Raw genomic sequence first — 144179 nt, forward strand, 5'->3', positions numbered from 1 at the left:
GCGGTTTTATGAGAAAAGAAATGAAGGAAGTATAATATTATTAAATAAAATGCACTCAGGGTTGCATATATATAAATAAATTAATCTAAGTATTTCCATTAATTGATTCGGCAGTCACTTTGTGGTAAAATCTATATATGTTAAAATTTAATTCAATTCAATTTAGTAAATACCACGATTTAAAAAAAAAATAACTATTTGTGCTAATTTTAAAATTTAGAATTAGTTTCACATACGGCGTTTTTAAAATGATGCGGAATGCATCGAAACATGCCGCTCACTCCTTTCAACAACGTCATATGTCAAATAACTTGATTTTTCAGGAGATCGTTTTTAATGTTTAAAAATAAAATAAAATGTATTAAAAATAAATATCAAGCCACTTATTGAACTTTTAACCATGCAACAGATCTTTTTAGGTAAAAAATGTTTTTTCTCCAGTTGAAAAATATTTAGTATATTTAAGAAAATGGTTAAACAATACATTTTCTTCAAAATGATAAAACAACACTTTCTCCCCTGTAGCGGATAAATATTAAGTTAAAAATATGTCGCTTTTGCTGTGATATAGTACATTTTCTGGGCATTCCGAAAACATGCACAATAAAAATTGACGATTTTTGATTTATGACGTTGTTGAAAGGAGTGAGCGATGTGACAGTAGATTGTAAGGAATAGTGATATTAACTAAGTAAAAATTTAATTATTTTATGTATTTTTAAATAATTTTTCAATGTTGTCCTAAATGATGTCAATTTAAAATTAGCTTAGCAATGAAATCAATAAAATATAAACTAAATGTTTGATAACATGAACAAATTCAGCCCCCAATTTTGAATATTCTGATCTGCTTTATAAACAAACCTCAACCCCGATATTTCGTGGGAAGAATAAACACGACCAGAGAACTATTTGCTTATCCCTTCTTTGTTAAATTATTATTATCCTGGGTTGTGTGGTGTATGACTTGTCCTTTTTTGACGATTACAATATGCTGAAATTTGTATGCAGAATCATGTTCCGTTTCTGCTGGGAATTGGTCTGAAAGCCCTTCAATGATCGGATGTTTTATATGATATCTGTCATTTAAAAAATGACTGTTTTGTTGATGCCGAGATACTGGCCGACAAAGCTGTTCTTGCTGTATGAAAATGTGTTAAGGCTCAACAATCAATATTGCTCAATTCTTTTTCTAATTGTGCATAGGGCACTGAATTGTATTGACGCAGTTTTATCTTGATTATTAATGACATGAAGGCAAAGTGATCAGTCCTGCGCTTCAGAGACCTGTCCAGGGTAATTTTAAATAAATATTAGAGAGTAAAGTCACCAATATTTATTTTCACCCCTTCCCCTGGAAATTGAACCCGGGACTTCTAGTACGGTATCATAACACTCTAACCATTACACCACCGAGTCCAATAATAATCAATAGACCGCGACTAAATTAAAATTTAAGCCAGATAACATTTTAATGTTTGAATTCAGACGATCAACGAATTCGTCAGTAAAATGTACCAACACTTAAAGTGCGCCAAAAGCCATAATTTATGTAAACAAAAATTTATTTTAAAAAGTTCAGCAGGTTATTTTTGATTTTATAATTTCATAAAAAATTTTTGACTGTTTTGTTTGTTTAAAAAAAATATGTTGGAAAAATGAATATAAGGTACATAATATGTTACATTTAGAGGTAGTTATTTTAAGTGGTTTTTATTTTTTAGTCGTTTAGATCTAGAGAAGAATATTTCATTGATTCATTCAAAAACGTCACAAAATAATAAATTAATGTATGTGAAGAAATTTAAATACAAAATATTATTTGGTGATTTGTGAAATCCGTTAACAAGGGGAGTATTCGTTCGAAACTTAGGGCTCTTTCTCATTATGTAAATTAATACGTAAAAACTGCACGTTCCATCCCCTTCACTCTGTTGTTTTTTAAACCCAGTGAACTTTTTTTATGCGATGAAACCCAAAATTAAATTATATCGAATGAATGGAATAACCAACAAAAGCTTTAAAAATTGATTTTAGTTAGCTGAGCCGTTAATTGAAAAACTGGTATTTGAAAAATTCATACACACACCTAACCATATATGTTTTTCGACGAAAACAAAAAATTATGAATCATAAAAAAAAATATTTTACTATCACACTGAATTTAAGTTACAGTTTTTACTCTCAGATAAAAACCACCCATCTCTGACATTTACACGTCATTACAAAAAATTGATCGTTATAACTTTCGACCACTGAAGTAATTAATAATATTAAATATTTTATGTATGATTAAATGTTTTTTAAAATAAGTAAAAAAGTTTACATAATTTTTAACCTTAATTTAATGAGTAGAATATAAATCCTTTTTTATGATATAAATCTTTTTTTATAAAAATTATGAATTTGAAATTTTAAAATAGTAATAAGGTAGCGTAATCAATAGCAAGCTGCACAGAGAGCAGTAAAACCCTTAAACGCTTACATTCTGGGTACATTTCTGTTACACCATATGACGTTTGGGGTACAGTAATATTATTCAAGTAATTGAAATAAAATATTTTTTTAATAATTAGTATTGAGGCGTAATACATTTTTGTAATAAACGTAGTAACATTATTCATTCATTACAACTTGAATATTAGGTATGTAATCTACGGTATGGTTATAAATATTTTGTGAAAGTATCTGTGCGTTGTGTGTTGAGATGTGTGGTACAAACCAAAACAATTTTTTTAAAGACTAAAAAAAATATGTTGAGATTCAGAAGTCCACTGAGCTTAATAAAATGCACACTAGTACATTAGGGAAAAGCTCTAGTTAGTAAAAACAAGTTAAGTTCGCCTTGTCTCAGCAGATGGCGCTAGTGGGGACTCTCATCTCTTACCTTTAATCCGATACACCCCTAAATCACTTTATGTAAAATAGTAAAAACTTTTTTATTACAATAAGATAGTGTAAGTTACATATATCCATCGTTCCTAACCTCAATAAGTTATCATGTTTTTTTGTGTCCAAATAAATTTATGCCGATTGCGCAAAAATTGATTTACGCGTAAATATGTAGTAGTTCCAACGTAAAGCATTTAACCTCTTGGGAACCGCTTATTTTTTGAAAAAAATATTGATACATTTGTTCTTATTCCGTAGTTTATATTTTTTCTTTCGTTTTAATGTTCCCTTTAAAATTATATTCTAACACTATAATACTGAGAATTTTAATATTGATTAAGGGCCAGTATTCGATAAATTGCAACATAATTTTCTTTAAAATCTTTAAAGTATTGAAAAAAAATAAGTTTTTCTCCCAAACTCTTTAAACAGAATAATAGAGTAAATGAATTAAATAAAAATTTAAAAAATCTGCAACATTTTGAGCGTGTCCAAATGTGTGTGTAAAGTGATCACTTAAACCAGCCTATGACGGTCGTCAGCCTAATAATTAAAAAGTCAAGTCAGGTAATATTTAAAAAAAATCATCTGCGTTGAGATTTCAATAAATGATTTGATTTTAATCGGTTAGAAAATGTTATATACATCTATCCGGTTTCGTTTATTGGTTTCCAATTTAAGACCACCCCTTTATCTGGTAGGTAGATATACGTATCTACATACATAGGTCCACTAAATGCAACGACTTCTTTTCTATCGCCGATATAAAATACGCGAAATCGAAACCATTTCGGGTTTGCGAAAGATTTCCCGCGGAGTGTTTTCTTGTTTGTATTATTATTGGCCGATCGCTCGTTTAGATTTTCAACTCAAATAAACTTGGAGTTTTTCTCCTATCCGGGATGCCGTAAACAAGATGGAAATGGCCGCCGATAAACCGAATTTATGATAAAAATGAGATAAGTTATTAGAATTGAAAAGTGTATTTATTACGATACGATTGCTATTCAGTTATATTTCTATATAAGGCGATTATAAGTTTGCTTGAAAAAAATATTGTTACGTAGAGAATATCCAAAAGGATGTAAAAAACAGGCTTGGTACGAGAATGTTGAATATTTTCATGAACCAAAAGAAGACTTGAAAAACATTTTAAAAATTATTTTTTACTGATATTAATTTTAAAAAAAATCGTCGATTAATATGCTAACGTGCATTTATTTTTACTTTTGTAACATAATTTAAGATTTGCTAGCATATTATTTTCACACGACACAGCAGAGGAAGACCGGGAAAAACTTGACATATTCAAACATTTCAAATACTTGATAGTGGTGAGGTCAGGAATCAAAATAATACGGGGAATAATAGTCGACTTGTAAGCGATCTCTCAAACGAATGTGCGGAACAACGGTGAACCTATGATATATGATCGAATGGTGAAACAAGAAAAGAATGCAAGGTTGAGATAATAATGTATGATCGATAAAATTAAGATGGTTTGGGTATGTGGAACGAATGAGTGAAGAAAGAACGGTAAAGCAAATTTATGAGGCGAATCTAGTTGGAAATAGGAGCAGAGGAAGACAGGAAAACTTTTCACGATCAAGTATTTCAAATACTTGAAAGTGGTCAGGTTAGGAGTCGGAATAATCGGCGTGTATGTATGAGGAGTTGCATAAATGTGGATGATATTGTTTGCAAAGACAGCCTACCTCTGCCGGGAAGCGGTGTGATGACTAGTTGTTTTTTTTTTTAAATTTCAAATAATTTGGACCAAATTCCAATTTTTGATCCGTCTGAATAATGGACAATGTAGTAAAAAAGGTGTAAATGTGTTGAATAGTGCACAAAAGTAACGCGACTTTGATTAATAGATCCTTAAATCTACATCTTGGTTGGATTTTATTCACATTCATATTGCTCAAAGTCCACTTTTCGCGAAATATTTTCACAAATAATATAGGTTGTTATTTTTGTTGTTCAGCCGTAAATATATATGGATTTTGCTTTTTATATATTTTTTTACTAAATAAATAGGTACTTAAAAAATGTGTATATAATATGAAATTTTGTTCAACCTCCCAGATTATGAAGTGATTATAGTTAAAATCGTTCAACTTAAATATATTTTTTCATTAATTGATTCGGCAGTCACTTTGTGGTAAAATCTGTCCACTTTTTATTTAAGTTTTACTAGGTAAATACTACTACGACTAATTCTTAAAACATATTGTGACAAGTATTTCGATGCATTCCGCATTAATTTAAAACATCGCGTGTGTTTAAAAATTATGCGATATCCATTGAAATCAGTGTTACAAAAGATTTATAGATCCAGTGGTATTCACCGAGAAAACTTACAAATAATGTCAGAAACATTATTTGATCATAGTATGATGATATGCCTAAATGTATGAAAAATGAAAAGAGTCAAAAGAATTTTAAAATATTTTGCCAACTGTAAGGAAATTTATATATATATATATATATATATATATATATATATATATATATATATATATATATATATATATATATATATATATATATATATATATATATATATATAGATGATGTAAATTAAGTGTAAATAATAGTTTATATTAGTTGTAATATAAGCGAACAACCACTGCCTTGTCGTGTATATAATATTATATTAAGCATATTAGAATTTTATCTAGCCTCCTACTGCCAGTCGTGTGTTTTATCATATAAAATGCAGTTTTGCCGAGAAATATCAATATAAAACTTATATGACCACGAAATGTTTTAAAGAGAAAGGCCACAAAAATGTTTTATTAATTTCTGCATTAAAAAATACAATGTAGGTAGATTACTACAGTCCTGATGCGTATCGCCTATCGTATCAGAATTGTGTAACTTGTGAAATGGTCCTGTTACGTGGTTCGAACCCCAATCCCTCGACAATCAGAGCCATTCAGCGGGCCACAATGGCCCATTGTGCGGATAAGCAATGGTTGCCGTGTCAGGGGCGCAAAAACAGCCGATTAGTCTTGCCGACAAGCATCGGTTGCCGGGCCCGCTTGCCCAGCCCTGATACACTTCTGATGGCTTCTTTGTACCGACACAATGGACACATTAATTGAATCAAATCCGATTGCAACGTTTAATATTTAATTCATGACTGGTGAGTTATGTCGCGAGGCATAATAACCCAGATTAGATATTGAGAAAGGATTGAACTTGATTGCGGACTTATTATTTAATCGAAATGTATTGTTGATAATGCTACTTGCCTCGTTCTTAGTATTGCTTACCTAATGCATACAACACCAAAATATCGGGGCACAATAAAATAAATGTTAAAGAATAACAATACTATCAATACTCGGTCGAGTATTCATAATAGAGACATGGAAAATAATGATAATAGAAAGCACAAATTTCTAATTTGTTTAATTTCACAATGCTTGTGAATCTTTCAAAATGTTTAAAAAACAACAACAATCCAATAAAAGTGACAGTAGCTGTCAAGTAACATGCTGTTGCCATGAATAATATTTAGTAAGTATTGCGTGCTGCTTCAATAGATGAATAGATGGGATTCAATAGATAGTTCATTAGATGGGGCTGCTATTGTCGTTAAAAAATGTTGAAAAAACATAATTTCATACGTCCCTGATAAAACACCACTTTCAAAAAGGTTTTCATAAGACGTAAATTTTTAGCAACATAAATACCTAAAACGTGTTTTTTGCACAATTTTTTTTTTAGAAATACTAAATAAGAGGCAGAAATTAAATTTCCATTGAACACCCTTAAAAATACAACAAGAAAAATTGGTATCATACTTTTATATATTAAATGTATAAGAAGAACCCAGTAACTTAGAAATGAGAATTACGATTCTACCAATGAACTTACTATGATCCGAATTCGATACAATTAAATGATTAATAATCTGGATTTTAAAATTCTGGGGATGGGGGAAAAATATAATTTTTTTATAGTAAAACAAGTACTGATTTATTTACCGACTTTGTTTCGGCGATGTAAATATAATTTTATATTTTATTAAGATGTATTCTAAAATGAATGGAATGATTAAAAGAAATGATTTATTTGCCGACTTTATTTAAGCGATATAAAAATAATTTTATACTGTCTTGAGATGTATTCTAAAATGAATGGAATGATTAAAAGTAATGATTTATTTACCGACTTTATTTCGGCGATGTAAATATAATTTTATATTTTAGTAAGATGTATTCTAAAATGAATGGAATGATTAAAAGTAATGATTTATTTACCGACTTTATTTCGGCGATGTAAATATAATTTTATATTTTATTAAGATGTATTCTAAAATGAATGGAATGATTAAAAGTAATGATTTATTTACCGACTTTATTTAAGCGATATAAAAATAATTTTATATTGTCATGAGATGTATTCTAAAATGAATGGAATGATTAAAAGTAATGATTTATTTACCGACTTTATTTCGGCGATGTAAATATAATTTTATATTTTATTAAGATGTATTCTAAAATGAATGGAATGATTAAAAGTAATGATTTATTTACCGACTTTATTTAAGCGATATAAAAATAATTTTATATTGTCATGAGATGTATTCTAAAATGAATGGAATGATTAAAAGTAATGATTTATTTACCGACTTTATTTCGGCGATGTAAATATAATTTTATATTTTAGTGAGATGTATTCTAAAATGAATGGAATGATTAAAAGTAATGATTTATTTACCGACTTTATTTAAGCGATATAAAAATAATTTTATATTGTCATAAGATGTATTCTAAAATGAATGGAATGATTAAAAGTAATGATTTATTTACCGACTTTATTTCGGCGATGTAAATATAATTTTATATTTTAGTGAGATGTATTCTAAAATGAATGGAATGATTAAAAGTAATGATTTATTTACCAACTTCATTTAAACGATAAAAAAATAATTTTATATTGTCATGATATGTATTCTAAAATGAATGGAATGATTAAAAGTAATCATTTATTTACCGACTTTATTTAAGCGATATAAAAATAATTTTATATTGTCATGAGATGTATTCTAAAATGAATGGAATGATTAAAAGTAATGATTTATTTACCAACTTCATTTAAACGATAAAAAAATAATTTTATATTGTCATGATATGTATTCTAAAATGAATGGAATGATTAAAAGTAATCATTTATTTACCGACTTTATTTAAGCGATATAAAAATAATTTTATATTGTCATGAGATGTATTCTAAAATGAACGGAATGATTAAAAGTAATGATTTATTTACCGACTTTATTTCGGCGATTTAAATATAATTTTATATTTTATTAAGATGTATTCTAAAATGAATGGAATGATTAAAAGTAATGATTTATTACCAACTTCATTTGTGCAATATAAAAATAATTTTATGTTGTCATGAGATGTATTCTAAAATGAATGGAATGATTAAAAGTAATGATATATTTACCTCGGCGATGCAAATATGATTTAATTGAAATGAGGTGTATTTTAAAATGAATGAAATGATTTAGTTCTTTTTGTAAAGCAGGTACAATAATCTGTAAATCATAAAAATTAAATGTTTCTTTGTGTTTATTGAACCGGTTACCTGAATTTGAAAACACTTTCTGGTTTTATGAATACAACACTCCCCCCGTAAAAAAAAATATAATTCTGCAGTGAATCAGTGGCGCGATGAAATGTGATTCGAATGGAGTATCGCCACCCCTAAATAAGGGTTTATATAAAATTATTTCTTGAAACCGACTTAAAGGATTAAGAACTGATGAAACTACCCCAAATATTTTAATGTTCACATCATTGTGGTACAATTTACGATAAATCCCAATTGAATTTTCTTTAAACCCAGGTAACACTTGACGTAATCAATTGAATTTTTGCTTGAAACATCGTTTTTATATTGAAAAATAAAATGTTCTTCGAAATCGATTTATCGTTTTGAAAAGAAAAGTGTAATTGAAAGGAAAGGATTTTAAAAATCATAAAAAAATATTGTTTGAATATATATTCTACAAAAAGAAATAATCATTATATGCTCTGATTTAAAAAAATAAAAATAAACACGTCTGCCACCTAGCGTCCGCAGTATTTAATGCAATATAAACGAATAAATAATTTGGTGAAAACATGAAAGGCAAAGCAAGAAGTAGCAGGTAAGGAGTTGAGGGAGACAAGTAGAGGAAATCAACGAAGAATGATATGATGGACAGTTAGGGTTCCTAGTAAGGATAGTTAGTTGTGTTTCAGGCATTTCTTGAAAGTTATCAAAAACGGATGAAGAAGAGATAATGCATTCCATAGTCTGGCCGTTTGTCAGTGCGGGAATTACTGAAGAACGATGTGTTATGGCTAGGAATGAAATATATTTACACCCGTCCAAATACAAACTTGTGCAACTGGTCAAAATTTTAATTCAGCATTTAGAAATCTGTGGAAAGATATTATTTTTACATAAGTGTAAACTAAAAACACGAATGAGTGAGGAAAGAACGGAAAAACAAATTTATGAGACGAATGTAATTGGAAAAATGAGCAGAGTAAGACCGAGAAAAACTTGGCACGATCAGGTGTGCCAAATACTTGAAAGTGGTCAGGTTAGGAGTCGTAATAATCGTCGGGAATGTATGAGGAAATGCATGAACGTGGAAGAGGCGAAGAATGTTTGCATAGACAGAGTGGTGTGGCGTTCTGTTCTCTCTGCATACCCCTGCGGGGAAGCGGCGTGATGGTTAGTTAGTTAGTTAGTTAGTCAGTAAATTACAATTGATCACAGTATAAATGAACAAATAATTATCACATTATATATTAATGAAACTGTAAATTGATGTAAACAAGGAAAGTATTAGAAATTGGATCAGGTAAGGAGATGAGTGGAAAAGGTGGAGGAAACCATGGAAGAATTATATGATGAAAAATAGGGTTTTAAGGATCGATAGTAATTTCAGGCGTTTCTTGAAATTCATTGTATATTGTCCTAAAATTCAACAATAAATGAAAAAGCTCTTGAAAAATCAAAGGAAATTAAAAATGAATATAATTTTTATGTAGTAATGATTTTCCTGGAAGGTCGGTTCTCCAAAAATAGAGCGTATAATGTGTTTTTTCTTAAAAAATATAAAGAAAAAAAAAACAAAATACGTATGTTGAAAAAAAAGTAAATATACTACGACACTTGTGTGATGTAACATTTTCATTTTTCTCTTTACAATTCCAAAATGTCAATATTCGTACCGTTAATTAAATTTTATCCGAAAATATCGTAATTCGCAGAATTTATTTTAAAATGACAAAAATAAATTGTTCAAGCCTTGATACACGAGTATTTGACATCCACACATGCCCACATAAAATTAAAATCAAGCCCACACCATTAAAAGTAAAAATACTGTTGCGTAACTTTATTATTTGTCAGAAAATAAATTAATTTATATTGCATTCTTAACAGGTTTTCGTTCATTACATGTACCTGTTTATAAAATAAAATGGGGGAGTGTATTCAATCCAATTTGGGCAGGCAAAATTAATAAAAATCACGATTAAATCTCTTTTCATTTTCAGTGTTATGAAAAATAGAATCACGTTTACAAGTATATCATAAAAATATTATTAATCACAAGTAATTTCATACATCCAAGTAACTTTGTTGTTTAATCACAAGTAATTTCATACATCCAAGTAACTTTGTTGTTTAATCACAAGTAATTTCATACATCCAAGTAACTTTGTTGTTTAATCACAAGTAATTTCATACATCCAAGTAACTTTGTTGTTTAATCACAAGTAATTTCATACATCCAAGAATCATAAAATTGTATGAACTCATGCCATAAACAAGATATTTATGTAGATAGAATTTTTCACTCAACAATTACGTGAAATTGTAGGTACTTTAATCGTAAAGAGAAAATCCACTCACAATTTGGAATAGGATATAAAATACATAAATATGAAGCCAAAGTAAAGCCACGATAAGTGCTGTTACATAAGCCGAAGTAGCTAGATTTCAGTCACATGGGCGTTAGGGATTTCAAATGAAAAAAAAAACTTAATTTAATTTATATGCTTTTTTTATAGCATTTTGAGTGTGTCCAAATACTTGATCAAAAAATCTGGATTATTTCCAATTACGGGAGTTATTTTTATATTATTTTTTGGCATATCATCAAAGATGAAGAAGAATATGGAAGTCTGGGCATTTACGGGGCTGATGACCGTCATAGGCTGGTTTCAGTGCTGGTTTGGCACTTAAAAAAGCCTATGACGGTCGTCAGCCCCGTAAATGCCCAGACTATTCCATATTCTTCTTCATCTTTGATAGGATGTCAAAAAATAATATAATTTATGTGCATTGAAATATAGCTATTTTTCTTTTGTAATTATGAGAGGGGTCATTGCTAATCTAAATCTACATTTTTGGGACTTTGTCCGCTATTTTATATCATATTTTTTACAACTTAAACATTATCACTGCGTTCCAACTCAGTTGTGATTAACCTTTTCATGGCCGCAAATAAATTACGCCGCAGTGCTCAACAGGCCAAGTATTTTTTTGAAAAAAAAAAGTTGTCTAAAGATATTTTTTGTTGTTGTTTTTATTGAATTATAATTTACTTACCAAATATTATATCCCGCATCGATTGTTAGAGTTTTATTCTTGAAGTTAAACCAGTTTCAAATTTTCAGGGTTGTCGCACTAAGTCGCACACGCAAGTTTTTATTAAATTTAATATTAACACACAACTATTATTTATCAATGGAATATTTTAAAATAATAAGAAAAACACAAAAAAATTGAGCAAAATAAAAACCCCTGGCGTTCAAAACAATCGATTAAAATAATCAATATTTCAAGTGGTTTGAGTGGTAATAATGACATCTGTCAACTGTCAGCTGAAAGTGATACCGATAAATCACTTAAAAGTATTTAAAAACTTTATAAAATATTTTGTGACAACTTCAACTGATGGCAATGTATGTTCCGTTTTTGACAGATTGTCAATATGAGTTAAAACTGCGGAGTAATACGTCATCAAAAGTACTGACGAGATATCTCGTCTCTGGCCATACGGGCACTCCGCCATTTGCCGAGATATCTCGTCTCTGGCAACCATCGGGTTAACATAATCACGCCGCTCAACTAAGTCATCATATTACATTGATAATTTTAATCATTTGAGAACTTTTTATTGTTATTACAATAACAGATATGTAAGTAAGTCACAAACTGTTTAGACAGTAAATTATCCGTCCAAGCTTTGAAGAAGACATGTTTAATATATGTAATTATTCTCACACTCTCGAACACAAGCGCTCATATTATTAAGAGGAGGGTAAATGTTCCGTTACTGGTCTGGTGACAGTTACTTGCATGCTCAAAGTAACTGGCCTGGTGACAGTTACTAGCTTGGTGAAAGATACCGGCCCGGTGACAGCTATTGGCCTACTGAAAGTTATTGGCCTGCTGAAAGTTACTAGCCTACCGATTTACCAATATTATGTAAGAATTTTGAAGACTTTTTTTTAAAAAGATAATGTGTTGTAACGTTATCATTTAAGGCAGGGGTTCCCAACCTTTTTGTACTCTAGAGCACATTCTAAAATGTCGGTGGGGTGGCGGGCACCACTTATTTTTAATCGACTAATTTTTAAGTATTGTCAGAAAAGGATCCACTCATACATACAATATCGTAAACATACGAACGTATTTAATAAATCTAGGCACTCAAAAAATTTAAACTAACAAATAATAATATCATTTTAAATTAATGTTTTTGAAAAAATTCTGTTTGTCGAATAGTGGCGGGCACATACGAATCGTTCCGCGGGCGCGCGGGCGCCATAGTGACCGCGGGCACGGGGTTGGGAACCTTTGATTTAAGGTAATGTTATAGCATACGAGTATAGCGACTAACCATATTTTTTGTCTACCGATTTTAAGATGTACCCGTCTCTTCGTCAGGACAATCACTACAAAGCATGCAATCATTACATAACAGTCAGCATGCAATAGTAAGAAGAGGAACAAGAAAGGCAATTGAGATGCTTAGGCACATAGGACGTAGAGAACCTGAACATGTTGTAAACCAGGCTATTGCCATGGATCTTCCTCGAATGCCATCTAGAGGAAGATCAAAAAATTCATAGATGTTGCAGAACGGTAAAATGATTCGAAGGCATGGCCTATGTGAAGCTGACCCCAACAGTCTACAAAGATGATAAGTTTGGATGGAGCCAGGAAGAAGAAGAAGAAAGTAGGTACTTACCGTTGCACAGTGGGGTATATTGGCGATCTGGGCGGCCAATATTATTTTTCGTTCTAAATCGATTCCAAATATGCCTTTTGACTAATTCATTGTATTATATGGAGATATTTTTTACTTATCAGTAAAAAAAAAAATTTTTTTTTTTTTTTAATAAATGCAAATCGTAGTTAATAATTTAAAAAATATTAGTCCGAGAAAGATGGCCATGGTTCCTCGTCCGGACACAGTTCTTCTTCCCCTTTTAATATAAGCGATTTCTTCATTTGTTATTTTTTTTTGTTTCCTTTATAAATCGTATTCTTATTGGACGACAATAACGTGGTGAAGAAGGAATTGGGTTTTGCCAAATAACCTTATTATTCAAGGAACAAATAAGTTGTAGGGGCACAAACGAACTCTGAAATATGTTTGCATCGGAGTCTGCATCATTTAAAAACGTTTGTTTATATTGAGCTTGTTGTGCTCCATCACAACCCCACTTGCACATTTAAACTAATGTTTCTCTTTCTTTTTTATTTAAATTTTGTAAACATTCTTCTAAATGTGTCAATAGTCGCGTGGTAGTGTGATCCATTAAACTCTGTAGGTTTACTTCGGCACAAGTTTCAGTTACTCTGTAAGCTTTCTTAGCAGGGTAACACTCGAGTTTTGCTTTTTGTAAGATACTGTAACACGGGTATAGTTTTTTATGAGAACTCCTTACTATTTCATATTGCCTTCTCGAAAGATCGGCTTCAACAAAAATAGATAAAGCCTGTGATGGAGTCAATTGCGTTATCCGGGTATTTTTTTGCTGGCAACGAGAATACGCTTTCTTATATTTGGTAGCACGCTTAAGTGTACAGATAATTTCTTTCAACACCAAAGAAGCATCTCTCATCCCGCTTTCTCCTAACTTTGACCGAGTAGCATGGGTGAGCACATCTAATTCAATATGTTTGCGCAAATCTTCAGTTTTCCTTCTTTTGCTTCTCTGACTTGATTCACCAAACGACTTTGATGGTCGTCCTGATCGATTCATTACCCAAGGAATTGTAAAAGTTCCGTCAAGCCAATTTTCATTTTTTATCAAGAAAGTTTCCTCCTTTCTGAGTGCATTAGTCTATCTTCGTTTCATTTTAGACTTGAAATGCGAAAAATCGTTTTTAATTTTCATTGCACACTCGTCAGAAAAATTATCTAATTGTAAAAGGTACTTTTGCAAGCATTCTAATTTTTCATTAATTTTATTAGCATTTTGTTGCTGCATGATAATAAATAACTGTTTTCTAGTCATTATTCTAACATCTACTGGTCCTAAAATAAAAATGTAACAATTTAAAGATAAAAAAACTGTACGTAGTTCAGTTTTCATTATTGTGCTGACTCATCTTAAAAGAGCAATTTCTTGCAAAAGAGCAAAATTCTGCAAAAAAATTTTCAATTTATATAAAGAAAGAGGGCTAAGCTATTTGATACAATCAAAATTATAGCCGGATAACACTCGGAAGCACAACTAAATATCCTTTATTTAAAAAAAAATGAAGGAAAAATCCATTTAAAGGCACTTATTTAAATTAGTTTTTTTTAGTAAATATGTTAGCTATTGCAACTTAAATCTATGTACAATACACTATCTTACCTGCTTGATCACAATCCATTATTAAATTGTATACGTGTAATACAAAAAAATAATAATAATCACTGAAATGTTTGCGTACTAAACGAACAGCGAAAGAGAAACAAGTGCACTCACAATAACAACAACTTTGCGACTGACCATTAGACACGTGAGATGTGCGTGGGGGGGATACAATTATTGCATGTCATCAACAAAATACTCTATTTCATGTTGATATATTTTTCATACACCTGCGACAATGTTTTTAAAAGTGACTTTTGGCCGCCCAGATCGCTAATATACCCCACTGTGCGTTGGTAGATAAAAATTCTCGTAGGCATAAATATTCTTATTGGCGCTCGTAGTGGAGCGTTCCCTTCTCTCTCTTTCTTTCTTTCAAAAACGATAAGTTAAGATGGAGCCAAGAATAAGTTGACTTGGTCAATATCCAAGGTACCTACCTAGAGTACTGATTGTACAATATCCTAGGTACCTAGGGTACTAATCATACAACACCCTAGGTACCTACCTAGAGTACTGACCATACAATATCCTGGGTATCTACCTACCCGCCCAATTCAAATTGTTTATTCGAAATGTTAAAAAGTCCGCGTGTGCGCCTGCGCGGTTGCAGCGGCCGCCGCGGCGGGCCTCCTCGCCAGCGCTGCCCCATTCGTCGCGCGTCAGTCGGCCCGACGAGACCTGTGCGCGGTGCGTGTGTCCGACCTCCGGCGAACTTTCCCGACCGGCGTCCCGCGAAATACGACCGTAGACCCATTCAACTTTCAGCGGTCGCGCTGAAAGGTCGCTGCAGGCTAGCCGCCGGTTTTCCCAGAATTTTCACCTGAAATTACGATAATTTTGTGGATATTGTTAAAATAACTAAACTTTTTTGAAAGTTTGATACAGGACTGTGGAACTATAATAAGTGCGCTTCAATTATGACGATATCGAAATAGTTAAATTCTAATTGCTGAGTTAAATTGGACGCGATAAATATAAACATGTTTTGATGAGAAAAATTAACAGTTAGACTCATTGCGTTTTCGATTGATCACTCAATTATTTGATAAGACTGCACGATAAGTCTTATTTCGCCTGTTGGAAGGAAGTTTTGATCGCCTACAAGAGACTCTCAGCTTCATCATTTGGCAGTCCAGCGAACTGGGAGGATTCAGGAGCAGGAACACCCTCAAGGATCGCCGGTTTCCCAATTATTACATGAAGGTACACCTTACAAATTATTAATATTAATAAAACTTCGTAAATAATAAAATAAAAGAAAAATACATGTTTTTATAAGCATTTTTTTATAAAAACAGATCATATACACCTAAGAAAATATGACAGAAAAAGTAAAAAGGTGATAAAAGAACGTTTGGAACGTAAATAAAGCTACCGGCATATTTTGACGTTTCTCTTTACGCTGAAGCCACGTGGATATTGCATTGCGCGCATGGCTCTACAAAATTTTACGTGTTTACTAACATTTGATTTGAATTTATTTAAAACTTATATTGATTTAAATAATTCTAACATCAGTATTTTAAGATTAAAAAAATTTGTTTTATTGTACTTCATTTGTGAAAAAAGTCGTGTAAAACATCTGCGTAACCGGATGGCAAGTATGACTAGATGTGCGGATGTAAAATAAGCTAGGAGTGTATGTCAGGACAGACGAGTATGGCATTCCATCCTCTCTGCCTACCCCTGCAGATAACGGCGTGATGGTAGTGGTAATAATTCATAAAAAAACAGGCAAAAATTAGACAAAATATGTATGTTTTTTAAAAAAAAATTAAAATACGTGTGTATTATGAAATAATATAAAAGGGATAGAGTAAAAAAATGTGGATATTAAAATGCGTTTTTTATGTGTATAAATATACCTACATATAAATAAAAAGTAGTGTTCTTTTATTTTTTACTTTATATTAAAATTTTACATTAGCTTATTAAATATCCACCCTTTAATAAATACTGTACTATTTATCATAAAACTAATTACAATTTTAATATAACATAATAATTCTAGAATTTATTGTTATTTGTCACAATCACAATATGTTCCAATTATATTTTTTTATACTATAACAATTCACTAAAACCATAAAGCAACCATAAAAATAATTCATATTTAAAGTTTAATTTATTTTTTGGTTATAAAAATTCATATTCATAACAAAAAAAATAGTCACACTCATATTTAATGTGAAAGAAAATGAATTAAATAATTTATTTTAAGGATAACAGTATAGGTGTATGTATATACGGGATGAAAACATAGGAACAAAGTATTTATATATCATTGTTTGCCGTATACTAAGTTCATGTTTAGATTATCAACCCATTGAATAAAATTAAAAAATGTTATAAATTGAATTATTCCTTATACATCAATATATATTAATTGCAAATAAAGATTTTTTAAATATCGTTTCAACGTATAAATGAGGTCGTTTTGAATATATGGATATATGATATTATTCTTAAGGATAAAACAAACTGTAAAAAAAATAAATGAGGCGAATAAAGTTGGAAAAAGAAACACAGAAAGACCGAGGAAAACATGGCGTGATCAAGAAATTTGAATACTTGAAAGTGGTCGGATCAAGAGTCGGAATAATCGGCGGGTATGTATGAGGAGATGCATGAATGTGGAAGATGCGAAGATTGTTTGCAAAGACAGATTGGTATGGCGTTCTATTCTCTCTGTCTACCCCTACGGAGAAGCGGCGTGATGGTCAGTTAGTTGAATAACTAAAATAAAAATAAATGTTTTAACGGTTTTTTCTATCTTATAAAAGTGAATCAAAATGTTAAATAAAAATGATACTGCATTTTTCATATGATTTTTTGACATCTCAACATAGATGAAGAAGAATATGGAAGTCTGGGCATTTACGGGGCTTACGACCAATAGATGTCTCTAGTAAAATTCTAGTGATTTAAGTAAGCACTACATTTTGAAATTGAACCATTATATATATAGAAGTTCCAATAATTTGAGTAGTATGGTTGTCAATCATAGGCAGAATTGGTGAATGTAACACGTGCGTAAAGTGATCACTTAAACGAGCATATGACGGTCGTAACCATCGTAAATGCCCAGATTTCCATATTCTTCTTTCTATGTTGAGGCATAAAAAAAATAATATGAAAAATACTGCTATAATTGGAGATAATCCATTTATAGCAGTCCATCAGATTTGTGAAAACGTATTTGGACACACTCAAAATATTATACTGCATTTTAGTTATAGTATATCAATATTTTAAGAGTTAGGATTGAATAATAAACCCCGTCGTATCATCAATGTTCTTAGAACCATTATCGTAGTCTGTTGTGATCTCTAATATAATGGCCAATTACTCGACTATGCACATCTACTCACTTGAAGCCTCATTATAATGATTATTTGGAAAACATCTTACATTATAAGTGTATATCTCACTTGTTTGCGTTCGCTAATTGCTGTTGTACGCAAGCATACTTCCCGCGTGAGCTCTGTACTATCCATCGATGATTTTAATTACCAGCATAAACTAGCTAATTACATTTTTTTTTAAATTTATGTTCTTGTATCTGTGTATCTTTAATTGGCGTGTTTCTGTGTAAATAAACTGCCCAAATTGCAATAATTAATTTTTTAATGCTCCGCCATATACTACGTACCTATATATTACTATTTAACTTAGTAATTAGGTACATACGAGTATTTGTATAGCGTTATGTAAAATAAGAGAAAATGATAGGTTTTACTTGTCCAAAAAATAAATAATCACGTATAAATTCGTAATAATTACCTATAATTTCTTAAATGAGGAAACACGTCTTCAAATTAATGGTTTTCTTCTACTTTAAATTAAAACTTACAATTATTTTTGCAATCAATTAAGATAACCATAGAAAATTGTAATTTATTCGTTAATTAAATCTGCATTTAGGCATAAAATTAGTTTAGGTATTTTAATTTTGCAAAATAATATGAATCATTTGAAAAATATGTGATATATTTTAATAATATTTGGTTACAAATTTATTTTTTAACAAACCATTTAAACATCACGCCTATTCACTGCAGTAGAAGGCAGAAAATAAAATGCTTTACAACTCTGTCTTTGTACACATTTTCGCCTCTTCCACATTTATGCATCCCCTCATCCATACCTGTCGATGACTCCCGATCTGATAACTTTCTAGTACAGTGAAACCTCTCATAACGAGCATAATTCGTTTCAGAATCTTTTTACGAAACACTCGTAGAGCGAAACATTTTTTTCTTTTGACTAGCGTGAAAGTCCCGGCTCACAAGAGAATGTCGTGAAAAGGGGTCTCGCACTTTCTCTGTAACTCGTTATGCGAAATCTCGCTCGTTAAGGGAGCAACTTTATGACATATTTTTTTTGTTATGCAAATTACTCCTTATGAGAGGTGCTCGTTATAAGAGGTTCCAAGGTATTTGAAATATTCGATCATGATCAAGTACTTGACATGCCAAGTTTTTCGCGATCTTTCTCTGCTTCTTCTATTTGATTCATTTTGTCATATCTGAAATCACACTGAAATCGTATTTTTAATATTTTCGTACTCGTCTATTTCGATCATTTAAATAATGACTATGAAATGCTTTAATTGATTTTGTTTATTTGCTTTTTAATTAAACAAATAATCGGTTATAATGACACCAGAGAATTCCTAGAAATAATTCAAGTTACAAGGATAACGAGAGCAATAAAGGATATGCATATATGGGAGGATAATTGTTGATAAAAATAATTGCCGCTCTGATAGTGCAGGGAATGTGATAATTGATAATCCTACACTCTGCTGCTCTTTATAAATAACGGCATACAGTGATATTGAAGCGCATCACATCAAAAAATGCCTATCCGCCTAATTAAAACAAAGTTGTTCAAAATACTATTTAGCAAAGTTTTTAAAATGAGTCAATAAGTTCGGATAATACATTTTTTTAAATTGCTGATGATACAAAAGAAATTTAATTTATTGATAAAAATAATACATATATTTGTGAAATAAAACATAGATGTTTTATTTCACAAATATATTATTACTATAATAATTAAAGAAAACACTTTGTTTTTTACCACTTGAGTTTTATTATAGACTACATGTTTCAGAAGTTAAACTTCCATCATTCAGGTCTGTATAATAACTAAAATATAAAATATAAAATTTTTCTATAAATAAGGAGAGGGGAAAGTAAGGGGAAGGGGTTAGTACTTACTTACTTACTTACTTTACTTACTTACTTTCCCCTCTCCTTATTTATAGAAAAATTTTATATTTTATATTTTAGTTATTATACAGACCTGAATGATGGAAGTTTAACTTCTGAAACATGTAGTCCATAATAAAACTCAAGTGGTAAAAAACAAAGTGTTTTCTTTAATTATTGTAACATGTCTTACCACAAAGTTAATGCCGAAACAATAAATAAAATATATTATTACTATTGAAATCTAGCAATAAATTGTAAAAATACTAAAAGTAAAAAACTAAATAAATAATGCTAGTTCTTACGTTATTTGGTTGCTGGTGACACATAAAAGAAGTTAAATTTATTAATAAAGATAATACAATTACAAATGTATAATTACTATAAAAATCTATCAAGAAATTGCGAAAAAAAAACTGTAAAAAATTAATAAATTATAAAAAGTTTTTATGTAATTCGGTTGCTAATGACCCGTAAAAGAAGTTATAAAGCTAATTTACTAGTGAAGATAATATTATAACATTTACTTATGTGTGCTATTTTATAAATAAATAATTACTATGGAAACCCATCCAGAGATTCAGAAAATAAAAACAGTACAAAAGTGAATAGATAATCCAATTCTTCACGTTATTCGACTGAAAGACGCGCCTAGATGTATGATAGATGTTGGAATAGTGAAATAAGGAAGGAATGCAAAGCTGAGAAGCTAAGGAAGGAATGCAAAAAGAGAAAGCATTATCGATAAAATTAAAAAAGGTGTGTTGAGATGGTTTGGACATGTGGAACGAATGTGTGAGGTAAGAACGGTAAAACAAATTTATAACGCGAATGTAATTGAAAAAAGGAGCACAGGAAGACCAAGGGCACGATCAGGTTTGCCAAATACTTGAAAGCGGTTTTTTTTCCTCTTTTATTTTTTTGCACCCTGCTTATAAATGCTACGGGTAAGGGATTCTTGCACTTTTACTAAAGTGCTTTTAAGCGGTCAGGTTAAGAGTCGAAATAATCGGCAGCTATGTATGAGGAAGATGAACGTGGAATATGGTAAGAATGTTTGCAAAGACAGAGTGGTATGGCGTTCTATTCTCTCTGCCTACCCCTGCGGGGAAGCGTTGTGATGGTTGGTTAGTAAGTAAAGACAAGCCTAATTTTCACTCATGAATTACATGAAATTATAGAAACTTTAAACATAAAGAGTAAATCCACTCACGAGTAGGCATAGGCTATGAAACATAAAAAGTTGAAGCCTGAGTAGGGTCATGATAAGCGGTGTTGCATAAGCCGTAGCTAGATTTTACAGTCACTTGGACGTTAGGTAATTCAAGCGCCTAGCGCCAAGGGGTACGTGAATACGCGAGCTACTCATCAGCATCAGTGACGCACCCCGACTAATTATCACTTCATTTAATTAATGAAACTATATCTCCAGTGAGCTTTGAACTGTCGACCCAACTGTCTGTAGAACTATACAAATACATATTCACTCCACAACAAAATTAATTACATGCTTAATTAGCTCGATAAGATTGAGCGATTGCATTAATAATCACCGACGTCGCATTTTCGAAATACAGTTTTGTTTATTAAATTATTTTAATATATATTATCATCATAATTACTCATTCATACATTTAATGTACCGAGTCCAATTATATCGATTTCGACATTGTATTTTTAATTATGGGCGAATAAAAATATATATGTATTTATTATATTTATTTATTTGGTGTTCAATTGTAAAACTCCATGTGTCGGGTTGTGGTCCCGTGGTTGGTGTCGCGGAGTCTTAAGTCAGAGTTTCTAGGTTCGAACCCACTCTACCACAATTTGATATCTATTTCTAATAATGAGCCGCTTAGGCTCACAGAATTAGTATGAAATTGAAATATTTGTATAAATAATAAAAACACAAATATTACTCTTATTAATAAAAATATATGTGAATATATAATTTCAATATTCAAATCAAACAATGATTTTAGGGTGTACTATGTTGTATATACATATATTTTTTAATAACATAAAATTATTCAACTAAAAATCTAAGTCTAAATCAAGTTTGATTTTTTTTTAACTTCATTTTGAATAAAAAATTACGAAGAACAGAAAAAAATACTTAAATTTTTTTTTTAATAATAGTTGTGGCATATTTTATTTAAATATAAATTAAATTAAACGTTAACATTGTTTTCGAATACATTTATTTTTGGTACTATTATTCCGACCGGTTTCGACAAGCACCTTGTCTTCTTCGGGGATGGATACGTACTTATGGTAGATACGTAGGTATCCATCTCTGAAGAAGACAAGGTGCTTTTCGAAAACCGTTGAAATAATAGTACTAAAAAAATGGTTAAAACAATGTTGGTATTTTGTTTGTTTTATAATGTTTATGAAAAAAATATGTGATAAAAACGCATACGTATTAAATAATCAAATAAAGGTACTCATTTTTATAAGTGACATGAATGTATATAACCATAATATGAAAATGTGTAGAAAGCAGTTATGTAATTCTTAAAACATAAAAAAATATATACATTATAAGACAAATGTATCTAAAACCCACATTGAAGTTTTTTTACAACTGTTAAATAAAAAAGGTTTTTAACAAAGAAAAGAATAAGGATCAAATTATTTTATTTATTTAATGTCTTTCTTTTAATAGTATGTACGTAAATATAACACGAAAAACATATTTATTTTTGTTGTTGTATTTTACTTAGAAATAAAATAATTAAATAATTAAAAATAGGGCAGGAAACTATTGTTACAATACATAGTTATTAAAACTGCCAGTTATTGTGTAACTTCTGAAAAAATATTTTGTGCTATTTCGTATTTTTTTACAGAATCTACTACGATTGTATGTAAGTTCAATTAGTGAATCATTTCTTATTTTTTTATAAAAAATATATGTGTATGTTATTTTTTCAATATTTTTATTATACCACATATTATATCTTTTCATCTGGGAACTAAGCAATAGTTAAAAATGCTTAACATTTTACGTATAATGTTTCAATAGAGAATTTTTTGTAAAAATATGAATCTATTATAAATATGTCAGAAAAATACTGCCCACTTCGGGATTTGAACCCGGGATCCTCGGTTGGCGCGCCCGCTGTTCTACCGATTGAACCAATGAATCTGTTGACCCGATCGAGAAATCAATCATATCCTATCGATGTTATAACTTTGCGTACTCTATAAATAAGCATTGGAATCTCGAGTAGCCGGCTTCTTTTTTTAGAAATAATCAAATATCTTGTGTTTTTGCAATCATTTTCTATATTAAATTGGCTGATTGGATGAAAATATTTATAAAGATTTTAATTGGTGTAAATTTATTTGACTTTAAAGTAAAATAATACGTTTTGACATCAAAACATACGGAAGTATGGGTATTTATAGGACTTATGACCAGTAATATAGGCTGGTTAGGCTTTCACTTTATACACGCGTAACATTCACCATTCTATCCATGATTGGCAACCACACAACTCAAATTTTTGAAAGTAATACGTATAACGTAAATCTCTTTTTTGAGTTCGCAGTAGCATCTATGTCTGATTTGAGAAAGCTTTTATTTAGGAGAGACCCATTTATTTAGATGCATGCAAGATTTAACTTGTTTCTTTAACATATTATGCATTGGGAGACGCCTGAAAACATAATTAAAAATTTTTCTTCCGAATATTATTTTTTGAAATTTCTCTTGATTCGCAAACAAGGATTTGGATACAACCAAAGCGTTGTGAACAAAATAATACGTTTGATTATTTGTACCAGCCATTTAAGAATAAATTGATTGAACAGTAGAGTATATTGCCTTAACTAATATAATGCTTTTTGCCTATCTACATAAGTGGACGATGAATTGTTTAAACTTTATAACTTGCGTCACACCAATCATGAATTGTGGTATGACTGCATTTGATGTACGCAAATGTCAATAAATAATATATGCATACATTTTACGTACCGATAGGTTATCAAACGTTGGTGACAAAAGTGTATAATGTGTGCAAAGAAAGTGATTAATTGATAAATGTTAGCAAATCCAAGATTATAGTTTTTGAAAGAGATGAATGTAGATCTGAATGTGAAATATTAGTAAATGGGGAGATTTTGGAACAGGTAGATGATTTCGTATATTTGGGTAGTATGTTTTCTAGGAATGAAAACATTGATGAAGACATGGAAAGGAGAGTGAATGCTGGGAACAGAATGAATGGTGCACTAAAATCAGTTTTAGCAAATAAAAATCTATCAGCGAAAGTTTAAGTGGGAGTACACAACGAAGTCCTGGTTCAAACCCTTATGTATGGAAGCGAAGCATTGAGTTGGCAAAAGAAGGATGAAAGCAGACTGAATGCCATCCCTCAGACGAATGAGTGGCAAAACGATGTTTGATAGATGTTCGAATGATGAAATAAGGAAGGAATGGAAGACTGAGATAAGCATTCTCGATAAAATTAAGAAAGATGTGTTGAGATGGTTTGGACATGTGGAACGTATGAGTGAGTAAAGAACGGTTAAACAAATTTATGAAAAGAAGTAGAGGAAGACCGAGGAAAACTTGGCACAATCAAGTGTGTCAAATACTTGAAAGCGGACGGGTCAGGAGTCGTGATAATCGTCGGGTATGTATGAGGAGATGCATAAATGTGGAAGAGGCGAAGAATGTTTGCAAAGACAGAGTGGTGTGGCGTTCGATTCTCTCTGCCTATCCCTGCGAGTAAGCGGCGTGATGGTTAGTTAGTGATTTGGTTAGGTTATCAAAACTACTTAGAATATATACAATAAAATAAGCAGGGTTATTATTTCAGTCTTTGTTTACTTATTAACATCTTTACACTGTTTATGTGTCAATAATGATTACAAAATATTTAACGAGATCATTAAAATATAAATCTAGTTAAAGATAACCAAAGGTTACTGGTTAATTACTGTTTATCTTCATTATGTCCTAAAGTTAACCAATACTGATGGACCAAGGGAATATAAATACATTACCATACAAACGAATTGCCCTGATTTCGGAATGAAAACATCATTAATACTACTACTACTACTACTACTACTACTACTACTACTACTACTACTACCATCACGCTGTTTCCCCGCATGGAACGCCACACCCTTTTGTCCTGACATACACTCCTCGCGTCCTTCACATCCATACATGTAGTCATAGATGCCCTCCGATTGCGCAGACTTTTGACACCGCCAGATTTTAGGTTCTGATTGATCTGATCGTGCCAAGTCTTTTTCGGTCGTCCTCGTTCTGTTTTCCCTCTCACATTCGCCACATATATTATCTTGGTCATTCTCTCGTTATCCATTCGCTCCACATGTCCATACCACCGTAAAGAGCTCTTCCTAATCTTTTCAATTATTCGTCGTTCAGCCTTACACTCCTTTCTTATATCTTCGTTTTTAATACAATGATTCGTCATACAATGATTTAATACTACACATTCGTTACTATGTGGATAACTTATTTATTTATTTAACTTAAAAAAAACTAACCTTTAGGCAGAGAGAATAGAACGCCACACCACTCTGTCCTTGCAAACATTCTTAGCCTCTTCCACGTTCATGCATTTCCTCATACATACCCGACGATTATTTCGACCCCTAACCTGACCAATATCAAGTATTTGGCATACCAGATCGTACCAAGTTTTTCTCGGTCTTCCTCTGCTCCTTTTTCCAATTAAATTTGCTTCATAAATTTGTTTTACCGTTAAAGTCAGGAAAGTCTCACTCATTCGTTCTACATGTCCAAACCATCTCAACACACCTTTCTTAATTTAACTTCTCTTACAGAATTAATGTTTATTGGCGGGCTTGTTGCTAAGAAGCAATACCTTCCAACCAAAAACACACTCGTGATACTGGTTAAAATTTGAAAACAGCCGTTCGAAATCAGAGGTCAGATAGTTGCTGTTAAATTTGTTTTTTTTTAAGAATATCAAAAAAAAGTATGAAATTTGTGATGGCTCATAGAAAAAACCCTAAGTGGAGAAACCCAGATTTGTGAACACGGATTTGGACACAATCAAAATGTTCAAATTTTAAATTTAATAAAAATGTAAAATCATGTTTTCAGGCGTGTCCTAGTATGTAAAAGAATTCGTGAAGAATCTGACAAACATTTTTCATAATGGTCATAATGGTGCTAAATAAAAAGCTTACTCAAGTCAATCATTGATGCTGCCAATAACTCACATATGAAAGAATGTGTCAATTATAGGATTATATATACAAGTCTCAATTTTTTTAGTTGTGTGTTTGTGAATCATAGGTAGATCATGCAGGTGAATCATGCAGATGTATAAAATGATCATTTAAACCAGCCTATAAAAGGTCGCAAGACCTGTAAATACCTAGACTTCTATATTCTTCTTCATCTTTAATGAGTTGTCAACGAAAAAATATGTTTCATTTTTTCCGTTTTTGTTTATCGTGGTGTTGATTAAAACTATAAAGTTTGAATAGAAAGGACATGATTTAAAAAAAAATATTAAAAAAACTATATTCATACACATACTGGTACGTGTAGGTACCTATATGTTCAAACCTTCTTGTAGTTTAAAACTTTTCATTGAATCACATCAAATTGCCATGAAATATATTAAGTAAAAGTTGTCGAAAATAACTGGGAAAGTTTATAATAACCAATAATGCTTTGATCTTGGCAAAAAATACTCGGTGTCACATGCTGTTGGTACATGAAAAATGAATTCTGGATATTAAGAACTTTTTCTCGTGTACGTTCACTCTATTTTTTCGAGAATGTTTTTTTATTTTAATTGGAAAATAATTATACTACAAATTGAACCAGTAATAAATTAAATGAATAATATGTTATTTTATTAAACGTTTTATTATTAATAAATTATGTTACATAAAAAAAACTAATAAACATCACCCTGCTTCTCCGAGGGGGTAGGCAGAGAGAATAGAACGCCACACCAATCTGTATATGCAAACAATCTAACCTTCTTCCACGTTCATACATCTCCTCATACATACCTACTGATTACATATATCAACATGATTCATATATAGAAATGATTACGCCATAGGTACCATTGTGATATCTTTAAACAATTGTTTTTTCAACCCTTATCTGCATCCAATAGTGCAAGGGACATATTTCTTTACCTAAATTTATTTCAAAATTTAAAAAGCTTTTTGTTTTTTTTTGTGTAAAAGCGTGTTCATTAATATAATAATTTCTGATGATTTATGTAGCGCTATTTTTGTAAAATACTAACACTAGGGGAACTTCGTTGAGGTATTATATGATGAATTGTTTATTCTTGAACAAAACAATAATGAAGTCCGATATTCAATATCTCTTGGTTATAGCGTTAAATAGCCTAGACTATTTTTTCTCATAAAGTTCATGTCCGTTTTCGTTGCATAGGTATCGAATGCACTCTTAAAACGTTTAAAAAATATGGCAACGAAAAAAGTTAAAATGTTTATTTGAAAAAAAAAAAAACGATTTTCTCTACTTAAACTGAGGCTATATAGAAAAAGTCCGCCTCCATAGTGTAATGGTCAGCACTCTCGGCTACCGTTCTGGAGGTCCCGGGTTCGATTCCCAAGGGGGGTAAAAATAAATATAAGTGATTTTTTCACTGTAATATTTATTCAATATTACCATGGACTGGTACCTGAAGCGGAGGGCTGATCACCTTTCCTTCATGTGTAAAACGATCATGATAACACTGCGTTTATAAGACACAGTGCCCTATGCACCATTGGGGTGCGGATAAGGGTTTTATTATAATTATATAGAAAAATGGTTCGATTTAAAAAAAAATCATTTGTGTTTTTTTGTGCTTCGGATTGTCGAGAGGTTCAAATAATAATTAATTTTATATAATATTGTTACAAATTCAGAAAATACAACGCTACAAAACCGCCGTTGTTGCTTCTTACCTTGTGTTTTTTTTAATGCCTATTTACTGTACGTTTTATTGCTTAATATTTTACATTTTGACCTGTGTTTTCTTGTCCGTTTTTCTTACCTATTTTTCAGTCTTGTTAACCTTATGTCTCCAATGAGTAAAGGTAATTACTCACCGGGAATATTATTTATGTGACTCATGTATGTCATATGTTTAAATAAATAAATAAATCATTTATGAAAATCGGTTACGATCTTATGCAATTATCCATTAATACTCGTACAATTTAACCACTACTCTACTTACCTTGTCTCCAATCAATTTGATGAGTAGCGCACAAAGCGGTATTCCGTAAGGTCTCAGAGGAGAGTAATAACAGTTTTACAAACTTTTAAATTGCCCAAAGTCGATACATCCAAAATGAATATTGCTTTTTTACGAGCGATCCCGCGATGATCTTCTCTTAGCGACCTGATCATAGATTTCCCAGACGCGGGCGGAACGCGGGATAATGGATCAGGGGTGTAGCCTCTAAGGGATGAAATTTTGTTAATATTTTATTAATAACTTTTTTATTGATCTTTGCGCGGATGTATGATTCGAAAGTGCCGTTTAAAAAGGATATAAAAACAATACTATTTCAATAATTACATTATATGTTAAATCCATTTTTAATTAATGTTTACTTAGTAAATACCACTATTTCTTAAAATCTACTGTGACACGTGTTTCGATGCATTCCGCATCATTTTCAAACACCGTACTGTCACAGTAGATTTTAAGAAACAGTGGTATTTACTAAGTAAACATTAATTAAAAATGGATAGATTTTACCACAAAGTGACTGCCGAATCAATTAATGAAAATATGTTAAATCATCAATATTAAAGAAGTACTTATTAATAAATAAATAAAATGTAATTTCTTTGTAAAATTTCAATAATATGTACATATTTAAATATGAAAGCAGTCCAGTTGTAGGATTGAGGATTTCAGTTTCGAGTTTTGGGGTTTGATTTTCTATAATATTACATTTTTCAATAATGTAAATTAATTTTAATAATGTAATGTAAATTTAAATAACAAAACTAAACAATAAATCATAAGATGGCAAAACTTTTTCTCTCGTAAAAAAATGTCTTGGATGTTTAACGTTTTTTTTGTCTTAATCACTGCTGATAAGTTATAAATCATTTAGAACAAAAACCACCCTTTTGAATGAATGTAATGTAAATTTAAATAACAAAACTAAACAATAAATCATAAGATGGCAAAACTTTTTTTCTCGTAAAAAAATGTCTTGGATGTTTAACGTTTTTTTGTCTTAATCACTGCTGATGAGTTATAAATCATTTAGAACAAAAACCACCCTTTTCAGGAAATCAGTTTTTCAACTTCAAATATTTAAATTTCTTTGATGACTTCTTTTCTATCATTATTTCGTTTATTACGTCACTACTGAAGATTAAAAGCTTTAAAAAAACCCAAAGTAATGTTTTACTATTAAGATTTTGTTCACTGATTCTACATTTAATAGTAAGTACGTTATGAGACACCAGTTCAAGTGTAGGAGTAACTGCGATATACGCATTGGTTCCACTTAGATATTGAAATTAAGTGAAAAACACTGTATTGAAGAAAAATCAAAGCAAATACTGCCGTAGGAAAAATGTTTGAAAACCCTTATTTTACTATTAACACTATAACTACTACTACTACTACTACCATCACGCCGTTTCCCCGCAGGGGTAGGCAGAGAGGATGGAACGCCACACTCTTCTGTCCTGACATACACTCCTCGCCTCCTTCACATCCATACATCTAGTCATACATGCCCTCCGATTACGCAGACTTTTGACACCGCCTGATTTTAGGTTCTGATTGATCTGATCGCGCCAAGTCTTTTTTGGTCGTCCACGTTCTGTTTTCCCTCTCATATATTTTCTTAGTCATTCTCTCGCTATCCATTCGCTCCACATGTCCATACCACCGCAAAGAACTCTTCCTAATCTTTTCAATTATTCCTCGTTCAGCCTTACATTCCTTTCACACTATAATATTATGGAATATGATTTAATAAGTACCAACATATGTTACCGACTATGGCAATAAATTTAAAAAAAATGTATCTCGAAAAATGATAATATCTACTCAAACCCACTTGTCGCTTTTAAAATGTTAATAGCCATTGCCCTCGATAGGATTAATTCGAGAGATACTCTTTTTTCGATTCCATGAATTCTGCTGCATATTTCACAAAGCTCCACTATTACTATTTCCAGCTATTGTTGACTGAATCCTTTTTCTGATTGGCTCTCGATATCCCTCCCGCACATAAAACAACCCCTCTCGACCGGAGGCCCTCGCGCACCTAACCTCTTCAACGCAGCGTAATTAGTCGAGGAATATAGCCGATATAATATCCAATCAATTATTTCGAAAATAATCCATTCAAGAGGCTGGATTCAATTAGTGGCTCGGTTACTGTCTGTTGTAAATCTGACGTATGAACCACCAATAATATTAAAATAGATTATTAATTTATTTTACTTAAGTAATTAGTGTTGAACCGATCCGTGGATGGATTATTATTATTTATAAATATATGTATAAATATATATATATATATATATATATATATATATATATATATATATATATATATATATATATATATATATATATATATATATATATATATATATATATATATATATATATATATATATATATATATATATATATATCGAGGAAGACCGAGAAAAACTTGGCACGATTAGGTATGCCAAATACTTGAAAGCGGTAGCGTAGCAGTCAAAACAATCGGCGGGTATGTATAAGGAGATGCATGAGCGTGGAAGAGGTGAAGAATGTTTGCAAAGACAGAGTGGTGTGGCGTTCTATTCTCTCTCTCTACCACTGCGAGGAAGCGGCGTGATGGTTAGTTAGTTAGTTATATGTTATAATGTAAATTTTAACGTCAAAATATTTTTAAAGTGTCAAAAATATTGTTAACAAATTCTCGATTCGATCCAATTATTTATATTGATTTTTTTCATATCGATATCTTATATACACGAATCTTACATACTTAATGAAGGTTTCTGCTAGTAAAAAATACTAACGAATTTCAACCACAGATGTCGCCGATGTAGTAACATACAGCAGATATTTGCCATTGAAGGATATACCATATACTACATCCGGCATTTAAGTGGTGTGTTTGTCAATCATGTGTAGAATGGTCAATATTAAACTGTGTATAAAATAATCACTTACAACAACCAATGACAGATCGAAAGCCCTGTAAATGTCAAGAGTTACACATTTTTCTCCATCTAAGAAATAAGAAAATAGCAGTGTCGCACATTACCAAGCCGTATAACGAAAAATCATTGCGCTGTGTTTATTTGTTAAATTATTTTTAAATGTAAAATAAAATTGGTTAGTGTTAGAAGAGTGATTGATTAGGTATACAGAATTTGACCACAGTCTTCAATGAATCGTGTAATTGTGTTTGCAATATTTCATTACAGCTGTTTTTATTATGTTTGTAAAATATCGTTTCATAAGAAATATTTGCAATTTATAATGACAATATTTTTATTCTGAATTATAACGCAATAATTATCGGATATTTTACTGGTGAATATTTTCGTCAAAAAATATTTCCTGCAAATTGCAGGCCAATTTACAGATGTGTAAATTACACCAAAAGTAATTGTTTGTAGTTGTCCACCTCCGTGGTTTCATAGTTAGCGTGTTTAGCCACCACGCTGAAGGTCCCGGGTTTGATTCCCAGAGGGGGGGGTGAAAAAAAAAAGTGATATTACAATGTGATATTAATAAATTATAAATTAAAAACTTCATTACATATTTTATCATAAAAATTAATTTAAGTAAAATTATTTATTACTGTAACTGTTTCAAAGTAACGATATATTTCTGTACAAATAAATAATAATTGTTTTTTTTTCCTTTTTTTTTTGATTGCAAAAAGTAAATAAATAAAATGACTTTCTAAAAAAAATGTAAAAAAAACTTCTTTTTATTATTTAAAATTAAATATTTGTATTAGATTACTCATTGAGTTTTAATTGACACGACTAGTTTCGACAACTACAGATTTTTTTCATCGACTTGTGATCACAAAAACGTGTTTGCGATCGACGAAAACAACTGTAGTTTTCGAAACTTATCGTGTGAAATAAAACACTATTAGTGGTCTAATATGTAGAAGTGTTTAATTTTAAATAATTAACATGTAATTTCGCCAAGTTAATACCAAATCAATAAATAATATTACTTTTTACATTTAGTATGGTAAAAAATATTTCATACAATAAATACATGGTGTGGTTGTATGGGGTTTCAATGTAATTAAAAAAGAATACAAAATTGTACTCTTGCAAAGTTGGTCATTCCAGACTGTCATTATTTTGTCTTGAAGGTGAATAATCTCTTAAATTCCCGAGAGATGTCGTAATGCTGTTGCGCAGTATGTTGTGACTTACCCCATTTTGTGTAATTCCTTTCGGCATACCTCTCTAGTCAGTGGCGTACGGAACCCTTTTTGTCACGTGATTTGTTTGCTGGTCATTAAAAGCTGCCACGGTAATTTGAGCGGTAAACAGACCATTAATTAAATGCAATATGCCTTGAAATTGGATATGGTACTTTAATATATTGTTCCCGTCCGTTGTTTGTTGTATGGTTGGATGGTATTTTATTTTTATAGTTCTGAATATCGATTGGCCTTTAAAACATATTATACATATGCACGTATTTTATCACACATTATCTGTAATTTTACTAGCACATACATACACAAAGATAGCAGGTTCAACTCTTTGTATATTTCTTGTTTTAATTTTCTATTACAATAATATTTGGATATAAAAATAAAACACAAGTTCAATACTACGTTTGAGTTTATAAATATAAACACACTAGTTTCAAGAACAATATATCTCATCGACACGTAAAAATACATCAATTTATATTTTTCTGTTAATGAGGACATCAGTAGTTCTCGAAGCTAGTCATTTTTACATTGATAAACTCAAAAAGCATATTATATAAGTGTTTATAACTTATTTTTTCTTCATTTTTATATTTGAATCATCTTTTATTCTACAAATTTAATACCAAATCAATAAATATTTTATTAAGTTTATAGATTTTTCAATGGAATTTTAGGCCTGTCTTTATTTCATATGATGCACGTAGTCTAAATATTTTGCATGTTGTAAATGTAATGACATCAAGACATTCGCATTTAAGGCTTCATAATATTATTATTACATAGACTCACGTTTTAATTCCCATAGCAGTGTTTTCTAAATTCAATGTGAAGATTGGGATTTTGTTTATATTGATGACATATCGATCACTCCTTTCAAGAACGTCATAAATCAAAAAAGTTGATTTTTCAGGAGTTTTTTAAGTTTAAAAAAATATTGCAATGTGTTAAAAAACAATATCAAGCCACTTATTGAACTTTTTACTGTACAACAGATCGTTTTAGGTAAAACCTGAAGGTTTTTTCTCCATTTGAAAAATATTTAGTGTACTTAAAAAAATAATTAAACAAGACCTTTTCTTCAAAATGCGAAAAAAAACACCTTCTGCCCTGTAGCGGGTAAATATTAAGTTAAAAATATGCCTCTTTTGCTGGGATATAGTACATTTTCTGGGCATTCCGAAAACATGCACGACTGAAAATTGACGATTTTTGATTTATGACGTTCTTGAAAGGAGTGAGCGATATGTATGTATGTTGGCATATCTTTTATCTGACTCATACTCGTACATCTCTCAATTATTTAAAAAATATATCCAATCATAACATCAATTGGTTTTTTATTGAAATTTGATAATGATAACACGGGATACTAAATAATATGGTAGGGGCAGGCAGAGAGAATAGAGCGCCACACCACTCTGTCTTTGCAAAAAATCTTCGCCTCTTCTACTTTCATGCATCTCCTCATACATACCCGCCTATTATTTCGATTCATAACCTGTATGTAAATTTTCTCATATGGTATAATTTTAAATAAATTTCTCAATGTACGTATGAGAGTATTTTTCAACATTTTGCAAAGAGTATGGATACGTTATTTTAAAACGACTACAGTAAATCGACTTTACAAGCGCTCGATCCTTAAATTTGATTAAAAATAAACATAATCAAAGTGAAAAAATATTTGGTGTGAGGTTCGGATAGCAACAGCGACCAGAGGGGACGGAAGCTACTAGAAGTTCAATACACTTACATAGAGTAGATATAACGAGGGTAAATTACACCCCTCAAATAAATACATAGATTCGATAGTGCCGAAATTTCGACACGTTTGCAAGTATATTATTTTTTTGATATCTCAATATAGATGAAGAAGAATATGAAAGTCAGGGCATTTACGGGGCTTATGACCGTCGTAGGGTGATTTAAGTGATCACTTTACACACGTGCAATATTCACCAATTCTACCCATGGGTAATTAACCCAATTCTAATCATGATTGACAATCACACTACTCAACTTCTTGGAACTTCTATATATTGTTCGAACTCGAAATAAAGTGCTTAAATTCACTAGAATTTGATTATACTTATACATCTATGGTGAAATGAAAGAAGGTTTTTGTACAACAGAAACTCTTTCATGTGTATGTGAGGTCCGAATCCTGGATTATAATCACATACACAAGAAATGCTAGACAAAACAAATTTAAAAAATCAGGGCTAAATGTTAAATATAAAACGATAAAACGTACAGTAAATAGGCATATAAAAAACACAAGGTATGAAGCATGTTTAAAAGAAACAAATGAGAAAATGTAACTAATCATTAAATCAAATACCTTTTACCATAAAATATTTTTTCAGTTCATTCATTTTGGACGCCTGACCATGTCTTTATATGCATTCGAATGGTGAATGTTGCACGTGTGTAAAGTGATCACTTAACCTGCCTATGATAGATCATAATCCCAGATTTCCAAATTATTCTTCATCTGCATTGAGATGTCAACAAAAATGTAAAAATAATTCCTATGTAGTGAAAACCCAGATTTGTGAACAAGTACTTATACACACTAAAAGAAATATAAATGTCACGACAACACTATACAAGCCACACCGCTACTATACATTGTCTTATGCACCACTGAGAATGTGTACGGGAAAAAAGAGGAACTTAAATATCGTAGTCATACAGGAGAAAGTGACCAAGTGCATTTTTTACAAAAACGTGATCATTGACTATTTAATATCTTACTAGCTTAATGTTGCCCTGAAAAAAGTCCCGAAAGATTTTAAACTTGGAAGTATAATATATTGACTTGTTAAAAATGACTAACTGCATTGATGTTTATTTTCTTGGCAATCAAAAGTGACTTAAATGGCCCTCCTGAACATTTTACGTTTTGTTAGTTGGTCACTTTCTCCTGTACGACTACGATATCCTTATTCCGTAAGCGTTTGGTGTTGCTAGAGCACGGATGGGTCGCCCGATGTACCGAAAATAAGTCGAGGGGTGTTCTGGAATTGATTTTTGTATTCGGAATGAAAGAATTGCAATTATTCGAAACGAATCGAAAGAAAACAAGCGGGAACTGTGTCAGAGATGAAAATTTTCACAAGGAATATTGAAAATCATCCAATTCATTTCGTTTCATTCAACACACCGCCGATTCTTACACATTTGTCATTCAAAAGTAATGAAATAAAAATACGAATTAATTTTATCTGCGATAAAAATGGATTCGCTGCGAAATGAAATTTCCAATTTAGAATTTAGCTATCTGATATTATAAACATTGAGTCAGAGACGGTAGCCGAAATCCAATAAGGGAGAAAAAATATTAAAAAAATCAATATTTTAACCGTAGATTTTGGATATATATTTTTACTTTATTTACTAGCTGTATCCGACCACGTGTTGCTGTAGATCAGTCTAGTCAAATGGAAAAGATAAAAAAAGAAAACACTAATTTCTAATATGTTCAACTTCATACGAAGTTATGAAAATGAAATGAAAAAACATAAAACAACGCAATCGAAAATATTGAATAAACTAAGTGACAGCAGTGTCAAGAAACATGTTCTCCGCCATGAACAAAGTTTTTTGTTCGATATATATGCTTTTACATTCAACTGATGGCGCTGCCATTGAGCTAAAAATGTTTAAAAATAAAACAAGATTGATTTTTTTTAGATGTTTTAGGTACATGGAGCAAATATATAAAGTGAATAATTAAAAAAATGGATTTGGCAGATTTTATTAGGAGAACAGAACGAGGACGTCCAAAAAAGACTTGATACCTAAAATCTGGTCGTGTCTAAAGTCTACGTAATCGGAGGGCATGTATGACTTGATGTATGGATGTGAAGAAAGCTAGGAGTGTATATCAGGATCGACGAGTATGGCGATCTATCCTCTCTGCCTTCACCTACAGAAAAACGGTGTGATTATAGTAAAAGTTAAAGTAACGTATAAACTAAAAAACGACGTCTGTAGGTACTCGTAATGAAAATCGTAAATACGATTTTGTTCTTGTTTTATTTTTTATGAAAATAGTTTTCACCACTTTGGTCCACTATTTCAAGAATAAATTTCAGTAAAAAAGGTAATATTCTTTTTTTCACTCCACGACTTTCATATCTCCTTTCAGGCCAGTAGCAGACGTCGCTACATATATTACTTTTCACTGAGAACTTGTATTGTGTATATATTGCCTACTAGCTTTGATCGGACCACTAAAATATTTTCAATACAAATATTTTATCAATATGAACCTCATTTTAATATTATACGTATAGTTATAACTTTTTTTGATAATTATATTAAATAGATTTATATTATCCACTGACACTTCGTGATGGAATTGCATTTTTAATATATTATTAGATTGAAACCAATATTTTTAGCTTTTACTATTATAACTTTACCTATTATAACTTTATATAAAATCGTGCTCTCAATTCAAAAAAACCTTTGTAAAAAATATTTTTAATATCATACAATACTTAAATTCACTCAAATTAAATTAATATCTCCATAAAATTATATCAAATCATGGTTATCAACTCCTGCCTTGTTTTATATATAACATAACAATTTTTATAGCCTCCCACCAGTCTGATGATGTCGGTAACGACGAAACCCGGTCGCTGGTCAAATAAAAATAAAGTGGAAAAGCTAAAAATATTGGTTTTAATCTAATAATATATTACATTAAATATTATTGATAAAAAGTGGTATAAAATAATAAATCAAATGTAGCATGCCCTCTTGTTTAATTTATACTATAGTTATATATATGAAGAGAGATAATAAAAAACTAACTTTTGTTTTGTAGAGACTATTTTATATATGTAGATGCATGTAAGATAGTAACAAGATATATTAGTAGCAAATTGAATACTAGGATACGCCTGAAACCACGATTTTTATTTTTCCCATTATTACATTTTTAAATTTTAAATTTTCTCCTCCATTTTCTTCTTTATCTTTATACTCGTAAAGATGTCAAAATGTAAAAATAAGTGGAGAAACCCAGATTTCTATACAAATAATTGGACATATTAAAATGTTGTGAAAAAAAATACTGGTCAAATTTTGTAATTTGCAGCTTGTGCTGCATAAACAATTGAAAATTCAGGCGTTTCCTAGTATGTAAAAGAATCCGGTAAGGATATTGAATACGCCCAAATAAAAAACGCCTCTGCTAAATAAAAGCTTTCCCAATTGAACCGTAGATGACTCAAGGAACTCACATGTACACTGTCATGAGATTAATGGTATATGTAGCAGTTCCAAATTTTTTAGTAGTATGGTTGTCAATGATAGGTAGAATGGTGAATGTTGCTTGTGTGTAATGTGATCATTTGACTAGCCTCTGACAGGTTATAAGACCCTGTAAATAAAAACCCATATTTCTAAATTCTTTTTCATCTATGTTGAAATGTCAAAAATGTATTTGAAATATTTTTAAAATTTTAAATTTTTCTCGAAAATAATAAAAAAAAAATTATAATAAATTGAAAATATGAAATTTAAATAATGTCGGTGTACAAAGTGTTAGATTGGTCCAAACACCGCGATATTGGAGTTATGTTGCGATTGTGAATGCGGGCCCCAACAGAATATGGTATACAGAACAATACATGGATAGTGGATAGTGCTACTGGATATATTGGATACTTCCCCTATTCTTTGTTTTTCAATGTTTTCTCGATACATTTCGTTATCAATCATATTGTGATACATGGTGCTCCAATAGTAATGACATGTTTCCAAAATATATTAAAAAAACTGAAAAATAAAAACAAAAAACTGAAAAAAATTATAATTAAATTTGGATCCATTTTGTCTTATTATTATTATTATGGCTTGTCAGGAGTGTGGTTAAATTCAAGTTTATTTTTAGGCGATCTGAAAAGGCAGTCGTGTAATTTATTCTTCTTCTTCTAACCTTCATCCGAACCTAATGGTGCATAGGGCACTGCATCGTATAGAAGCAGTATCATTTTGATCGTTAAATACACGAATAAAAGGTGACTAACCCTCCGCCTTAATGTTGTGTGATATATATGAAATAAATAAATTATAATACTTTAATAGTATGAAGTCTTTTTTATGGAAAGTATTTAATTTAATGAAGAATTTTTATCATATGTTGTTGTACTAATTATACACAACGTCATTTACACCCAGTGGTGCATAAGGCCAATGCGCTGGAATAAAAATAAATTTCCACAGGGTGTTCTATTCTTTATACCATTATGGTTTCATTTATGGTTTACAATGATTTCAAGTTTACAATGGTTTCATGGTCATTTACCAGCCATGCGTTTATACCCATGTGGGTATTTTTTGGAACAAGCGCCGATGAGTCTAGCAAATAGTCACATATACGCACACGCCGCGACGTGCTGACGTGCCGCCGTGCCGCCAGCCGACGTGCCGCCCACGTGCAAAGGGAGCTCATAACATATGCATCCCAGAATTGGATATATAATGTGCCCCAATGGCGCGTCCGCTCTGACCGTATAATGTAATAGGAACTGAACGTATTTGCCAAGGGCCGGACCGGTTACTAAGCAAAAAAAATATATAATGTTTTTGCAGAAACACGAAAAATTTATTACTTGATAAAATAAATGAAATAATTCAATATTTTTTTGTTGTTGTTTTGTTATTGTTTTTAATCACTTTTATTTTTGGTATATTTTTCCAACTGGTTTTGACAAGCACCTTGTCGTATCTAGTGTTGGGTTGTGGTCCCGTGGTTAGTGTCGCGGACTCTTAACTCAGAGTTTCTCAGTTCGAATCCACTCAACTACAATTTGATACCTATTTCTAATAAAAGTAAGAAATAGTTTGAAATTGAAATATTTGTGTAAATAATAAAAACAAAAATATTTATCTTTAATTAAAAAAAATATTAAGATTACAAGGAGCGTTTCAAAACCAGTTGAAAAATAATACCAAAAATAAAAGTGGTTAAGAAAAAGTTGTAGTTTTATTTAATATAGTTTATAAAATGTGCCACAAAGTTGCAGCAAAAGACATTAAAGAAATGAAATTAATATTTTTTTTGGCAAATCATGCTTCAGGCGTCTTAAAAAACTTTAATACTGTTTTTAACCACTTTTATTTTTAGTACCATTTTTTAACGGGTTTTGATAAGCAGATAGATATATACATATCCATCCCTGAAAATGACAAGGTGCTTGTCGAAACCGGTTGGAAAAAGTACCAAAAATTAAAAGAGGTTAAAAACACAGTCTGAGTATTATTTTATACAGTTTCAAATCCTTCAATCTATTTGTTCGGTAACTTCTTTGAGATATAAAAAAAAAACTTTTGAATTGCCATATATACATTTTTGAAATTATTATTGAATAACTTAGTTGTATTACCAATACCACCATAATTTATTCATTCGATTATGTCCAATTTTTTTAGTATTATGTTTTTAGGCATCATTGGCACTGTCTCTGTAATTGAACACCTATTATTCCCCAAAATAAAGGTTGCCTATTTTTTAAGCCAATTAATTCAATTCGATTGTTTTACTTTCAAACAATGACCAGGAGAAGAGAAGTAGAGGCGGGTGCACGAAACGCCGCCCGCGTCCGATCCGTCCCCCGCAGTAGGTAAGAGGATGGGTGTCCGCTAGTGAAATTGCTTTTCAATCCCTCGGACTTTGGACTTGTAAAGAAGTTATTACCTTTATATATACGTACGTGCCAGCCCCTACGTAATATTCCTTCCATCTCCGGGGCATATCTTCGCGTTTTATTAAAAACGCATCGTTTCCGCTTTGTCTAAGGGGTACGATATAAATGTACACATCCTTTTGTGTAATATGCGAAGAAATTCGATTTCCAGTGTCCACACAGATTTCCAGCTCGCGACGAGATGACCATAATAACCATCAGCTTCAAACAAAAATATCAAAATACTTTTTTTTATAAATAAATCAATTAATTGATATCTCCACGTAGATGAAGGTATGGAAGTCTGGGCATTTACAGGACTTGCGACCGCCATAGGCTGGTTTAAGTTATCACTTTACAAATATCCATATTCTTTTTCATCTATGTTGAGATGTCAAAAAATTAAATGAAAATAACTCCTACAATTGGAGATAATCCGATTTTGTGAACAATTATTTGGACACACTCAAAAATGTTGATAATCAAAAATCATTTAAAAAAACATATTAAATACAATTTTAAAGTCAAATTTATGTGCATCCATACCAACATTATTTTCAAAATAATACCTACATATAGCAGTTAGTGAAGGAAGATATTCGAGATATTCTACTCTCTGAATCGTTTCTCATTGCTTACAAAAACATATTTCTTACAATTTCCTGTCAATCCGATAATTATTACCAAAGAGAACATTGAGTAATATTTTTATTGTATATTTCACTACGCAAATGAAACAACGTCAAGTTTTATTTTATGTTACTTCTGATAATTATAAATTTCTCTCCCGATTTAATGCCTGATTGATTTCTGTTATTGTGTAGGCGTAATTTCTTACTTTTGCGGAGATTACGTCATAAATTATATTACTTTTATGTTTTTTTATTGGAAAAATGATATTATAAAAAATATATACATATATACACAGGTTTGTTACAGTGAAAAATATAATTTAAGTAATATCAACTGTAATATTACGGAGGTATTCCCAAGCACAGAATTTATTCCACCGGAGACTACCGGAGAAGTCACATGTCTGTTCACGCTCGATTTTTCAAGGAATACATATTGGAGATTTTTGTTCTTTTTAAAAAATATGGAAAAAATATTTTTGAAATTTTATTTTATCTCCTTTAGAGGCATTTCAATGACTCTTATATTTTCAAAACAATACAATTATTTCAAAGAAAAACTCGTTTTTTCAATGCGAAAACGGTGTTTTAAGTTTAAAAAAACAATCAATTAAATGTTGCCTAGATTAAGAAAAAAATTGCGACTTAACAAATACTATGCCTTGAGTTATTAAATTTTAAAAAAAGTATTCCAATACTTATCTGCATATAATAGTGGATTTTTATTATTATTTTTGGTCTATTTTTTTCAACCGGTTTCGACAAGCTCATTGTCATCATCAGTAATATCCATACAGGAATGTCATCTTCAGTACATATCCATTCCTGAAGATGATAAGGTGCTTGTCGAAACCGGTTGAAAAAAAACACAAAAAATAAAAATAAAATCACTATCATATGCAGACAAGTATTGAACTATTTTTTTTAAATAAATTAAAGTGGTTAAAAACAAAGTTTGATTTTTATTTTATAATTTTGTTTGTCTGGAAAATATAAGAAAAACATCATACAATAATATAACGCCCAGTGTACATATTGAGATCAACCCTTGCAAAGGTCGGTCAAGTAATATATTGTCGTCCAGTCTAGGCTTAGATGCTGGATGATATGGATTTGTTTATTGGATTGCTTGCCTTATTCGCATTGGATGGATTTCTCTGTATCTCATGTGAAAAAATTGCTACTGCGTACAATAAGATGAGAGAATTCTCTGATATATTACATACTTGCCGGATGGCGTAATTGAATTTTGGAAAACTTTCCCTTCCCATAAGTGTTTGAAGTCCTCTCAAACAATCGTTTGATTAAAATTTAGTTTTTTTCGTTGGGTACTCTTTATCCCGTGCCGTTTTTGAAGTTTTAAATGGATTTTATCTTTAAATAAACATAGCGGACTACGCAAAACATTTTCAAATTAATTAATTAATTAAAAAAAATTATATTCTCAATATTATTAATATTTAAAGCATTCACTTTTTGGTTAGAAATTTTTACTTATTTATTTTTTTACAAAAATGTTAATCAAATTATTATAAAACCACTCACCGAGATTTTTACGTCTATCGATTTCGAGACGTACCCGTCTCTTCGTCAGGACAATCACACAGCATGCAAACAATACTACCCTTCACCACCATAGCACCAAAATATTACACACTCAAAACTACACAAAATGTCTAACACATGCGATTTTTGGTCGACCCGAAGACCAACATGCACTATAGTTTTCAATACAGACATGCGTTACGAGCCGAGGTTAAACGTGCAATAAAATTAGACCTGTAATCGAATCAACTTATATACTCGTAGGATGAATATTTTTTGTCAATTTATCCTTTGTTTAAATGGGATTGGCACCTATTTTTTTTATTAGACATTCTTGTAATACAAATTTTGTAATAATTTAAGTATTTTTTAAAATCTTTATGATCCAATATTGGATTCAACCCTAAGCCTTATACATAATTAACGATCAGTATACTTTTGTGTCAATGAGATGTCTTGCTCTATGCACAACTGGATGCGGGTGAAAGTTAGAAGATGAACATTTTATAATGGATTTATTAACATTTTAAAGGTAACTGAACATAGGTGAAGGACTTTTAACAATATTCTTTATCTTTGTTGATATTTCTATAAAATGTATTTGTTCAATATTTACATATTTAGGAAAGGCTCCCGATAGCCATATTAACAACACATATTATTTTAAAATTATCTTATCCACAATTTGTAAAATAAAGTAAACTGTTATGTACGACCAAAAGAAATTAACAAAAAAAAATATATTTATAAAATTTTCAAAAAAATTAATTCATTTGAAATTTTTACGAAGCTGGAAGCCTTTTATTGAATTGTATTTAAAAAATGGGTCCGATCAGTTTTAGAAGAATTTCATAGCAAAAATAAAATAAAAATCATAGAAGAACAGCAATATGTGCTTAATATCCCGTCAAATAATTCGAACGATATTGATTTGAGTAGAACAACAATTTATGTGCCGCTTTATACTGTGAGGGATTACGATATAGCCTGGGATATTGAAAAGGAGAGGAAATGATTATAGAAATGATTAATGGCGTCGTGTTAAGTGCGAACGTGATGATGACTTAATAAAAGAGGATGTTGACACCAAAGAGATTAATGCCGCGATATTCAAATCACAAAATCAATTAAACCGGCGTGTGTACACTGATAGAAAATTCATAAATACCACTAACGCACTTCCTTACCGAGAATCACGTTACAGGCATACCTCACTTAGTCGCGCTTCAAAGGGTCCGGTTTCACTTTAGTACCCTGGTTGGCTTAGTAACAGATTGAATCGGCGTGAAAAAGTGCACTAATATAGGTAGATAATTAATTTTATTTTTTGATTCCGCAGTCACTGGTAATTTTTTGTTGTGGTTACTTATTTTGAACGTAAAAATCCTTAAAAATATTTCTTCTGCTGTTTCTGCTTGATGTAGGCCTTGTGGCCTGTTTTAAGAGGGATTAGCCTCCTGTGATGTCGATTCCCAGCCATCGACCGTTCTCTTTGGTGGTCTGCCCGGGAGTAGTCTATCTTGGGGTTGGCCGTACAGTGCAATGTGGGGGAGTCTAGATGGTTCCATTCTTCTCACATGCGCATACCATTGTCTTCTTCGTTGTCTTCTTCGTTGCCTTCCCCACCTAACGACATCTTCAATCTCGCATATTTCCCTTATCCTGTTGTTCCTTATTCTGTCTCGTAGACTCCTGCCAGATACGAGTATGTTTCTTAGAGTCTTCATGTCTTGCACCCTTGGCGTTTTTTTTGTGACTAAGTTGTCCGCTCTGCTTTCGATCCCATACGTCATGATGGGTTAAAACGTCCCATACGTCATGATGGGTCCCCACAAGTAAAAAATAACTGGAATCATAAACATTTTAAAACAAAAAAAAAATTAATAAAAAAATCTATGATAATGACAAAAACCTTCTCCATATTGTCTATATTTTTACTGATAAAAAAAAGAAACAGCTTCTACCCCTCTTTATCTTTCAACGTCCCAATGGAACAACTCTCAAATTTAAACTAAAAGTGGATGATTTTATAAAATCTCGGGGTTAATCGGGTACAGTTTATTTATTTATTTGTCGTTTAATGTGTAGAACTCCATTTTAATGTATGTATATATTAATTTTAAATCAAACACTGATTTTTTGTGTCTACTAAGTTGTATTTTATTAATAAATAATAAAACACAACTTATCTGTTTATTTAATTTCTTAAGCATGATAAATATCAATTAGTGGGCTGATTTATTGAACCAATACATTAAAATTGATTAATTTAAATACTATAAATTTGGATCAATGATTAAAGAAATCACTTCGTTATTTACCACTTGAGTTTTATTATAGACTACATGTTTCAGAAGTTAAACTTCCATCATTCAGGTCTGTATAATAATATATAATATATTAATATATAATATGTAATAATATATAATATGTTTTATAATATATTATTATGCAGACCTGAATGATGGAAGTTTAACTTCTGAAACATGTGGTCTATAATAAAACTCAAGTGGTAAAAAACGAAGTGCTTTCTTTAATCATTGTAACACGTCTTACCACAAAGTTAATGCCGAAACAATAAATAAAATATAAATTTGGATCATTGTGATTATAGAAATGAATCCATTATATATGAGAGATACTATAAAAGTTAAAATTGATAATTCTTGATTGAATATTTTTTACAGTATCGGACAGCCCGGTAGAACTAATTACCCGGATTAAGCGAGGCAAACCCAAATGTCAAAGTAAAGACTAGATATTTTGCAATATGGAACCATTCATATTGGGTTAGCGCGCTTTGCATCCCGTAAGGGTACACATTATAAGATCAAATAAAATATTCTATATTGAACATCGCATGATATAGGGTTACAGAGAAACGGTTGGTAAATAAATGAAGTGGGAGATTGAAATTTCATTCGATATGAAAGTTGAAAGAAATGTCCAGACGATAGAGGATCCGATTTCTGGAAATGCAGAATACGAATTCCAATAAATGTCCTCGATTCTGAAAAAAATATTCATGTAGTGAAAATGTTAAGCGGAAATATTATAACTAAATTTAAATGTTTTACTGTAATATTATTACTGGATTTAAGCCTCAATATTATTATTCAAATATAAAAATAAATATTTAAGTAAATACGACTAGTTTCGAGAACTATGGATATTTTTATAAACATCTAGCCAAGAAAATATAATAAATACAATATATTTCAAACTCAACACGTATATGGTTTATTTTTCAGTATTTGTCAATTTATTTTTAAATAAATAGCTAAACTTGATATAAAATAAATCAAATTGATAAAATTTAAAGCACCTTCGAAAAATGAAATATTCGAATAATCAATTAACACCGTTTTTCAGTGTGTGTGTGTATATATTTATATATATATATATATATATATATATATATATATATATATATATATATATATATATATATATATATATATTATATATAAATATATATATATATATATATATATATATATATATATACACACATATATATATATATATATATATATATATATATATATATATATATTATTTTTGAGAAATTGGAGAGGTTGGATATAAAATAACAATGGAATGGTTTATCCAGGTCCTATGATATTAAAATCGCGGTCGTAATCATGTTTGCCCATTACGTGGAGTTTGAGCTTATTTGATTTGTCGTGTTTTCAAATAAGTGATTAGCGTATATTACATAATACCTACACCGATCCCATTTCCATGTTCAACAAACAGAACCTTAGCAGGGTTGAGCAACCATCGGGGTCTGTTACAGTATTTATTTAATTATTACATCCGAAATAATCAAGTCGGGTTGTGGCAACGTGGTGGCATCGAAGACTTCTGTTCCTCAGGTCCTAGGCTCAATTTTCACTCAATCACACTCTGATTTCTATTTTCTTAAACAGTTGGCAAACTTCTTTTAAAAGGTATAAAAATGTATTTATTTTTATTTTTTATTAACCTCGTTTGTGAGTGATTTTGTATATGTTATTTAATCATAAAACAAAATAAAACCATAGTAGCTTCTGATGGCTATGCAGTTCGTAAAACAAATAAAATATTATCTACTTTGAAACCATTATTCAAATTCTATGCCCGAATAGGCGATCAAAAACTACTGATTACTTAAAAATTACGTAATAATAAGTTTTTTTAAAAGTTCAAATTAAAATAAATAAAAATTCAAATATGTACTTACTCATTTTTTTTCAATCTTAAATTCCCCAAAGTTATTCAGTGATAAATTTGAATTTTTGACATGATATTGCTTTTTAATAAGCGCAAAAATATATATTTTTCAGTTTGAATACTATTTTGTATATGTGTAATGTAAATTACAAAATTAAGTAATATATTAAAAATAAAATGAAATGACACAAGTTCTCTTTTTTTAATAGATGTATTTTTATAAATTTTTTTTCACCGAATTCTATAAAAATGATATTAATTTGTACTACTTTATAAACATTTATGTATATATTTTAAAAAATATCGGCCTTAAGACCAGCCATTGATGAAAAATGCTCTATCGTGAAATAGGTAAATATCTACCAAGTGCTCTACAATATTACTATTTATACAAGGTACCTACATACTAATATCGTTTTATTTTTAAATAAATATTTAAATCGATGGTTCGGTATATCTGCGGTCGAACAATGTCGGGAAACCATTGTAAACCAAAAAAATGTCCGTACACAATACAATCTTTGTGTGGAAAACAAATGTTTGCTTTTCATTCATTTCTTTTTTAATGAGTTCTCATCTAGGGTGGACTACAAGGGAGGGGAGGGGGTGTTTAAAAATTAATATATAGGGGAGGTTATTCTACTTATTAAACCCTTATCAACAAATTAATTTTACCGAAGAGACACAATGTTCACTGAACAATTTTATGTGTCCATTTACATAATATATGATTTATTTTAATAACTACATTGTAATCTGAAATATTAAAGGCCTTATTTTTTAAATATATTATAGGTGTCTCAATTTGAGATGAAGCATCTATCGTTTTGTACGAAAGAAGATGGATGTCTCAGTATTCTGTCTCACCTAACATTCTCACTCTATAGAAAGCTATAAACTTTACAAATTCTCAATGGAGAGCAGTATCGACAGCCTAATTCCGTTTCTTTCAAAATTACAAGTAACATACGAAAGAAATCCATCAACAGTCATATAAACATATTTCAAAAATTAAACATCCCATCGAATAACGAACAATCATATAAGCATAATTTATATTTGAAGCACTAACTTTGTGATTTTCCATTTTATAATTAAAATGTAACTTTGTTATCCCTTTTGACTGTGACTGCTAATCAACACAAAAAAATATCCACTTGAGATCTACTTAAGCTCCTTTACCTAACCGTCAACATATTTTGAATTTTGTTAAGTAGATAGTGTTTTAGTATTGATCAGTCTTGATAATGAAGCAGTTATCTTCGAAACCGGTAGACATTATAATAAGTTATAATAAAATATTTATAGTGATTTTAAAACAAAGTTACATTTTAATTTATTATGTGAGTGTTTGATAATGGGTATAAATTGATTATTTAATTCGGCCAAATGACAAGTCGTATGCCTTGAATGGTCAGATCTTCTTTCATATAAAAACAATAGATGCCTCATCTCAAGTTAAAACATCCATAATGTATTTTGATATATTATTTGTGATGTGAATAATCTAATGTCCGGTAGAGTAAATAATAAAAATATTCCCAATTTTTAAAAATTAAATACTAATTGATATTACAGGTCAACGAATACAAATCCATACCTACTGAAGTGATGTCTGTATTATGCCTACATCTATTTTCATCGTCTACACTTTTTATTAAAAAGTGTTTGAACGACAATAATATCATCAATACTTTGTCAGTTATTTTTTGACATCTCATCAAAGTTGAAGAAGAATATGGAAGTCTGGGCATGGGCTGGTTTAAGTGATTACTTTACATACGTGTAACATTCACCAATTCTACCCATTATTGACAAACACACTACTCAAATTCTTGGAAGTTCTATATAAATGAATTTTGTCAGTTAATGAAAATCGTTTGCATCGTGCCAAATTGTTTATCAATACCTGATCATTATCGATCTTAATAACCGAAATCTAATAACGCATCACAAATGCATAACATATCCCCGTACTGAATAAATTGACGTGTAATTGTGGGCACGTATGTACATAGCTATGCAATTAATTTATAAGCGACACGAATACTCAATCAATGCTGAAATTCCAATCATCTGATGAAATTGAGATGAAATCAAACACACGCATCATAAATTATTGAAATGTTCATTAGAAAATTAATGTTTATTTTTATGGCTACACACATATTTATTAACCTGTTTGTTTAGTTTATATTTAAATAATGGGAAGCGTTGCATTATTTACAAAAAATCGGCTCGTTTGGTCATTATATCAAGTACATACTTACATAGAAACTGATCGATCATATTTTCAAGAACATAGTATTTTTTACAAATGTACGTGTACTTTTTTTTACCATGAACTTATTTCTTACGAATCAATAATTTATTAAATTTAATTGGAAAAAACGAACGAAAAAATTATCATTGTGAATTAAATTTCATTAGGAATTCACATAAAATCCATAATTTTATATTATGAAATTTTCTTTCTGCAAATATCAATTACTTTAAAATAAAATGTTTTTAATAGTATGCGTCTATGAAATTTGTATTTACTGTAAACTTATATCATTATTTTTTTTGTCCTATGTTTTAAACACATAATTTCAGAAATAAACAGTTAATGGTAAAAAATATATGTCGGAAAATGCTTCTTAGATTTTTTTAGAATTTAAAGATCTTAAATTTTTTAAAAACTTAAAAAAAAGGATTAAACAAACTTTCTGAATTGATTGACATAGTTTAACAAACAAGACAGAAAACACATTATTTAAAAAGGGTACTAAATCAAAGGGTTATCATTTACTTATGAAACATTGAATGTTTTTTTACAAGGTTTTAGTTTATTTTTCCTCACTTTAGCAAAGAAAATCCTTGTGTATAATTTTATTTCGTTTTTGAATTTGTATCTCGAGTAAGCGGGGAAGAGTTTTACCTCGATCCGCTCCTGCCAAGGCTTAAGCAGTCCTTGAATTGAGTGATTTATATTCCACCCTTACAGAGTTGAAATCGAAAGGGCCTTTCCAATATATTTATTATTTCTATAACACCTTCTGTGACTTATTTAAAAAAGGACCTTTTATATACTTTCTAAAAATATCGTGAAATATATTTGTTTTGTTTTCGATCCTTGAGATCTTAAACAATATTCGAAAAAAAATCTAAAATCACTAATTTTATATACACACTTATATATGCTATATTTTTTTATATTTGTATTGTTTGATTCGATTGTCACTTTGTGATAGTATTTATTTATTTTAAACTCAATTTGAACTCGGTAAATAATTCTGACTATTAAGAAAACAAACACATATTAAGAAATAAGTGTGTTTAAAGGTACGTGTTTCGACGTACCCAACATTATTAGTAAAATCTGTATGTGAAATATGGCATAAGTTTGAGAGATGTACCTACCTTTAGGATGTTGAAAGATGAAGAAAAAAAGCTATTAAGATTGTAATTCAATGTAATTTGGAATTTTAGTATGTTTACTTGCTTAAATTTAAGAGTTTTAGATTAAATTATTTAGGGAAATCCATGTTTATAACTATTATAGTGTAATTTCAATCTATAATATGGTTCGGGAACTGTAACAATACAGTAAAGTGTCATTTAACAAGCTACATTAACCCGTAACCACGAGACTTGTTTTAATGTACTTTATTTCTGGAAAATCGTAAAATGTACGTCGATACGAAAAACTCAGTCAAATAAGTGAAACATGTTTTTTAGAGCTTTATAAACAAATCGAACATAAAATATCGGTAAAAACGAAGATACATGCTAGTTGTCACTTCATTTACTTTACATGTATTGTTCAGTGCCCCCCACAGATTGGATGTCCGTCGTAAATGTTACGAATGTCCCGTAATCTAGGGTTAAATACTGTCCAGTTTTATTTGATGTTAAAAAACTCGACAATAATGGTGGGACGAATGTTGAAGAAATAAGACATTTGTTTGTCAATTTTGATAATCGGCGTTACTTTTCAATCTGTATCTCCTTCAATCTTCGATCAACAGGAAATTCCCATTGTTTAAAATGTTATAGCTCATAAAACAATAGCTCGTAAAAATCAGAATTCGGTGATTCGGTATTTGGACAAAAAAAAGTATTTTAAATTAAAATAATTGATATCTCAACACGGATGAAGAAGAATATATGGAGGTACAGGCATTTTTAGAGTTTACGATCATTCAAAGGCTGGTTCAAGTGATTAAATTCCAATCATATTTACCATTCTACCCATGATTGACAACCACACAAGCCAGAAGCTATATTTATATTTCAATTGAACTGAAACCTCTATATATTCATCTTTATCTATGTAAAGACATCAATAAAGCTCAATTAAAGCATTAATGTAATTTCTGAAATTTATCTACTGTGGTTGCCAATCATGGATATAATGGTGAATGATCTACGTGTATAAAGAGATCAATTAAACCAGCTAATGACAGGTAGTAAACCCCGTAAATTCCCAGACTTCCATATATTCTTCTTCATATACATACATATTGAGATTTTAATAAAAATCAGAAGTTAAATTGCTCCTCACCGGAGACAAATTCCGAAATTGCGAACAATGATTTGGACACACTCAAAAATATTTAAATCCGTCTTATTAACAATATAATAAAAAATGCTTTATTTATTTTCAAAATATCAGTTTTTCGTAAATATCTATAATACAGGTTTTAAGGTGAATGATTTCTAACGTTTTTTTGTTGTTTATTTTTACAACACACATATTTGTTTGTATTCTCATACGATATTGCTGGGTTGTAATCGCTATTGAATTTCAAATTGAAATCGATTCGAATTCACCAAGCAGACTTTGTATTAACAAGTCTAACGAATGTATAATACTTATCAGTAACGGGAGTTAATATTTACGATATTTTTTATCTGGACAATAATTAACCTAATAGTTATTCAGGATGCAGTAAGTCAGTGCACTATCCCAGTGCAGCGGAGTTATCAGTTATGTTTCATGCATAGTTTGTCATTCTGTCTCTATGTACTATCAATACAGATTAAGGGCTTCCTGTGCATTATGTACCGTGAACTTATATTGAAAGGATGTAGGCCAATTCAGTTGTTATTAAAAAATTATGTAAATTGTTTTCTCAAGATTTTATTATATGACGGCGTAACAGTTAGAGACATTTGGAGACTGACCATGAATGAGACAAATCAATCATCACACAGATGTCGGGTTGTGGTCCCGTGGTTAGTGTCGCGGACTCTTAAGTCAGAGTTTCTCGGTTCAAACCCACACCACTACAATTTGATACCTATTTCTAATAATGAGCTGCTTAGACTTAGAGAAATAGTATAAAATTGAAATATTTGTGTGAGTAATAAAAACACAAATATTTCTCTTAAAAAAATTGTAGCCCACGTAGATGAAATCGTGCATTTGATGTTAACTGATATCCACAGTGAAAATAGTATAATAATTCTATCCGGAAATTATTCGTCTTTATCACTGTTTCGACGATTTTTAGTTTTTTTTTGTATAAATGTGTGGTATGATATTTATTTCTTAAACAGAAAATTAAATTATTACACAAAAGCATAGAAAAAGTATAAAAATGAGTGATTTCTAAATTTCTACTTAATTTTGTTGCAAATTTTATTAAACCTAACGAATCAGGTTTCGTTAAAGTCGGTTTTAATCATGTCAGTTAATTCTAGAAAAATTACGAATCTTTGATTTCGCTACAAGGTAATTTTTAAACAATTTTTTAACGGTATAACTATATATGCACGTACGTTTATGTAGAAAAAAATTAATATCACGAACAAAAATGTGTTCAAATATGTTTAATATATTAAATAATTTCACGAATAATTAAAATATTGTATTATATTTACTCAATCCGTTGGTGATTCATAAAACATGTGTATGAAATTTTAATTATCACAAATTCGTTTGAATACATATGCACATGTTTACAAAGGTGTGACACATTAAATAACATACGTTGCATAGTATCTGTTAATTATTTGTCATAGAAAAGCAAACAATATACCCACAAATAGGTCAACACTTATTATATTTTAAGTTAACAAAATTTATGCAATGCTAAAATCAAACAATTTGCTTATAAATAGGTCAACAGCTACTTAAAAATTAAATAATGCACTTTTCGAATTAATATTTTTAGTTATTTGATATTAACGAGGTGGAGTGTGAAAAATGCTTGCAAGCTGTTTGAAATTCTGAGAATTGGATACAGTATGATTATTATGGTATAATTCCAAGGTGTAGAAATACGATGCTATAACACTAAACCATACACTAAATATACAGCTAATTAGTGAGTTACTTGAAACCAATAACAACATTACATTGGGTGGTCTAATGTAATACACTCAGTGTAGAGTGACGATAAATATTTTAATACTAAAAATCATTGTGTGGGCTTTGTGATCCCTGTAAGCCAAAGAAAAAAGAGATAAATTCCTCACTCGCACATATATTGTAGATAGCATACTTGTACTTGTAGGGTTCAAGATTCGAATTGAAAAAGACTGAAAAATAGTCGAGACGTTCTTTTTTATTACAAATTTGTTTTTCGTTGTCATGATAGACTTTAGACTGGGAAAACTCGAGTGTCACATTGTATTACAAAAATGTGAGAGTAAGATTACATTTTATTGTAATACATATGAATTTATCAAGTAATGTGCTTTACCAAATGCTTTAAATTATACTGCGGTGTCATATTTCGAGGACAATCTTTATAACATTTCTCTAAAGAATTTATAAAATGGACGTTGTGTATGAAATTTTTTGTGGTAAGTATGCCATTGTAATATAATTATTTTTTTATGAAATACCAAAATTTGTATTATGTCAGCCAACGTGGATGGTATATTAATTTAATGTAAAAAAAGATGACTATATAAAAATAATCCACTTGTAAAAAATCGCTCTTTTAGCGAATTAATATAAACATGACTAGTTTCGAGAACAAAAGATGTTGGCTAAGACAGGTAAAAATGCATCAGTTCGTATTTTCATAAGTTGATGAGAACATCTGTAGTTCTCGAAACTAATCGTGCTTACATCAATACGCTAAAAAAGCGGTCTTATACATATACAAGTATTTCATTTTAATATTTAACCCTTCATGATTTTCCACAAAAAGTTAATGCCAAATCAATAAATATGAAAAACATCAGTGTTTATTTTTATTAATTAAAATTATAAAGTACATTTTATTGAATGTTTTTCGCGGGTACTTTGTGGCACATTTTATAAATTTTATGAAATAAAACAACTTTGTTTTCAAAAACTTTTTTATTGATACATTTTTTTTCCAATTTTCGACAATTAACGTCGAAATTATTGTCGAAACCGGTTGGAGAAAAAATGTACCAATAAAAAGTGGTTATAAAGAAAGAAAATTATACAAATATATAAAATAAAAACCTTACAAATGTTTATCACCATCCTTATTTAAATAACGTAAGATATTAAATAAAGTTATGTACGTATTGAAAACTTACCCTTAAAATTATTAAAAACTATTTTAATTAATAATTTAATAATATTATATCAGTCAACAAGCAATTACTGGAGCTGTAGCTGCCAAACTAATAATACTGGGAGAAATCTTAAGCATCTAAGGTATTCCGATAATTAATTTCAGCATCAAAATTAAAATTTCATATTGAAATAATTGAATTTCCAAATGAGACCGAGCTCCGGGGGCCGGTGAAGGTTAGAAAAAGACAACCGAATAATTTATTCTGCGGGGGAGGGAGACAAGCGATGTCACCCCGTTCCTTCTATGTACCAAAATTTTATTATTAAATTCATTTCTTTTTCATGGGGAGATTACAACCCGCATTAGATAGCGAATACATTTTGTTAATTAAATTTCTTGTGAAATATCTGTGTGGTAGCCAATGGAATATAATTAAGTAATTGAGAGTACTTACTTTTACAAAACCATCCCTGTGAAATGTTGTCCATGTTTTTAGTAAAAATACACAATCCACATTTTGATTGTGTCTAAATACTTGTTCACAAATCTGGCTTTCTCCACCTTAAAAATTATTTCACATTTTAGACATCTATACATAGATAAACTTACTAACACCGCTTCCCCGCAGAGGTAGGAAGAGAGAATATAATGCCAAAACACTATGTCATTGCAAACATTCTTTACCTCTTCCACATTCATGCACGTCCTCATACACACCAGCTGATAATTTCGACTCCTGACACGACCACATTATTCTTCATCTCGATATAGATGAAGAAGAAGATTGAAATCTCGGTATTTATAGGGCTCACGATCAGTCGTAAGCTGGTTAAGTGATCATAGATTATAGATGACTGTAGTGTACTCATGGCACGTCATGAGATTGATTATACAAGTATGTTGACTACCAAAATTTGAGTAGTGTGGTTGTCAATCATGGGTTGAATGGTGTATGTTATACGCGTGTAAAGTGATCACACTTAACCAGCCAATAACATGTTGTAAGCCCTGTAATACAGAATACAGATATCCAAATTTTTTCACCTATGTTGAGATGTTAAAAACACATAATGGTGCAAAGGATACTAAAAGTTCTAAATCTAAGAGATTGAGACTGGGTCAGAATTGTAAATATTCGGACAGCTTGCAATATAACAAACAGTCATTTTAGCACAGTAAAGTGTTGCCAGGTAGTCGGCCCTAGCGCCTAGCAGTTGGTGACCGAGATATCGGCAGTCGACGACTAGTTGACTTATAAGTCGGTTTAAAAGAAAATCCGACAAAAAACATATGTGATTAAAGACACTTGTATTTTGTTACATGAAGTATGAAAAAATTTACAATAAAATATTGACAGTCCGGCAATATTTATTTGTTTACGTTTGTTTTACTATTATTATTTTTTTAATATCGTTACATTTTTAATGCAAAATCTATACATTTATACTTAATACAATCTTATAATTTTCATTGTGCTGAGTCTCTCGAAAAAAGAGACTCAGCTCTTGTGCTTTGAGAGGTACTTTTATCTTCTTTTTTTGATACTGACATTTTATACATTAAAAAATGCTAGGGAACACCTATTTTTATATAAAATTAAACACTTGTATTAGACCACTAATTGACTTTTGTTTCACACGACAAGTTTCGAAAACTACGGATGTTTTCTTCGAGATACTTTCGTGATCACATTTCGGTGAAAACATCTGTAGTTTTCGAAAGTGTGGAATTAAACTCAATTAGTGGTCTGATACGATACGTCTGATATGTCATTCCACAAAGTTAATGCCAAATCAATAAATAATACAAACAGTCTTTCATTTACATTATAAAACTAACTAACTAACTAACCATCACGCCGCTTCCCCGCAGGGGTAGGCAGAGAGAATCGAACGCCACACCACTCTGTCCTTGCAAACATTCTTTGCCTCTTCTACATTCATGCATCTCCTCATACATACCCGACGATTATTACGACTCCTGACCCGGCCGCTTTCAAGTATTTGACATACCTGATTGTGCCAAGTTTTCCTCGGTCGTCCTCTGCTTCTTTTTTCAACTACATTCGCCTCATAAATTTGTTTAACCGTTCTTTCTTCACTCATACGCTCCACATGTCCAAACCATCTCAACACACCTTTCTTACATTATATCTTGGCATTTATACAGGGAAATATGGATAGTGATATAATATTGCTATGAAATACTACTCGCGTCTCCCAGTGGGCAGAGAGGGAAGTATTCATACATCTCCCACATTCATAGAGTGCGTTCTAATTTTTCTGCCTGTGACAGGCCACGTGCATGTAACATTGTGTTTTATGGAGCATAATACTTTAAATTACGCTGTGCAAACATACATATTTTATTTCAGGAGTGCTTTCATACCCAGATTCATAACTTACATACTCATGAAGTACATACATACTTATATATTTTATATTTTAAGCTACATTAAATAATGGAAATCATGTTTTCAGGCGGGTCTCAAGTATGTATGTCAATATCCAGGATTCAGACCTTATATACAAATATAAAGAGTCTTTGCTCAATTAAAGCTTCCCCTATTCTAACATAGATGGATGTTGTGAACTTACATGTACTGCCACAAGTTAAATAAATATTAATAGTTCCAAAAATTTGAGTAGTGTGGTTGTCATTCATGGGTACAATGGTGAATTGTGACTAAGTATTAATTTACATAAGAGTTATTTTTACATTGTTTATATCTTATCACAGATGATCTAATCTAAGTATTTACAGAGCCATTATAGCCAGGGTATTTTTTTGATGGATATCTAAGTATTTACAGGGCCTATGACCTGTCATAGGCTGGTTAAGTAATCACTGAACACACGATCAACATTCACTATTCTACCCATGATGGACAACCACACTACTCCAATTTTCCACTACACAAGGCCATAAGCCCTGTAAATACCCAGACTTCTATATTCTTCTTCATCTATGTTGATATGTCAAACATGTTACTTTAAATCGTTAATATTAACTTTCTGACAGAATATACGAATCAATTAATGAGTTCAACATGCCATAGTCGTTAATTTACCTACACTTGACTCCATAGATACATTTTAAGATTTTACCCCTTGATATAAGCTTACCGTTTAGATTTTAAAATAATATTTTTTGAAATGTTTCATGCAGTTTCATCATTGATTCCCTTTGGGTGCCTATTAAGAAAAAAAAACTAGTCCAAATAAGGCCGTAACACTTCATTAACTATGCATTCCTCTTTCTTACGTATAAGTCATATTATGATGTAGTTATACCGTTTTATTATTGCAAGTTACAATTACTATTGTTATGTCTCAGCTTAATTAGTTTCCTTTCAGCTATTATTGTTTCAATCTTCTTCACATAATCACTCTACTCATTATTTCTAATTAATTTATAAACATCTCTCATTACGCCTCCTAATTAATAATTATATACGCAATCTATTGTTTACATGTTATTTGCTAAGAAGGTGTGCTAAACAATTGGTGTATTAAACTATATAAAAATAATTCTTGTTTGAAATTTGATAAAGGTGTCAGCATCAATAAGTTTATATAGTATATTTATGTAGGTTGTAAGGTTAATAAAAATACTTTTATATGAATATGTTAACCTTTTATGCTACAGTTTACAAATTGTGATCGCGATAAAACGTCAACAATTCAATTTATGTATTTTTTTTGATTCGGTATTAACTTTGTTAACCGAATTCCATGGACAGCTAGACGCACCAATGAGTCCATTCGCCAGGAACTACGCTTGGATGGCTTGTCTCTGGCCAATATCTGTACCCGACGGATTCTCCAGTTCTTTGGACACGTTGCGCGTGGCAACGAGGATAGCCTGGAACGACTAGTTGTGATCGGTAGCCTGGAGGGAAAGAGAGGGAGAGGAAAATCCCCCACACGATGGACCGATCAAATTAAGGCAGCAGCAGGCACCTCAGTGGTTGGAGCGCTACGTGCAGCGCAGTCAAGGGATAACTGGAGAAGAGTCATTGCTCCTGCAAGGGTCACAACCCTCAGCAATGAGGATTAAGACGAAGAAGAAGAATTAACTTTGTGGAATGACATGTTGATTATTTTGAAATTTCATTACACCTATCGATCATAACTGTTAGTTTTCGAAACTAGTGTGTAACGTTATAAAACTCTATAAGTCTTATAATATAAGTGCTTCATTTTTATAATAATCAATGAATATAATTAATATAATAAAAATGATCATTTATCATAAAAAAACACCTGGAAATAAACTTTCTATAAACAACCACCTTTTTAAAGATCTTTCAGTGCCTCTCTTACTCTCCCAAGGTCTTTATCCAAATATTTCAGGGGTCATCTTATATGGTCTTGTCGTGCAATATGTCCTGCTTATTGCCACTTCACTCTTGCTACGCGATCCATGATATCCACTTTTCTGGTTCTGTTCTTAATTTCCTCATTTAAAATAATAAAATACTTAACAATTTTTAAGTTTTTTCCATATAAATTTCATTTGACCAGCGACCGGATATCGTTGTAACCGACATCATCAAACTGATGATGTCGGTTAAATTGATCAAATTGATGAGGAAGAAACTATTTATATTTTTTTCACATTATATAGATTTTTATCACACTACATTTTATTTTATAAATTGCAGTTCCACCAAGAAATGTCAGTACAGAGCTTTAATCCTAATTTTATAGTTACCATAATTTCATGTAATTGTTTTGATTTATAATTTATAATTGATTTATAATTTTTTTATGTTGTGAGTGGCTCTAATGCCGATCGTTGACGCCCGCCGCTCGAGTGCGATTGTCTGCTTGTGTCGGTGAAGGAATGTAGCTGCACGCGTAGCTGTGTGGATGTGTGGGTGTGCGCTAATAAGCTGATATGTGAGTGACATTCTCCGCTCTGCTTTCTGCCTGATTACCGTCCGTCACCCCCACTCGTCCCCACCCCGCGCCCTTAATTCACTTGACACGCTAGTGGGCTCTAATATGATATATTCATTTTAAAACGCGGTTAATTTACAGGGGGTCTCAGCGCACTACGCGACTCCGATCGTCAAAAGTTCGCTGCGAAACGTATTCGTTTTATTCGCCCTTTTTATACTTTTTTACACGATTTACATATAAAAGTAATACAAGCAACTCACAAAAAATAGTCAGCGATCGATAAGCGAATTTTTGTTTAAATGCAGTAAATCTGAAAATTTTGATAGAAATATTACACAGACACTGGAAGTCACAAGTGATTAAATTCAAATAAATTAATTCAATAATTAACATGTAAATATGTACATGATTCACTTACATTTAAGGCGTATTAAACACAAATTACAAACCAAGTAAAACCATTATTGTTAAAGTTATTGCAGATTCCCGCTTAGGAGTACCCGTCAGACACATGGAACAGATCAATATCCGTCGAAATATGAAAGCGATGTCCTTTTATTTGTATATGTTAAGGTTTAAAAAAAATGCAAAAAAACTCCTCAATGGAGGAAAACCACATTTGTGAAGAATTATTTGGATATACTCGAAATGCGTATATCCAAACACATGTGAACATTATTTTTATTTATATAGATTGTATACTTAATTGTGAGTTTTTCATACATTAAAAAAAATACTTCCTTTACCTACTTAGTCCATACAGGTGTTTATAATTTGCTCCCTGTACACGTTATGATATTGTCCCCCTACGACTGCAGAACACAGCACTTTGATAATGCGTTTGCATGCGCATGGCACTTGTTGGTAATTAAATCTCTCCAAATGTTGAGTGGGAGGGCCGCTACTTCTTGCGGGTCGCTAGCCGCCAGTCGCTCAATTATTATCAAAGTAAACACTCACTGCTCGCAGCTAGGAGCAAAAATGCCGGAATAATGCGAGAGCATTATGCCACTGAGCCCCGAGATATATCACAAACAAGACTGTTTTTTTTCTGCAATACGTTATATTCATTTCACTATCAAACTAGTTATGTAAAATCAAAATATAAAATTAATTAAGAACGAGGACGGCCGAAAAATATTTGGCACGACCAAATCAATCATAACCTATAATATTCTTCTAACCTTTGTCCGCACTCAATGGTGTATAGGGCACTGCATCGTATAGCAGCAGTGTTCTCTTCCAAATCTACCAAATCAATAATAACCTAAAATATCGACCAAATTACAAAGAGCACTAATAGATTCCTACAATCTGATTATAAACATTTATTTGGAAGGAAGTATGGTAAAGTATATAAATATATAAAGTAGTTGCCTAATTAATATAGCAGTGATTTCCAAGTTATGTTTTTTTTATGTTCCAGCACTATCTACCCTCTGTTTGAAAACAGCTATATGAGGTATCAAACGTTTTGACCAATATCACTAGTCCGTTTTTGGTTGTTTGTAAGATATAACTTTTTAGCAATAAGCTCGCCAATGTACATTGACTTTCTGTAGGTACTTGAAGTTTAAATAAATAAATAAATAATAAAAAATTGCAAGAATTGAATACGCGACGCTAGTTTCTAATCCATGTCACTGCTCGTCAACCTCTGTTATTCAATTTTGAATTAGTAAAATTAAAAGTGAGAAATTCTTGTTCTTAAACATTTTAAGACAACTTTGTAAATTCAAATAAACATATTATTTTTTGACATCTCATCAAAGATGAAGAAGAATATGGAAGTCTGGGCATTTACGGGGCTGACGACCGTCATAGGCTGGTTTAAGTGATCACTTTACACACGTGTAACATTCACCAATTCTACCCATTATTGACAACCACGCTACTCAAATTCTTGGAAGTTCTATATATTTGAACCAATTTAGAAACCTTGTTCTTGAATCACTAGAACTTCACTCGAGACATCTATTGGTGAGATGGAAAGAAGCTTTTTACTAAGCAGAAACTCTTATATTAGTATGTGAGGTCCGAATCCTGGATTTCAATCACACACATGAGAAACGCCAGAAAATACAATTTTCATTTTTATTACTTAAGCTTATAATTGTCTGGTCAAATAAATAATTTAAACCACAAAGTTAACAATGCTTTTCATTTACAAAATATTTTATTTCTTATTAAAATTTAAAACAATAATACACAATTTATCACATTCTTGTTCTTATACATTTAAAGACAAGTTTGTAAGTTCAAATAAACAAGTTCTTTATAATTAATATAGAAGTGGAAGTTTTAAACCGCGATTTCGGTAGAGCATTTTTCGTGCTGCGGTTAATTATATGGTAGTTTGAGGGAACACCGACGTATTGGACCAATTAATAATAGGAAACATAACTTAATTATGTAACCACCATTAAATTAATGAACTTAGTATTTCCGTTAAATTTTGGGGAATAACTAAATAAATCCTAATAATTTTTCCTTATATGATTCAACTTAAGTTTAGAGAATCTAATCTACTACTACTAACGAACCACCGTTTCTCTGCAGGTGTAGGCAGAGATAATCTTCTGTCATGACATACACTCCTTGCTTTGTTCAGATCCATACATCTCGTCATACATGCTTTCAGATTCGTTGGCTTTTGCACCACCAAATTTTAGGTCTGATTGATCTGGTTGTGCTAACTCTTTTTCGGCCATCCTCGTTCTGTTGTCCTATTTACATTTGCCAGTTATGATTTATTAGTCATTCTCTCGTTATCTATTAGTTCCATATGTTCATACCACTTCAAAGAAATCTTCTCAATCTTATTAATTAACCCTAGTTCATCCATACATTCCTTTCTAATATCGTCGTTTTTAATTCTGTCATACAATGATTTTCCACAGATTCGTTTGAGGGAACGCATTTCGACGTTGTTCAATTATAAACCATGGTTTGGCTTCCATGGACATATCTTTATTTGCAATCACTCTGTTCAAAGTTACCATTTGTGGAGGTCCACACCAAAACGTTACATTTCCATTATAAATGATTTTAAGTAATCAGGAATTCTAGTTTGTAAAATTGTTACGTTTTGGTGTGATTTAATGATTTTATATTGGTTTAACACAGGATTGGTAACGTTTTGTCGCAATTTTAATTAAGATTTCTATAAAATACAGTAAACAGAACAGATTTTCTTTGAAATGATTTTTTGTGTAATATCGGATATGTAATTTTTGGTGAGGATCTCCACATTTATTCGCTTAACGAGTAAGATTCTGGAACGAATTATGCTCGTTGTGAGAGGTTCTACTATACATTATAACATGTTAAGTGACAGTTTAATTTAGAAAAGTTGGAAAATTCTTGTATAATTCACACTACTGTAGTATAATTATATTGACTTAATTTAATTAACAAAATGATGTAATATTTATAAACGGACACGTTATGAAAATAACCGTTGTTAGAACTACGTTGTTGGAATTTTAATCAAAGGGATGGCTTATTACGCCTTATTTTGAAAGCTGTTTTTACAGCCGACATAAATTACGGGACAAATGTGTTTTTTTTGTAGCAATATAATTTATTTTCCTCCAGTAGCCGCGGAAGTGAGGCGTTGAATATGAAAATATCAGAATGCGTGTTTGGTCAGAACTCAGGTTACTAGAAGCTCGTCGTAATGAATCGCTTCGTGTTGCTATGTAAATGAAGAAAGGGATATACTATCCTTGATATTTATTAATTAATTAACTCTTCAAGTGGAGGGGGCGAATGCTTTTCATACTCCGACCATACATTGACTGCGAGTGTCAGCCACCGGTGGCCGACACGAGCTATTTCAATTATATGGATGATTATTAAATTATATAGAAGGCTGCCACTTTGTACCTTATATTGTTAATATAAGTCAATATCAGGTACAAAGTGTCTCCCACCGGTGGCCGATAAAAGGCATTTCAATCGCGTCTTCATTGTCTGTCATTGACAGTCAATGTGTTAAGCATACAAACTGATGGTGAATAACTCGCAATATTTTTAAACGAGCTTTATCCAGTTACGCGTTGCTGTGGCTCAGTCTGAATAAAGGAAAATAAAAGAAAATAGTAATTAAACATTTCAAGTATGTTTCATTTTACAATGCTTGTGCAGCATTGAAAATGTAAGTGACAGCAGCTGTTAAGAAGCACCCTACCCGCCAAGATCAATTTTTAGTTATGTTACTGTTACGTTCAACAGATGGCGCTGCCATGTTGATAAAATACTTTAATTCTCTAATATTTGTCTACCCCTGAGGTGATGTGGCGTGGTAGTTAGTTAGTTATTTTAGTTGGTTAGTTTTCGCTAAAGTCGTATTTGTTTTTTTTTTCTAATATCCTAAAATAATATTTGCTATAAGTATATTCATTATGTTTTTTCATTATTTATGATATTCTTGGTAAGCTTTCTGCTACAGAGTGGCGTGGAGTTCTTGCGCCTCTGCCTACTCGTGCGGGAAAGTGGTACGGTGGTTAGTTTAAAAATAATACCGATGTTTGTGATACCTGTCGAGTACGTTATCTAAAAATAAATTGATTGCGTAAAATTGTCTGCCAATAATGGAAATCGGTAATCTGTTTGATAAAATTGCCATAAAACGGTATAAATATACTTTTCTTCGGTTCACTCTTTCGGAAAATGAGAGCAGTAACGTAATAGAATCATAAAAACGGCCAACGGACTAACGCAATGCACGACCATTTTTCCCGATTTCACTTCAATTATTACACCCGTGTAATCTGCGCAGTACAAAGCAGGTGAAACAGCAGTTAAATACGTCATAGAAATCAGCGTTGTGACATTCACAATGGGACCCAATCACGCGGAATCAATTTCACGCCACTTTTCTGTCATTTTGTGAAAATTTACCATTTCGAAAGGTCACGACAAACGAGTCGGCTTAGAATCACAAGTAGTGCGGTGAAATTAGGTACCCCGTGTGAAACGTGCCTTAATTTGCTGATACACGTTGTCTTTAGCGAATGTTTGACAATAAAATAAACAATTTATTAAGTAATTATGGCTACTAACTAACCATCACGCCGCTTACGCAGGGGTAGGCAGAGAAAATAGAACGCCACACCAATCTGTCTTTGCTTACAATCATTTCCTCTTTCACATTCATACATCTCCTCATACACATACGACGATTATTTCGACTCCTCACCTGACTCCTGACCTGACCACTTTCAAGTATGTATTTGAAATTCTTGATTCTAATAACTTTTTATCGGTCTTCGTCTGCTCCTATATCTGAGTACATTCGCCTCATAAATCTCGTCAGTCGTACGTTATTCCCTTTTTTTTATTTTTGGTTTTGTATTCACGACTTAATCATTTTGTATTTTTTTTTTCAATCGCTCATTGAAGGGTTTATTTTTTTTATTTTTCTCAATGATGTGTTATTCAAATAGAGTTCGAATTCATGATTTATGAGTTTTAGATATGAAATTCAGTCATTTTTGAATCCCTGGAAATTGTTATAATAATTACGTGGCTAACCTAACCCTTTCCATGCGGTGAGTCGCCATTACGGCTATTGATATAATGGCACTACTATTACAGTGATCAATAATTTATGAAGTATCTCATTGTTGGAAATGATACCACTAACTGTTAACAATACCCATTTTAATGTAAAATAAATGTGAAACGAACTCCCTCTCTAAACACAAGTATCTACTTTATTAGAGAGGTAGAAACGTTATATATAAGATGTTCTGTATATTTACCTATTTTGTATTTCAAAAATGTATTTTTGTAAAAAAAAAAAAAAAAAAAGTGAACAGCTCAAATTATTATAAACGCCGTTTTGGTATTTCTATCAACCCGGGGTTCAAACTAACACGTTACTAGAATTTTCACTATTTTCAATTGTGCTAATTTTTTTTCACATTTTCGAGATCTTTGTTTGACTGAGGAAAGCTTTTATTAAGCAGAGACTCTTTTAATTGTATGTAAGGTTCGAATCCTGGATTATATTCACATACTGAGAACCGCCTGAAAACTTGATTGATTTTTTTTTATGTGGCTTATAATTTCACCAATTTATTTACAATATTTTCAGTGTGTCCAAATACTTGTTCACAAATCTAAATTTTCTCCATCTCATTCGTCTCATTTTTGACATCTTAACATAGATGAACAAAACATAAAAGTATGGGTATTTACAGGGCTTATGACCAGTCATAGGCTGGTTAAATGATCACTTACGCACGTGCAACATTCACCATTCTACCCATGATTGACAACTACACTACTCATTTTTTTTAATGTGCTGAATATATCATTAATCTCGTGACACAGTATGAGATAAATAATACATAAATCTTGGACATATGTACAGCATTGCATTCTTTCCTTATTTCACCATTCAAACAACTGTCATACATCGTTTTTTGGTATATTCATCTGAGAGATCGCATTTCGACTGCATTCTGTCTACTTTCATTCTTCTTTTGCCAACACCATGCTGTCCCAACGTTTCCCCTTATCTTCCATTCACTGCTTTTGTTGAAAACTGCATTGCATTATGAATTTTTAAACATTATGCTTTAAATGTAAAATATTAGAATTATAATATATATTTTTTGTTTCAGGTAGGCACCGAGATACAACAATAACATTACATTTAATCGCAAACTATTTGACCAGTAGACCATGACGGTAAGTTACTTAAAATTACGTTTATTTTTAAAGACAAATTGTTACCTTGTTGACGGATACCTACAAAGAATTTTATTTTAATAATAGATTTAAATGTGAAATGATCTTCTTATATAAACTTGAATTATTACACATGATTTAATATATTTAATAGTTTAAATGTATTTTTACACATTTTATAACGTAAGATATCGCTTCGATAATTAAGTAAATAATGATGTAGCAGAATCCTATCTCGATTTATCTCCAATATTAATATTTATATTTTTATACTTAAAAAATAGCTAAATATTTTATTATTTTACTTCATTTGGTGTTTTTTTCGCCTAATGTTTTTATTTTTTATCGTACCTGCTAATAATATAAAACTATTTTTAGTAAACACATATAAATATAGCTGACTAAGTGTAGCGCCCATCGCATAGTCAAGCCGGAATGAATAATTATTATTAAAATCTTTTTAAATAAAAAAAGACTGTGTTTGCTCAAAAGTGCTCGTTTGTTCAAAATCTTAAATCTTCTAAAGTTATTCACCAATTTTTACAACACGTTGCATTCGAATTCGCCTGGTATTATGCATTCACATGTGTTTAGCTATATTGTATAAAATATTTTTTTAAAACATTTTTTGGCGACGTCATCTGTTAAACGTAACAGCAACACACGCAAAACTAAACATTGCTCATGGCCAACAGCTTGCTTCTTGACAGCCGCTGTCACCTAGCATTTTTAATGTTTTCGCTTGTATTGTTTCATAAAATTTTCAACTTAATTTTTTAATTTCTATTTTCTTTCTTTTCCATTTAACCAGACTGAGCTAGTGATAAAGTATTTTTAAACCATAAAAACCTAAATTCTTACATATTAAATATTTTCAATTTGTCGATATTTTAATATATAATTTTTTTTAATTAATAAAATATGTCAAAAATAAAATAAAACTTACATTTGGGAGACATAATTTAAAAAATATGTTTAAGGCTTGTGACTGCCATATTAGAAATATTTTTAAAATTTTATTTTAGCTAGTTATTAAATAAATTGTTAATACATGTATCTAGATGGTACAGAATAGTTACGTGTTTCAGGTTAAAATCCATAAATCTTTCCATTATAACAATTTGCGTGACAAACCGCTGTATAAAAGCTTTTAAAATTAGGTGGTCTCATTAGGATTTAATTAAATTTAAGTACATTGTTTTAAAACGTGTGTCTGAGTACATAAATCAATTATTTGTCTCACGTTATTAATCAAGTCCTTCCTCGTGATTTATGTGTATTTATTTTTTCCTGTATTAAAAATATCATGATAATGTCAGTGTCTACCAAGCTCCCTTGCCTAACCGTCAAAATATTTTGAATTTTGTTAAGTAGATAGTGTTTTAGTATTAATCAGTCTTGATAAAGAAGCGGTCAGCTTCGAAACCGGTAGACATTATAATTAAGTTATAATAAAATAAAAATTGCAGATTTTTTAAAGAGTATTAGCTATCTCATTCGTTATCTTAATTTATTAAATAAGTACAGTATTACGAAAAAAAACTTCAATAAACAGTAACCCAAGAAAAGTACATAAAAAATATTGCTTTTTAGCATGATGCCCTCCAATGTACCAACTTATTTATTTTCTGTATACGAAGTTTAAATAAATAAATAAAATAAATATAGTAAATTAAAAACAAAGTTACATTTTAATTATAAAATGGAAAATCACAAAGTAAGTGTTTAAATATAAATTATATCTTTTTTAAATTTAAATTTCTCTACGTAAATACCACTATTTCTTAAAATCTATTATTACACGCGTTTCAATGCATTTGGCATCATTTTCAAACACCGTTTAACGCATTGATACTTGAATAGAATGATCACCTTGCCTTTATGAAATTAACGATTAAGATAATACTACCTCAGTACGATCCAGTACCCTGTGCGCCATGCAGTGCAGATATGGGTAAGAAAAATAATTATATAAATATTTAGCGTTTTCACTTTAACTTAATATATTAAGAAAATAAATCGTACAATATGTTTGTAAATTTAAAAAAAAGGCGTGTCATGCTTTCTAAGAATCATTAACAATGGCTTCTTGAGCATATTTTATGTTTTGTGTAAAAAAGTGGAACGTTCCAGCATATTTTGTGAAACGTAAATATAGGATGCTGTGTTTTCAACGTTTGAAGACTTTATGCAATTAGGCACATCGCACATCGCAGACGTTCCGTTTCGACGACAGTAAAAACATCGTCACTCGTTTGCCGCTTAAGAAAAACATAAACTAAACTTCACAAGTTCATGAAACCAGATTATAGTTCACATTTCTATATGCGTTTGATACCAAATTGTCACTCTTATTTATGGTACAGCGGGAAAATATTATTTTAATAATCAAAATCTCTGTTTGAAAACAAAAAAGGGTAATATTCTCAAGATTTTTAACATTTCAAGCATTTACTTTGTGGTTATTCAGTTTTACATTTTTTTTCAATAATGTAAGTAACTCACTGAGATGTTCGACAATGAGACAATCGACTAAAACGCATGTGATTAACATTTTGCGTACTTGTAAGTATGTGAATAATAGTACGGTAGTGACTTGTAGTACTGTTTGCTTGCTGGTGTAGGGATTGTCCTGACGAAGAAATGGGCACGTCTCGAAGAGATGGTTACGTCATAGACGAAAATCTCGGTTAGCTGTTATATACTAACATTACTAACATTTTTGTAAAAAAAGTAAAAAAGGAAAATTTTATATTTTGCTTAAATAACTAACCTTTAATTTAAACATGAAAAAGATACTGGTTAAATTTAAACATTATTTATCTCAATAAATATATCAAAATTATATTACTTTACAAATTAAATAAAATTGAAAAATTAACTTTTAAGTGGGTAAATTTATGTATTTATGTAGATAGTAAAGTTACATATTTTTTTAGCGTACTAGGTATCTCGTTCGTTATCTTAATTAATTAAATATTATTGAAAAAGTATTATGAAAAATATACTATTTCTTTAATAGAAATGAAATGTTTTTTTTTTGATATTTTAAAAATTTGAATTTTATTTATATTTTAAATTGAATAAAATTTGTTTATATTAATAAAAATTAAATTAATATTTTTTATTTAAAAAAAATAGTACCCAAGAAAAAAAAAATCGATTGTGTATTAATTCATAATAAAATAATACGAGTTAATACGATAATTTATAACCAAATATCTGAACCCAGCCAGGTGTTCTCTGGCTGGTTTTATATTATGGGAGATATTTCTAATATGTATAATTTCTCAACACTTGCGAAGAAATAAAAATATTTAAAATCTATAAAACAACAAAACATTGAAAATGCATAGTGGCAGCATGTATCAAGAAGCATGCTCTCTGCCATGAAAAATATTTAATATTTCGTGTGATGCTGTTATGTTCAACAGATGGTGCTGCCTATGCAGTAAAAAAACAATTTAAAAAAATACCTTTTTTAACATTTTCGTCTCTTACATTTTTATTTATATCAATGCAACGTTGTGCCAAATTTCATGTCAATCAAGATTCAACATTTCGATCAAAGGAACTTTATTTATTATATATAGATTCGTAAGTAACGAAGTTTTTGTCCGCCTCCGTAGTGTAATGGTCAGCACGCTCGGCTACCGTTCTGGAGGTCCTGGGTTCGATTCCCAGGGGGGGTAAAATAAATATAAGTGATTTTTTCACTGTAATATTTATTTAATATTACCCTGGACTGGTACCTGAAGCGGAGGGCTGAACACCTTTCCTTCATGTGTATACGATCAAGATAACACTGCGTTTATATGAAGCAGTGCCCTATGCACCATTTGGTGCGGATAAGGGTTTGTAAGTAACGAATTTGTAAATGGCCAAGAATCAGAGGATATTTTCTATTTTAGTTCAGTTACAAAATCTGTATATCATAGTTGACTCCTTACTTAGTTATTTCAATATTTAAATAAACAAAGCAAGCGTCCGTCAACCAATTAAATAAAATGTAAATATGGAATATATCTAGAAAAAACATCAATTATACACCTTTTTAAAGAAAACAATCACTTAAAACTAGAAACAAACATATCCCAGAATTATAAAAATAATTTTAAAATATCCAAATGTAACAAAAACAGTTGGTACTAACCAAATTACAAATACTTAGGAATAAAACATTTCATCTGTCTTAAGAAACAAAAAATATAAAAGACACAAACACTCTAAAAAATAAGCTTGACGAACACTACAAAGATATACAGACTATACAATAGAAAACTAAACAAGATAACTCCCTCGTAACGCATAAAAATATATGTTCCCTGGGGAACAGGTATTACTGGTAATATTAAAAAAATGTAATAACATGATACTATCAACAAAAACAAAAATAAGAAAAACGTCCCTCTCCAAGCACAAGAGCTCAGTCTCTTTTTGCGAGGCCCAGCGCAAATAAAATAATATAATTGTATCAAGTAGAAATGTATAGAAATTGTATAAAAATGTAACTTTATTAAATAAATAAATAAATAAAAATAAAAAAAATGTTGAAATTAAAATGTAACTTTGTTTTAAAATATATATTATTACAAAATAACTATAAATAACTAGTATTACTTTGTTTTAAAATCACTATAAATAAACACTTTAAAGTGATTTTAAAACAGACCAGTCTGATGATGTCGGTAACGACGAAACCCGGTCGCTGGTCAAATAAAAATAAAGTGGAAAAGCTAAAAATATTGGTTTTAATCTAATAATATATTAAAATGCAATTCCATCACGAAGTGTCAGTGGATAATATAAATCTATTACAAAGTTACATTTTAATTAAAAAATGGAAAACCACAAAGTTAGTGCTTCAAATATAAATTATAAATAAATGTTAGTTTTACTTGGGTGTTTTTTTCTTTGAACAAAGGAAACTCTTAGTACTCGTGGCTTTAGCTTTTTAAAATGTCTAACGAAACCATTTAAACTCCATATAATAATGTAACTCATTGCGAAACACGTGTTGAATGTTCCGCGTCTAGGAGGGAGCCAGTTGTACATCTTTTGATATTGTTTCTTCTGTTTATTAGTGCTGTGCGTTGTGCGATGTCCGGTTTTGTAAAGGAACCGGAATATTTACCCTATTGAAAATAGATCAAAGAAAGCAAGCTCAAAAGAAAAACAGCAAATGAAGTTGTTCCACGAGGATGTAGAAATATCATTAAATAGCGGATATACTATATAATTTAATAAATCGAAATTATTTTGACTTATTTCTGAATCTTTTTAAATAAAAAAATAATCCCTTACCGCACCTCAATGGTGCATAGGGCACTGTGTTATATAAATGCAGTGTTATGTTGATCGTTTACACATCACAAGGAATCACAAGGAAAGGTGATCAGCCTTCCGCTTCAGGTACCAGTCCATGGTAATATTGAATAAATATTACAGTGAAAATATCACTTATATTTATTTTCCCCCCTTGGAATCGAACCCGGGACCTCCAGAACGGTAGCCGAGCGTGCTGACCATTACACTACGGAGGCGGACGTATTGCAAAACATAATAAATTAATTCAATCTTAGAAAGGAGGCAAGGATGCCAATAAAGATGTAAAGAGTGTGGCGTTCTATTATCTGTGCCTAATCCTGAGAAAGCGGTGTGATAGTTAGTTAGTTAGTCATAGTTATAAATAAATAACAATAGAAAATCGTCTGATATGTTTTTTCCGTTTTAAATTGATTCTTAAAATTGAGGGGGGTTTTGTACAGTACATAAAAACATTATCAGTTTAAGTGATTCTAAATAATGAATATTTTACGTTAAAAGGATTCTCAAATAAGTCAGAATATAATTTTCTATTTCCACGTAATGTAATGAATAAGAGATCAGACATCAAAAAATAATTATGAATGATACCATTGACAGACATAACATCCGTTGTCCTGGGTAGACGTCGTTCCAGTATTTTTAATGAGTTGTTTTAGGTCTGGGATGTTCGTCAGCGCGCAGCTATCGGAATGTGTTTTTCAAATTTATGTTATCATATTCCCATGAGGAGATTATCTAAGTTGACGAACAAACCGCCATCTGGTGGCAAATGCTGTCACCAGCCATCGTTATTGCAATTAGCACTTTTTATCTCGTATTCTGTTCCTCAAGAACTCGGGTTCCAGCACTTCTTCAAGTATAAGATGACCCAAATTTTATGGCACTTAAGAAAAAGAAAAATGTTTTTATTAATTGATTGGGTAATAACTTTCTTCTCCCGTATCAGCATCAAATGGTACATAAGGCATTGAATCTCATTAATACAATGTTGAATTGATTGTAAATTACTTAAAGGCAAGATGATCTGTCCTGCGCTTCCTATACCAGTCCAGAGTAATATTATGTAAATATCATACTGAACTAATAATAATAAAAGTGATTTACAAAGAGTCATTTCTGTAAAATTCTATGTTAAGGGCACTTCACTGTGATAATGACTTATATAATATTTTGAACCCTCCCTAGGAATGGAACCTGGGACCATCAGTATAGTTAACAAACACGCTAACCATTACACTACAAAGGCGGCCAAATAATATCTTTGGGGTAGACTTTATATATTTTATTCAACATGACTTATATATTTTATAACAACTAAAGTAATACATTTTAATTTATTTCAATGATAACAATATTATGATTATGATTTTTATTAGAGAAAAAATTAAAAACGTATTTATCTTACACTATCACAGCAGTCGCTTTGTGGTAAAATCTTAAATGAAATATAGTGATTTTGCCTTCATTTTTTGAAAAAATCATGTCAGTTTTTCAACATATAATTTAAAATGTATTTAAACATATGATATCACCTAAAATTTAATAAATATATTAAATTTAAGAGTTTGTTCTCTATATACCTACAAGTTTGCCATTAAATGGTGAAGTTCTATGGATAGGATTGGTAAATTTATGAATATTTTAATTAAATCCATATGTTTTTTGGGTATCCGAATTTTGAGTCATCGTGTACATCTAAAATACTACCTAATGCCTGTGTTTATTTTACGAGACACTTCACAGTTAATTTGTGCACATTATGCTAATGTACAAACTCGACTCATTTCACACCTAACAAAAAATATGATAAAATGAAAAAGTATTTGAACCAAAAATAATTATATAATATTCATATTGGCATGAAATGTTTACTTTTCTGCATACAAATTGTAATATTGAATATCGTTTATCTAAAAATTAGATATTCGAGTATAGTCAAAATGTGTGAATATAGGAATATTCAGAAATAATTTTGATTGTAACTTTTTAAACTCATTGTCTTTCTTTGGCACCATGAACAAAAAGATTTTTATGTTAAATAATATATTTGTAACTAAATTATTATTATTAAAAAAGTGAATCAGACCGTTTTTCTTTGTATACGTGGAATAATAATCCACAGTAAGAAGGACAAGGTTATGAGCAAAAACGTAATATTTTTTAAGGAAAAAAATACCTTTATTCTAATCCTTGTGTTACCTACGTGTATTCTATTAATTTTTTTTGTTGTTGCATTTTTACTTGCTAGCTACATATATATTTTATTAAATAAATAATAAAACAAGTATAAATAAGATTAATAATGTAAAAATTAAAAATCATGTAAAAGTTTTATGAAACTCCATATAAAAATAAGATATTATTTGTAAATAAAATTATGTGAAGGCGACGTGATTATCGTACGCTCCACACTTTTAGGAACTAGGGGTGAGATATATTTATAGGGAAAAGTGACGTAAGTGAAGGAGCATAAAGTGAAGGTCTAAGCCGCAAGGATTTTCTTTCTCTTATTTCATAGACGTGTCACGTTTATTAGGCACATTTTGTTACATGAAAGAGAAGAAAGATATATCATGGAGAGAATGAGAAAGAGAGCTATATATCCCGACGCCACGGGAGTGGATAAAAAGAAAGAGTATATACAACGATACAAAGAGATAGATTAAGTTGTTGATGTGCACTTCGGATGCTATATATGAACAGCGAGGTACAAACGTTCTGTATGTAATATTTAACATTGTGTTTTGTGATTATTTGAGCTTTTTACATGTTATCTCTAATATATCGAATCACGGACAAATATTTTATAATTTATTTATAATCAGTATTACCAATTGAAGAACAAATCAATGACAGTGTAAATATTAAATAAACATAATTTTTTTGGCAAAATTTTTGTATTGTTGTATTTCGTTTGTCTCTCACACTAAATATGGTATCTATTTTTCTTAATTTTTTTAGGAAGTTTCACTTCTATCACGTGTACGGTATTGCACACTCGATTTATCGTTTTATTTGTGGTGGTAAAATAATATTTATTCACAAGGCAGGGCGCGTGTAAGATCTTCGCAAGTCGTTTAGACTAATTTTGTTGTTGTTACTGTCAAACTGATTCTTAATCATATTCCTGTTTCGGTCGCTCCCATTAGCGGGGCTGCGCTAGGGAGGGAGACGCAACGCAGTATCGGCGGCACTCTCCGTGTCGCACTAAACGAGTGTGGCGAGCAGCTCGCATAATGCTGAGTACACGACGCGCCAGTGACAGCGTGTTGACTTATTGTCGCAGTTATTTATGGCTCCGGGTACTTGGCAAATAGTCTTAATTCTTCTTCTTCCCTTCTGACAACACTAATAATATCGTTTACTAACCACAACACCTTCAATACAATGGTATACGGTCGAGTTTCTTTTTTTTTTTTTAATTTTTGATTATAAAGATCGCTTATCTTGCCTAATATGGCCTGTCTTTTCAATCTTCTAGAATAACTTTTTTTGAATTTCTTGAATTTCTTGACAACCGACTTCCTTCTACGGTAATAATATAATTTTCTACTCAAAACATTTTAAAATAATAGTATACGATCAAGTTCTATCTTTTTCGTTATAATTTTGTTCCAAATTTAATACGAAAAAGATAGAACTTGTACACAACGGTACACAACGGAGTCCTGGTTCCGACCCTGATGTATGGAAGTGAAACATGGAGTTGGCAAAAGAAGGATGAAATTAGACTGAATACAGTCGAAATGCGATCTCTCAGAAAAATGTTCGACAAAACGCTGTATGATAGATGTTCGAATAGTGAAATAAGGTAGGAATGCAAAGCTGAGACAAGCATTATCGATAAAATTAAGAAAGGTATATTGAGATGGTTTGGACATGTAGAACGAATGAGTGAGGAAAGAACTGTAAAACAAATTTATGATGCGAATGTGATTGGTAAAAGGAGCAGAGGAAGACCGAAAAAAACTTGGCACGATCAAGTATGCCAAATACTTGAAAGTGGTCAGGTTAGGAGTCGAAACAATCGGCGGGTATGTATGAGGAGATGCATGAACGTGGAAGTGGCGAAGAATGTTTGCAAGGACAGAGTGGTGTGGCGTTCTATTCTCTCTGCCTACCCCTGCGGGGAAGCAGCGTGATGGTTAGTTAGTTTTTAGTTAAATTTGGTTCCAAAGATCGATTAACTTTTCAATCTTCTGGAAGAATATTTTTTAGCATTCCTTGCCAACCAATGTCCTTCTTCAGTTAAAATATCATTTTCTACCCACAACACCTTCAATACAACAGTATACGATCGAGTTCCATTTCCATTCTTTTTAACCTTGGTTCTGAAGATCATTTATCCTTCCAAAACATACTCTAACTTTTCAATCTTTCAAAAGAACATACGTTATCATTCCTTGCCGACCTACTCCCTTATTTGGTTCTCCTAATATGTGAAATAATTCGAAAGAGTTATCACCTACGTTCAAGTGAAGAAATCTATTTACTTCACAATTTCGTAATAGATGGCGACACCATCTGCCAGTTTCAACCAATACGCGAATGAATTCCAACGCTCCGTACATACATATTAGAAAATTAATGTTCCTTTAAAGGCGTAATGGTGAACGTTGCACCAGTGTATAAAGTGATCACTTAAGCCAGATGGTGTAAGTGTGATCTTGGGATACAGACTTCCATTTTTCCTTCGTATAAAAAATAAATGGTTCTTCTCTCTTCTTAATATATTTTATGATTATTTTTGAAAAATGCTTCCTGATTTATTACTTTTAAGAAATGGCTGCATCGCCAATACTCTTTTATTATATACTGTATAAAACAATCCCTAAACTGACTGAATTGCTCGATAGAAATCCATTTATTTTCTAACCTATTTTACTATAACCTATTTCCATATATTTTTGTTATATTTTATTACTTTTATTTAAGTGTCATATTATGATTTCATCGCGTTTTATTAGCGGTCTCTCCACTTCACTGAATAGTTTTATGATTGAGTCCAATTCCAATCGTTTGAACTGTTCAAGGGGGAATATATTAGCTTAATATAAGAGCGCCAATCTTCTTAATCGATGGTACAAATTGTCTTTCATTGATGAGAGGTTTGCTGCATCCTGTACCATCATGTGTCGTTGATTTCTAGCTGTCCATCTCCTGGAAATTTTTTCAAAGAGTGGTGTTCAAAATTTTAATCAGTAGTTTTTCAATTGCCAAGAAAACCTAATTTTCTGCGATCTTAAAATAATAAAAGTCAAAACATTTATTTAATTTATGAAGCGCCTATTTTACAATATATTGTCTAAAGACGCTTTATTCTATCTTCCAAATTTGCTTTGCCAAAAAATCACATGTCGATGAAAACAACTGTAGTTTTGGAAAATAGTCCTTTATAATAAAATAAAACTCAATAAGTCGAATCAATTTTTTTTAAGCCTTTGATAAAATATTATATTGTCCGCCTCTGTAGCGTAATGGTCAGCACGCTCGGTTACCGTTCTGGAGGTCCCGGGTTCGATTCCCAGGGGGGTCAAATAAATATAAGTGATTTTTTCACTGTAATATTTATTTAATATTACCCTGGACTGGTACCTGAAGCGGAGGGCTGATCACCTTTCCTTCGTGTGTAAACGATCAAGATAACACTGTGTTCATATGAAGCAGTGCTCTATGCACCATTGGGGTGCGGATAAGGGTTTGATAAAATAATAAGTAGTCACGTTATCAAAATATAATAAGACTAATAATTCACAGTCAATTCTCAATTTGGTCACCTCCGTAGTGTAATAGTCGGCGCGCTCGGCTACCGTTCTGGAGGTCCCGGGTTCAATTCGCAGGGGGGGTCAAATAAATATAAGTGATTTTTTCACTGTAATATTTATTCAATATTACCCTGGACTGGTACCTGAAGCGGAGGGCTGATCACCTTTCCTTCATGTGTAAACGATCAAGATAACACTGCGTTTATATGAAGCAGTGCCCTATGCACCATTGGGGTGCGGATAATGGTTTTATTATTATTATTAATTTTCAGTATTATACACTAATATTATGTAGTGTTAATAACCAAGGATTTTACAAAAAATTACGAAACAAAAAATCTTATCAGCCTCCAACGATTAACACTAAACGCTTCAATAATTTTCTACGCATTTTTTTTAAATACCCACAATTTAAATTAATACTGACCTCCGAGACAAAACGTTTTTTTTCTGAACATTTTATAAAAAATATTCATGATTGTATTTTAAATCATACGTGGCTGGAAAATTTAGCGTGTCGAATGCAATGGACCATGATCAAGAGGATTACAACACGGTACCAGAATTTCTATACACGATTATTGTTTTAAATTTAAAATGACAAAAAGCATGATAAATTTTAAGAGAATATAAAAAATATTCAGCATTTCATGGTTAACACAATCTTACATTTTTCTATCATATGTTAAATCGTTCTTCGTAATTCAGATATGGAGGTATCCATAGTTTTGAAAAATGAAAAAATAAAACAAAAATAGAGCTATTATCAGCCTTCTTTTGAAATTGAAACCGGTTTTGTCACTCTTTCGAGGTAAATTAACCCACCTTTCTGCGAGTGTTTTTGCCTAGAATTTTCTCTCATGAATTACATGAAATTTTAGTAACTTTAAACATAAAGAGTAAATCCACTCACAAGTAGGCATAGGCTATGAAACTTATAAAGTTGAAGCCTGAGTAGGGACATGATAAACGGTGTTGCATAAGCCGTAGCTAGATTTCAGAGTCACTTGGACGGTAGGTAATTAAAAAAAAAATTACCTTTATAAGATAATATGTAGGATTTAACATCGACGTATTTTTACTCTGGATACATTTTATACTATGCACTTTTGTTAAATTTTCAAGGGGTTAGGAAGTAAATAGTACTCGTATATTAGTAGATTTTTAAAGAAACTATTACTACTACTACTACCATCACGCCGTTTCCCCGCAAGGGTAGGCAGAGAGGATGGAACGCCACACTCTTCTGTCCTGACATACACTCCTAGCCTCCTTCACATCCATACATCTAGTCATACATGCCCTCCGATTACGCAGACTTTTGACACCGCCAGATTTTAGGTTCTGATTAATCTGATCGTGCCAAGTCTTTTTCGGTCGTCCACGTTCTGTTTTCCCTCTCACATTCGCCACATATATTTTCTTAGTCATTCTCTCGCTATCCATTCGCTCCACATGTCCATACCACCGCAAAGAGCTCTTTCTAATCTTTTCAATTATTCCTCGTTCAGCCTTACATTCCTTTCTTATATCGTCGTTTTTAATTCTGTCATACAATGATTTTCCACACATTCGTCTGAGGGAGCGCATTTCAACAGCATTCACTCTGCTTTCATCCTTCCTTTGCCAGTTCCATGTTTCGCTTCCATACATTAGTGTCGGTACTAGCACGCCGTTGTGAACCGCTAGCTTGGCTTCCATGGACATATTCTTATTCCCAATCACTCTGTTAAAAGCACCATTTATTCTATTCCCTGCATTCACTCTTCTCTCAATATCCTTATCCACTTTTCCATCCCTTGTGAACATGCTTCCTAGATATAAAAATTCTTGCACCTGTTTTTTTTTAATTTATGGATTTTAAATATTACTAAATGTTTGAATATTATAAAACCATAATTTAAAATTTCATAATTTCACAAAACATCTTTACAAAGTTTGAAAAATAAATGATATATTTAAAGTTAGTGCGTTTTTTAAACAAACTAAATAAATAATGCTGCATATTAGGCAAAGGCAGGATTTGCGATAATCATGCGATTGATGAGTCCTTTTAATATGTAGATGAATATTCTCATAAATGCGAATAGATTATTCTGTCATAGTTTTCATGTTGAGATCATCAAAGAGAGTCATTAAGTCATTTAACGCCGAGACTACATTATATAATTTTAGCTCCAGTAGCAAGACACGCGGAAAAAATACTAAATGTACGAGATCATTAGCGTTTCATCGTCTCTGAAAAAAATATACATTTTTACTATTTGCTTATATTTTTGTTATATTTTTCACAAACATATTATGTAGTTTTCTAATGTACAATGATGATATTTTTTGCATATCTGAATATTTTCCACTGCCCGATGAAAAGTTTCCAAAAAAAAATACTGAATTTCATATATTTAAGGAATTTTCAATTTTTTTTATAAATTAGTGTATAAACTAAATTACGCAATATTTTGGCCTTCTATTTCTGTAATAAATATCTTATGTATTTTTGATAAAAAAAAAAATATATATATATATATATATATATATATATATATATATTTCGTAATTACATCAAAAGATAGCCATTATAACTTTAATAAATAAATTTTTTTTTACTAAGTTTGAGAGTCCTTTCTTGTCAGATTTTGATTCGAATAAAAATATTTTATCCAAGGGTCACCTTTTTTCCAATAAGTCCCAACAGATGTCACTCATAATTACGGTATTAACAATAAAATCTCGACTAAGCCCCCATTTGCAAGTGCTTTAGGCGTTCTAAGAGGATAATGTGATGAGTGACAGATCCTTTTATGGACTGAGTATTTTATGATGTAAAAAGGATCCTTTTCACATTTTGAACTAGTTATTATGCTAATTCTCTATCTAGTAAATAAAGAATATACCATTTGAACTTGTGAATGAAAAAAAAACAACAGTTTAAGGCTCATCTCAACCGATCAACTCAGAATGCGGCCACAATTAAGATTAAATTTTAATATCTAGAATGTATGTATATTGGATTCTTTGTTTGTTTTTTAGAATATACTCATATAAATGAAATAGTGAAATATTTTAACATTTTTTTAAGCTTCATTCTTTTCAATGACTCTTTTCTTTTTAAAACAATATATTTATTTCGAAGAAAAACTTTTTTTTATGCAAAAACGGTGTTTTGAGAAAAATATCATTTACGTCAAATGCTACCTGGGTTGAGAAAAAATAAAGATTTAACGAAAACTGTGCCTTAAGGGTGTTAAACTTTGAATATGTTAAGTATGCTCCTTGTATATATATCCCTTAAGGGTATGTTTGAATTGATATATTTTTATATATAATATAAGAGAAATCGCCAGTATATTCAAAGATAATTTGAGAAACCCTGCAGGATAGTTAAATTATTCAGTTATTTCAACTTTCTTATATTTTATAAGAAAAATCATTCACGTTACAATACTTTTTTCTTTATCGTATGTTTATGAATAACGGCCCTTGGGGTAGTATTTCACAAAAAAAAAAGAAGTTTCATTATGATTAAATACTAGTTGTACCAAGCCACGAGTTGCTGTGGTTCAATCTGGTTGAATGGAAAATAAATAAAATAGAAAGCACACACTTCTAATATCTTGAATTTCACAATGCTTGTAGGCAAACAATATTTTAGCAGCTCTCCGTCATACGCGACGTTTAGTATTGTGTGCGCTGCTATTACGTTCAACAGATGGCGCTGCCATTGACACAAAAAAGCCGTTTCAAATACATTTCTGTTTTTGACATAAAAACACGCGCGTATTTGAATGCAAAATCATACCAAATTTTTTAAAAAAATCGGTGAATTAATTTAATGAATTTAAGATTTTGAGCAAACAAAAATTAGGATTTTATTTATTTGATTGATAGTTGAAAACTTTTTTAAAATACACGAAATTAATAACCTTATTCTAAAATAATTACTTCAACTGTGCATGGTAAAAATACTATTGTTTTTGTAGGTACAATTCGTTTAAATATTCATCTTTAAATATGTATTAAATTTTTTATCCCTTATTTTATACGTCATCAATTCATTTTTAAATACACCCAATATGGACTTAATAACGCTTTAAATCCGAACCATACACTTTTGACAGCTTAATTCCAGTTAGACACGTTTGTGAGATTAATCTTTAAATGGAGCTTCAAAATAATCTCTTCATAATTTTTTTACTTTAAAAGCCAACCTGGATAGACCCCGATAATAATAGTTTTTTTGTCATCATTTGCCTGTTTTATATTGACGACTCGAATTCAATCTTTTGAAAAGTACTTGACTTTAATCATTTAAACCTTCTTAATTATTCAACACTTGTTCTCAATCGTTAAGAAAATAAGTAATTACAAACATACATATTAAGAACATACATATCAAGTAAAAACATACTTTTTGTGCATGCTACGAGCAAAAGTAAAGTTAGTTTAGTTTATAAATAATTACGGATAAAATTCAAAATCAATTACATGAAAACTAAGTCCAACTTTTATGTACCTGTATACCTATACATGTATGTAGGTACGTATATAGGTACATTATACACACACACACACATACACATAGACACACACAATGATCTCGTAGATTCAATATTTTTTCTATACAGATTGGTCAGGGGGTTCTTTTTTCTCTGCCTACCCCTGCGGAGAACCGGCATGATAGTGAATTAGTTAGTTATATTTACGTGTTAGATTAACGATAGTATAGCCGATAAATACAACTAGGTTTGGTGTTACGTTCCTATCAATATATTGCCTATACATTTAAAAAATACTTTATGGAAAGATATAATATTTGTGTAGGTGATTTTTTTTTCCTTTAAAAATGCTTCGTACCTTATTTTTTTAAATGCCTATTTATTGTATCTTTTATTACTTTATATTTTACATTTTGTCCTGTGTTTTCTTATTTGTTACTTTCTTCTCTATTTTTCAGTCTTGTTAACCTTAATCCCATGTCCCAAAATGAGTAATTAAAATTACCTCATCTAAATTTTATATACGTGACTTATATTTGTAATATGTTTAATAAATAAATTGTTAAAGAAGTTTCAATTTATTTATTTGTATATTTAGTTATAAATATGTAATTTGTTTATTCGATGGATTCTGTTAACAGGAGAGCAAAGCTTCGCTAGAAATTCGAAGGCATTAGTCAGTCTTTGTTGAGATGTCAAAAATAATGTAAAAAATAATTCAGATAATTCAGATTTATGAACATGTATTTGTGCACACTGAAAACGTTGCAATTGTAGGTATGTTATAAATATGTAATTAATTTAATTGATGTATTCTGGTAACAGGAGAGCAAAGCTTCGCTAGAGATTCGAAGGCAATAGGCAATAAGGTAATGGCTGGAGATAAATGTGCGCCGAGTCCCATTAACAAATGTTTCGACTTTGCCTACAGAAGCAGCTGTGTCTACGGGACTCTTACATAAAAGTTCCAATTTAACTAAAAGGGCCTGTTTAGTGTCTTGTGCAGTCGGGGTGGGTTATCAGGACGCTCCCGAAAGGATATTATGGCAAATCACTCAGACGCAGAAGAAACGCAGACTGCCAATTTGATTAACCGTAATTACAAGTTTCGCGGATGAGATAGTACCGTTGCCGAAGTAATTGAAAACGGAGTCAATTTAACTGAGAGGTAATTTGTTTGATTGGCTGCGAAGACATTTACATGTAATTTTAAATGACAATTTAATCATTTCAGCAATTGAATAATTTGTCTATGACAGAGAAATAATTTGCTGTCGTTGTATTAGAAAATCTAATTATAGCTTTATTTTTTATATTTATTTATTTTTGACTTATCAACATAGATGAAGAAGAATATGGAAGTTTAGGAATAGGGCTTAAAACCTGTCAAAAACCAGTTATGTAACATTCACCATTCTACCTATGATTGACAACAATACTACTGATATTTTTTAAATTACCTAACGTCCAAGTGACTCTGAAATCTAGGTATGGTTTATGAAACGACTCTTATCATGTTCCTAATTAGGCTTCATTTTTACAAGTTTTATAGGCTCTACCCACTTGTGAGTGGATTTACTCTTTATGTTTAAAGATACAATAATTTCATGTATGCAATTCATGAGTGAAAATTCTAGGCAAAAACAATCGCTTAACTCAAATTTTTAAGCCATAGATATATGATCCATCTCATGATGTTCCATAATTAAGTTCACAACATCCATCTATGATTGAATTTAGAAAGCTTTTATTTGACAAAGACCGTTTTATTTGTAATACGATCCAAACGGATTATTTCACATACTAAGAAACGCCTAAAAATCCGATTTTCAATTTATACAGCATTTCCTTTCCTACTGAACAGCTATATCCTTCATTTTGATCACCTCCGCTTACGTCATCTGCATCCTTACAAATATATTCAACTCTTAGATATAGGAATCTGGAGTACAGGATTAATCACTTTGGAGGAAAAAAGGTTTTTTTGTAAAAAAAATATGTACAAAATAATTATTGTGATATACTCGTATGTAAATCGCAAGTTGCTTTACCGTATTTTGAATTCTAGATTATAAGTTGTTTTTCTGTATTTTAAAATAAAAATCATTTCCTGTTGCCACATAGTATTTTAAATTGTAAATTTGCTCATTGTTCTGCTGTACTTTGAATTTCAAATTTTATATCGTCATCTCTCATTTTGAATTGTAAACTACATGTTGTTGTATAGTGTTTTGAATTGCAAACTTTATTATTTCAAAAGGGGTTGACGAACTTTGATGATTTCGTAAGATTTAGAAAGAATTTTCGACAAGCCCTGAGATGCTCAGACTTTCATACAACTAACTAACTAACTAACCATCACGCCGCTTCCCCGCAGGGGTAGGTAGAGAGAATAGAACGCCACACTACTCTTTCTTTGCAAACATTCGCCTTTTCCAAGTTCATGCATCTCCTCATACATATCCGCCGATTGTTACGACTCCTAACGTGACCGCTTTAAAGTATTTGGCAAACCTGATCGTGCCAAATTTTTCCCGGTCTCCTCTGCTCCTTTTTCCAATTACATTCGCCCCATAAATTTGTTTTACCGTTCTATCCTCACTCATTCGTTCTACATGTCCAAACCATCTCAACACACCTTTCTTACTTTTATCGATAATACCTATCTCAGCATCGCATTCCTTCCTTATTTCACTATTCGAACATCTATCATACATCGTTTTGTCGCACATTCTTCTGAGATATCGCGTTTTGTATACCTTTCATTCGCATTTTCATATTCACGCCGCTTCTCTGCAGGGGTAGGAAGAGGGAATAAAACGTCACACCAATCTGTCTTTGCAAACATTCTTCGCCTCTTCCAAGTTCATGCATCTCCTCATACATTCATACATACCAGTCGATAACTGATGTAACTGTCTCTATCTGACAGTTAGTATATAATAGTAATGTTAATTGTAGTGGTCACCAAAAGGTATGTAGGTACATGCTTTCACGATCGTTTATTACGTTTTATTTATCATTCCTGTCTATATTTTATTCACTCTAATATTTATTCAATATTACCCTGGACTGCTACCTGAAGCGGAGGGCTGATCACCTTTCCTTTGCACGTCAATGATCAAGATAACACTGCGTTAATTTAATGCAGTGCCCTATGCACCATTGGGGTGCGAATAAGGGTTTGAATGAATGTATATATTTTTAATCACGAAAGCGCACTGCGATCTGAATGCCATGGCTTTAAGAGGTCTGCAGAGTTCAGTTCGTGCGCGGTGGATAGACGGATAAAATAAGTGGTAATATAGAAAATTGGATGGTTTTATAAATTAAGAGTGGTTAAGTGATTGCCCGCGGCGGTGCCGGGCCTGGCGGAGGCGAGGGCGCGTGCGCAGACAGACACCCCGGTTCAATTACACAATTGATCTTCCCCTTTCTCGATATTTATTGTGCTTTTATTGCATCGGCTCACTGATAAAAAATTGTATCGGCGAACGCGGCCATCTGAATGATACCCATGCCAGACTAATCATAAGAAAAAAAAACAGAAAAATACCATTTTTTTTGGAAAAAAATTAAAGATATTTTTTGGCCTTCAATAATGGTTGAATCTGCATTATTTTTGGTAAGCTCATAAAAAATCTTATATGTACTGAACTCTATTTCTTTTATTTATACGGTAGTACGTTCCATGCTACTATATAAAAAAGGAGCATGATATTTTTATAAAAAAATAATTCTAAAATAATGAAATATCGTGGATATGGCTGGCATTTGGCTGGCTTAAGTATTTTTTAAATTAACTTGTTTAACGTTGACCATTAACCTTGTTTTCAACATCTATGTATATATATGTGTTTTTCAAAATTAAAAAAATATTATATTATACAAATTTTCAATTGAAATTGGGTGTTATTCGAAACAAATAAGACGCTAAATTGTACATATAAAAAAGTAGGGATCATCAAAAATATATTCATATTAGTATTACATATACCGTCATATTCAGTGTGTCATATTCAGTAATACAGGTATTCAGTGAGAATACCTGCCCACATTTTTATTCTTAAGTCTAACAAGTGCGTTAGTCGTCAAGATGGCAAGCCTGCACGGCGCACAATCATAGTATGTGCGTGAGATGTGTACTGAAGATTAAACTACAGGAAGTTTGTCAATACTATACAATGCAGTTTTTGTCGTTGTTGTCAAAATACGAATACTTTACCATTACAAAATGGTTGATAAAGATGAAGATATCTCCGGTTAGTTCTTTGATCAAATTGTTTTGGACAGACGAAATGGATGGAAGACATGAACCAAAGGATAACGCAAAGTTTATGGTTTTGTTTTCCCTTCGAATGGAATAACTGGCAGCTACAGTTTGGGGTAGAGCTCGCAAACTATGCTTCACTTTGTCAAACTTTACCTGCGTTACACACGTGGCTGCTTTAAAGCACTGCTATAACGTCATAAATTGTAGACGCTTTCATATACAGTATCTACTCAATGAATTAGGGCCACCCATTATTTTTTTGAATACTCTGAAATCTTTTGGATTATTATATTTATTTTACATAAATACTTTAAGTTTTCTATTGACATCTAATATCATGTATATTACCTTCAATAATATGTAAAATATACCTGGATTATTTAAGCCTTTACAAAATTTCAAACCCTTTTTCTGAGAAAGGTCCCAAATTAGCACAGGTAGACAGATAGTTGAAAGTTCAAAAAATAGTCCTATCTCATTTATTAGTGAAGTTTCTTGAGTTCTGGTTGTTGTTTTGTTCAGAGAGGTTATGTAGTTATCGTGTCTTGTGAAAAAAACTTAATTTTTAATTTTAGTTCATAAAGTATAATTTTATTTTGTAAACACAAGTGTTTTTTTTGAAAAGGACAAAATAGGAAAAAGTAAAGACATTTCTGAGGAAAAAAAGGCTAGTGTTATAGTGCTACTGAAATTAGGAATACTATCTAATAGAGAAATTTCAAAAAAAGAAAACGTTTCTCGTCAAACAGTGGACAGAATTTCAAAATCAATAAAAAATCAGTCACTCGCCACCAGCAATCGGCGAAAGAACTGTCGTAGGATTAGAAAAACAACACCGAGGACTGATCGAAAAATCGTTCAAAGTGCCTTAAAAAACCGTAGTGTATCAGCAAAAACATTAAAAATAAAATTGGAAGAAGAGGGTATAAATATATCGGTATCAACATTGAGGCGACGTCTTTACGAAGTAAATCTGAAATGCAGGCGCCCTGTAAAAGTACCAAAATTGACACCACGAATGAAAGCGGATCGATTAAAATGGGCCAAGCTTCATCGAAATTACTCGGTAAATGATTAGAAAAAGGTATTTATTTAAATTGAATTTTCAACATATCATTTTAGTTAATAAACTTATATATTTGAATTAAACTTAAATTTTCATTATTTTTCAGGTCATCTTTAGTGATGAGTGCCGGTTAGAAGCCGTGACAGAGAGCCGTCGATTCGTCAGGAGAACACCAATGGAACGTTACAATGAGGCCTGTGTGGTAAAAGTTATCAAACACCCCCCTGCAACAATGATATGGTCATGTATTATTAACAATTTACCTGGGCCGTTGTTTTTCGTGGAAGGAACAATGAACCAAAATTCCTATAAGCAGGTCCTCGAACGAATTTTATTGCCCTTCTACCATACACTCGACCCAACAGAAGGTCCATACACCTTCATGCAGGATGGGGCACCTTGCCACCGGGCTAAATCAATAATAAAATTTTTGTCTAACAAAAATCTGCCTTTGCTCCCCTGGCCTGGAAATTCTCCGGACCTTAATCCTATAGAAAACGTATGGAGTATGTTAAAAAATAAGGTATACTCATTTCCAAATCCGACAGTAGACTGTCTAAAAAAAAATATTCAAAAAATTTGGTCAGAAGACGAAGAAATAAAAAAACATGATAAAACAGTGCATTTTAAGTATGCCAAAAAGAATTGAGGCAGTTATTTCTGCCAAAGGTGGAAATACTAAATACTAACTATATTTATATGAAAATATATGCATAATTTAAGCGTAATAAAGTGTTCATGTGTAAATAAAATTCAATGTCGTTTTATTCAAGGTTTTCTCTGAGTTATTCCTGTTTGAATTGAGAAATTGCGCGAAATTCTGCGTGGCCCTAATTCATTGAGTAGATACTGTATTATGTAAAAATGAAAATAAGTATGAAAAATAATAAATAAATAATTTATTTTCATACATTCAGTGCAAAAAATTAAGACATATTCAGATATTCTCATGCTTAACCATTGATATATTTTGAAATCTCAATATAGATGAAGAAGAACAAGGAAATCTGGGTTTTTACAGGGTTTATGACCTATAATGGGCTTATTAATTTGTCAATTTACACACGTGCAACATGTACCAATTCTACCCATGATTGACAACCACAGTAGAGATATTGATGACTTTCATATTCTTATTTTCAATATTATTAATTTTATAACATTTAATTTGTGGTAAGTCATTTTTACTATTACTTTTTACATAATATGTTAGTAATATTAATATAATATATAAACACTCTTCATCTATGTTGTGATGTCAAAAGATGTTTTCAAAAACATAACTCCTTAGTGAAGATAATCCAAATTTGTGAAAAAGTATTTGGACATATCAATATATTATCTTACATAAACATTAAACAAAGTCAATAAAATATTTTCTCAGATATACTGGATATAATCCGCACTTGAAAATCACGCTGAAAGAATAGCAAAACTGAAGAAATAACGCAAATCCTGTTTTGATGATTTGAGCATTTGCAATATTTTAAAATAAAGTAGAAAATTGAATTATCTCGTGAGGGATCCCCTTTAGATTTAGATGTTGCATTGACTAAACTTTTGACATGTGAGGGTATGTTTGCGTTTACCTTTGGTGCACTGGAATGCAGAATGCAGTATATTGACAAGATATTCCCTTCTTCCTCCGCACAACTTCCAACACATCTCAATTGCATAGACAGTTAGAAGTTTCTCTTGATAAAACTATCCAGTCTGTCCAAGTATTTACTGTTTAAATTTACAAACTTTCCTTCCAAAAACAAAAGAATGGCTAGAGTCAGAGCAATATTTCCAAAGCTAACAAATTGTATTTCACAGATAAGGTTGCAAGATCGACCATCTTACTACATCGAAATTTTAGATAGATTTAGGTAGATTCTGAACAAATGATCATTTACATTTATTTTTATAGATACTTGAAAACACACGAGTATTAAAATGCAATATTGTGACGAAATTTCAAAGCAACCGGAGAATAATTTAAGGTGGTTTCAGATTTAAAGCTGATGATCATTTTCTTTATTATTTATAAAGATTTTGCAATATTTTTTTACCACTTACACACTGTGACCGTGAATATTTTCGTACAATTAATAAATAATTTGTACAAAATGGCTGCATCCGTTAATATAAAATGTAGATATAATATATATACACGATCATTTTATTAATTTTTATATTAACTACAAATTTGAAAAAATGTTCGCTGCAGTCATGCATAACACAAACGTCAATTGATACACTTAGATATAGCAGTGTACGAAGAACTACAAGATCAAAAAACTTTTCAAACAAAACCTTACATATACATACCTATTTTGATTAATAGAACTTTGATTATTATGCAATAAATTTGTACAATTTGCTTCCATTATACAAAAAATTGTAGAAAAATGTTGAATATAAAAGAGCTATAAATAAATGGAAAATGGAGGTAGATAGGTCTGAAATAGATTACATCATTCGGTTATGACGTATTTAAATGTATGTGAAGATTTTTTTAAATGTTTTATCGTTTTATAAAAAAAAAAGTATTGTAAAATGTACCCTCGGCATGGGAAAATTCAAAGAGGGCACATATCGCTTACTCCTTTCAAGAACGTCATGAATCAAAAATCGACTATTTTCAGTTGTGCATGTTTTCAGAATGCCCAAAAAATGTACTATATCCCAGCAAAAGAGGCATATTTTTTACTTAATAATTACCCGCTACAGGGCAGAAAGTGTTATTTTTGCATTTTAAAGAAAAGGTATTGTATAATTTTTTTTGAATATCATAAATATTTTTCAAGTGGAGAAAAAACCTTCAGGTTTTACCTAAAAAGATCTGTTGCACAGTAAAAAGTTCAATAAGTGGCTTGATATTTATTTTTAATACATTGTAATATATTTTTAAACTTTAAAAACGTTCTCCTGAAAAATCAAGTTTCTTGATTTATGACGTTCTTGAAAGGGTTGGGCGATGTCTGTTATTTGTTATTATAAGTATGATAAAATATAAATAAATAAATAAAATAAAATGCTTTGCTGTCTCCAAAGTATTTAATTTATAACGTTATTAATTTATAAATATCAATTATTAAGTAAAATCTTTTTAGTAAGTGTTTTCATTTAATTAACAAGATATCGCTCCAATTAAAATCTACATTAAAAATAAATTAACGCCAATTTAAAATATGAAATGTTTATTTAAATTTATTCATAAACAATTATTTAATTTGTATGACTTGCTAAGATTTATCTTTTTAATTGTTTTTACCATGTTTTTAAAAATAATTGCAGTTTTATCTCTATTTCCTTATTTGTTTTTTTTTTAATCTAATTAATTCAAGTATATATTTTTTTAAAATATCATTTAATTTAATTATATTCCCAATTTATTGTTATCATAGCAACAATATAATAATATCAGAAGGAAGCTTATTGACCTCTTTAATGATTTTTTCACATAATTTTAACGTTTACAAATGGTTTTTAATTAAATATCTTGTTTTATATAATAATATATTATTTTTTTATATTAAAGTTACTGATATTCTGTTGCTAAAATAAAGAATTAGTATTTAATTACGTCGGGTCAGGAATGAATTATTATCATTATAATATACAAATATACCCGTCTAGTATTATTTTTATTAAGTATTGGCCGTACCCGGCACGCGTCGCTGTAATTCAACCTGGTTAAATGGAAAAGAAATAAAATAGGATACTCACATTTGAATAACTTATAATTTCATAATGCCTGTGAACCAACGCATATATTAAACATGTATGAAACAGTGACAGCTACTGTCAAGTATTAAGATGTCCGTTATGAGCAATGTTAAGTATTGCGTGTGTTAATATTACGTTCAACAGATGGCGCTGCCATTGCGGTAAAGAAATGTTTACCAAACAATATATTTTTTCTGACTATAAATATATTTTTCAGCAATTAAAAAATGAATTGTGCATTGGGAACTGTCTCAAGATTTTTTTTATGTTAGTAAATTTAATGAAGGCTTAGTTGTGAGCCTAGTTCACAATTGTAGCTCAGAATCGAACCTTGAACCTTCCGAACTGTGGTACAGTAATCGAACTATATTTTATTTATATACCAGGATAGCAGGAATATTATCCTCCATATACCGATATCTACTCGTACATATCGTTCAAAAACTTTAAAATCATCAAAGTGCATTTCTTCCTCTTCAAACTCTTATCCGCACCCTAATGGTGCATAAGGCACTGCATCATATAAACGTAGTGTTATCTTGGTTGCTAACACATAAATGAAAGTTAACACATATTTTCTTTCCAAGCAAAAGTGACTTAAATGGCCCTCCTGCACATTTTACGTTTTGTTAGTTGGTCACTTTCTCTTGTATGACTGCGATATTTATATGTAGAAAAATATTTAAATGAAAAAAACTGTCAATGTGATGAATTAGGTTTTCTCAGATCACGTATGTAAAAGACACGTGCCAGACACTTGCGAGCGGATATAGGGCGGTAATCTTGCATCGAGTCCAATACACTTAGTCCGCCTCTCCCGCCCTAGGCATGCCGCCCATGCCGGATCACTTCAAGTGAATAAACATCACTTTAATAACATTAACTGTTAACTGTACACAAATGATACTACTGTTATCCTGGTACATGATAAATTTTAATCCGGAAACGATATTGAATATCAAAAGTACTTTGAATCTATCAGCCTGCGTAGTATAATGGTCAGAACGCTTGCCTACCGTTCTGAAGGTCCCGGGTTCGATAAGTGACAAATAAAAACAAATGATTTTTTCACTGTTATAATTATTCAATATTACCTGGATCACTTAACACACGTGTAACATTCACCAATTCTACCTATTATTGACAATCACACTACTCAAATTCTTGGAAGTTCTATTTATATATATGAACCAATTTAGAAAACTTATTCTTGAATCACTAGAACTTCACTAGAGACATCTATTGGTGAGATGTCAAGAAGCTTTTATTAAGCAGAAACTCTTATATTAGTATGTGAGGTCCGAATCCTGGATTATAATCACACACATGCGAAACGCCAGAAAATACCATTTTCATTTTTTTATTATTTAAGTTTATAATTTGACCAGATAATTTATTAACAGCATTTTGAGTGTGTCCAAATACTTATTCACAAAATCTGGATTGTCTCCAATAACAGGAGTTACTTTCATACTATTTTAAAAGAAAATATTTATAAAGTGAAGTAAATATATTAATTGTTTTGAATATTGAAAGCATCAACTTTGTGGATCATATTGACTTATTATTTTGAGAAATAAAAAGACTTTGTTTTTTTGATCCACTCACAATGTGAGTGGATAAAAAAACAGAGTCTTTTTATTTCTCAAAATAATAAAATATAATAATTATAATTTATCGCTTTTGTCTAAGAGCCTGTTGCTATATTGTATAAAGTTTTATTGTCCACTTATCGGACCTCACAATATACACACATGTACAAATACTACTACTTTACATTTGCAACTTATCACATTTATTACTCGAAACATAATTAATTTTCTAATGACGTAAATCCAGAATATCCATTCATTGCTTTTTAAAATATAATTATGTGATAATGACAGCAGTAAAGAGGTTTTTATTTTTCCATCGTATCAGTATCGACATTGTATTAAGCCTGAGTGAGTGAGTAGTAGAGACCAGTGCACTCTATATCAAACGCAATACGTATTCTTTACTTTCAAACGTCGCAACAGCTGTAATCTGTAAACCAGTTTAAATATTTTCTCATAGTAATATTATTAAAACTAATATTTTCTTATTTTATAAATTTCGTTCTAGAATCATGAGAATACTTAATATTATTCGATTTATCTTAAAAGTGGATTTTAGGTAAAAAAAAATACATACAATATATTTCAGAATGGTTTTTGTCAAAAAAAAAAATTAAACAGTAAGTAAAGCGCATGAAATATATTATACTTGCGGTATTTAAAGGAAAATATTGTGTTTTTTCTTCAAAAAACCCCGTTATCAATTTTTTTCTTGATAATAGTCATCAGATCATATTTTAAACTGACTTACCATCACGTCACTTCTCCGCAAGGGTAAGCAGAGAGTAAACATATCAATTTTACTTCGGAAACAATCTTCGCCTTTTCCAAAACCATGCATCTCCTCCTACATACCCATCGATTATTCTGAATCCTGAGCCGAGCACTTTCCAGTATTTGAAATTATTATTCGTTATGTTTTCTTCGGTCTTGTCTGCTTCTATTTCCATATGCATTTATCTCATAAATGTGTTTTAGTGTTCCTAAACCATCTCAACACGCCTTTCTTAATTTTATCTATATTGCTTATCTAAGCTTTACATTCTTTGCTTAAATCACCATTTGAACATCTATCATAATTTGTTTTGCCGCACATTCGTCCAAGAAGTTTCATGTTTTATCTTACCTTAAAACAAATAAAATTACTTTATTATGTCACTTATAGTAACTGAGTTGTGAAACAAATTTTAAAAATAGTGTGATTAAAATTGCGGCTAAAATAAGTAAAGAGATCTACATAATATTCTACAGCACGGCTGAGTTATTATCTAGGAGGCGTTGGTATAAGAAAAGATACGTTTCAGCAAGAACATTTAAGTAATGAAGAAAGCAATTGGCTAGATTAGTTCCCAAGAAGGTGTACGCCGATGGCCGCCGATGGGTATACGACTGTAGTATATAAAGTGGTTCTCCCATTCACTAATCAAAAACGCTACAAATGAAAGTGCTTTCGCGCGAAACAAATTAAGTCTAAGTAATAAGGGAGTTTGTCCCACCATCGTATGAATGTTTCATTACTCCACTCACAGCAGATATTCCTAATTCTCTCCCAGAAAGAACTTGTCCCCACCAGCGCTCCCTGTATTAAAGAAAAACTTAAAGAGAAGCAATCTGCTAAATAAGTACTACTTTGTACAGTTCGCCCGCAGTAGAAGGAAGCTCCACAGCGGAATTATTAAAGTGCTACAATATTTAGTGCAGTAGTTTTCGCCTAGATTTTTCACCCATGAATGACATGAAGTTATAGTAATTTTAATAATAATAATAATAATAAAACCCTTATGCGCACCCCAATGGTGGATAGGGCACTGTGTCATATAAACGCAGTGTTATCTTGATCGTTTACACATAAAGGAAGGGTGATCAGCCCTCCGCTTCAGGTACTAGTCCATGGTAATATTGAATAAATATTACAGTGAAAAAATCACTTATATTTATTTTACCCCCCTTTTGAATCGAACCCGGGACCTCCAGAACGGTAGCCGAGCGTGCTGACCATTACACTACGGAGGCGGACGAACTTTAAACATAAAGAGTAAATCCACTCACGAGTAGGCAACTCACAAGTTAAAGCCTGAGTAGGGTCGTGATAAGCGGTGTTGCATAAGCCGTAGCTAGGTTTCAGAGTCACTTGGACGTTAGGTAATTAAAAAAGAGGCAATTGAGTAAAATGTCACCAATATATCAAATTGGTTATAAATTATTAGTATAACACATTATACTGTCTGTTATAATTAAGGTGATCGGTTATTCTTAAAAAAAATATTATCAGTGTGTTCAAATACTTGTTCACAAATCTGGGTTTTATTCTATCTGCTTACCCTTGCGGAGAAGTGGCGGAAAAAAATTGTTAAAATTATTTTTACTATGAGCATATCATTACACTAAAATATTTTCTTTCTTGGATTTATTTTGAAATATTTTTCAATATAAAATAGGATTTTACAATAAAAACTGTCAATAATTAGGGCGTCTTCTTCAATATTAAAGTTAATTCAGAAACTGCGAATAAACATTTTATTTTTTCTGTTTGAATATTTCTTTATTTTTAAACATATTGAATTTAAACTTCATTAAAGAGACTAAACGTTATGATTATTATATTATAGATTAAATATTAAATAATGGTAGGATTTAAACGTTTTTTTTACTGTAAGTTATTTGTATTTAATTTTGCTGACTTTAAATGTTTTCTACATAATAAATAGTTGACGCAAAATAAAGTTTTTATTTTATAAATTTATTTAAAATACGAAACTGCGCCACTTTAATAAACGGTTGGAGTATGTTTTCCCGGAATAATTTCAAAGCTTTTCATCAAGGTGTGGAACCACTAGAACAGGTACCGCACTAGATCTACGTGTTTTCTCGTTCCGTTACATTTTCTCGTTTGAAAGCACCTGACTTCCGGTTTGTGCGACCGATAAAAACTTCAACTAAGGCTCACGTAAGGATATATTTATGTCAATGCTCTTGGAGCATTCGTCAGTCTACACTTCTTCACTTTTATATATACAGCTATATATATATATATATATATATATATATATATATATATATATATATATATATATATATATATATATATTTATATTTATATATATATATATATATATATATATATATATATATATATATATATATATATTTATATATATATATATATATATATATGTATATAAGTATATATGTATATATATATATATATATATATATATATATATATATATATATATATATATATATATATTTTATTTAAAATTTTACTTGGGAACTATCACTTAAAATATATGGAAATACATTTTTACCACAAAGTGACTGCTGAATCAATTAATGAAAAGATTTTTTGATTTATTTGATTTTCAGATAAAATATTTTATGCAATATTATTAGCATATTTTTGTAAACGTTCAATCAAGAAACTGACTTTTGCAGATTCAATTACTTTCTAGTTAGATTTCATTTTATAAAATCCTTATTTTAATAAAGCTAAGTATTTTTGGTATATTTTAGTTTTTCTTTTCCCGTCTTTACTATCCTACCTCTTAACAAACCTCTAAATAAAATTCCTTTATGAAAAATGGATAAGATAAATATATTTTTGTTTGAGTTGCATTCTTTGTAAAGCACTCGGATTCATTAGTTTTAAGCAATTTTCGAATATTACCAAACAGTGTTTTGAAATCAAAGCAATGTTCCACCTGAAAGTATTTTTATTTATTACCAAACTAATATTTTTAAGTGAACTCAATATTTTACCGAATGGGGTGGATATATTGAAATATGAATTATTAAAATGCCTTCTGCAGTTTTCTTTCTCTATCAGGAGATTGGGACAGTTATCAGTAGTATTTTCATGCAGCCAAACAAAGAAAACTAGATCTTTGTGCCCATCACAAACAGGCTGCCCCGCACGGGCAGGCTCTGCTCAGACATTTCATGTTCCCGAAGATCCTTTCATAGTCGGCCAAGTAAATCAAAGTGGAATTATCCCCGAGCAGATTAGTACAACGGCATAATGGGGGCTGAGGGTGATCTCTGGCGGAAAATGTTTCCACAAAGTGGCCCACTTCCTTCCTCAATTTTATTTCTCTCGATTGTACTCTCGTCGGATAATTGTTTTGAGTATCCTTCGTTAGATGTCTCTGGTATCGGTTGAGAAATATCAAAATCTTGGATGGTTTAATATTTTATTGTAAACAGTAAAAAGTAAAAAGCATAAAAGTAAAAAAAAACTGTATAATTTTAATAAAAATATTTTATTGCTTTGAACATTTGAAAACTGTTTGGTAACTGTTGTTAAATGTCTAAAGCATTTTTCTATTATTCTATGTATCCGTATATTACATTAATTTGGTCCTGCTTACGTTAAAAAACAAAGTTGTATCAATTGAAATTTTATAAAAAAAGCCAAAAGGTAAATTAATGGTAGGAATTTTATGATGTAAGTTACAAAATGAAAAGAAATGTATAAGGTTAGAAGTATTTTATAAAAAGCAACCATAAATAATCCACGAAAATCTTAAAAAAAAATATAATTTAAGGAATGAAGGATAAAAAAATATCATTTTAGGAATTAAATTATATTTATTTTTAATATAAGTAATAGGGGAAAGCTTAACTATATAAAATAAATACTTACGTCAGTCATTGAAAATACGTTAATTTTAAACATTTATTAATTACAATAAGTGAAAATGATGGGTGATCATTATGTAACAGAAATGTTTACATTAAAATTTGCACATTTTTAAAGAACTAACTATACAATTTATATTTGAAGCAATAACTTTGTGATTTTCTATTTTATAATTAAAATGTAACATTGTTTTAATGTCACTATAAATATTTTATTATAACTTAATTAAAATGTCTACCGGTTTCGAAGCTAACGGCTTCTTTATCAAGACTGATTAATACTAAAACACTATCTACTAAACAATATTCAAAATATTTTGACGGTTATGGAAAGAAGCTTAGGTAGATCTCAAGTGGCTTTATTTTATTTTTACATTAAAATTAAGTTAAAATAAAATATTAATAGTGATTTTACAACAAAGTTACATTTCAATTAATTAACTTTACCTCTCTGAAAACTCCCGCCACATTCCCAGGTCACATATAGAAACTTTTGATTAAGACTCATCCATTTAAAAAAATCTTTCCTTATTTTGAATCCTACGAGTATGTCAGTATTTAATCAATAATGCAAAGCTTTTCACGATCAAGGAAAAAAATAATTATTAACGCCTGCAAAATCCCTCTCACTGTCAGCGGGGCATGTATGTGAATACTTTACCTCTATCCATAAAGTACAATTTTGTCTCTTTTAGAATTTAGAGGATAGAATTAGATATATTTTACGACTTTCTTTTAGTATATAGGTCCACTGGACCCTGCTCTGTCTAGTACAGGCTCCAGGGGGCTTCAATTTACCACTGAGCCTCAATTTGACAGACCTAGATCTCCTGAGAGGACCTGATGCAGTGTAATACTAACATATTCAAAGCGCTGCCCGACTGGTGGACTTTTTTCGGACGTATTTTAATACACATGGGTATAAGTATGGGGAATAATTTTACTGAAATCTCATTTATTTTACTGAAATTTGCCTCCAGGAAATAATTTAAACTAAATAAAAATTTAAAAAATTAAGAATTTATGGAATATCATTACATTTGTGAACTTTTAAAACAGTAAAATATATTATTTAGGAAGAAAAATAATTTATGGCTAACAATATAAATACTTCTACTGCTTTTACTACTGACCTTATCCGCACCAAATGGTGCATAGGACACTGCATTAAATTGATGTTTTGTTAATTTGAGCGATTATTAAGTGAAGGTGAGGTGATCAGTTTTGTACTTCAGGTACCAGTCCAGAGTAATGTTCAATAAATTTTAAACTAAAAAAAAAAAAATTGATTTATTATATATCCTCGTGGATAACGAGATATCTAGCGTGGTAGCAAAATGTGCTATTCAATTGGTATTTTAACACAGATACCTGGTATTTTACATGGTTTCACTAAAAAAATAATACCATTTTAAAAAAATACTTTGAAATTTTTTCATTCAGTACAAGCGTTTTATATTTTGAGAGATGAAAATAAAAATAAAATATCTTACGGAAACTTTTTTAAAGAATTTCATCAACCTACATATTTGTAAGTAATTATGAAGATTTTTTCACATTGATGGATAGCAGTATTAATTACTGTGTCATAAATGTCGATTGACTCAAAGAACATATCTAAAAAAAAACGTACGACGTTTTGTTGGTAAACTTTTTACTAAATATACATATAATAATAAAAATAAATAATAATAAAACCCTTATCCGCACCCCAATGGTGCATAGGGCACTGCGTAAACGTAGTGTTATCTTGATCGTTTACACATGAAGGAAAGGTGATTAGCCCTCCGCTTTAAGTACCAGTCCAGGGTAGTATTGAATAAATATTACAGTGAAAAAATCACTCATATTTATTCTTACCCCCCTGGGAATCGAATCCGGTTCCTCCAGAACGGTAGCCAAGCGTGCTGACCATTACACTACGGAGGCGGACATATAATAAGAAAACAAAAATAATTATTAACGAATCAAGAGTTTCCCCATTAATAATACCTTTTCAATGTGTTATGCAATGATGCTGGTTTCATAACAATACATCAATAAATCTATTGATTTCATTGCACATTTTCGTTCGGAACTTTACGTTTTTGTTCGTTTAATTATAATTATTTGACAATAGATTTTAATAATGGACCTCATTTCAAAGCGTCAGTAAATAAATTACAGTGTTCTAGAATGAAATGAGATAAATAGCGGTGATATTCAAATCATATTTCTGCCGATAATGTAATTTAGCGTAACAAAAGCACAAGGAATAATTGATTGATTGTTACATGTTTTAAAATACAACGAGTGTTGTTTTATGTAGCCGGCCTTTGTGTAATATTGTCGAAAACAGTTTAAAAAACATTGACCAATCTGTTCAAAATACAAAAAGCTTTACATTAACACTCCTGTAAAAATATTAAAAAAATATATTTAACAGGTTTTTGACAGTATAAATTTAATGTAATTTTGATATCTATTATAAACATTTTCATTCAAACCCTTATCTGCACCCCAATGGTGCATAGGGCTGTGCATTTTTATAAAAGTAGTGTTATCTTGAGCGTTAAAATATGAAGGAACGGTGATCAGCCCTCCGCTTCGGTTACCAGTCCAGGGTAATATTGAATAAATATTAGATTAAAAAAAATCACTTATATTTATTTGATCCCCCCCCTGGGAATCGAACCTGGGACCTACAGTACGGTAGCCAAGCGTGCTGGCCATTACACTACGGAGGTGGACAAAAACTTTATTTTAAACTTAAGACTTAACTTTATTAAAACTTAAGAATTTAAAAACTTTAATTTGATTTTCCAGTATTAAAATGTCCTTAAATTAATGTTATATCATTAAAACATGATTAAAGCTTTTACTTTGTCGTTTAAAAATGTTACTTTTTTAATTTTTCACAAAAAATTTGGCATTTACATACTCACCGAGAATTTTGTCTACTGGTTTCGAGACGTAGCCGTGTCGTCGTCAGAACTATCACTACAACAGCATGCAAACAATACTACACGTCACTACCATAGCACTATTCACGTTAAGTGTGTGAATGTTATTTTACTCGAAATATGAATTATATGAACATTCACCAATTCTAATAACTAGAATTGGTGAATTTTACTCGTGTGTAAAGTGATCACTTAAACCAGCCTATAACGGTCGTCAGCCCCGTAATTGCCCAGATTTCTTGATTCTTCTTCATCTTTGATGAGATGTCAAAAAATACTCCTATAATTGGAGATAATCCAGATTTGTGAACAAGTATTTGGACACACTCAAAATGTTGTATTATATTTATAGAGATATTATGGTTATTAGAAGCAATGTTTTTGTATGTTCCCGATACTCACCTAAGACAGCGTCGGCATAGATTGTTTCACATTCATATACACAGGACCAACCTGCCTATGGTTATGCCTGTAGGAAGAGCTACCGCTATGTTGAACAATATCACATTGGATATTGATCTGTTCCATGTGTCTGAAGGAGTTTAAAAATCATTATTGCATCCTTTTTTTAAAGGTGTATTGTATGATATTTTTTTACATGATTTTTCTATCAATCCCCATGCTCCGGACGATTATTTAATATTATTAATTACTTGCCTATGACATGACTGGTTGTGATTGATTCTGTCATCCGCCATTACAAATCATAATTAATTATCTGTACAGGCTTAAGCCGTCACAAACAGAATACATATAACAAGAGGAATAGCCGTAGCGCATTAATTATTTTGTCGTTGCACACAACCGTAATATTTAGATAATAACTTATTCAACATACTACATATATAAATTGTAACGTATGTACATTGAAAGCTTTAAATTGGAAACAGAATGTGCAAAAAAAAGGTATAAGGTAGTTAACGAAAATTTATGAGGCAATAGGACAATGATCTAGTGTTCGGACATCAGATTTAGTGGTGTCTGATTTGAAGACGAATAATTCAAATAAATGAGCTCTGTGACAAATCTTGATTGCTATAAGATATTGAATCCATTGTATTGTTTTCGCGGATCAACCTTTTTCATTTATTATTAACTTTAAACATTCTCTTTCAATTTAAAGACATATAAACTGTAAGTAAATATTTATGTATTAATTTTAAATCAAACACAGATTTTTTGAGTCTGCTAAGTTGTATTTTATTAACAAAAATGTTTAAAATTTTTGTTGTTAAATTATGTGTTTTTGTTAATAAAATACAACTTAGTAGACTCAAATAATCTGTGTTTGATTTAAAATTAATACATAAATTAAAATGGAGTTCTACAAATTAAACGCCAAATCAATAAATATAAGTAAATATGCTATAAATTTTTGTAAAGAATCCTGGCAAGGAGAATTTTCTAAGGCAACTAATAAATATGTTTTTTTCAATCTTTACATATATCTAGCTTAACAAACAAAATTTATTGATCGTTAATAGCATTCATATACGGTTATTATTCCTGCACCTTAGGTACAAATACAGGATAATATTAAATAAATACAATAAAATGTTTATTGTAACCTCAGCAAACGTTAAATAACATACTTACACTATGGAACCGAGCGTAAATCTACAATAATTAATATTTAAGGTACATACTGACTGTGTGATTTTCCACTTTGTAATATAATATATATTTTTTTAATTATTAACTTTAATTATTAATTTGTCCGCCTCCGTAGTGTAATGGTCAGCACGCTCGGCTACCGTTCTGGAGGTCCCGGGTTCGATTCCCAAGGGGGGTAAAATAAATATAAGTGATTTTTTTACTGTAATATTTATTCAATATTACCCTGGACTGGTACCTGAATCGGAGGGCTGATCACCTTTCCTTCATGTGTAAACGATCGAGATAACACTGCGTTAATATGACACAGTGCCCTATGCACCATTTGGGTGCGGATAAGGGTTTTTTTTTATTTTTTTTATTAATTATTAACTAACTAACCATCACGTCGCTTCCCCGTACTTGTAGGCAGAGAGATGTTACCGCTATAGTGACACAGTATGTGTGAGTTCACAACAGCCATCTATGTTGGAATGAGGAAAGCATTAATTGTAGACTCTTTTTATTTATATGCGAGGTCCGAATCCTGGATTATATTCGCATATTCGCAGACCTATCTGAAAGCTGTCACGAGATTGATCAATATATCGTAGTCATACAGGAGAAAGTGACCACGTGCAATATTTACAAAAACGTGATTATTGACTATTTGATATCTTACTAGCCCTGAAAAAAATCCCAAAGTATTTTATACTTGGAAGTATAATATATTGACTTGTTAAAAATGACTAACTGTTTATTTTCTTGCCAAAGCAAAAGTGACTTAAATGACCCCCCTGAACATTTTACGTTTTATTAGTTGGTCACTTTCAGTCAGTCCAAAAAATTTGCGTAGTGTGATTGTCAATCACAGGTAGAATTGGTGAATGTTACACTTGTGTAAAGTGATCATTTAAACCAGTGATGGACGATCGTAAGCCCTGTAAATGCCCAGACTTCAATTATTATTCTTCATATAGATGAAGAATAATAATTGAAGTCTGGGCTGAAATGTGAAAAATAATATAACTAAGTCGTGTTTAACGGCTCCACATGTATTTGCTTATGTCCTCATCCCGTTTGTCCGCTTGTTGCAGAGCGACAGGCGCGTCCTGTCGGTGCCCAACGGCAGCAGCCCCGTGGTGGCCGCCATGACCATGGACGCGGGCAAGGAGAGCGCGCCGGGCGGCGCGGCGGCCGCCGGGCCGGGCGCCGGAGCCGCGCCGCAGGAGTGCGCCGGCTGCGGCAAGCACATCACGGAGCGCTTCCTGCTCAAGGCGCTGGACCTGCTGTGGCACGAGGACTGCCTCAAGTGCGGCTGCTGTGACTGTCGCCTCGGCGAGGTGGGCTCCACGCTCTACACCAAGGCCAACCTCATCCTGTGCAAGAGGGACTACCTCAGGTGAGAAATTCTTCTTCTTCTTCTTCTTTTATGTCCGCCTCCGTAGTGTAATGGTCAGCACGCTCGGCCACCATACTGGAGGTCCCGGATTCAATTCCCAGGGAGGGTCACATAAATATTAGTGATTTTTTCACTGTAATATTTATTCAATATAACCCTGGACTGGTTCCTGAAGCGGAGGGCTGATCGCCTTTCCTTCATGTGTTAATGATCAAGATAACACTGCATTTATATGATGCAGTATCCTATGCATCAAAGGGTGCGAATAAGGGTTTGAAAAAAATACTTCTTAATTTTGATAGATCCTCAGGATCTGTTTGTGCTTCCGCATGTTGCTCTTGAAATGTTGACTCCTAGCTATCTCTCCACCTTTTTGAAGGTCTGCCTGGAGGTCTGCATCTTTCAGGGTTTCCTTTTAGGGCGATACGTGAAAGTCTGTCTTCTAACATTCTGTTTATATGCTCATTCCAGTATCGCTTTCGTTGTCATCCGCACCTCACGATATCTTCCGTCTTTCTTTTAGAATCAACACAAAACTAACATGGAAATATTAACAATTTACGCGTTTTATTATATGTTCTCATCAGACACTGGAATATTAACATCATACTGTTAAAATAGCAATATTAATGTTGCCTCAACTTAAGACGAAACGTTAATTGTTTTTTTTTTCATATGAAAGGATGAACTTTGTTTAGTATTTGGTTTAAGACTGATAATGTAAACTTAATGACTATTTTAATTACCTACCTAATCACTTTATTTTCACTCTTTCTTGTTATATATATTATATATTGTTGTATAAAATGTGAAATCAGTAATTGGCCTCATTACGGTTGTCCAAACTTAAAACACTGTAAAGGACATTTTTTTGTAGTACGTTTTTTTTTGCATTTTTGGACTACGTAGAATCTACTTAGTCCAAAAATGCAAAAAAAAAGTACTACAAAAAAATGTCCCTTACTGTGTTTTGAGTTTGTACAGCCGATTATCGGCTCCTTATATGGTTTATTTAAATTATTTTTGATAATGGCTGTTAATTTCCAATAAATAAATAAATACATTTGTGTAACGTTCACAATTCTGCCCAATATGGGACATCCGTGTATGTATGTATATATAAATATTTGTAATGGTCTTGGGTGCTTTTCACATATGGGTAGCATTTTAATAGATTTGTCAGTATGGCTGATTGTGTTGCCATCAGTAGAAAAATTCGTCAAATGAAGAGAATTAAACGATAAACTTTATGTATTTATTTATTAAATAAGTATTATTGTCCACAGATTATTTGGAAACACGGGATATTGCGCAGCTTGCAACAAAGTTATTCCAGCTTTTGAAATGGTCATGAGAGCCAGGAACAACGTTTACCATCTAGAATGCTTCGCCTGTCAGCAATGCAATCACAGGTAAGGTTCAAAATATTTAAAAAAATACCTTTATTCATATAAAACTATTTCTAACATAAAATTGATTCCATAAAAAAGTTTCTTGTCTTGATATCGATTTGAACGGATTTTGATCGTAACTTGATTAAGATTAACCTTGACTTAATCTTAACTTAACAACATTTTGAGTTTGTCTAAATATATATATATATATATATATATATATATCTATATATATATAAATATATAAAATATATGTATATATATATATATTTATATATATATATATATATATATATATATATATATATATATATATATATATATATTTATATATATATATATATATATATATATATATATATATATATACATATATATGTAAAACCTTCATCCGCACCCCAATGCTGCATAGGGCACTGCGTCATATAAACGCAGTGTTATCTTGATCGTTTACACATGAAGGAAAGGTGACCTCTAGAAAGGTAGCCGAGCGTGCTGACCATTACACTACGGAGGTGTCCAATACCTTATTACAAATCTGGATTATCTCCATATTATAGGACATATTTTCCATATTATATTTTGACATCTCAGCATAGATGACGGAGAATATGGATGTCTGGGTATTTACAGGGCAGTCATAGGCTGGTTTAAGTGATCACTTTACACACGTGTTATATTCTCTAATTCTTCCCATGATTGACAACCGTAAATGCCCATACCTCCATATTCTTTTGTATCTATGTTGAGATGCCAATTATTTTTTAAAAAGCAATCAGTATATAACATTACGTGATTTGCGATTTTTAACAAAAGAATGGGTATATTTTAATCTATGTAGATACGAGTTTAAACAATATTTGTTTGAGACAAATCGATAAACTGCAGAGATAAAATTTCATCTTTACGATGTTTTGTTCTGTTTTAAAGAGTCAATTCGTATAGTAATTTGGATGGTAGAACAGCCTCCACCACCAGTAAAAATCTCGTTTAATTATCATGTACAACCCTAAATAGGTACTTAGTCGGGAATAATTTTAATATCCCCCTAAATCATCGCGTTAACGGCATCTCCTAAAGATAAAGCGATAACGTATCCATTCTTCGTGAAATTAAAATGTTGAAAGCAAACCCTTTTGTAGCAAATCTCAGGTCGCTGATATAATAATTTATCAAAGAACCTCTTACTCGCTCCCCCGTGACCCGCCATTCAATTCGCAGAAACAAAGAATTGAAATGTTAATTGGTGTATTAAATCATATCTTCTATAGGGGTATTATTTATAAAGTTGTACTCTGCCCATTGTGGAGGTAACGTTTCACTCCCGTACAATAGGTCACAGCTATTCGCGTACCCAGTACCTACTTGCGAGGGTTCAATTGTGGATGAACTCTTTGTCTGGTACGCTCTATTATTTGTAACCGTAGGATTTTGACCTCCGATTCGAAATAGATCAGCCGCATATATAATATATATGATATGATCCAAAATACTGATCCAAGAAAAATGTAACTAGCTAACTAAATAACCAACTAAGTATCACGCCGTTTCTCCGTAGGGGTAGGCAGAGAGAATATAACGTCACACCAATCTGACACTGCATACAATCTTGGCCTCTTTCACATTCATACATGTCCGATTATTCCATATGACTCCTGACTTGAGCAACATCAAGTATTTGAAAAACTTGATCATGCCAAATTTTCTTCGGTCATCCTCTGTTTCGATTACCAACCATAATCTATTTCTCAATTTATGAGCAAGAAAAATGTAATTGTCTTAAATGTCGATAAAAATAATAATTTTTATCCGGCTTGACAAAGCGTTGGGTATATAGTAGGGCATATTTTGTTTACAACTGCATAATATTATTTAAAAAAATATATATGTGTGTTGAAATGGTTTGTGCGTGTGAATCGAATTAGTGAAGAAAGAATAGTAAACAAATTTATGAGGCAAATGTGGTTGTAATAGAAGCAGTGGTTGACCGAGGAAAACTTGGCGTAGCCAAGTATTTCAAATATTTGAATGTGGTTAGATTAGGGGTTGGAATAATCAGGGGGTATGTGGCATATGAGGAGATGCATGAATGTGATAGAGGCAAGGATTGTATGGAAATACAGATTGCGGTGGTGTTCTTTTCAGAGTAAGCAGATTTGCCTACTCCTGAGAGAAAACGGCGTGATTAGAATTGTGCCCTTGGGATGTTGAAAGATAACAAGGGGTATAAGCTGTTTCTTGTTTTTATCAATGTGATTAAACAATACGGAAGATTCTATCATTGTGACTTAATGGATAAACCAAGTATGTTACCACGAAGTGATCGCCGAATCAATTAATAAGCTTTTCTCGTTTAAACTCCATTATCCTTTAACACATTTGTATGACTTGATACGTTTTACTAGTATGCCTCGTTATATCAGCGATATATCAGTAATTTTAGGTCATAAATCTATTCATTATCGCAGTAACTATCTCCTACGTCGTTACGTACGTTATATACGTTGTTTCTAGCTCGTCACCAAACATGAAAACATATTCTACATACTAGTGTGGGGTTTCAAAATATCTGAAATGCGTCCAATTAAAAGTTTCCACGGAATATGAACGACCTTTTGTAATAAAGTGCAGCAATATCGATCGTCCAAATTATTAACCATTGAAAAGTGACTGCATTCAGCTTGCATGTTATCGTTTACATTTTGATTAAACAATGGCACAAATACTAGCCACTGCCGTCTAAACTAATGAAATATTTCATGACGCCAGAATTGAATTACCACCGTCATATTATCCGAGTTTAATTTTGTCATAGTATCTAATTAATTTGAAAGCTGGATTCACCCTCGCCGCCGCATTCAATAGAAGTTGAGGGCTATTGTTCGGTTTTGTGAGCTTAAAGCGTTTTAGGATTCATAATTTATATCCCTGCGCTATTGGAAATACTGTCCAAATTATTTGCAGATATTAATGTGTGACTCCGCAAAGGGATGAAAATAACGAATGTGATTCTGCAACATTATCATGGATATAATCATCCAATTAAAATATTTAATTCGGAAAATTTACAAAAAGTACATATCCATTCCTGATTGGAAAAAGTACCAAAAATAAAGAGTCATAAGATTGACCAATATAACTGAAGCGTCCTTGAGGTATTATATTACGAAAATGGCGCTATATAAGTTGTCCAATTATATTATTATTATTATTAACTATGAGTTCAAAAAATTTGAGTCAGCTCTTACCCAATCCTGGGTAGAATGGTGAAGGTTGCACGTATGTAAAGTGATCACTTAACCAGTCCATGATATGTCATAAGCCATGGAAATACTTAGATTTACATATTCTTCTTCATCATTGTTGAGATGTTAAAAAAAAAACTAAAAAAAATTTTTATTTTATTTTATCGAGTTTATAAAATGTGCCACAAAGAATCGGCAAAATACATTCAAGAAATAAATAAATATTTATTGTGAAAGATTATTACAGTCTTCAAGGGTTTAACTTATTATCATACCTATCTTTATCGTCTATCAATATGGTATGTATTGTATCAGTTCTCTTTTATCATACATCTATATATCATATTTTAAGAGAGATTATAAGTATTCCTTGAAAATTTTTCTAGATATTTATTGAGGTTACCATGAGTGAAAACATCTCTTTATTAAATTTTGAAATATGTAAAATATTTTTTTATTTTTCTGCTTTAAAATCATGTGAGGTATAAAAAAAAGTTTAACTAATTTCATAGGAGAGCCGATACATAACATTCAAATATCGGGTTAAATCACAGCATTCAACCCCTAATACGAATTATTATTGGGGTTATTATGATGAATAGGTTTTTGAAATTGTTACATTTTGAAAATTTATATTGATTATTCTTTATATTTTAATATTTTTAACGAAAAACTAGAGATAACGTTACAAAACAAATATTTTTATTTATATATACCCACCCCTATAAAATCATTTACGAGTAAATGTATTGAGTGCTATAGAAATTGATTTGATTCCAATGCGTTTTGACATGGACCGGCATAATATTCCAAATTCCGAATCGTGATAGCTGCCTTCATAATACCATCATGTAATTAACATATGCCAATGAATGGAATTATTACTATCGCCATACATTCCAACCTGTACTGCAAACAGGGGAAATGCATCCTTACTCACATTTTGTGTCAATTATTATTAATTATCTGTATTGCCATGGAAAAGAGATAACTGAGAAACAAAATAATTATTATCTTCTTCTTCTTCTTCTTCTTCTTCTTGGCTCTGTCTAAACTTACCGTCTTTGTAGACTGTTGGGGTCAGCTCTCCTCGTCCTCAGGTTGTTAGTTCTTCTATCTTGGGCAACGTCACCTAGGCTATGCCTTCGAATTATGTTTTCTTTGTGCAGCGTCCAAGAGTTTTTTGGTCTTCTTACCAAAATCTTGGGGATTGCCTTGTTCACGATATGATCAGGTTCTCTGCGTCTTATGTGCCTATACTATCTCTATTGCCTTTCCTCTACCTTTATACTGTTGATGCATTTTACACCCAGGCTTCCACGAATGCGTGATTAAATTTTTTTTTATCTCTATATGATACTCCAGCTAACCCATCTAAGCATTTCAGCAGTTATTACTTAATAATAATTATTTTTATTTTATTATTTCTTCAATAAGCTTTTATTACATTTGATACAAACTATTATTTACACTTAATTTACATCTTATATATTAACAAATTGCTACAGTATACAAAACATTTATTTTTAAATTCTCTCAGACTCTTTTTATTCTTCATACATTCAGGCGTCTCATCATACATTTTCATACCCTTATACATAATACAATTTTGTTTCTGTATTTTTTAATGGAAGTCTTATTTTGTCTTTATTTCTAGTAACATGTTTATGATTTTTTTTAAACTTCATTTTAAAAGTATTTAGGGATTTTATCTTAAAAAAAATATTACATATTAAAATAAGTGTATTTTATATTAGTATTTTTTTAAAGGTAACCAGTTGAGTTCTTCTCTCATTTTCTCTAAATTATTATATATTTTTTTCTTAAACACTATTCTCATAGATTTATTTTGAAGAATCTTCAATTTATTTATAAAAAGACGATTTAAAATAAGTAAAAATTTCGCTTTTATTATAATCACATTTTTTCATACGCGAGGTTGTATAGAATGCAGGCTGTTTGAAATAATCGGTTTTGAAAGAAATATATGTGAATTTAAGCAAAAATATATGGGATTTACAGACCATAACAATAAAGAACGCGCAACACTAAATCAATCGGTTTGTGTATCGAAGCCTGCGCTTATTTATGGAAACAGCTTTTCATAAAAATTTATAGGGGACTAATTTTCGTAGACCCCAACATATATCCTGCGGAATTGCGGGCTTAAAGAATTTAAGGGTGCGTTTAAATAATAAAAGTCAACTCTTTCTTTCAAAGGGATGTGTAAGGGTATAATTATTCAGAAGATTTAGGTCGTGTGGTCTACGCGTAACCACACATTTTTACTACTCTTTAAGTGGAAATTAAAATTAAAGTGCAAGTTTATGATATTTAGTAAAAAAAAATCATATTATGTCTTATCCGTACTTCATTGTATGCAGGAAACTGCAATGGAAAGATGTTCTGTTACCTTTTTTTCCAAATTACTTGTATCAAATTGGTTTTACTCATCAATCGTTTAACACTTTCGTATTTTTACCGTTTTTTGGGTTTGAATTTATAAATCAAAATTCATATTCTATATCAAGATCAAGATATGTGTGATTTGCATTTGCATGGAAGTTTTTTTTATAGTTAAAATTATTGCACAAGTTAAAATAGAAACTCCACTGACAAGACACGAGGTTTCTGCAAAAAATATTTTTATAAATGTATCATTTAAAAAAACAAAAATGGATCTAAAGTATGTTTGTTTATTATGTGGGTATATATATTTTTTTACAAATAAATGAAATTCCGACAAAAAATATATAAAATATGTCAATGCCAAAAGCAAAATATGTACTTTTGAAAAAATCTCAATATATGGATAATATAAATAATACTTACCCTTAATTAATCAATTTGAAGATAATAAAAATTACATTTTTTTCTCGGTAATTTTTTCATAAAATTTTCTTGGTAAATTGATAAACAGTGATATTTTCACTAACAGTAAAATCATTGTGAACACTAAATCACTGAAATTTCTCAGTAAAATTTTGATTAAAAATACATTACCACAAAGTGACTACCTAATCAATTTATAAAATTGTAATTGATTTTGCAAATTACATACTGGATTCTCCGTTGATACGGAGAATACTATTAATATGAGTCTTTATGATGAAAATTCCAAAAGTAAAAAAAGAAACAAGGGTAAAAAAATATTTTTCTATCAAATTACCGTCCTTTAGTACCTACTTGTGATAAAAATCCATAAAAGCAACTCATTTCGTTATATTTTATAACGATTTTTTCAACGGCAAAAAGTAAATAGAAATTCAGGAAAACTCGATATTTTTTTAATATCTCTATCATAAATTTTTCTGTTTTCAATAAATCAGTTGATATTTGTTTAACTTTTTTCGATTTAAGACCAATTAGAAGAAGGAATATTTCTTACAAAAATTTCAAACACATCTTTACTAAAATGATAAAATTTATCGCATAATTACGGTGATACGAAGACAATTGGTACTACAAGGAAGCGTACATATATATATACGTTTTTTTAATATTTTTCGTTATACCACAAAAAATCTCCAACCACTATCATGAAATAAACTCATATTAGTTTAAATAATGGAAATAACTTGATTTTCTAAAATTCTATGTCAACTCCACAATTTTTCCTATCTTTTTTTCTGGTTGAATTTCCAAGATGCATGTTAAAGTATGGCAGGAGAAATACCCCATCTCCTGTGACCTTTTCTGAACATCGAATTCAAATTTATTCGGGACTGGTCGATTGTTTATTTATAATGGCAGCACATCTGTAGCGTTCTGATGCGTTTTACATTCAAATATTATTAAATTTGAATCAAACTGTTCTCCCTCCAAACGATATTATTCCGCTCGAGGAAAGTGTTCTAGAATACCAAATTTGAGTTTAAACAAACGTTCGGAAAATGTTTAAAACGCAATTGAATTTTGTTATACCACTACTATCATCATGCCGTCTTCCTTAGTGGTAGGCAGAGAGGATAGAACGCCACACTTATCTATCCTGATATACACTCTGTCTAGTCATATTTGCCCTCCAATTACGTAGATTTTTAACACCACCAGATTTTAGGTAAAATCCAGAAGAGTACATAATATATCTCAATAAAGATGAATAAAAATATGGAAGTCTAGGTATTGACAGAGCTTACGATATGTCGACGGCTGGTTTGACTTACTTAACTTAACCATAGATGGTGCCGAGAACTCACTTGTAAAATAATGTGTCAATTGAAGAATTTACAACTTCCAAAAATGTATTAGTGAGGTTATCAATCATGAGTAGAATGGTGAATGTTACACGTGTATAAAGTGATAACTTAAACTACCCCACGATATATCAAAAGTTCTATAAATATCCAGACTTATACATTCTTCCTTATCTATGTTGAGATGTTAAAAATATATAGAGTATAGAGTATGTATGTAGAGTTTGGAAAAAAGGGATCTCTGAAAAACGATTTTTCATTCAAATTCGTATTGCATTGTTTGTTTGAATATTTGAAATACGGACCTTCGCCACGTCCAGCGGCAAAATTCGGTTCCCGCGAAAAATGTTGTTTGTGCAATTCGTTTGCGCGGGAAACTGGCCCCATGATTTCCCACACGACTTATAAAATGCTTTAAAGGACAACCTTTCCCTACATCTTGGCCCGGACCTCTTGTTTGCCCTGCGATCCTGATTCTATTGTATATGACACACAGCCCCATCTGATTCAATACAATAATTCATGACAGGCGAGACCTGAATTGTTAACTTCGCCTACGGAGGATGTCTTGTCACCAGAGAGCGATAGCAGTAAAAAATGTTTTCTTGAACAAGTATTTACATGGCAATTTCACCTTTTTTAGCTTTCAATTTGTGGAATTTTCTATAAACCATTTTCTCGGACACTGCGCCGACTGATATAACATTTCAACTTTTTGCTGTTGATTTACAACAAAAAACATCATCCCTTAAAAATATTTATTATTTATATGTTTATTATTTATATATATATATATATATATATATATATATATATATATATATATATATATATATATATATATATATATATATTATATATATATATATATATATATATATACAATATATATACATATATAAATATATATATATATATATATATATATATATATATATATATATATATATATATATATATATATATAATATGTATTTTTTTCACTCCAATATTTATTCAATATCACACTGAAGTGGAGGGCGGATCACCTTTCCTTCATGTGTTAACGATCAAGATAACATTGCGTTTATTTTTTATTAATTATGGACTACCTCCATAGTGCAATTTCAATCACATTTGGCTACCATGCTGGGAGATAGAATAAATGATAATTATTTGTTAATGTTTTTCTTTAAAAAAAATTGATAAAAATATAAGTATAATAACAACAAATGGAAGTACCTATACATCAGAAATAATTTAATCTCAGGCTTTCCTGAAATATACATGTATTAACTTATTCGAAATGAATCTCACGTACGTTCAAATAGAGGAAGCTATATATACTTCGCAAATTACTTTTGCTGAAAGATTTTTTATTTTATTATTTCCCTAAAATAATAAAAAAAAAAATGCATTGTGCTTTAGAAGAGAGTATAGTTGAACTGTAAAAAAAACTTTTTTGATTTTTACTTTTTTCTGACACTTTGTGGAACGTTTTACAAACTTTATAAAATAAAACTAAAACCGTTTTTACCCACTTTTTTTCTTATTTTTTAAATTTGTTATTATCCTTCTCTTTACTTATTATCCTTCTTTGAAAATTTCCAAGTGGCTATCCAAACTAGTTGGAATAAAAATAAAGTAAAAACAAGGATTTAGTTTTATTTTATAAAGTTTCAATTTAGCGTTATTCCTTCAATTTTAATAATTCTTGATCTTTTGTTACAGGTTCTGTGTTGGAGATAGGTTCTACTTGTGTGAGAACAAGATCTTGTGCGAGTACGACTACGAGGAGCGCCTTGTGTTCGCCAACATGGCATACAACCCTCCGCCACTTGCCCACCTCAAGCGTCAGACCACGCACCTACCCCCACCACCCGTAAGAATATTGTTTATTATTTTCGGACAAATTAAAATTAACACTCTCTTCATCATTCATCATTCACTTTGTGTAATACCACTTTAATAAACACTAATTTTTGGAAGTTCTATATATATGATCCAATTTCAAAAAAATTGTTCGTTAATCACAAGAATTTCACTAGAGACATCTATTGGTGAGATCAAAATGTTGATTACTTTATACACGTGTAACATTCAAATTTTGAATTAAAATATTTCATTTTTCCTCTAGCAAAACAACACCAGTCTGCCACACGCCTTGATGAACGGTCACGGTCACGGGGGCGGCGGGGGCGTGCGCCCCCCTGGCGACATGAACAACAACATGTCGCAGCAGCAGGGAGCAGGGGGGCCTAACGGGGGTCCGGGACAAGGCCCCTACCAGCCGGGGCACCTGGGCCCCAAAGGGGGCTCGCACGGCCTCGGCATGGGCATGGGCACGCCCAGCTGAGATCACTGAGGGCGCGCCCACCAGACCAATCCATCTAACCAATATGGTCTGTACAATAATCGAGGGTATTTCTATTGAAAAATACACTTAATTGACGCAGTGTCTACTTGTTACGATTGTACCGTTATTAAAACAAGTTAAATTCAAAGCAAATACAGTTGAACCTCTCATAACGAGTAATTCGCAGTACGAGCAAATAAAAATCCAAAAAAGTTTCTCCCTAAACGAGCGATATTTCGCATAACGAGTTACAGAGAAAGGGCAAGTCCCTTTTTTATGACATTCACTTGCGGGCCGGGACTCGAGGTGGATAAGAACTATATTGAAGAGCTTGTGAAAGAGCTTAGTCAAGAGCTGACCACCGAAGAGCTTATAGAGTTGCATCGTATTTCACAGGAAGAAATTATGGAGGTGAGCTTGTTAATAAAGGAAAAGAAAGTAGTAGAGCAACAATATTCTAGCACAATAAGACAAATGCTGAAAATATTAGAAACTGTTGCATCGTACATTTAGAAGCATCACCCGAATAAGGAGGTGGCTATTCGTGCTACAAATTTATTCAATAATAATGGTATGGCACATTTTCGCCAAATTTTAATGCTTCGGTACGTCTTCGACAGTTTTCTAGTTAAAAGAAATAATTATTTGTCACAAATTCGTATTTTAAAATTCTGTATTGCATTCAAAGTTGTTTCACTCCTCAACAATTTAAAACAAATATTTTTTTGGAACACATTATCGTATTTTACATTAATTTCTATGGTTTTTTTTTGCTTCACGAGTATGATGCTGGAACGAATTATGCTCGTTATAAGAGGTTCCACTGTATCGTCAAAAATACCCTCTTTTATGGTTAAATAATAAATGATTCTAAGTAGGAGTATAAATAATACCAGTTTACTCTCATTTATATGCGCCAAAAATCGTTTAAAATAACAGTTCTCGTTCAAAAGTTAATCAGAAACAATTGTTTGTATGTTCATTAAGTTGAATTTAGACCACTGATTTATAGTATGTCTATATTTGTATACAATATGTGTTTAAAGCTTAATAAAACCTTATGTAGACTATGAATGATGTAATTTTCATTCTGAATTTCAAGATTATCGACGACATTAATTATTGCAATAGAATTTAAAATACAGCCTTTTCACTTAAAATTGGACGATTTTCAAAAGAAATTGGACATTATATTGTATTTTGTAAAAAGAATAATAATTTATTTTAAATATATTAATAGTAGTACTACGTATACCGTCAGTGTTAATACTTGCCCACATCTTTTATTCTTAAGACTAGTAAGTTGTCAAGTTGGCAAATCTACGCGGCGCGCTGTCATAGTCTGTGCGCGCGATGTGTATTAAAGTTTTCAGAGAAGATTTTTAATACTACTTTGAATCATGAGTACTTTTTTGAATATATATTTTTTTATTTTTATAAAATACAGTAAAGCGTCCGATTAATTTAGTAAAACGTTCGATTTGATTTGTGGAGAGTCCAGTTTAATTTGTATAACGGAGTAATTTTCCAAATCGTTTATGTTAGAGCATAGAGTAAATCTGATAAATAATTGGGCCCCGTTGTACTGGGCTGTTGATTCTTTTCACAGTTTTTAATGAACGTGAATATTAAAAGTTTTTTGTTCTTGTATTTCATTATTCAGCTCTTAATAAAGTAATTTGATATGAATTTAACAACGTATAGTGACGAATTGATAATGGGTTTATTCGTGACAGATTAGCGTTATGGTTAAAATAATAAACACGCGCTGTATTGAGTTGTAACTAGAGATGTGAATACTAGGTAACTGTTACTTATTCGGTTATTGAATGGTTGGTAATCGTTATTTTTTTCGGCTTGAATTTCTTTCCAGCTTAAGTTTTTTATTTCAAATTGAGACATAAATTCTAATACATTTCTCAATTGGATTTCAAAAACTTTAGCTGGATAGAAAGCTTCTTTGCTGAAAATGCGCAATACCCATCGAAATTTGTGCACTTTGTCGTGGTTATCTTTTAGAAATCGAATCCAATAACCGAATTGAGTAAAGATTTTTTTAAAAGTCGTTATTTCATTCGGTGTTTTAATTCTGTTGCACCTGTCTAGTTAAAACTCAAGTTTTACGAATGAAAGCTTGTTATTGTAAAACATAATGGTAATATTATATGACGATAATTATTATTTATTAAATGTGATTTGTATAGAATAAGTTTAAATTTATTGTTTTTTTTTTAAAAGCTGTTTTTAAATGGTGTAGAATATTAAATAAATAAAAAATGTGTTATATTAAGCAGGATTTGGAATGAGCCATGTTTTTATTTTATTTTTAAATAATGGTTTGAATTAAATTCGTAAATTCAATATTTATAAACACTGCATTACTTATGCAATATTTCTCGTACATAATTAGCTTTGAGATTATTTCTGTTCTCGTAATAGTATTAATTACTGTTGTGTAAATAACTGTACAAAGATTTTTATAGATATGTGAATATGTAAAATTAAAATTTAGAATATTTGTATTAGATAACATTCCTTTGAAATATATTAACTGATTAAACTCAATTTTTTGTCAGAAATGCTCATGAATGCCAAATGATAATTTAAAAGATAACTGCCGCTAGTAAATTCAACGTGACCCATCCTCTAAATATATTTAACTTTATTTTAAATTATGAAAACTTATTTCCCAAGTTTATGGAAAAAATTGACTTTATCAAACACGGATTAACATTTTAAATAAAAAATCAATCGGCGGCAGTTTTTCATTTACTAAATACGTAACAAGATATTATTTAGAATTTCATCGAATATATTTTCATTAACATAAATTCGATCTCAGTAATTTCTTTAAGTAATGTGCCATATTTAATTAAGTTTCATAATCCCGATTTAAAAATGCTCTTTTCTAATTAGTAGTTTCCAAAAAAATATCGAATCTCATTTTTAATGACTGACTTTTAAAAAATCCGCGCTTCATTTAAATAATTAAGAGCATTTTTTTTTGAATATATTTTATTTTAATTGCATTGTTGAAAATATTATTTGTTACAAAAACGTATATATTTATAAGTTACGTTATGAATGATTGTTAAAAAGTTATTGACTTTTCTGGTTATAATCAATTTATATAAGCTTTTAATTAATTCTAAAAAAATGTGAGTGTACATGTAAATATAATTATTATAGGAAACCTTAATACAATATGTGAGGTATTAATTATAATTTTATAACTGTTGACAGTTGGAGAATTGAAACCTGAAATCAATTATAATTGAAAATATATCACAACCTCATTATAAACCAAACCAATGATTTGACCAAAGAAAAAATAAATAAATAAACCTGAAATTTTATGTTTTTTTTACTGTCGACAATATAACCCTTTCCTGCCTTATTTTAAGATCCCCTTTCCTCATTAAAAAAAAAAAACTAAAAAAATGATCCCAAAATATTTGTACACTAAAAGTGAGAACTGAAAAAACATTTCATTATGTAAAGAAAATTCCTAAAAGAGGGTGAACGGAGGACTCCGGTCACAGCGAAAAAGAGGTCATTACACTTTTTGACAATAAGCTACAATATTTTTTTACATGTTTCACGTCTCAATATAGATGAAGAAGAATATGGAAGTTTGGGCATTTACCGGGCCTACGATCTGCCATAGGCTAGTTTAAGTGATCATATGTAGCATTCAACAATTCTACCCATGATTAACAACTACACTACTCAAATTTTTGGATCTTCTAGATATATGTATTTATCAATCTCGTAACACAGTACGTGTGAGTTCACAACAGCCATCTTTGTTGGAATGAGGAAAGCTTTTATTGAACAGAGACTCTTTTTATTTATTTTCCAGGTCCGAATCCTGGATTATATTCACATACTTGAAAACCCACCTGAAAACAAGATTTTCACATTTTAGACTTTCATATTTAAAAATGAAAAAAAAATAACTGAAAATAAGTGGAGAAACCGAGATTTGTGATCAAGGATTTGGACACACCAAAAATGTTGTGAAAGGATAGTTTGTCTTCAAGTCAGGTAGATACACAATAGGCTTTAATTTTACTACAGATAAATTTTATTTTTTATTTATTTATGTATACTTCATGAACAGAAAACAGATAAGTACAATACATTGTCTGGCTTACTGCTTAAAAGCAATGTCTTCCAACCAACCAAAAACAGACAGTGATATCGATCAAAACGTTTGATACCATATATTGCAATCAGAGAGAAGATAGTACTTGAACATTAAAAAAAACATAAATTACCAATTGATGATAATAAGGAAAGCAAAGGAAAAAGGGAGTTTAGGGAAGGTGGTACAGGTAAATACTAAAGGAGGAGGTTTGATAGACAGTTTGGATTCTTATGATAAATAGTAATGTCTCAGACGTTTCTTATAAGTTATTAGAAAAGTTTCATTTATTACATTTATTTTTTCATTGGCGTTGAATGGGTCAGAGGAACAACGTATTCTGGACAGTCCGTCTCTGTTATGGTGTACCGTACACTTAACTACAGTATACGACACCACACAGTTACAGTGGAGGGGAATACATGTAATACAGTTAGGGGAGAACATGTTCCATTAGGATCCGTTCTGTTGGAAATATTGGTCATTACCTTTGCCGCTGCCCGGAATCGGACATTTCGCTTACAATAATTTTTATTTAATTTATTGATTGGCATTAACTTTGTGGAATAAGATGAAAATTTAAACACTAAAAAAACGCTTACTTATGACCACTTTTTAAGTTTCTAAATGTAAACACGTCTAGTTTCAAGAGCTATAGATGTTCTCATCAACAGTTTGTATTTTCACATGTTGATGAGAACATCATTAGTTCTCGAAACTAGTCTTGTTTATATTGATAAACTCAAAAAATGCTCCCACACATACAAGTGTTGTTTTGTACAAAAAACAAGTAAAAATAACACTTGTTATTTTGTACAAAAAAATTACAAAATTGCAAAATCTAGTAATATTAATTGTCTAATTTTTTTTGAACATTATTTTTTTTTTCAATTGAATTCAATTTATGTATTGATTTGGCGTTTAATTTTTTGAACTCCATTGCAATTTATGTATTATGAAGCGGTGTGATGGATGGTTAGTTTTTTTTTAAATTTACGATATTTTGAATATAAAGCCCTCAAATGCACGTTACTTATTACATTTTGGTGGGGTCATATTTAAATTTAATCTAATTTCCCCCATTATGCTAAACGTAATTTATGTACTGCAACCAAAATATTTTTATGCCTAAAACATCCCTTTATATTCGAGTTTTCACGATGAATAATTGACGTCATCAGTCAGGATGAAAATATATCAAAAAGGAAGAAAAAATGAGTTTTTATATCAGTGATTCATGTTCCCTAATTCATCCAACTCCCCTTTATAAACCAATCTAAGTCTTGACGTCAGTAGCTGAATACTCGCTCAATCTTTTTCCTATTTCGGCATTTTCCTCCACCCTCTAGAAATGCTCTAAAACAATATTAAATTAGCTATGTGCCCTTTACCTACACCATAAGGCTATTTGTTTTATTGCCTACCCTTCACATAATCTGAAATAAATCCCATCGGATGGGAGTTATGGGGGTTAAAAGGGCTGTCCAATGTTTTAGAGTAATATGCCATCAAAAATCTTGTTCCCATTATTGATTGTGCGTCATTGAAACGGAAGTAACATTCTACACCGGGAGACATCAAAATAAAGTGTCTTGTATGGATTTAGTTCAGATACTGAAATGGATTCATCCCCAAGTTGATAAAAAAAAATTAATTAAAATATTATTTTAACGCTTTCTACAATAATATTAATAGTTCAGATTTCAAACCTGAAACATAATACCGACTACAAAACGTTCACATAAAAACGATCCATTATTAAAATAGTTGAATTAAATCGTTAATAATATATGAAATTAAAAAAATTAACATACTTCAAAGGGAATTCTTCTTTATTAACTCCTAACTGGATCCAACGGTGCATAGGGCACTGCATCGAATCAATGCAGTGTTATATTGTTCGTTTTTGTGTGAAGGAAACATGTTTAGTCCTGGTATTATTGTACCAGTCCAGAGAGATGTTAAAAAAAAATGATGATAAAAATGACCTGAATTATGACCCCCCTAGGGCTTGAATCTGGATATCTAGCATGGACGCCAATGCGCTTACTACTGAACCATTGAGGCGGAAGTAAACAGTATGTAGCAATATATTTTAAATAAAAAAAATAATATTTTGTTTTATTTTACATATTTAGATCTAAAACAAAATGGGAAATCGAACCGACTATCTTTATATCCAAAGTAAGTAATCCCACTCACTCAACCAATCATGTGTACAATATGTAATTAAAAACAATTTTTTGAAAATCAAGTTCTCTTAAATAAAATTATAACACCATTTAGGTGAGAGTCCAAGTGGAAACTTTATTCGACAACAAGACGACGCTCAAGAAGCAAATAAAATCACTTCAACACTGAATCAACTGGCTAAATGGCAAACCACCCTTTATCACAGGGCTGTACTTAAACCTACCCCTGTAAAAATCAATTTTCAGTGCTGCGAAAAAGTTTCATTTTTTCCTGATTTCACAAAATTAAATACAACGAACATATTGAAAAGTCTCAAAAGCATATTTTTGGTTATTTACATATTTTTATTATTTACAAGAATACTTCAATTTCATACTATTTCTGTAAGCCTAAGCGGCTTATTATTAGAAATAGGTATCAAATTGTGGTAGAGTGGGTTCGAACCGAGAAACTGACTCAAGAGTCCACGACACTAACCACGGGAACACAATCCGACACATTATTATTCTAAATCGGCTATTTATCGAAATGGTGCAAAGAGCACTGATCAGATAATCCATCGTTGTATTAGTGGTAAATTATGAACGTAGAGGTAATAAACTGTAATATACTGTAAGTTCTGACTATGAACTATAAAGCTGGGGTTAAAAATGTTTAAATTTATACTGCTAACAATGAAATGAAAGGCTTCATAAGTAGAAATTTAAATGCTTATTATTTTACTACGAAAACTCACATTCATTTTAATAATTATTCAAAATAATAAATGATTAGTAAATGAAAACTTGGTATGATCGTCGGGTATGTATGAGGAGATGGATGAAGGTAGAAGAGGCGAAAAATAAAAAGACAGAGTGGTGTGGCGTTCTATTCTTTCTGTCCACCCCTACGGGAAAGCAGCGTGATGGTTAATTATAGTAAATATTTTTTTAAAAACCTTTTGTTTCGAACTCGTTATTTTTTCTACCGCGTAATTGTGTCACTCTCTGACGTCAGATTCCAGTTAATCGCATTTACTGAATTGTATTTTTTTTTCATACCCTCAAATTATTATCGTCATTGTAATTGCGGATTATTTTTCAGTCTGTGTTTCATTGCCCACCTGTGAGCATAGCCCGTTGTGTATCTTTTTATTGAGTACCGTAAATCTTATTGTTGTACTTTTTTTCAATATTATCTTCTTATAAACAAGATAATATTGAAAAAACAAAATAATCGGACAGTCAGCTTGCATTCCGTGAACCTTTCCTCGTCCAAAATAACGTCTGGTAATGTGAAAAATTATAAATGCGTAGTATATTACTTGTACCAATACTCCCTGAAATAATACGTTATTTTTCATGATGCCATTTAAACATGGCTTACTACGTAGGTACTCACTCGTATATATACAAACACGGTCCACAATGTATTATAGTGTGTACTGTTTTTCAAAATTTAAAATCAAATACATAAGTGGTTTATTTTTAAAAAAAAATCTGTAGTTCGTGAGTGATATAGTGATCAGGATAACATATAGTTGAAGCTGATGATGGGACTTTCAGATATTTTTTGGTGAGTTAAATTTCTTAATCTTTGCTACACACTCTTTGTTCACACTTATTTTACCTCTGTTTTTTGTTTTTTTTTAGTATTTTTTTTAAATAATTTAATTAGTTAAAGTATGAATAATTAAAAAATATTTATGACATAGAGGTAAAATATCTGTGAACAGAGGTACTCGAGTTTTTTTATTATTATTAGAGAGTGTAGTTTTATTGTTCCTCGTGAATTCAGTGAAGTGAATTCACTTTTTAAAAAGGAAATATTTTTTTACATAATTTATTTGAGCGACAAACATTACTTTGGTCATATATTTTACGTTTTAATGATAGTGCTTAGTGTCTAGTAATTAAATCTGTTTTAATTTGTAACAAATCACGCATACATTTTTTTTTATATACTCATCTTTAAAAAAAATGATGATGTTAGGAAATGATAATTTAAAAAATCTGGATATTTAAATCGCCTTTTCTATTCTATTATTATTATTTTATATTCTTATACTTTATATTACACAGTTTATTTTGTAAATTGACGCATATTCTATTTTGTAAAAAATAAAAAAAACGGAAAAATAAGTTATTTTATAGATGTGATTGTCACTAACATGTATAATAAAATAAATAAATATGTGTTGGATATACATACCTACAAACTTTAACGAAAATTGACAGTGCTTGATTTTTTAGTATTATTTAAATACACGTGATAAATCCGATTTTATATTACATATTTTAAAATTATTTAATAATATTTTTCCAATATTAAAATGCATCTTATAGAATAAGAAAAAAATAAAATTATAAAAACGAGTAACTATGAAAATGATCTTTCAGAAACTTTCAGTTTATTTCGGCCCTGACGCATGCCCTTATAGGCTCCTTTAATCGCCCATTTACAATGCGTAAAACACACCACCCTCTCCTCTTCTTTCAGTTCGAAATCAACCACCACCAACCCCCTTCCTCCCCTCCCGCACCATAACCTGTAAGCTTCCCCCACCCCTGTATCCGAGTTACAAAAAAACATTGAGAATAATGATAATATACAGCCCAATATTTATTCGCTACCAATCATAAGAGACAGGGTTGGCTAATCCACAGCAAATTAGTTACAGTTTCTCGAATGTATTTTGCTAACAGATTAAGGGATGGATTTGTGCATATTCATCTCTGAAGATGACAAGGTGCTTTCGAAACCGGTTGGAAAAAACATTAAGAATAAAGTGATTTTATTTAAAAATTTTTTTTTACTTAAACAGTATGTTTGCTGCTTTGGGAATGACAAATATTATAATAAATAAGATAGCAAATGAATATATATTTATATATATATATATATATATATATATATACATATATATATATATATGTATATATATATATATATATATATATATATATATATATATATATTTATATATATATATATATATATATATATATATATATATATATATATATATATATATATATATATATATATATATATATATATATATATATATATATATATATATATATATATATATATATATATATATATATATATATATATATATATATATATATATATATATATATATATATATATATATAATTATAATTTGAGACATATAAGAGTTCAATCATATCTAGATTCGTTATTTTGAAAAAAAAAATTACGATCTGTCATCCATCCTATGATAGGTCGAAAGCCTTGTTAATACCCGGATATTTTTATTCTTCTTCAGCTATGTTTAGATACAATTGATTTTCATTAATGATAAAAAACTATGTGATAAAATATAAATAGGATTTTATTCTATATTATTGTACTTTGAAAATAAAACAATCAATATTTATGTTTCTTTGACTCGAGTAGTTAAAAGAGGTATAGTAGGCATAAAAATAGACTTAAAAATTAGTAATTATTTTCTGGTTCAATAATAATAATTGATCTTAATAATTTTTTGTCTTTGTTTTGAGTGACAATGAAACTATTTGATACGTATCGAAAACCTGTATTCGATACAGTACACGTTCTAAGTATCATACTCAAAGAATATTAGTTATTGATTCTGCATTTACTTTGTGAAATGAAATGTTCATTATTAAAAAAAATACATTAAAATAAATTAAAAAAGTTTTATTACATGTCGATGAAAACAACTGCGGTAGAAAATTCAAAAAATTGTTTCATTAAAAAAAATAAACTCATAGAAGCTATTTTATTTATTGTTTCGGCATTTACTTTGTGGTAAGAACCTTACCTCTCTCCTTATTTATAGAACACATAATTATTTATTTTGTTTTAGTTTATATTTATATTAGACCTGAAGATGCTAGCATAGCTCCTGAAACTAGTCGTCACAATAAAAGAAACTCAATTGGTAAAAAACAAGTGTTTTTCTATTACAATTTCTATGAAGGTGCATGAAATTAAGCCTTTGAAACTCGACGTCGAAACGTGTACAAATGAAAAACGTCCCTTAGAGCTCTTCCCATTCAGAAACACCGCCCGTCATGTGTACAAAGCCATTTAACGAAAAGTGACACTCGCTTGGCCCCACCGGCCGCTTGATAACCCCTGCTACCCAAGAAAGAAAGCACGAGAAAAATCACCCCAATTTCCTTTTAGCCTATAGAATTGAGCATCTCTACTCTCTCTGTCTCCAGCGCGCCGCATCTCCCGTCCCGCTCGCGCTGATGATGGAATTGTTATCAAAACCATCTTTAATTTGGAAGTAACCTAAACACAACATGTCTGGCTGACGTATGGGTGCTAGGTAGGCTTGTTATGTCAGACGGCGTCTGCGGAAAGACGCGAGGAAAGGTGGGGACGCCCTTTCTACACGGAACAGCTCGACCTACTGGCGGAAAATCACTTTTCGGGTTAAATGGTTTCATTGTGTGAACGCGTATCGGATACATTTTGCTTTCCATTCAATTACATTGTACTAAAAAATACATTACTGCAGTGGGTGATCTTATTTTTATATTTTGATATATCTTTTGGTATTTATAGGGCTTATGATCTGTCGGAGACTGGACACACGTGTAGCTTGACAACCATACTACTGATTTTTTTGGAACTCATACATATATACAGGGCTTTTTTCCATGTAACGCGGCGGAACGGCATTCAAGCACTGTTTTTCATGGTATTTTTGTTTTAATTTTCAAAATCAATTAAAGGAAAAAATATTTGCGCTTATCGTAATCACGTAATCACAATCTTTATTTACAGAATTCATCAAAATGATAAATTATGGTATTGTAATTAATATTTTAATGATATTTGAATATACAATATTTAAAAAAAAATCTTGACATGAAAGCCCTGCATATATCACATAACTCTCACGTCGCTTCATGTATATGTTCGTGGCAGAATCTATGGTTGATTTGAGTAAATCTACTCTTTTATTTAAATGTTTGCAAGATGCATGAAAATCCTCAGATTTGTGAACAAGGATTTCGACAAACCCAGAATTTTGTGGATATTTTTTGTGGAGTTTCTTTAAAAATATTTTGATCAATTAAATTTTATTGACACAGTACATATGAGTTCACAACAGCCATCTACTATGTTGGATTGAGGAAAGCTTTTATTTAGCAGAGACCCTTTTATGTGCAAGATCTGAACCCCGGATTTTTTCTACATACTGGGATACGACCATTTATTATTATATTATTTTTTGACATCTCATCAAAGATGAAGAAGAATATGGAAGTCTGGGCATTTAAGGCTGGTTTAAGTAATCACTTTACACACGTGTAACATTCACCAATTCTACCCATTATTGACACCCACAATACTCAAATTTTTGGAAGTTCTATATACATGAACCAATTAAGAAACCTTGTTATTGAATCACTAGAACTTCACTAAAGACATCTATTGATGAGATGTTAAGAAGCTTTTTACTAAGCAGAAACTCTTATATTAGTATGTGAGGTCCGAATCCTGAATTATAATCACACACATGAGAAACGCCATAAAATACCATTTTGTGAACAAGTATTTGGACACACTCAATGGTTTTCAAAAGTTTTATTGTAATTATGTTATTAAAATATTTGTTTGATGTATCCCTTATATTTATTTTTATATAAAATATTGCATAGAAATAAGTGTTAAATATTGGGACTGTGAGAACTGAGCTTTATTTATCTAATAATATTCGCATTAAATACATACCAAGAAAATAGGATAATTGAAATGAGAAAATGTGCGATTCATGTTAATTTCCGTTAAATGAACGTTTCTTTTGAAAAATCAACCCCATTTCTATAAGTGAGAAAATCGAGATTCATTGTTGTCTTTCCTTTTGCAAAGTATTTTCCTAAATAGATTTTTTTCGGAATGCTTCCGTTTTACAATTTGAATTATCACAATCATATTTTGTTTCAATCATAATATTTTTGAAACGTTTTTTTATTTATTCAAATAAATATTGTATCATGTATTAAAATACCCTACTTTAATACAAATTTCAACACTGAAAACAAAATTTAATTCCATTCGTTTTACTACCTTTATGTTTAAAAAAAAATATTGGTATTTTATCGGTTTAGCATAAATTAAAAAAAATCAAAGGAATGATTACAATGAATCATCTCAATTATTTTTTTTTAAAAGTACGCTAGATCATAAGTTTATTTAATGAAATTGTTAAATTATTCTTCAAAATGTCACGTATTTCAAAATATTGATCGTCAAGAAATATTTTTTAAAAATTAAAATATGATACTTGAATATTTAAAGTGAACCAGGCTGATAAGTAAAATGTTTTTTTAAAAACAAATTATACGATTTCTATTTTGTATTTTAAAAAAATAAAAAAATAAAATTTGAAATAGAAATCATAAAAAGGACTGTTAAAGTATTTTTAAAGAAAATCTAATAAGTCGACTTATACTGATAAATATGAGAGTATGAAACTTCGAATTTAAAAATATGTAGCAAGTTATGAGAAACCTGAATGATATAAATTTAAAATTGTATTGTATATATAATATATATATATATATATATATATATATATATATATATATATATATATATATATATATATATATATATATATATATATATATATATATATATATATATATATATATATATATATATATACATATATATATATATATATATACATATATATATATTTATATATTTATATATATATATATATATATATATATATATATATATATATATATATATATATATATATATATATATATATATATATATATATATATTATTATATATATATATATATATATATATATATATATATATATATATATATATATATATATATATATATATATATATATATATATATATATATATATATATATATATATATATATATAGGTATATATTTAGCAGAAACTCTTTCATTTGTATAAAAAAATTAAAATATCCTTTAATTTTATGTTTAAGCTTATAATTTAAGCACTTAATTTATTTACAACATTTTGACTGTAAATGCTCAGACTTCTATATTCTTCTTCACTTATGTTGAGATGTCAAAAATTATAATAAAAAACTTCTTATTGGAGATAATCTAGATTTGTGAACAAGTATTTGGACACACTCAAAATGCTGTAAATTATAATACTACAAGAAATAAACAGAAAATTTCAAAACACTCCGGGCACAATTGTTATTCGTTACATTGTTTGCCAATTTAATGAGTTTTCTTCCCACAGCCGCTATGCTGTCATTTTGATCAAGCGAGTCTCAAAATATTTTTTTCAGAAAGCAATTAAAAAAATAAACAGTTCTTTTAACTGAGCTATTTTTAAGACTCCGCATGAGCGATTAATGTAGGAGTGGATTTAGGGAAATGTAGGAGATATTTCGATTTATAAAAAAGGTATTTCTAGCAACATTCGAACCACCGTATACTCGTACGTACTATCAACATTCACGTCCAGTGATACTCATCTCCTTGAAGGGGCAATGTAATACAATATCTTCTATTTTCAATTCCACCTTTCCAGTAAAACGTCGCAACCAAAGCGTAAATATTATTTCCAGAAATATTTCTAAGCTTTTTCTCTTCAGAACATCGTCCAAAAATTTATTTAATTAAAAATTTTGCTAAAAGCCTTTCCTCAAGCAAATTTAAATTTTACTTATTATATTTCTTATAAATATTGCCATTGTCTCAAAAAGAAAAATTCTCCAGTCGTTCAAATTTTTCCATTTGAACACGACCAAAATTAATTATAACTGGTATTGTTTTCCATAATTCAAAAATAAAATGTACAATACTATTCATACTGTTTTAATGAAATCTATAAAAAAATTAACTGAATTTATTGGTTACAAAACAACATTGAGCATTTAGTTATTACTGAAACATATTTTGATTGTTAAGAGCATTGTTAACTTTGTGGTATGGTAATATAACGCTCTCTTTATCGTCCATTGTTCACTTTTTGTAATACGGTTCAAAACACTTTTATGTGGTTATTACACAATGTGAACGAATTAGATCAATTTGATGAATAACAACTTTTGTAAATCGTACATAATTTTTTTATTTGATCAGATTTGTAGTGGAGAAATGGAGAATTTTTTACGATTTAATTTTGTTTGCAGTGTTAATAATAATAAGAATAAGATAATAAACATGACGATTACATATAAAAATATACATGTTTACAGTGTTCTGTTGGACCTCTCTTCATCTTCTTATAAGCACGGGGTAGATTTATTAGTTCTAGAATTTGTTTTTACCCTTCCAAATACAGTTTTACAGAGTTAAGTTCGCTATCAGTTGCACAAAATTAAATTAACTTCGTTTATTCCACAAGATTCTGTCCGGAACGCAAATGCGGGAATAAATCTTCTTACTTTAATATCCGCAATAATATAATCTAATCTTATTGAAGACAATCATTTATATAATCGTATAATTTCATTTATTTATAAATATTTTTAAATACACTTTAATATTCAAAAATACTAAATAATAATTTTTATATTTATTACAAAATTATTAACATATTCATATGTAGATTTATATTATCCACTGACACTTCGTGATGGAATTGCATTTTTAATTTATTATTAGATTAAAACCAATATTTTTAGCTTTTCCACTTTTTTTTTTTTTTTTTTAAAGTGGAAAAGCTAAAAATATTGGTTTTAATCTAATAATAAATTAAAAATATTCATATGTATAAAGAGAGAAGATTTTTTTTTATATTGTTCATATATATATATATATATATATATATATATATATATATATATATATATATATATATATATATATATATATATATATATATATATATATATATATACAGCGAGCGATATAGACAAACAAATTGCACAATGATGACTAAATGTTATGTATATTTAACGCGTAAGTGTAATGTTATGCACCACTAGGTTGCGGATAAGGGTTTGAAGAAGAAAAAGAAAGAAGGAAAGAGGAGCTTAGTGAAAAGGGGTGTAAAAAGATTCTACTAACTCAATTCCGTAAAAAAAGCATTACAATTTGTTTTCAGCATATTTTCAGGAATATTTTCAAGTAATCACCGGATTCGCTGAAAGCTCCTATAAAGAAAAAAAGCCCCCCAAGTGTGAAGTGAAACTGTCATTAAAGTTCTCCCAAGTGTTTTGTTCTTTAAATTAAAAGGCAGAAAAAATAAATGTGCCAAGTTTGTCGGGTCGGAGGAATTAGCATGCAAATGATGGGCAGGTGAGGAGTGAGGAGCTGCCAAATTAGGAGCCAGAAAGGGGACGAGCACCCCTATCATTTCTCGAAGGGCTCACTTCTGAAGTTTTTAGCTTTAAGCTCTTGAATTTGTCATAGAGACACAGATTTACCTTTAAAAGTCTGTGCTGATTGACTAGCATAACATTTTATTGCCTTTTCATATATATCGAGCATATTTATTTCATCCCTTAAAAACATAATGCTTAAGAGTAAGCCATCGTACTCTTGTAATTTGAATCAGCTATGGAACAAATTTATACAAAAAAAAACTGTTTTCACCGTCATTTCAGTAAGTAATTTTTTTCCTTCATATTTTTTTACTAACGTTTTACTTGGTAAATACCACTTTTTCTTAAAATCTACATATTACGACATGTTTACAACATTTTGAGTGTGTCCAAATACTTGTTTACAAAATCTGGATTATCTCCAATTATAGGAGTTATTTTCATATTATTTTTTGACATCTCATCAAAGATGAAGAAGAATATGGAAGTCTGGGCATTTACGGGGCTTACGACCGTCATAGGCTGGTTTAAGTGATCACTTTACACACGTGTAACATTCACCAATTCTACCCATTATTGACAACCACACTACTCAAATTCTTGGAAGTTCTATATATATGAACCAATTTAGAAACTTTGTTCTTGAATCACTAGAACTTCACTAGAGACAACTATTGGTGAGATGTAAAGAAGCTTTTTTATTAAGCAGAAACTCTTAAATTAGTATGTGAGATCCGAATCCTGGATTATAATCACACATGAGAAACGCCAGAAAATACCATTTTCATTTTTATTATTTAGCTTATAATTTGACCAGATAATTTATTTACAACATTTTGAGTGTGTCCAAATACTAGTTCACAAAATCTGGATTATCTCCAATTATAGGAGTTATTTTCATATTATTTTTTGACATCTCATCAAAGATGAAGAAGATGAATATCACTTAAACCAGCCTATGACGGTCGTAAGCCCCGTAAATGCCCAGACTTCCATATTCTTCTTCATCTTTGATGAGATGTCAAAAAAAAAAAATATTACGACATCTTATTACATATTTGACATCATTTTTAAACACCGCATGTAAAGCCAAGACTAAACTTCTTCACGAATCTGGGTTTTCTCTACTTGGAAGTTTTAAAAAAAAATGATATCTCAACATTTAAAAAAATGAATAGTTTATATAAATCTTGCGATTCGTAAAAGAAAAACAAAAAGAGATTTTGCAAATATACGTAAATTATATTGCCAGTCATGAAATTTATGATAGATGGTTGCAATTGCGTTCACCATGTGGTTTGGTAGCAAACTTCGAAACTAATCACCACTCTTCCAATTTTTATCTTAAAACGTTATATTAAATATTTAAATGAATTATCAGACTTTAAATATTCAAATACATTTTTTATTAAAAAAATATAACCAATGGTGTTGTGCAAAAACCGTGCATAAAATAGTTCTATATTCCCCATTTTACCTCTCTTAAGACATTAATGTAGATAACAGTGCCATTAGTTAGTATAACTTACCTTGTGGGCTTAGGCGTTCTTCGCTAAATAATGTGAGGAATTAACAAGGTGGTAACTTAAGTATTAAAGGAAACTGAGCTTCCGGAGTAAGCTTTTTAAATTAAGCGCTCGCTTAAGTAAGGCCAACTTGTACTTCGCCTTATAAATATGGGTGCTTCGGAGGGAATGCAAGTTCGCGTGAGAATGTAACAGCTGTCGATCGCAGGAGTTTATTTTCTACTTATTATACGAAATAAACAAATTAACAGTCTCGGAGTCGAGGTAAGAAGCGTGAAATTAATGCACTACTGATTTCATAAACTTATTGTCCTAATACTATTTTCTAAGAAATGTTTCATTCTTTAATATGCTGATATATTTATTTTTAACACTACACGTATCTGATGCGTTTTATTATGTTATAGGATGGAGAATTTTGTATAAAAACTTAAAAATAAAAATTCGATTATTTAAAAAGTTTTTATTAAATAAGCTTGTTTGCAGGTTGAATAGTATGGATAAGGAAGGTCAAAATAAATATTACTTCATTTTGAAACAATAAAGTTAATTTAATTTTTTTCTTCTCTAGGTATACAGTTGTATGTTTATTTTAACCCTGATTTTAGTATGGTAAAAAATATTTTATACAAATATTTTAGCATTCAAATCCCACTTTATTACATAATGATATTTCTTCCGTATTTTGATTTTTACATATTTTCATGACAGTTAAAATACACATTGTAATTAACAAATAAAAACTAAGTATTGCATAAAAGCACAAATAAATTAATATCCACAATAAATTCGACTTTGCTTTGACATACAATTCTAATCCAAATCAATGGTTTTCTTCCAATGTTATAAATTAATTATTTTTTTTAAAGGCACGACAGATAGCCATTCAAATACATGTGTAACAAATTACATAAAAATAAACTGAATTTGGTGCAAATATGAAATTTGAAATAATGTTTTGTTCTGTATCTGACACAACAAATAATGGGAGGCTTTTAAATCTGTTCCAAGAAATCAGAATAATTCACTTCAACTCGATTACCAGATTTATTTATTCCGCTTTCCTAAACCCTTAATATTCCATCTTTTAAACCGATTTTACGCCTCCTGCTGGAAAAACAGAAAGGGCTTATCAAATACTTCGTGATATTTAGGAGGCGAGATATCGAGTGGGTTTTTTGATTCGGGGCCGCTGTTTCGAAGACTGGCTTGATATTAGTGGACCGAGTTCCATGTTTAAGGCAGGATGGGTTGGCGCGTTCTTGGAGACGATTGTACCCTTATTAAAGACTTTATCAAACACCTTTCGCTAAAGTTTCCCGTGCTTTTCCCCCATTGTTTTTCTCCACTTTCCGCCAGTTTAAATGTCTAAAGTGTAATTCTCTTATGCATTGCTAATTTCGAGTATCCGTCGGGGGAAATTTTACTAAATTTAATAGCTTATTGTTTCTGATAAGACTTGCCAACTTGCCGGCGGAGACGCTCCTTAGAAAGTTTTTCCTTAGAACTTGGCTTTGTTCATAGCGGAGGAATTAATGTTTTCCAATAAAACTTTTTATTGCTTGCGCATTCAAATATATCGGAAATTGTATTATAATTTCAAGTATCTATTGGTTCTTTGTTCGATTTCAACGAACGGATTTTTAATAAATATTTATACAAGTTGTTGAAATAAAAATATAGTTGAAACAGATTTTCTGATTGAGAAAAATATTATTTGTTTATTTATTTGTTACCTCTGCCTAAATTGTAGTTTATAATACAGTCATGTGATTATACGTATATTTTGAGTTTAAAAAAATATTTTTCAATGTTTGTGAAAAATTAACTAAATTTACTTCAATCCATAGTATAACTCATCGTTTAATAACATTAAAATTGTTTTGAATAAATCTTTGAATTTAATTTTAAAAAAGGATTTTTAAAATAAATGTGTTTTTAAATATAATATCATCATTAAAATTTTTGTTACTCATTTACATATAAATTCTATTGTATAAATGTTTGAATTTAATTTATGAAAATAGTTTTAAAATACATATATATTTGATAGTTCTGATAGTTCAAATATCATGATTATAAATTGATTTGACAGTTATTTGTTTGGTCATCTACTTTTGATCAATTTTTACTAAGAAAAAAATAATATTTGTAAACATTTAAATCGAACACCGTTTAATGATGTTGAATGCATCGGAAGATATGTCACCATAGATTTTTATGAAAAATAAATAATGTATTTACCCTGCGGGGAAACGGCGTGATGGTAGTAGTAGTAGTAGTAGTAGTATTTACCGAGTAAAAGATTAAATAAAAATATATACCATAATTCTGACCGTATTTAACTTGATATGTGAAACTGCTGATTTCATTCAGATAAATTAATTAATTAATTTAACGAATATCATTCGTTTGATAATGCCCTAACAAGGCGAAAAAATTGTCACAATATGATTTTTTATGTGTTATTGTTAATAAAATACAACTAAGTAGACTCAAAAAATATGTATTTGATTTAAAATTAATAAATAAATTAATTGAAACAAAAACAAAAAAGTTTTTTGTGTATATATTTTGATAGGAATTCGTGTTGCACAAACTCATTTTTCCCACCCTGAAAAGTGGCACATTTCCTAAGAACACTTCACTGCGAAGAGATGCTTTGATTTATTGTCACTTTCCATGATTAGACGAATTATGCAAGGAATCATAAAACGAATCTCATACAATGTCCATAGAGCGTGTTATTCCCTGGCGGAACACGCGTCGCTGGGGGGAGAAAAAAGTTAAATAACCCCGTGGCGATCCAATTTAGAGATAACATTGAAAAATGAAAAGTTTCTCATACATGCAATATCAATATTGTATGGAGGTGCGTGGCGAGGAGCACCCACTCTCTCACTCTTCTTAGGGCCCCACAAGGGCGGATCGTGACGCACTGATTCCTTTATAAGAACAGCTATACACACATATTTTGTCCACCTCCGTAATATAATGGTCAGCACGCTCGGCTACTGTTCTAGAGGTTCCAGGTTCGATTCCCAGGGGGTCATAAAAATAAAAGTGATTTATTCACGCCAACATTTATTCGATATTACCCTGGACTGGTAACTAAAGCGGAGGGCTGATCACCTTTCCTTCATGTATTAACGATCGAGATAACACTGCGTTTATTTGATGCAGTGCTCTATGCAGCACTGGGGTGCGGATAATGGTTTTAATGAATACATGCATATACAAGTTTATGTATATTTTATATAATTATGTACTGCTTGCTGCGAAAAATTAAATAAAATGTTAAATTTTAGTAAGTTAGAACGATGAATGCTACATGTGATCACTTAAACAAGCCTATAATAGGTCGTTACCTTATATTCAATACGCAGATTTCCATAGTCTTCATATTCTTTGTTGAGATATTAATATAAAAATAACTATGATAACTTTATTGAAACAAAAAACAAAATTAATATTTTCCTGATCCGATTATTTACAATATCTTGCGTAAAAGTAACAAATCCAACAAGTAGGTACCCAAAAGGATCTCACGGTTATTTCGTTTTATCATTTTTGTTTTATATTAATTTTCACTGAAAATAAAAAAGATTTTCATTTCAAATAATACAAATTTACTCAATCGACATGAGAAGGACATTTTTTTATAAATCAAAGAAAAATAATCGATAGCTATGATGTTCGTTTTGTATGTTTTCAAATTGAATTTAAAAAAAACTAACACACATTATGTTTACATTTTCTTTGTTCCGTAATTAAATTCTGAAATACGAGAAATTTTAACTATATAATCTACGGTCATATTTATTATTTATTTATTAAATAATCATAAGATTAAATAATATATTTTTTTCAATCGTTTTGGTTTTTAAAAGTATTTTAGATGAATTAACTAACAATTTTACTAGAAATTTGATATATTTCGCGACGTATACTTATTTATTACTTATAAGTTACTTATTGAAAATGACTTTTGACTCAGTAGCGTACGCTACTGAGTCAATTTCGGCGAAAGAAGAAAATGTATTATAAATCGATTTTCCACTTATATCACCCGGACCCTAACGGCGCTAGAGTGCCGTAAGCGCCCTTCCTTTCCCTGTTTGAAAGGAGATTCAAAATCGCTTCTGTTTCCCTTATGAGCGTAATTTTTAGCTCTGGGGTCGCGTGTTGACTCTTCAGACTTTATGGCACTGCGAGTGTGTGAAATGTTGTCAAACGTGGGGATAATATTGTTTGCTTGCCTAGTACTTGCTACAGTCGAAAACCACCCTCACCCCCTTCAGGGATCACTTTTAACAGAGTACGTAATGTAGATATTTTGTTGTTCCATAAATTTATCGGTTTAAATTATAATTTATGAGCTTTTTTTTCAAAAAAGTACGATTGATGAAATCTGAAATTGCACCTGGTATTTCAACACATAAGGCGTCTTAACTATCGAAGATCCGTCAGGATATATGTTCCATATATGTCTTATTGGGAAAAGTAGCCTTACAAGGCATTAAACCCTAAGACCTTACTCGTAAACATAAAATTCAGTAAACGAACGCGAGGGGCCAAACGACTCCGTTAGAGACATAATTAAAAAAAAAAAAAAATTGAGAATATATATACTTTCAATTTATAATTTCAAAAATATTTGCAACAATTTTTTTAACTCCTAACCTTTCAATAGCTGTTTTCTTATCAAAGCAAAATTATCCTTTGTCAATCTTTTTCATTAGAGAAACTGTGTTTTATGCAAAAAAAGAATTTGGTAAATGTTAACTGGTTTTAAACAAAATTAAATTGCAGACCATTGACTATCATTGGGCATCAACTTCTATTGCATTTGTATTTGTAACATTTAAGGTAAAGTATATGCTACTGTTGAAATCCATTAGGATTCAAACTATCAATGTTCAAATCCACTTTATTATAAATGTGTCAACTTGATAAGAAACACCTATCTTATATGAAAGAAGGCAGGGGTTTCGACCTGGAATTTATCTGGCTGAAACGATCACTTTATACACTAGTGTAACGTTTACCATTCTACCCATTATTGAACATCCATATTGCACTATTTTATTAAAACTGTGTGTGTATATATAAATATATATAAATATAAATATATATATATATATATATATATATATATATATATATATATATATATATATATATATATATATATATATATATATATATATATATATATATATATATATATATATATATATATATATATATATATATATATATATATATATATATATATATATATATATATATATATATATATATATATATATATATATATATATATATATATATATATATATATATATATATATAAATACACTGGTCTTGGGTACTTTTTACATGCTGGAGCATTTTACATGTATATTTTTTTTATACATGGAATTTTTAATACATTTGAAAGTATGGTTGGTTGTGGCGCCCTCAGTTGAACATTTAGTAAAGTACTTAGTAAATAATAATTGTATTGTTATAATCTGATTTATTTTTTTAAGCTTTTATAAGACCTTGTTTGCCTTATAGAAAACATTTTCATATAATTTTTGCTACAGATTTTTAAGAGGAGTTCAGTAATTTTTCATATTTCTCGTACAATTAAAACCCAAATTAATTTAATATTTTCTATACTTGTATAATTTTTACGTCGTTTTTATCCAAGTATGTGCGTTTTTCATAACACACAATCCGAGTTTAATATTATGACCATCGTAGGGCTTAAGCGAATAATATAGTACACAAATTCATATTGCACGTAATAAGTAGTACGAAGTTTAAAGAATAAGACTACAGAAACAAGCTAAATAATGATAATAATGAAAAATGTCCTTAATTACGATCTTAGACTAATTAAAATTGCCACCACTAGACGGTCGCCTTAATTTAACTTCTCGAGCCCATTTTACAAGAGAAGAATTTTAGAACTTAATAAATCTACTAAAAGAAAATTAAAGCTTGACTCGTTATTTTCAAATTTTTCATCAAATTTTTCATCAGCCCTTGTGAGCTGTTATGTTATTCAGTATTTAATTGACAATTAGGTTTTTTTTTCAAAAGATATTTTATTATTGCTTTGAAGGAGACGATTTTATTTGGGTAAAAATGAGAATTGGTCGTAGAGGTTACTTTTTTATTTAAAATTATATTTATTTATTTTAAAATAATGACTTAAGTACAGTTTCAAATAAAACCAGATTCAAATAAACTTATAACACAAATTTATGAATTGATTGTGGTTGGTAATAAAAGCAGAGAAAACTTGGTATGATCAAGTTTTTAAAATACTTGAATGTGGTCAGGTCATGAGTCGGAATAATCGGCGTGTGAGTGTGAGAAGATGCACGAATGTGGAAGAAGCGAAGATTGTGTGCAAAGACAGATTGGTATGGCATTATTTTTTCTCTGCCTACCCCTTCGGGAAGCAGCATAAGTTAGTGTTATTCATACAAGTGTTTTAAATTAAAAATAAAGAACTTGATTTTTATCACTCGAGTATTATATTGTTATGACTGGTTGCGGAAGCTACAGATGCTTCTATCTACGGGTTTGAACATAAACTATATATGTATATTCAAACCCGTATGATAAATAAATATTACAGTGAAAAAACACTATTTTTTTTACCCCCCTGGGAATTGAGCCCGGGACCTCCAGAACGGTAGCCGAGCGTACTGACCATTACACTACGGAGGCGGACAAAGATGGCAATGGCATTCAATCATGTCTTGCCAAAAAGTTGATTCCGAAACAAGAAATAACACACAAGTGTTTTATTTTGATGTTTAAATGTATGAAGTAAATTTCCTAACAAAAATAAGTGATGTGTAATTTATGTCAAAATATTTTTTGAGCATGTAATATGGTCTTCTCTCCCTCCCTTAGTACCGAGAGGGATGCGCTCGGATTCTCAGTAGAATTAAAAATGTATTTTATTACCTGATAAGATCCCACCGCCGAGATTATAAATAAATCTTTTAAGTCTTTTGAATAATAATTATTGTCTACCATGCTGCGGGGGAGGCTTTGTTCTTTTTTCTTGGGTAATTATTTGATTTTAATTATTTTCGCAAAAAAAAACCGTAATCACCTTTTTGGGGATCGGAAAAGTTTTGCGTAATTTATTGCCATTAGACTACAATGTCAGCATTTTTGGCCATAAATTAATTTTGCGCATTTTTATTTTCAAATGCAGGTATTTTATTCTTGTTTTATTTTATTTGGGTATTTAACAGTTATATCAAGTAAACCTATATGCGAGTATTAATAAGCAAGCGATTGTACTTACTGTTCTAATTAAAAATTCTACATTTGTAAAAATATTTGAAAGAGGGACAGGGGGAAAGAAAAATGAGAAAGGGGAGGTATAAATAAAAAAAAGTTGTATTAATGTTAATAATAATAAAACCCTTATCCGCACCCCAATGGTGCATAGGGCACTGTGTCTTATAAACGCAGTGTTATCATGATCGTTTTACTTATGAAGGAAAGGTGATCAGCCCTCCGCTTCAGGTACCAGTCCATGGTAATATTGAATAAATATTACAGTGAAAAAATCACTTATATTTATTTTTACCCCCCTTGGGAATCGAACCCGGGACCTCCAGAACGGTAGCCGAGCGTGCTGACCATTACACTACGGAGGCGGACAAAATTAATGTTACGGAGTATTAATGTTACGTTATGTAATTTATTATTTCCAAGCTGTGGTTTATTCTCTTAAATGGAAAATAAATTTAATTAAATGGACACATTTTAATATGTGTTATTTCAAATGCGTAAATTTAAAAAAAAAATCAAACAAAAAGAATACGAAAATAATCCAAATGCTTAGTGACAGCTGTAAAGAAGCACGCTGTCCGCCATTATCATTTAAAAAAAGTATTACGTGTGTTTTTGTCACGTAGAACAGATGGCACTGCCATTGCGTCAAAAACATGTTTTTACCTGACACAAGTGTACATAAAAACATGCGCGTATTCGATCGCAACGTTTTGTTTGTTTAATACTTAAGATTTTAAAGAAACGAAAATTTATGTTTTTGTTTATATTGATTTATAAATTATTGTTTAAGTTTAATTTTTATTATTATTTTACATGCATTAATTTTGTTCCATTAATTTTTCATATTTATTGAAGAATTAAAAGTAATAAAATTTATATCTGAACGAAGATTTTGAGATGGACATATCGTAAGAATACTTTAAAATATAATAAAAAACGATAATTACATTACTTTTATACACGTTTGTAAATGGTTTTAAATAACGATATTCTTTTTTTAAATACCTTAACTGGAAAAAAAAATATTAATTGAATATTGAATTTGCTTCAATTTAATTTTTTTTAGTTGAAAATACATATATTCTCCAGAGTGAAAAATCAGTTGAAAATTTAATTTAACCGCATAACCATGATTAAAACAATAAAATATATTTTTAATTCTACCAGAAATATTCCAGAAAGTATAATCAAATTAGAAAAAAATATATTTCACATTTTTTCACAGAAACCAGAAGCTCGTAAAAAGTGTCGTTTGAAAAAAAATTAAATTAAAGAATATTTAGGATCACCCTATTTCAAGTCTGAAGTTAAACATGCGTGTAATCTAAAGAAAGCACTGGAACCACAAAGTCCTTTAATTACACCCCACCTCTTACTGGGCTCCTGGTAGGTACTTTACTTTTATTCGCTTGTTTTTTGCTATCATTATCTATAATTTAAAATTACCCCTTTAATTTTTGGAGCGCGAAAAAGGGGTAAAAACTAATTTAAAACTTTGTTGAAATTAACGATCTTATTGTTAGGTGTTTTTATGACTCCTCGAGAACTTAAATCAGTTTGCAGGGAATAGCGTAATTCTTTAATACATAAATACAATGTACTTAATACTTTATAACTATGATGTAATTACAAATAAATTTAATCACCAGTTTAAAACTACCATAAGATATAAAATATTTTTTTAATTGTATTTTGGATACATTGGTCACTTCTAATAAATAATCATATACACTAAATCTCTTCCCTCAATTATTGGAAAACGATAACCATTTTACGAATAATCCTTATTGTTTATTGAAAATAATGTTTTACCTTTTTGTCTAACTACGACTTTAAAAACTTAAGTGCTGAAAATATATGTTTTTTTTTCATATTGAAATATTTTTTCTTTTGTTTGCACATAATTTTTATTTTAATATTATAACAATTAGCTTTATATCAAAGTGTATTTTGCGTTTTATTGTATTTTGACGTACAGGTTTATGTGGATTTTTTTGTCTGTTAAAGTTTTCAATATAAAAATATATGTTTCAAATAAATAAAAAATAGAAACAGCTCCTACTCCCTCTTCATCCTTCAACGTTCCAAGGACACAATAAAATTTTTTAGACTGAGTACATATGTAAGCTTCACATACCATAACATGTTTAAAAATGATGCGGAATGCATCGAAACACGTGAAAGAATAAAATTTAGGAAATTGTATTCATTAAGTAAAATTAAAATTAAAAAAGGTTCAAATAAACATAAATTAATAAAATTTAAATATAATAATAACCTAATTATGCCAAGTTTTCTCTGTTTCTATTACGAAACACATTCGCCTCATGAATTTGTTTTACAATTATTTCTTCACTCATTTGGTTCCATATTAATTTTCTTATGCTTTTAATATCGTCATAGTGAATGGTACTCGTACCACGACTTGCACCCAGCCCCCACGAGTCATCACATACATATATTACGTCACTGATGTCTTAATACAATAAGTATAAAACCTTTTATTAATTTCTTTAATTTAATTTTTGTTTGCAAAGCACTATCCGTATGGTAACCGCATTAAAACTCTATTCAATTGCTGCATTTTTATTCTACATAATTAGATCAAATTAAAATTTTCCACTCAACTTAATGGGAAATATTTCATAGACTATTATTTAGTTTCCGACCATCGGATTGCTAACATTATTAACCCTTATAAAGTAAGGGGTTGAAGTATGTGTAATCATTGATTCATTGAGGTGAACCGAGTGCACTGCATTGCTCAGTATTCAGTGATTAAATTAATTAGTCCTGCAAATTGCAAATGATTTTGTTAATACTGCATAGTTGTACCTTGTTTTCACTATATAATTATTTTAAACCAACAATATAATTAATGTGTGCTTGTACTTAATTATGCTAAGTATTTTATTTTATTTTATATACTTAATAATTTATCTATATGATCAATAGTGAAGTAAAAAAAAAAATAGAAATAAAATGGAACATCTAGATTGATTTTGTATAATTTAGTAGTCTTTTGTAAAATGTTTATATTTAAAAAATATTTTTTTTTCTTAAAAAAAACCGCAATATTAAATCATTAACACTCAATTTACAAAATAAATTATTTTATTTTACTTTATTTTACACAAAAAACTATTAACATAGGAACAAAATTAATCCTTTTAATATTTTTTTACAATGTAGTAGTTTTACATTAATGAACATATTTTTTTAACCCTCTAAACTTCTATCATTAGAAGCATGTCTGCAAGTTATCCTACTTTTATACAAGCTTCTAAACATAAAAGCTCAGTGGAAGGGGAGGTATGAAAAATAAATCACTAATACCCAACTTATACATTAATACGTTCTATTGTACCATATTTTATTTTACATGCATCTTATTCTCTTTTTTAACTTTTGCTATGATATTATGTTTTACTCCTTTACTATACATATATTTCTTCTTTGTATGTACCTTATTATCTACTATGTAACATTTACTTATGGTTATTGTTTAACTGTTCTGCAATATTCTTTATTCTAATATGTTTACTAATGTTTATTTTCGTTATTCTATACTTTTTTATACTTTTTCCAGTGGTAATTAAAATGAATATATTTTTCTGCTTTTTCATATAAATTTTAGGTACTGTATAATTTCTACAAATGACATCTGGATTAAGATGTAAATTAAAATAAAAGTTTAAAAAAAATACGTTTAAAAACAATTGATATACGACATAAACAATAAAGTATATTGGTCACTTCTTTTACTTTCAGGTCAGTGGCTAATCCACATAAGTAATATTCAAGTTTAAACGTAGTTAAAATCTTTATCAGTGTAATGAATTTTAATGATTTTTTTTTACCTACAATACAGAGAACGACCCGTTTCTATAATCTGTAATAAGTATATGCATAATATACACAAATCTTTCAGGAATCTATAAAATAATGTGTACATTTTTTAAATATGTAACTACATTTATAAGAATATATCGTCTATTATTATTTTTCTCTGACAGTTGCTCAAAAGAATTTATGTTTTTGTTCATTTGAAGTTTTTTTTTATTTTCAGCACATTCATTTCCAGGACGTGTTTACGTAGTTAGTGCCATAGTACTGTTTTTTTACTGACACGTATTACTAACACTAAAGTACCTGTGACGACCAATGATTGGCCCACAGATCCGCTGACAGTGGAACTACTTTACAATGGCTTTGGATCACTTTGATGTCTTAAACTTGGGCCAAAAAGACAAAACCATAACTTAAAAATAAATCCAGTTTTTTTATTTATTTAAACTTATACTTAATATGTAAACGGAAACTTACCTTAAGAAAAGATGATAGTCAAATTTTATTAAGAATTTCATAAATCTTTAAACATTAGTAATTTATTTATTATGTAAATTATATAAATTAAATTAAGCTACAACATTTTGAATGTGTCCAAATACTTGCTCACAAAATCTGGATTATCTCCAATTACAGGAGTTATTTTCATATTACTTTTTGACATCTCATCAAAGATGAAGAAGAATATGAAAGTCTGGGCATTTACGGGGCTGACGACCATCATAGGCTGGTGTAAGTGGTCGTCAGCCCTGTAAATGCCCAGACTTCCATATTCTTCTTCACCTTTGATGAGAAATCAACAAAAAAAAAATGACATCTCATCAAAGATGAAGAAGAATATGGAAGTCTAGGCATTTACGGGGCTGACGACCGTCATAGGCTGGTTTAAGTGATCACTTTACTCATGTATAACATTCACCAATTCTACCCATTATTGACAACCACACTACTCAAATTCTTGGAAGTTCTATATATGAACCAATTTTGAAACATTATTCTTGAATCACTAGAAGTTCACTACAGACATCTACTGGTGAGATGAAAAGAAGCTTTTTATGCCCAGACTTCCATATTCTTCTTCACCTTTGATGAAATCTCAAAAAAATACATGAAAATAACTCCTGTAATTGGAGATAATCCAGATTTTGTGAACAAGTATTTGGACACACTAAAAATGTTGTAAAAAAATTAAGTTGTTTTTCCTTCGAACTGTGCCCAATAAAACTGTTAGTCGGTTTCTACTTAGATCTTCCGACTACTTTCTTCTACTCTTCCTCCTTCGTGTGAGGCCCTGTCTACAAGTCTCCCCTCGCGGTAATAAAACCCGCTCAACAATGTTGCCAGCAGACAACACAGCGACTGTGGATAGGTCCTTTGATGATCAATGCGATTTCGATTCGCCTGTAAAACAGCTGGGAAACATAATTTTCGAGAGGAAATATGTAATTAAATATATTATTTGTTAATGTTTGCCAAATAAAAGGAACCAAGTATGGGACAGCGACGCTTTAGTAGCCAAAATTTCGCAGCTGTCGATATTTTTAAGTTATCGCTCACTCCTTTCAACAACGTCATATATCAAAAATCGTTAATTTTTAGTTGTGCATGTTTTCAGAATGCCTAGAAAATGTACTATATCCCAGCAAAAGTGGAATATTTTAAACTTAATATTTACCCGTTACAGAGCAGAGAGTGTTGTTTTTGCATTTCGAAGAAAATGTATTGTTTAATATTTTTTTTTAAATAAACTAAATATTTTTCGAATCGAGAAAAAAAAACAGGTTTTACCAAAATAAATCTGTTGCACAGTAAAAAGTTTAATGAGCGACTTGATATTTATTTTTAATACATTGTTTTATATTTTTAATCTTTAATAACAATATCTTGAAAAATCAAGTTTTATTTGTAATATGACGTTGTTGAAAGCAGTGAGCGATATGTGAGATGTTTCAAAATTAATTTTGTTTTTTACATTATTTTTTGATATCTGACACCCGTCATATGCTGGTTTAAAAACATATGACGGTCGTAATCCCTGTAAATGCCCAGACATGCATATTCTTGCTTAGATGTCAAAAAATGTAAAAAATAACTCCTAATTGGAGTTATTCTAGATTTGTGAACAAATATTTGGACACACTCAAAATGTTCTAACATTGTTTTCATTTTGCTAAATGTTCGTGCTGTTCAGACAAAATAAAGCAAAA

The 144179-nt window shown here is 30.5% G+C and overlaps 1 protein-coding gene across 2 annotated transcripts; it reads left to right on the top strand.

Moving 5' to 3' along the window:
- Positions 1-15447: 15447 nt before the first annotated feature.
- Positions 15448-114839, top strand: LOC148308386 (LIM domain transcription factor LMO4.1-like). Of its 2 annotated transcripts, XM_088261837.1 has the most exons (6): positions 15448-16004; positions 65614-65676; positions 102184-102488; positions 103775-103900; positions 113034-113184; positions 113440-114839. In XM_088261837.1, exons 2-6 carry the CDS (start codon positions 65671-65673, stop codon positions 113656-113658), a joined length of 807 nt encoding a protein of 268 aa, XP_088117963.1. In that variant the 5' UTR covers positions 15448-16004; positions 65614-65670; the 3' UTR covers positions 113659-114839. The 2 variants fall into 2 exon arrangements, with proteins under 2 accessions (XP_088117963.1, XP_088117964.1); XM_088261838.1 differs by lacking the exon at positions 65614-65676 and having other exon boundaries at positions 15449-16004.
- The last annotated feature ends 29340 nt before the right edge of the window (positions 114840-144179 follow it).

Source organism: Brachycentrus maculatus, unplaced genomic scaffold (genome assembly GCF_059751285.1).
Source record: "Brachycentrus maculatus isolate JH-2025_06_01 unplaced genomic scaffold, ASM5975128v1 h1tg000167l, whole genome shotgun sequence".
Classification (NCBI taxonomy): Eukaryota; Metazoa; Arthropoda; class Insecta; order Trichoptera; family Brachycentridae; genus Brachycentrus; species Brachycentrus maculatus.

What these genes read in the sequence shown, in the direction of transcription:
- LOC148308386 (XM_088261837.1), top strand. An exon ending in TGCAAGAGGGACTACCTCAG is followed by an intron (nt 102,489 to 103,774) that starts GTGAGAAATTCT and finishes TATTGTCCACAG; the next exon opens with ATTATTTGGAAACACGGGAT. An exon ending in TGTCAGCAATGCAATCACAG is followed by an intron (nt 103,901 to 113,033) that starts GTAAGGTTCAAA and finishes CTTTTGTTACAG; the next exon opens with GTTCTGTGTTGGAGATAGGT.